We start from the raw sequence: 118795 nt of genomic DNA on the forward strand, positions 1-118795 counted from the left end.
TATTCTATTCTATTCTATTCTATTCTATTCTATTCTATTCTATTCTAATAAAATGTTAAATATTATTATTAAATATAACTTTACACGATAAATGACTATTATTTAGTTTGATTAATTTATAAACATTTTAGAAAACATTAAATGAACACATATCTATCATTTGTCATTCACTTATAGGATCATAGATTTGGAATTTGAAGAGACTTTAGAAAAGGGCTGATTCAACCTCTTAATCTTATAGATCAAGAAACTGAAACCCAATGACTTGCCTTGGTCATTGGTGACTTGGTCACAAAAATAGTAAATAGGAGAGTCAGTATTCACACTTAGGGTCTCTGATTTGAAATTTTAAATTCTTTCCACTCTAGAACCCTGCCTGGCACTATTCAATGCTCCCTCTCAAAATAATGCTTATGTTTATTTTGTCAAGTCTGAAAACAAATGACCAAAGAATCACACAGGTTATGCAAGCACTATTAACTCTGAAAATACCAAAGAGCTCAAACAGGTTATTACAATCACAGTTAAGTCTAAGAAGTAAAATAAAATAAAAACTAGGACCAACAGTGGTCATAAGCAAAATGCCTTCTTTATTTCAATGGAAGAAGGAAATTAAACTCTTGTCAGAGTCTCCTCTAGGAGGAGACCCCCTTTAGTGAGACCAAATCTTAATACATACAGCAATGTCTACACAGTGAGCTATAGCCCTGACAATGAGGGGATAATAGCAACAATGAGACAAGTTTGATTCATAGCAGGGCTTCATGACTGGAACATGGTTTTTGTAGGTACTTGTCCAAGCTCAGGGACCACCTGGTCCTGGTGTGAAACAATTCTGGGATTTTGCTGCAGCTGAGTTTATCCAAAGGGTGAGTACAAAAGATTGATGGTATGCCCAGCTCAAGGCACAGCTTGCTTGCTGGGTCTTAGCTCTGGAAAACATGGTGTCTCCTAATAGTAAAAAGAGAAGAGTGAAAAGAGAGATGTGTTTTTGGCATGGAGATCCTGACATGTTCTACAAATAGATGGGTTTCAAGCTCTTGATAAGAAACATGGGTTTTTTAAACTCAGGTTTCTATCATATTTCAACTGACATAATTTCAATATACAGTAGTGCTTTTAGGAATATAATTCCCTCTAAGTGTGTGTTAATATTTTCCAGAATAAACTTTAAGTGCTGAGGGGACAGAGAATGAAGGCAAAATATAAGCAGGAAGGAGTCATCCTTTCTATGGAATTACCACTGAGGGACTTTCTATCATAAACATTTGGAGGTAAGAAGAATATTGAAACGCCCATCTTACCATGTGACTGTGCTTTCCATCTTGTGCTGCTCTTGTCAGCAGCCTGATATCTGGCCTTTCTTGGGAAGAGGAGTGGCACCTTTCATTAAGTGATGAACATTTCTCATAGCCTATCAGACCCTACATACCCCAGTGATTTTGAACCCCTATAGGTCATCATTCAACCCCCATTCCTTATCACCCACCACCTGGTTCTTTATTTTCATCCCCCTCAACCTTCCCACCCCAAAGGTTGACTAAATACCAACCTCCTCTTCCACTATGTCCTCTCAAATGCCTGTTTCATAGGGAATAAATTACCCTTCATCCTATATCTTTTCCTCTCCCACTCCTTCCATCTTCTAGCTGTTACTGACACCTATCTGTATCTGATGACACAGCCTCCCTGGCCACCCTTTCCAATACTGGCTACACTTTCATTCATTCTCCTTGACATACTGGCTGAGGAGGGGCAGTTAGAATACTCCTTGCTCCCTATTACCACTACCAGCTTCTCTCCCTACCTTTTCTCCATACCTTTCACTCAATAATCTTTCCTCTTTTAAAGTTCATATTATTAATCTCTACTGCTCAATTAAAATCCTGATAGCTATTGTCTATAGACCTCCAAGTCAGTCACAACTTCCTTTCTCAATGAGCTTGGTGTTTGGCTCACAATTTTTCTCTCCTCCCCAACTCCTGCTCTCATATTAGGGGACTTCAACACATATACTGACTCTCCCTCAAACACCTACCCACTCAGGTCCTCAACTTACTCACTTCCCATGACTTACTCCTCCACCCCATCTCAGCCACACACAAACATGATCACATCCTTGAGCTTGCCTCACCCACAAGTGAACTACATCCATGTTTGAGAATTCTGAAATCCCTTTATCTAACCACAATTTATTGGCTTTCCATCTCTTTCCATGCCTTCCCTTACCAAACCCTACTCTTCATCTACACTGTGACCTCCTTGGCCCCTCAGTTCTTTCCCAAACCATCTCCTCTAGCCACTTTCTTCTCTTCATCATCTTGACTCTGTGGTGAACCAATTCAACTTTGCTCTGTCATCATCTTGAGTTCCCAATCCCCTTATAATTTTGCCAACTGTGCCCTGCCAAGCTTCATTTTTGGATCACTCCCATCATTTGCCACCTTCACTCCTATGCATGCACTGTTGAAAAAAGGTGGAGAAAATCATGCAACCATTCTGACTGGGTCACTAAAAATTTATGTTACACAACCTCAACTGGTCCCTCACTGCTGTTAGGCAATCTTACTATACCTTCCTCATCAACTCACTATCCCACTCTCCACAGCAGCTCTTCCAAACCTTTTTATCTCTCTTCAAACCCTACTCCCACCATTTCACAGGAAACATTGAGGCTCCCTCTTCTCCACTCTCCCTTTTCTCATTATTACTCATCTCCTGCCACTATCTCCTCTATCATCCCTGTCTCAGGGGTGAGACACTTCACGTAATGAAGTGACTTTACTCCTTACCAAGGCTAATCCTTATACCTACCCAATAAATCCCATTTCATCCTGTCTCTTCTAGCAAATCACCCCCCTTGTTACCTCCACTGTATGCCTTATTTTCAATCTCTCCCTATTAATTCTTTCCCTACTGTCTACCACATGATCATGTCTCCCCATCCTGAAAGAATCCTCACTTGATCCTTCCAACCCTGCTAACTATTGTCCTATATATCTTCTAATCTTTTTACCTAAATTCCTCAGAAGTGCCATTTATAAAAGGTGCCTCCATTTTCTCCCCCCTCATTCCCTTCTTCACCCCTGACAATCTGGCTTCTGACCTCATCATTTCACCAAAACTTCTTGCTCCAAAGTTACCTTTAATTGCTAAATCCAATGACCTTCTGTCAATCTTTATTCTTCTCACTCAGTCTTTGACATGGTTGATCACTCTTTCCTCCTTGACACTCTGTTCTTTATATGCTTTCAGAACACCAGTCTCTCCTGGTTCTCCTCCTACCTATCTGACTGCTCCTTTGCTGGCTTCTCACCCAGTTCATGTCATCTAATCATAGATGTTCCACAGGATTCTGTCTGGGGCACTCTTCTCTTCTCCCTCTGTTTTGCTTCCCATAGTGATCTCACTAGCCCTCATGGATTTCATTCTCATCTCTATGCTGATTATTCTCAAATATACCTTTCCTACCCACCCTCTCTGCTGACCTCTACTTTTGAATCTTCAACTGCCTTTCAAACATCTTGAACAGATGTCCAACATGAATCTTAAACACATTTCCAAAACAGAAATATTATCTTTCCTCCTGAACTCCCTCTTGCCTCCTACCTTCCCTATTAATGTAGAGGGCATCACTATCCTTCTAGTTCTTCAGGTTCAAAACTTAGAAGTCATCCATGACTCATTATTTTTCACCACTCCACCCTCCCCATATCCAAAATGTTGTCAAGGCCTGTTAATTTTACCTTTGCAACATCTCTTGAATATGCCCCCTTCTCTCCTCTGACACTGCCACCACTTTAGTACAGGCACTCATCACCTCACACCTAGATTATTGTAGTAGCCTTCTGGTGAGGGTCTGCCTGCCTCCAATCCATTCTCTATTCAGCCACTAAAGTGGTTTTTCCTGAAGTGCAGGTCTGACCATGTTACTGACCTACTTAATAAACTCCAGTGGTGCCCTATTATCTCCATGACTGAATACAAAATCTTCTGTTTGGCATTAAAAATCCATCATAACCTAGCCTCCTCTTACCTTTTCAGTCTACTTATATCTGCACTCTATCATATACTCTTCAATCCAGTAACACTAGCTTCCTTGCTATTCCATGAACAAGACACTCTATCTCTCAACTCCAGGTACTTTCTCTGGCTATCCCTCATGCCCGGAATGCTCTCCTACTTCATCTTTGTGTATTGGCTTCCCTGGATTTTTTTGTGTTCCAACTAAAATTCCATTTTCTACAGGAAACCTTTCCAAACTCCCTCTTAATTACAGTGCCTTCCCTTTCTTAATTATTTTCTAATTATCCTGTACATAGTTTATTTATATGTATATGTTTGTTATCTCTCCCATAAAATTGTGAGCTCCTTGAGGTCAAGTAGGTCTTTTGCCTATTTTTGTACCCCCCAGCATTTAGCATAGTGCCTGGCACAAAGTAAGAGCTTAACTGACTGACTGACAGCTGAGGAGTGCAGTGGATAGAAAATACTGGGCTTGGAGTCAGGAAGATCTTAGTTTAAATCCAGCCTCAAACACATACTAGATGGGAAAGTCACTTAACCTCTCTCAGTCTCAGTTTCCTTAACTATAAAACAAGGTTTATAACAGCACCCACCTCCTCGGTTGATGTAAGGATCAAATGAGACAATATTTGTAAAGTGCTTAGCACTATGCCTGGTGCATGGTAGGTGCTTAATAAATGCTTATTCCCTTCCCTTCTCTCCCTTCCTAAGGCAGCCCATTTCACTTTTGGACAGCTCTCACTGTTAGGAAGTTTCTCCTGATATAAAATCTAAATTTGCTTCTTTGAGACATACTCCCCCCACACCCCTTTTTGTTCTTGTACCAGCCAGAACAAGTCAAATCCCTGTTCTGTCTTGTGGCCCTTTGAGTACATATTTGAAAACAGTTTTGATGGCTCCCATATGTCTTTTCTAGGTCAAACTCCCACAATTCCTCCATCCACAAATCTAGTCAGCCCATGCCATCCCCAGCTGTCAGGGTCTGCCATCACCTCTTTAGCCCTGGCTGCTCTTCATCTCTTGACATCGTCTAATGGTAGCTTTCACGGCTGCCAAATAATACTTTTGATTCATATTAAGTTTTCATTTGACTAAACCCTCCAAATCTTTCTTCAAATGAATTGCTGTCTAGCCATGATGGCTCTATATCCTCCTTGTATAGCCAAGTGTTTTTGGCTATATGTGTCAGATTTTTACAGTTAGTAATTTTAAGTTTCATTTTATTAGATTTGATCTATCCTTCAAGCCTGCCAAGATCTATTTGGATTCTCACTCTTATGCAGGCTTTTTACTATCTCTCCTCACTTTGTACTTGTTTCTTTGTGGTTCACTTCAAGGTTCAGATCAAGCTCCACCTACTACTTGAAGTCTTTCTTACCCTCCCCTTACCACAGCTCTTTGATAGAGCACTGGTCCTGGAGGTAGCGACACCTGAGTTGAAATCCAATCTCAGACCCTACTAGCTATGTGACGCTGGACAAGCCACTTATCTTCTCTCTCCCTCAATTTCTTCATCTGTAAAATGGGGATAATAATAGCATTTACCTCTCAAGGTTGTTATGAGAATCAAACAAAATACTATTTGTAAAGTGCTTAGCACAATACCTGGCACATAGTAGGTGCTCAATAAATGTCCTTCCTTTACATTTTTTCATTAGTTCCTTTGATATTCTTGATTTTTTTTTGTTCTCCAAATGAATTTTGTTATTGCTTTTTTTCTAATTCAATAAAATAATTTTTTGGCAATTTAATTGGGATGTATTAAATAAATAAATTAATTTAGGTAAAATTGTCATTTTTGTTATGTTGGAGGGTAGGAAAAAAGGAAAGTTACATAATAACTTTATTATGTATTTAAAAAGAATAGTGAGTTGTACATAATATATTTGCATTTTCATGTACAATCATCTTTTTTTTCCTATTCTACTACATTATAAAAATACTTGTTTATTTCTTAAGAATAAATTAAATACAATTTTAAAAGGGACTTAAAAGGGAACCATGGTAAATGAAGAAAAAACCCATGAAGTAATAAAAAATATTTAGATTGTAAAAAATAAAAGATAAACAAATAAACAAACAAATGCCCTTCCCTTTATTTTGCATCTATGCAATACATACTTCTTCAGGTGTATGTTTGTCTCCTCTGATAGAAGGTAAGCTCCTTAAGGAAGGGATCATTTCTTTCTTGTCTTTGTATCTCCAGAACCTAACACAGTGCCTGGCACGTGGCAGGTACTTAATAAACACTTATTGATTGTTGTGCCATCTGAAAATGTGAGAAGCATGCCATCTCTGCTCTTATCTAAGTCACAAATGAAAACATTAAATAACACAGGACCAAGCAGATTCCTTAGTTACTGTTGCTCTTCTTAGAGTGAAGCATCATACCAGCAAAACACACTCCTTGAGCAAAGCATTGATTCCTTTATTGAGATTGGGAGGACTCCATAGCTTGTCAGACTATCTACAAGCTAGGCCACACAAGTACATAGAATAGGTCTATTAGAGTCCAGGCTTCAGCCTGTGTGATCCTTTTTTCTTTTCTCTTCTTCTTCTTCCACTGTTTCCTTTAACCCAAGACCTAAGGTTGCCAAGAGGACTGCTTTCTCTTGTATCTTGCTTGTTTCTCATGGGAATATAAGATTTCTCTTCTCTGGGGTCAGTATTAGGTACAGAGAAAAAACAAGCAAAGTTCTTTGGTTCCTGAATTTAATCCTAGGTAACCCTGTTCATCTTGAAAAGGACTATTGGTCTTGGAAAATCCTTCCACATATGTGGAATGATAGTCAAGAAGAAGGGGTTATTTTGGGTTGGGTAGCTATCTGAAATTGCATTACATAGAGAGTTGATTTCTTTGCTTACTGTTAATATCAATTCTTCTACATGGAGAGTGTACTTTGTTTTCAAAGAAGACCAATGACATCACTAGGTTATGTCTTGACTTGCTTGTGAATTGGATTTAAGTGAGGCAGAGTTGCACAAAGTCACCAGACTCATTCTTCCAGAGCTGTGAAATTCCAATGGCAAGACAAAAATCAGGGCAACAGGCTTGGGATGCCATGGATGTACTTGGAGTCTTCAATGTCTGACCAAGCTCTAAGTGTTCCATAGCACCTGCTTCAGCCACCTTTATGGCTGTTGGAACAAATTCTTCTCATCTGCCCATTCTGTTGGGGGAAGTCTTCACATGCTTGGTAGACACCTCCCTAACTCACCAATGGGTATGAGACCTGTCAGTTACCTTCATGGACAATATAGAGTATAGTGGAAAGGCTTAGAGTACAAAGATGTGAATTCAAGCCTGGGCTCTACTGTTTATTACTTGTGAAACCCTCAAGAAGTAACCTTTTGGGGCAGCTAGGTGGCACAGTGGATAGAGCACTGGCCCTGAAGTCAGGAGGACCTGAGTTCAAATCCAGCCTCAGACTAAACACTTGACACTTACTAGCCATGTGACTCTGGGCAAGTCACTTAACCCCAATTGACAGAAAAAAAGGAAGTAACCCTTTGCTAGGCTTCAGCATCCCCAACTGCAAAAATGGAGATAATTCCTGCCTTGTTTAACTTACTGAGTTGTTGTGAAGTATGTAAGAAATGGAAAGAATACTACACTTGGAATCAGAGAATCTAGGTTTAAATGTTAGCTTTTTACTTATTAGCCATATGATCCTGGGCAAGTCAGTTCACATTTCTTGGCCTCAGTTTCCTCATTTGTAAAAAAAAAAGGGTTGGATCAGATGATTTCTTCAATTTCCAAGTCTTGGGTTCAAATGTCATTTCTATCATTTACATTGTGTGATATTGGGCAGATCATTTGACTCCTCTGGGTCTCAAGTTTTTCAATTTGGAAAGAGCCCTGCTTCTGGATCTCAGTTCAGAGCCTGCCTCTATCACCTGGAGCAAGTCACTTTACTTCCCTGGCCTTCAGTTTCCTCATCTGTTAGATGAAAGGATTGGACTCAATGCCCTTAGACAGAGGACCCTTTTATGAGACTAGGTGGTCTCTAAATTCCCTTTTAGTTCTAAATCTGTGATCAATGGTACTCAGTGCTTGATAACCAGGAATGCTCTAAAATGTGGGCTAGCATTTTCCCCTCCCATCACTTGATTGAGAGTCAGTCCTCTCAGACATTAACTCAAGAGCCATTGTCTTCTTTCTGTTGAATTTGCCAGTATACTCTCAGGCAGTGTCAGTCCATCTTCACAGGAGAGGACAAAGAGATTCAGGGAACCAAAATGGCATCTTTAATGAGCCCAAGTAAACTGTAAATGCAGCTAGGAAATTTGACCTAAAGACCAAAGATCTTTTCAGCTGGAGTAGAGAAAGACCTTGTTACCATTGAAATCACTACCTTGTTTAATGGAGTGAATATCCCCCAGGGCAAACTCCCACTGAAGACTGACTGTTAATCATGGGATTGGGAAATACAGAAATAGGAAGGCTGATGACAGCAAAGGGGACAGCTGCATTGTCATTAACTCATACAAGCACCAGGGAGTACTAGAAGACATTAAAATCCAAGTGGAGCTCCACACAACCCACTTAGAGTTCTCAGGCCATAAACTGCTGCATTTAGAGCAGATGGTTTTGTTAGAGAAAAAATTCCTCTAGTGGTATTGGAGGCCATGCCCCAGTTCATTTATGTGAATAATAATAATAATAGTAATGATAATAATAACTAACATTCATGTAGCACTTAAAGAGCTTTATACTCTCATTTGAATAATAATAGCAGATTTATAGTGCTTTAATGCTTGCAATATATTGTATATACTCATATACGTGCATGTATATACATATATACATAAATGTGTTTAATCACATGTTAGTATGTATATATGTATGCATGTATATGTATTTATACACATGTATAAATATACATACTATGTATGTGGGTATGTTTATACATGTATATATATTTATACATGTGTGCATGTGTATATGTAATCACTTATATGTAAGTGTATATACTTCTAGGATCATCAATCTTGTAATATGTCAGAGACCATCTAGTCCAACTGCCTCTTTTGACAGGTAAGGAAATTTTTTTTTATTTCTTTTATTTCTTTTTTTTTCAGGCAATTGGGGTTAAGTGACTTGTCCAGGTTCACACAGCTAGTAAGTGTCAAGTATTTGGTCTGAGGCCAGATTTGAACTCAGGTCCTCCTGACTTCAGGGCCAGCACTCTATCCACTGCACCACCTAGCTGCCCCTAGATAAGGAAATTTAAGTGAGATGCAATGACTGGCCCCAGAGTCCCTAGGTAGTCAGCATCAGATGTAGGATGTGAACTCAGGTCCCTGATTCCAGAACTATTCATTTTCTAGTATAATATAGAACCATTGAAGCAAATATATGTGGGAGGTATCACTATGATCCCTACTTTATAGATGAGGAAACTGAGGCTCAAGGATGTTAGGTGGCTTGCCTGTGGTCACAGTAAATGTCAGAGGTGAAATTTGAACTCAGATCTTCCTCACAGCAAATTCTGTGCTCAGGCCACTCTGCACCAATGCCCTTCTTAGGATAGGAAATAGATGCTGATGGTCCAGCTCAGTAGAATGTATTGGTTTTCCCCTCAACAGAAGGTAAACTCATTAATGACAGCAACTCTTTCACTTTTGTTTTCATAACCCCAGTTCTTAGTACAGTACTTGGCACATGGCACATGGTTTCCTAAGTGCTTATTGGATTGAATTGAATTGAAGCAATAGAAAAGTGCATGGGGCTGAAAGCCAGGAGAACTGGGTTTGATTTCTGGCTCCATTATCTAGCTGTGTGGCATTGGCCAAGTTATTTCATTTCACCCCATTCTGGGACTCAGTTTTCTCATCTGGAAAATCAAAGGTTTAGACTAGCTGATCCGAAAAGTCCCCTCGTATGTCCAAAATCTGTGGCTCTGTGAAGATGATGGAGTCAATGAAATGATCTGTAGGATCCCTCCAAAGAGTTCTCCAAAACTGGGATGGATTGCCTCAGGAGGGCCTGAGATCATTAATTTAGAGTTGGAAGGGCTCTGAGAGGTGGTCTAATCCAACCCTTCATTTTATAGATGAGGAAACTGAGGCCCAGAAAAGTTGCATAACTTGCCCAAGGTCACACAAGTAGTAAGTTAGCAGAACCAGAATTTGACGCTTGTCTCAAACTTTCTACCACATTCTTCCCCCGGTTTGAGATCTTTAGGTAAAGGCTGGAAGAACACTTTTATGGGATACTGTTGAAGGTATTCCTGTTTGGAGTCCTTGACATCTGTGATCCTCTGGGAATTGGACATTCTCTGATTTAAGGGGATTTCAAGTTGTAGAAAGAGGCTGTACTGAACCAGCTGTATTCTGCCTTCTTTCTCCAGCACTCCCAAACTCCTTTGTGACCAAGATAAACCCTTTGTACTAGAATAAGGTGCAAATCTGTCTGTTCTTATTAACTAGTTTCCTGCCTCAGGATGCTCGGAAAGTCACTTAATATCTCTTAGTCTTAGTTTCCTCATCTCTAAAATGGGAATAATGATGATAACACCTACCCCAGTTGTTGTGAGGATGAAATGAGATAACCTGTGAAAAGTGCTTTGTAAACCTGAAAGCTTTCTATATATGCTAGCTATTATTAAGGACTGGAACTCATGACCTTGATCTTATTTTCATCATGCTTTAAGAAAAAAACAAACTTGGTGTAGGAGAAAGAGCATTACACTGGGAAATAGGAAGCCTAGGTTTAAATCTAGCCTTTGCCACTTATTGTCAACCAAATGTAGAATGGGAAGATGGTTCACATCCCACCCTTTCCTTGATAGCCAATACTAGATTAGACTCCAGCACAACTATACTATCCTCTTTACCCACCGTAGCTCAATTCTTGTTGTTGTTCAGTCATTTCAGTCATGTCTGACTATTCATGACCCCATTTGACCCCATTGGGTTTTCTTGGCAAAGATACTGGGATAGTTTACCATTTCCTTCTCTAGCTCATTTTATACATGAGAAACTGAGATAAAAAGATTAAGTGACTTGCTCAGGGTCACACAACTAGTAAGTGTTTGAGGTCAAATTTGAACTCATGAAGATGAGTCTTCCTGAGCTTCAGACCCAGCAGTCTATCCACTGTGCCACCAAGCTGCCTTAGTTATACTTCCTCCCCCAATCCCTTGCACTGCTCTAGGTGTTAGCTCCTCAGGTTGGTTATAATCTAACCTCAAACTATGCATTGGCATTAGCTATGCAAGTAAAATTCTGGGGGAGTAAAATACTCCCATACCACTGTTCCCATACCCTGTCTCCTAAATCACTTACAGTATGGCTTCTGCAGTCACCCATCATCCAAGGGGCTCCTCCCTATGGGGAAAAGGCTAGTAAGACACTGAATTTCCTCCTCTCCATTTTTCATTTTTTTTTCCTATGGAAAAGAATGAGTAGCGCAAAATGAGCAGGAATGGATAGCTGGGCCCTGCATTGCAGATCTCCATTTCTACCTCCCCCACCCACCCCTCTTCTGAACTTACCTGTTTCCATAAAAGGCACCCTAATTCTTCCTATCTCCAAGGTTCTCAATCATCTAATTATCCTTGAATTCTCACTCAACTGAAATTGCCTTTTTCAAAGTTACCGACCATCTCTTAATTGCCAAATCTGATGATCCCTTCCCAACCCTCATCCTTCTTGGCTTCTCTGCCAAATGTGACACTGCTATCACCTTCTCCTCCTGGGATACTTGTTCTCTCGGCTTAATTGCTGAAAACAATGCGTATCACCTATAAATACTCTCCTAATGGCATACTTTAAAAGCTTGGAAACAGACTTTCCTAAACTTTCTAAAAATTATGCAAAAATGATGACTTTCAGTAGGTTTTGAACCCATTTATTAAACGTGTATAAATGCAATACCTTCCAAATAGTTTGCAAGAACAATTGATTTGATTGACATCAGGGAAGATGGAAATTTATTAGCTGAATTTCAACCCCCCAAAAAACCCTTTGAATAATTTATGGATAGGGTTGAAAAATTGGTATCACGAGTTAGTGAGTATTGTCAACAAGGTGCTTATGTTGGAGCTATCAATGTTTTGGAAGTGTCTTTATTTTCTTTTCCTTTTGCCTATGACATCCATTAAAACCAGTTATCTAAAAAAAAAACAAAACAAAACTGAGCAGAGAACCAGAACTTTGAATTATATAACAAAGAATTAAACTAAGATTTTCAGCAATAATGAAACATCATTACATAATTCCACTAAGACAAAATTACTACTACTAATATTTTATTGAGAACAAAAAGGGTTTGATGCCATTAATAAATGTAATATGATTTCATCTTTATCTTGAGGCAGCATAGTACAGTGGATAGAGGAGTAGCTTCAGAACAAAGAAGATCTGGGTTCAATTCTTGCCCCTGACCCATACCGGTTGAATGTTCCTGGATAAGGGCACCTCTAGGTGCCCTCAGCAACTCTGACAGTGTAAGTTGCAGGACAGGTATTGACCTGCATTGGTAAAGGAGTTTCCTTATGCAAGAATTCTCTATGACAATTCAATTGCAGGTCCAGTCTCTATCTCTTCCTCTTCCTTTGTAAATGCCTATTTTTTATGTTTTATAATGTATATACTCATTAGCATAGTAATATCTCTATGTAATTTATTTCATTCAATAAACTCCAGTGAGTCTTCGTTACCTCAATGATTAAATATGAAATCCTTTGCTTGGCTTTTAAAACTGTTCATGACCTCATCCCTTCCTACCTTTCCAGTCCTCTTACAGCTGATTACCCTCCAAGATCTCTACAGTTCAGTGATACTTCCTGCTGCTCCTCCCACAAGACACCTCATCCTCCAACCCTGAGCATTTTCACTGGCTGTCCTCCTGTGCCTGGAGTTCTCTCCCTTTTCATCTTCATCTTCTTGCTCCCTTGGCTTCCTTCAAGTGTCAGCTAACATCCCATCTTTTTTAATAAGCCTTTTCAAATAGCTCTAATGCTAGTGACTTCCCTTTGTTGATTTTCTCCAATTTATTTTATTTTTATCTTGTTTGTGCAGAGTTGTTAGCATGCTGTTTCCCCCTCTACATTGGGAGCTAGCTCCTCAAGATCAGGGGCTTTCTTTTTTTACTTTCTTTGTATTCTCAGCACTCAGCACACAGTAGGTGCTTAATAAATGCTTCCTGACTCAACATTTAAAGTTCATTCTTTAAAATTACCAAGCATTTCTTCATAGCCATGTCAGAGTCAAGTGTCAAACTGCTGCCACTGACTGAACAAGCTGAGCACTGAAGGTGAAGAAGGCTCTGTGGTAAAGGTCCAAAGCTTGCCCTGGTCCTGCTTGGCCAATGAAGTCCAATGCTTTTTCTTGGAATGCCAAATTCAAAATGGGGCATCAGGCATTTGTTTCATCTATACCTAAGAATGCAGACCAAGTGGAGAAGCATTTGTTGAACTTGAATCAGAAGACAAAGTCAAATTGGCACTGAAAAAAGACAGAGAAACTAGTACTTCAGATATATTTAAGTATTCAAGTTGAGCAATGTTGAAATGGATTGGGTGCTGAAGCATACTGGTCCAAACAGTCCTGACGCTGCCAATGATTGCTTTGTGCATCTGACAGGCCTGCCATTTGGCTACAGCAAGGAAGAAATCATATAGTTTTTTTTTTCAGGGTTGGAAATTGTGCCAAATGGGATAACATTGCCTTCCAATGGTTAACATGGAGTTCCAGGGGAGGAGTATTGAGGAAGCCTTTGTGCAGTTTGCTTCACAGGAAATAGCAGAAAAGCTTTAAAGAAATGCAAGGAAAGAATAGGGCACAGGTGCATTGAAATTTTCAAGAATGGCTGAGCAGAAATTTGTACTCATTATGATCCTCCTTGAAAGCTAATGGCTGAGGCGGAGCCAAGATGGTGGATAGAAGCCAGAAAGTTGCCTTAGCTCTCCCTAGTTTCCCTCAGAAACAATGTTAACTCAAGCCTCTAAATGTATTCTGGAGCAACAGAACCCACAAAAAGACAGAATGAAACAATTTTCCAGCCCAAGAGAACCTGGAAGGACTTCAGGAAAAGTCTGTTTCACTTAGGTAAGAGGGGAGAGGGGAGCATAGCCCCGTGCAGACAGAGTCTGGGCAAGCCAGCAGGAAGCTCTTAGCCACAATACAGATCAGCAACCTAGGCCCATGGGTCTTGGCTCATCAGGCTAGTGACACAGCAGGCTAACAGTGAGGCCTCCAGCCCCAGCACAGAAGGCAAACTGCCAGCCCCAGAACCCTGACACAACAGGCATGACCAGACTGGGGCCACCCCAGCACAGTGAGCAAGCCATGAGCCTTGAAGGTCCCAGTATAGAAAGCCAGGGATGGGGCCCTGGCCTCCAGTACAAGAAGCTTGGGACAGTGTCACTTGTGCCCCCAGTAGCAGAGCTCAACTTTAAAAGTCATGAAATAGAATAAAACTGAGCAAAAACCAGAAAAGAGCCCTGACCATAGAAAACTGCTATGGTGACAGGGAAGACTAAAACATAAACTCAGAAGAGGACAACAATGTCAAAATGTCTACATGCAAAGCCTCAAAGGGGAATATGAATTGGTCTCAAGCCCAAAAAAACCTTCTTAGAAAATCTCAAAAAGGATTTTAAAAATCAAATAAGAGAGAAGAGAAATTGGGGAAAGAAATGAGAGTTATGTAAGAGAGAGTCAACAGCTTGGAAAAGGAAGGACAAAAATTGGCTGAACAAACAACTTCTTAAAAAGTAGAACTGGACAAATGGAAAAAAAGGTGCAAAAGCTAAATGAAGAAAATAATTCCTTAAAAATTAGAATTGTGCAAGTGGAAGCTAATGACTATTTGAGACAGTATGAGATATCAAGAATCAGTCAAATAAAATCAAAAGAATGAAAAAATAGAAGAAAATGTGAAATACTTCATTGGAAAAATAACTGACCTGGAAAATAGATCCAGGAGAGATAATTTAAGAATTATTGGACTACCTGAAAGCCATGATCAACAAAAGAGCCTGAAAAGCATCTTTCAAGAAATTATCAAGGAAAACTGCCCTGATATCCTAAAACCAGAGGGTAAAATAATAATTGAAAGAATCTACTGCTTACCTCCTGAAAGAGATTCCAAAATGAAAACTCCAAGGAATACTGTAGCCAAATCCCAGAATTATCAGCAAAAGGAGAAAATACTGCAAGCAGCCAGGAAGAAACAATCCAAATATGAAGGAACCACAGTCAGGATTACACAGGACTTAGCAGCTTCTACATTAAAGGATTGGAGGGCTTAGAATATGATATTCAGGAAGGCAAAGGAGCTTGAACCAACTAAAGGCAAAATTGAGTATAATCTTTCAGGGGAAAAGGTGAACATTCAATGAAATATGGGACTTTCTAACTTTCCTGATGAAAAGACCAGAGGTGAACAGAAAACTTGACTTTCCAATACAAGACTCAAAAGAAGCATAAAAAGGTAAACAGGAAAGAAAAAAACCAAACATGTTATTCAATAGGATTAAATAGGATTTACATCCCTATATGAGAAAATAATACTTGTAACTCTTGAGAACTGTATGTCTATTAAGGCAGTTAGAAGGAGTATACATAGACAGAGGATATGGGTTTAAGATGATTTTGATGTGATGATATATAAAAATTAAGGAGTGAAAAAAGGATTATACTAGAAGAGGAAAAGGGAGGCAGAATAAGGTAAATTACATCACATGAAGAGGTACAAAAGACCTATTGTAGTAGAGGGAAAGAAGGGAGGGGTTGAGCATTGTTTGAATCTTACTCTCATCAGATTTGGCTCAGAGAGGGAATAACAAACACACTCCATTAGGCATAGAAATCTATCTTACCCTATAGGGAAATAGGAGGGGAAAGAGGAAAGAAAAGGGAAGGGAAGGGGCAAGTAGAGCACCTGCCCAGGAGTCAGGAGGACCTGAGTTCAAATCCAGTCTCAGACACTTGACACTTACCAGCTGTGTGATCCTGGGCAAGTCACTCAACCCCATTGCCTAGCCAAAAAAAAAAAAAAGAAAGAAAAGGGAAGGGGAGAAGACTAATACAAATGAGGGCAGAAGTAAAAGAGGAAAGGAGAAAAGGTATGGGCTGATAGAAGGGAGGGCAGATTGAGATAGATGGTGATCAGAAGCAAAGCACTGATGAGGAGGGACAGGATGAAAGGAGAGAGAAAAGTATAAATGGGAAAAAAATAGATAGAGGGAAATACATAATTAGTAAGTAATAATAACTGTGAATGTGAACAGGATGAACTTTCCCATAAAACAAAAGCAGATAGTAGAGTGGATTAAAAACCAAAATCTTACAATATCTTGTTTATAAGAAACACATTTGAAGCAGACAGATATACAGAGTAAAGGTAAAAGGCTGGAGAAGAATATATCATGCTTCAGTTGAGGTAAAAAAAAAAAAGCAGGGGCAGCAATGCTGATCCCAGACAAAACAAAAGCCAAAATAGATCTAATTAAAAGAGATAAGAAAAAAAAACTATATCTTGCTAAAATATATCATAGACAATGAAGTAATATCAATACTAAACATAATATGCACCAAGTGGTATAGCATCCAAATTCTTAGAAGAGAAGTTAAGTGAGTTACAGGAAGAAATAGAAAGGAAAACTATACTAGTGGGAGACTTCAACCTCCCCCTCTAAGAACTAAATAAATCTAACCACAAAATAAACAGGAAAGAAGTTGAGGAAGTGAATAGAATTTTAGAAAAGTTAGATATGATAGATCTCTGGAGAAAACTGAATAAAAATAGAAAGGAATATATCTTCTTTCTCAGTGATACATGGCACCTATACAAAAACTGAGCATGTATTAGGGCATAAAAATCTCATAATCAAATGCAGAAAGGCAGAAATGCTAAATGTATCCTTTTCAGATCATGATACAATAAAAATAACATGTAATAAACAGCCACAGAAAGATAGACTAAAAATGAATTGAAAACTAAATAATCTAATCTTAAAGAATGAGTGGGTCAAAGAACAAATAATAGAAACAATAATTTCATCAAAGAGAATGACAATAATGAGATAACATACCAAAACTTATGAGGTGCAGCCAAAACAGTTCTTTTTTTTTCTAATAAGGCAATTGGGGTTAAGTGACTTGTCCAGGGTCACACAGCTAGTAAGTGTCAAGTGTTTGGTCTGAGGCTGGATTTGAACTCAGGTCCTCCTGACTTCAGGGCCAGTGCTGTATCCACTGTGCCATCTAGCTGCCCCCAAAACAGTTCTTAAAGGGAATTTTATACCTCTAAATGCTTACATGAATAAAATAGAGAAAGAGGAGATCAATGAATTGGGCATGCAACTAAAAAAAGCCAGAAAAAGAACAAGTTAAAAATCCCTGATTGAATACCAAGTTAGAAATTCTGAAGCTCAAAGGAGAGATTAATAAAATTGAAAGAAAAAAAAAGAACTTATTAAACTAATAAATAAAATTAAGATCTGGTTTTGTGAAAAAAAAAACCAGTAAAATAGATAAACTTTTGGTTAATTTGATAAAAAAAAGAAAGAAGAAAACCAAATTACCAGTATCAAAAAATGAAAAGGGTGAATTTATCACCAATGAAGATGAAATTAGAGCAACAATTAGGAGCTATTTTGTTCAACTGTGTGCCAATAAATCTGACAATCTAAGTGAAATGGATGAATATATACAAAAATATAAATTGCCCAGATTAACAGAAGAGGAAATAAAATACTTAAAAAACCCCATTTTAGAAAAAAGAAATTGAATAAGCTATCAATTAACTCCTGAGAAAAAATCTTCAGGGCCAGATGGATTTACAAGTGAACTCTACCAAACATTTTTAAGAACAATTAATTCAAATAGCATATAAACTATTTGTGAAAAACAGGCAAAGAAGGAGTCCTACCAAAGTCCTTTTATGACACAAATATGGTTCTGATACCTAAACCAAGAAGAACCAAAACAGAGAAAGAAAATTATAGACCTATTTCCCTAGTGAATATTGATGCAAAAATTTTTAATAAAATATTAGCAAAGAGATTACAGCAATTTATCACCAGGGTAATACACTATAACCAGGTGGAATTTATACAAAGAATGCCAGGATGGTTCAATATTAGGAAAACTATCAGTATAATTGACCATAACAAAGCTAACAGAATCATAAGATTATCTCAATAGATAGAGAAAAAGCTTTTAACAAAATACTGCACCCATTCCTATTAAAGACACTAGAGAGTATAGAAATTAATGGAGTTTTCCTTAAAATTATGGGCAGTATCTATTATCAGCAAGCATTATGTGTGATGGGGATAAGCTAGAAGCTTTCCCAAAAAGATCAGGGGTGGAAAAAAGGATGTCCATTACCACAATATACCACTATTATTCAATATTATGTTAGAAATAAAAGCTTTAGCAATAAGAGAAGAAAAAAAAATGGAAGAAATCCAGGGCCAGGGAACCTGCAGCCTTGTGGCCACATGTGGCCTTCTAGGTCTTTGGGTATGGCCTTTTGACTGAGTCCAATTTCTATACAACAAATCCTTTTATTAAGGGGATTTGTTCTGTAAAGTTTGGATTCAGTCAAAGGGCTTCACTCGAGGACCTCGAGGGCCACACATAGCCTCAAGGCCACAGGTTCCTCACCCCTGCACCAAGATAAGATCAAAACTGTACATGATTTAGACATAAGGATGATGCCCTAAGCTTGGGAGAGCAAGGAATAGTTTACCTGTCAGATTTATGGAGAGGGGGAGGTGGAGAATTTATGACCAAATAAGAGATAGAAAACATTATGAAATGCAAAATAAATAACTTTGATTACATTAAATTAAAAAGATTTTGCACAAACAAAACCAATGCAAACAAGATTAGAAGGAGAGCTGGGAAACCATTTTATAGCCAGTGTTTCTGATAAAAGTCTCATTTTTCAAACATATAGAGAGCTAAGTCAAACTTATAAGAATACAATATGCATTCCTTGCCCAATTGATAAGTGGTCAAAGGATATGAACAGGCACTTTTCAGAGGAAGAAATTAAAGTTAGCTATAGTCATATGAAAAAATGCGCTAAATCACTATTGATTAGAAAAATGCAAAATTAAAACAATTTTGAGGGACCACATCACACCTATCAGATCGGCTAATAAGAAAGAAAAGGAAAATGATAAATGTTGGAGATGTGGAAAAATTGGAACACTAATGCATCATTGGTGGAGTTTTGAACTGATCCAACCATGCTGCAGAGTAATTTGGAATGATGCCCAAAGGGGTATAAAACTGTGCATACCCTTTGATCCAGCAATAGCACTAGTAGGTCTGTATCCCAAAGAGAGCATAAAAAGAGAAAAAGGACCCACATGTACAAAAATATTTATAGCAACTCTTCTTGAGGTTGCTAAGAATTGGAAATTGAGGGGAAGTCCATCAATTGAGGAATGGCTGAACAAATTGTGGCATATAAATGTAACTGAATACTATTTTTATATAAAAAATGATGAGCAGGTGGATTACAGAAAAACCTGGAAAGACTTACACGAACTGATGCTGAGCGAAGTGAGTAGAACTAGGAGAACATTGTATACAGTAATAACAACATTGTGCAATAATCAACTATAATAGACTTAGCTCTTCTCAGCAATAGAATGATCCAAGACATCACCAAAAGTCTCATGATGGAAAATGCTATCCGCATCCAGAAAAAGAACTATGAATTCTGAATGCAGATCAAAACGTACTATTTTCACTTTTTTTCCTTTCTTGTGGTCTTTCCCCTTTGTTGTGATTCTTTTTTCACAACATGACTAATGTAGAAATATGTTTAACATGATTGTACATGTATATAACCTATATTAGATTGCTTGCTGTCTTGGGGAGGAGAGAGGGAGAAAAATCTGGAACTCAAAATCTTACAAAAATAAATGTTGAAAACTATCTTTACATGCAATTGGAAAAAATATTGTTAAGTACAAACAAAAAGTTAATAGCTATGCAGTTGCCAAACCTGGGGCTGGCAGTAGCTATTACAACATCGATAGAAGAGCTGGGTTTGGAAGAATGAGGTGAGGTGCTTATGGTGGAGGGCATTCAGGCAATAACTACAATGCCTATAATAATGGATATGGTTTTGAGCTGGATAGATTTGGAAGAGACCTCAGTGACTGGTTTTATTTTGTAATGTCTGATAGTAGATATGGAGATAGTGAGTCCACTTTTCTGAGCACAACAGGCCATTGTATGCATGGGAGAGGATTACCTTACAGAGTTACTGAAAATGATATGGTTTTTTCTCACCACTCAACTCTGAGTACACATTGAAATTGGATCTGATGGCAGAATGACTGGAGAAGCAGATGTTGAATTTGCTTCTCAAGAAGATGTTGCCATAGCTATGTCAAAAGACAAAGCTAATATGCTGGAAAGATATGTAGAACTCATCTTGAATTTTACAGTAGGAGAAAGTAGTGGTGCTTATGGTAGCCTAATGATGGAGGTATGGGTTTGTCAATCCAGTCCATTTATGGTGGTCCAGCGAGTCAGCAGCTGAGTGGGCATTAGAGGAGGCTATGGTGGTCAAAGCCGGATCAATGGATGTGACCAAGTTTTACAGGAAAACTTGACTGATTTTCAATCAAACATTGTATAGAGAGCCAAGGAGCAATGAACAGCAGCTATTACAGTAATGGTAGCTTTGCATCTGTGGGAGTGAACAGTATGGGAGGAACGTCTGGCATGTCCAGTGTGAGTGATGAAAGGGAATATGATCCTGATCACTGACTCTTGGTCAACTTCTTCTTTTAAAGGGAAAAAAAACTAAGTAATACAAGTTTGGAATTTATGCTTACTGTAAGTGAAATCAGGATTTTTTTTAAAACTTCAGGTTCAACATTGAGAAAATAAAATCGATTCTATTTTGTAATTGATTCTATTCTGTATCACTGCCAATATTTTGTAAAGCTGCCAAAATCAAGTTTCTTTGTCTCTGAGTTAATTTCAGAAGTTAATGAGTTCAGAAGTTCAGATTTCCTCTCTGAGGTAAGTTTAAAAGTTCAGTTTCCCTATAAACCACTTTAATTAAAAAAAAATCCCTATTATCTCTATACCACTAGCTGTCCTTGTACAATTAGAAGAAATCTGTTATCCATATACCATTAGTTATTCTTTAAGATGGGCTAAATCAATAAGAAGATTCTAGATGGAATTAGGAGTTGTTGCTAGCCTGCATTCCCAATTTCTAGCCAATCATATTGTCCATCATGTCTGCGATGCTTCAGACTTTATAAACAGTCATATCATCTTCTCCATCTATGATCCAACAGGATTTGTAACTAATCATATTGTGTTCCTCATCTATGATGCTGACTTCTAGTTTTGGGATGTTCTTTTTGTCTGTAAAAATGATCTGTCTGCCCTCATTTGGGGTCTTTTGGCTTGCTGAGGAGTGAAAGATTACTTTTATTGGTAACTGCTAGCTTTACTATTGAATTAAATATTATTGAAACCTTGTGCCTCAGTTTACTTTAATTTCCACCCTTAAAGTTGGCAACCATGAAGGGATTGAGGTAGGAAGGCTGGTTCCTTGGGGTAGTCTCTTAGGGGAAACATTTGAGCACTCCAGGAAAACTTTTCCCTGAGGGATTTCTCCATGGAGAACACCATGGAGACCTGATTTGTCCCTCAGACCCAATTCTTCCAAGCCAAGATCAGGCCCCAACACTATTGTAGAAGTTGTAACTTTGCTTATTTGTCTTAATGTAATGTACTGTTTGTGTATTAGAACAATTGTTTGGTAATAATTGGCAGTAGAAAACCCAGGAAAACCCCCTATGGGACAATCCCCCTGGAGAAAATTTTTCTTCAAGAGACTCCCACCTCAGACACATGTCAGTGACACTCCTTTAGGGTTGACAGGAAGGGGAGGTTAAGTCCTGGACCTCTTGCCACAATTGATGAAGAGGAAAAGTGATATTTCCCATTCAAGAGAAGGCTGGGGAAGCCATTAATAAGTCTGGAAACAGAGATGCTTCTCAACCAAAAGTGGGTAACTAAAAATAGAACTCAAAAAGATTAAGTTGAATAATAAGGGAAGTCTCTCTGGCTGTCACCCAGGGACACTCTTACCCAAACTGGTCGAAGATATATAAGAATCTCAAAGGATCTCAAATGTGGCCTGAAAAAGGACTTCTACTTCTGCTCACTAATTTTTAAGTCTTCTTGTGTCTGTCTTGTTGTATTATTTGTGTTTTGTAAGACAAACTAGTTTTTACCTAAGGTGTGGTCAGCCAAAGGAGGAAGAGTGAAAATTTTTTCTTCAGGAAGAAAGTCTCTCTCTTTCTTTTAACTCTGGCCAAGTTAGAAGGCAGACAGGAGACTCAGATAAGAGAGAATCTTCATTCCTAGTTTGCAGAAATTTGTGGCATCGTAAAATAATTGGAGACTATATTTGTGACTGAAATCTAAGTTCTCCGCTGTGAATTTCCAAAATGTGGTTTGAGTGTTTTTATAAATGCTGAAATGTTTTAATGAGTTTTGAAGTAACACTCTGTAGAATTTGCTTTAAGGACAAATGAGAATAGAACTGTGAAAGTTGCAGGGAAATGGCACTTAGATCTTTTTTCACCTTATCTCTGGAAAGTGAATGATTATTGTTTTAGTGCAAGGGAGAAGGTAATTCCACTGATTAGAGAAAAGGGAATTGAAGGTAGTTTGAAGTTAGCCAAAGGCAGAAAAAAAAGATGACAACAACAACCAGGTTTGGTTCTGGTTCATGAAATGAGAAAAGCTTATGTAAATCAGGGGCAGCTAGGTGACGCAGTGGATAGAGCTCTGGCCTTGAAGGCAGGAGGACCTGAGTTCAAATCTGACGTCAGACACATAACACTCAATAGCTGTGTGACCTTGGGCAAGTCACTTAACCCCATTGCCTCATCAAAAAAAAAAGCTTATGTAAATCAGGCAACAAAACTAAAAGGTAAATAAGTTCCATTAAAACATCTAGGCATGAAGTCAAGATGGTGGAGAAAAAGCAGCAACTTGCCTGAGCTCTCCCCAAACCCCCTCCAAAAACCTTTAAATAATGCCATAAAACAATTCCTGGAGTAGCAGAACCCAGAAAAGGATGGGGTGAAATAATTTTCCAACCAAAGGCAACTTAGAAGGTCAGAAGGAAAGGTCTGTCACACCTGGGTGAGAGTGGAGCATAGTACAGCGCTGGCCAGGCCCAGTAAACTAGGAGGAGCAGGCCTTCGGAACCATTAAATCAGTAGTAACAGCAGCTGCTTCCAGAGTTCTCAGCCCACAGATGGTAAAGGGGTCAAACAACTGGTCAGAAGGAGATTACAGGGATCTCTTTGCTAGTACTGAGGCAGTACTCTGTTGCTTTGCCCATGCTCAGATCCAGGTCATGGTTAAGGGTGGCAGTCCCAGGATGAGGAGCAGCACTAGCACACCAGAGCTTGCTGCTGTGGTGAAGCAGGGACCTTCCTTACAGTTCCAGGGCAGAAAAGAATTCTTGTGGTTGCTCACAGACCAGATCACAGTCTGGATAATAATGCACACATCTCTCCTTAGACCATACCACCTTGGAATAACTGAAAACTTACAGATCCCTAGAAGTATCTCTGAGAGCAGCTGCACAAAACCCCAGAACTTGGGACAGTGTGCTCTCCACCCTGGAAGCAGAGCCCTACTTTAACAAAAAATTACAAGTCAAGAAATAGGCTGGGAAAATGAGCAGACACAGAAAAAAATTCTGACCATAGAAAGTTACTATGGTGACAAGGAAATCAAACAACAAACTCAGAAGAAGACAGCAAAGTCAAAATTCCTACATCCAAAGCATCCAAGAAAAATACAAATTGGTCTCGGGCCATGGAAGAGCTCAAAAGAATTTTGAAAATCAAGTAAGAGAGGGAGAGGAAAAATTGGGAAGAAAAATGAGAGTGTTGAAAAGACAATCATGAAAAATAAGTCAACAGCTTGGTAAAGGAGACACAAAAAAAAGAATACTGAAGAAAATAACACCTTCAAAAACAGACTAGGCCAAATGGTAAAAGAGGAACAAAAAGCCAATGAGGGGAAGAATGCTTTAAAAAGCAGACTTGGCTAAATGGAAGAGGCACAAAAATTCACTAAAGAAAACAACTCCTTAAAAAGGAGAATTGTGGGGCTGCTAGGTGGCACAATGGATAGAGCATCAGCCCTAAAGTCAGGAGGACCTGAGTTCAAATCCAGTCTCAGACCAAACATTTGACACTTACTAGCTGTGTGACCCTGGGCAAGTCACTTAACCCCAACTGCCTAAAAAAAAAAAAGTAGAATTGGCCAAATGGAAAAGGAGATACTAAAACTCACTAAAGAAAATAATTCCTTAAAAATTAGAATTGAGCAAATGAAAGCTAATAACTTTATGAGAAATCAAGAAACAATAAAACAAAATCAAAAGAGTGAAAAAAATGAAGACAATGTGAAATATTTCATTTAATGGAAAATAGGTCCAGGAGAGATAATTTAAAAATTATTGGAATACTTGAAAGCCATGATCAAAAAAGAGCCCTAGACATCATCTTTCAAGAAATTATCAAGGAAAACTGCCTTGATATTCTAGAACTAGAGGGTAAAACAGAAATTGAAAGAATTCACCAGTCACCCCCTGAAAGAGATCCCAAAATGAAAACTCCCAGGAATATTACAGCCAAATTTCAGAGCTCCCAGGTAAAGGAGGAAATACTGTAAGCAGCCAGAAAGAAACAATTCAAATATTGTGGAGCCATAGTTAAGATAAAATAAGATTTAGCAGCTTCTACTTTAAAGAATCAGAGGGCTTGGAATATGATATTCTGGAAGGCAAAGGAGCTTGGATCACAACCAAGCTACCCAGGGTCAGCTAGGTGGCACAGTGGATAGAGCTCCAGCTTTGGAGTCAGGAGGACCTAGTTCAAATCTGGCCTCAGACACTTGATTCTTACTAGCTGTGTGATCCTGGGCAAGTCACTTAACCCCAATTGCCTCAACAACAACAAAAAAAAAAAGAAGCAAAAAAAAAAAGAAGATTCAACTACCCAGCAAAACTGAGCATAATCTTTCAGGGGAAAAAAAATGGATATTCAATGAAAGAGAGAACTTTCAAGTATTCCTGATGAAAAGACCAGGGCTGGATGCTGGGAGAAAGAGAAAAGGAGAGATAGAATGGGGTAAATTATCTCTCTTAGAAGAGGCAAGAAAAAGCTTTTATGGTGGAGTGGGGGAGGGGAAGTGAGCGAACCTTACTCTCATGAGAATTGGCTCAAAGATGGAATAATATACACAGTTAGTTGGGTGTGGAAATCAGTCTTACTCTAAAGGAAAGTAGGAGGGAAAGGGAGTAAGAAAAGGGTAGTGGTGGTGATAGAAGAAAGGGCAGATTGGGGGAGTGGGTAGTTAGAAGCAAAACACTTTTGAAGATGGACAGGGTGAAAGGAGAGAGAGAATAGAATAAGCAGGAGGGAAATAGAATGAAGGTAAATACTGTCAGTAATAGTAACTGTGAACAAAATTTTGAAGCAAGTTTCTCTGATGAAGGCCTCATTTCTTAAACATATAGAGAAATGAGTCAAATTTATAAAAATAAGAGTCATTTCCTAACTGATAAATGATCAAAAGATATGAAGTTTTCAGATGAAGTAATCAAAGCTAATCTATAGCCATATGAAAAAATGCTCTAATTCATCATTGGTTGGAGAAATGCAAATTAAAACAATTCTGAGGTACTATCTTATACCTATTAGATTGTCTAATAGGACAGAAAAGTAAAATGACAGATGCTGAATGGAATGTGGGGGAAATGAGACATTAATGCCCTGTTGGTGAAACTGTGAACTGATTCAACCATTCTGTAGAGCACTATGGAACTATGCCCAAAGGGATATAAAACCATGCACACCTTTTGACCTAGCAATACCACTACTAGGTCTGTATCCCAAAAGAGATAAAAAACAAAAAGGAAAAGGACCTATATGTACAAAAAAATTTATAACAGCTCTTGTCTGGTGGCAAAGAATTGGAAATTGAGGGGATGCCCATCAATTGGGGAATGGCTGAACAAATTGTGGTGTGTAATTATGGTGGAATACTATTGTGCTATAAGAAATTATGAGCAGGATGCTCTCAGAAAAACCTGGAAAGACTTACATAAGCTGATACAAAGTGAAATGTACTGTGTGCAAAGTAACAGCAAAATTGTGTGATGATCAGTTGTGAATGACTTAGCTATTCTTAGCAATACAATGATCCAAAACAACTTTGAAGGACTTATGATGAAAAATGCTATCCATCCCCAGAGAAAGAACTGATGGTGTCTGAATACAAATTGAAGCATACTTTTAGAATTTTCTTTGTTTTTCTTGAAGGGTTTTTTTTTTTGGCTTATGTTTTCTTTCACAACATGATGAATACGGAAATGTTTTGTGTGACTACATTTATTTAATCTATATTGAATTGCTTGCCTTCACAATGAGGGGAGGTGGGGAGGGAGAAAGGGAGAGAATTTGGAACTCAAAGTTTAAAAAATGAATATTAAAATTGTTTTTTCATGCAGCTGTGGAAAAATAAAATACTAATTTTATTTTTTTTTTTGGCAATTTGGGTTAAGTGACATGCCCAGGGTCACACAGCTAGTAAGTGTCAAGTGTTTGGTCTGAGGCCGGATTTGATTTCAGGTCCTCCTGACTTCAGTGCCGGTGCTCTATCCACTGCGCCACCTAGCTGCCCCCTAATTTTTTTTTAAAAAAGAACATCTAATTAGATACTTTGGAGTTTTATAAATTGAGTACAAATCAATTTAGAGAGACATTTTTGAATTGGTGTGTGTTTTCAAATTAGAAATCTTGTTATAAATCATGTTAGACTCCCCAATTCAAGTATGGATGTTAACTGGAGTAGATTTCAAATGACTTGTCAAGAAGACAATGAAGCTCCTACCAATTTTTGTAATAAATTGTAGAAGCACTAGACAGGATTTGGGCATTAGACTCACTCAAACCATATGATGCAGAAATGATTAACTCTGCTTTTGTTAAGAATTTCCCAAGAATTAAATGGTATATCTATATTTTCTGCTCTAGCTGGCATGAGAAGGGTATGGGCAAACTTAAAAGCATCACCATATATGTATATAAGATAAAGAAAGATGAAAGGGAAAAATCTGAACCAATGTGCCCACCCCACTCCACAGCAGGGTTATACCCCTTAGAGGTCTTACTATTCCTGGTGACCTGTCCGCAGTCCCAACTGTACCTCAACAAGCTTCAACCATAGTCCTACCTCCCTCAGTTCCTCTACATCATAAAACTGCAAGTTAGAGAAAGGGAAGTCCTTTTGGGCTAAATTTCAAAGCCAGTTTACAATTTGAATTTTAAAGAACTATCTTACTTCTTGCCCATGGAAAGAGAAGCTTACTTAAGGGAGCAACTTGAATGAATAAAATTTAACTTGGAAAAATGCTTTGTGTTACTTCTGTGAATGATATAACAGAACTTAACTGTTACTTGAATAGACCAGGCATTTGCAAGCTGTTAACCAGGGCTGGGAGAACTTAGACCCCCTCTTCTGTGCCTCAACAGAAGGGATAAGCCATTGTAAGCTTCTTGCCTTGTGTTCTGTGTTACAGACCTATTAGAACTCTAGGGTCTACCACCTCCGTCAACCCTTCTGACTGCACCCAACTTAAGGAAAAATTGTGAGATGGCATTAATGAAGTAGAAATTGGAATTTGTAACTGAAATATAAGATATTTATTATCAATTTCATGTTATGGTTTAAAGGTTTTTATAACTGCTAAAACATCTTAATGGATTTTTGGAGATTTGTACTAAGGATTAAGATTAAGAGTAAACAGCACAAACTCCTCTCCCCTTATTGGAGGTAATAGATGTATTATTCTAGTTAAGGAAGTGATTTTACCTAGTAGAGAATAAACAGAATTAAAGCTAGTTTGAAATGATTGCTTGAGTAAAGTAGTAGTTAAGTTGCTTGAGTTGAAATAGACCACGCAACTTAAGAAGTAAAAGTTTAGCAATTAATTTATATATGAGGAAATCTGTGGAGGAAAAATTAGTGGAGCAAAGATTATTTCCAAAGATAGTCTGGGATATGTTTGAGAAATTAAGATTAAAGGAATCAAGTGAATAGAAGGAAGTAAGGGAAGTGTTGGATCAGAGTAAGAGAAGAGAACAAGAAAGGTCCAGTTTTTCAGGGCTTCACTCAAAGTCCTTTGGAGGGGTATATTGAAGAATGAAATCTTGAGCAAGCAGGGTTTGAAAGCAAACGAGGTTTGGAGTTTTACAAAGGATGGTTTGAGAAAGATCTTTTGAGTTAAGAAGGATATGAGAAGTGCTATGTAGTTATTCTTTACCATACAGAAACTGTAGTAATAAAACTGCGGCAGGAGATTCCTGGCCTCCAAAGGGGATGGGAATTTGAAGCTGTCATGTATAGCCTCTCCCTGTCTCTCACCCAGAGTTAAAACTGAAAAGTGTCAGGGACAGGTGAAAGAGGTGGGGTCAGATTATGAACACAAAAGGATTTTTTTTGGGGGGGTGATTTAAAAAGAAATAAAGAGGAAGTTATGAAGAAGCAGGAAGTGTAATCCGATTTTTTGAAATTAAGCGAATTGATAACAATGGGCCCTAAATTTTGAAGTACTGCTAACTAATGGCCCTTGGGAAATTTTTTTTTGAAATTTTGAATGTTACCATTACTGATTAAAAATCCAGATTTGATTTGGACAAAATTTTGGTCTGAAACTAAATAGGATAATTGTGGTAAATTAGAACCTAATTCAAACTATATTTATTATTTAGCATTAAGACAATCATGGCTCAGGAAAATCTGAGTCAAAACCTAGGCTCAGAAATTCATTAACTGTGTGACCTTAAGAAAGTTATCTTGCCTCTGTTTACCTCAATTTACTAATCTGTAAAGGAGATGAATCATAGCACTTACCTCCTAGGGTCGTTATGAGGATCAAAATGATATAGTGATTGTGAAGTGCTTTGCACTGTGCCTGGTGTATGGTAAGCACTATGTAAATGTTAACTACCATTATTGATATTATTATTTCTTTAATTGAATATAAATGCCCCATACTGGGTTTTATATGTGGGGTTTTAAATGTGATTAGTTTAAAATACTAAAAGTGATATAATGAATGATTTTTTTATGTAAGATTACTTGGAAATTCATTCAACTGAATTGTTATCACTTGGCTGATAATAGCTTTTGTTTTATGTTTTAAATACATGATACTGTATATGTTATTACTGTGTTTCTAAATTTTGTTTTAATATAATTTTAGAAAATCATTGTATAAGAAATGCTGTTAAGAGGATGATGCAGTTATATCACTGGAAAATTTAACTCCTTTTGATAAGGATGCTGTGAAATTATTAATTGGGTTTTTAGAGGCTATTGCTATAATGTTAAAACTTATCAAGCATTAATTGGATGGATAGATTTTAAAAGAGAAAAATAATTGTTTATTTGGTGTGAAAAAAAGAAATGGAGAGAGACCTTGTAAAATCTCCTTATTTGTAAACTTGTCAGGTTTCTTTGGACCATCTATTTGGACAAGGTCATAAAATCTTGTAAAAGAACTTGTGAATTGGTTTACTGAGAAAATGGGACCTCTTCTTTCATTAGAAACATTCCTTGACAAAGGTGGGGGCAGAGGGACTTACAAATATGTTTATCATATAGAAGTAATTTATATAATGATTTATGATTATGAAAATTATGAAGTTATAGCTACAATAGTACATTTTGAAGTTACATCTTGGGCCAACTTAGTCCCAAAAGACTCTTGTCTTAAAGATTTAATTTTATTTTGGGGATTAATATATAATACCTTAAGAGACAGATATCTGTTAGTCTGAACTATAACCAGCATTTTTCTGTTTTTTTTAATGACCTATCATATATTCATTATGTGGAATCCCAGAATATAATTATTTTCTTCATTTCTACTGATTGATTTTTACCATGATGAATTTAACCTCAAAAAGAAGCATGAAAAGAAGAAAAGGATGTTGAGTGACTTTTTTAAATATAAAAAGCCTGGTAAACTTCTTATTGTTAACTGTTATTGCAAAAACATTAGAGTAATAGTAACTGTATCCAGTCCTAGGTTACAATTAGTGAAGCTTGCTATTTGAAGTAAAATTTGAGTTTTGAATTCAGATATGTATGTGTGAAATATCATTAAAACAGTAATCCACTATTTGAGGGAAATACCACAAGCTGCTCAAAGGGAGTGTAATATAAAAACAGTTACAGGTGGATGTCTGCATTGGGGAAAAGTTCAGGGGATGACCTTGACATAGTTGAAGATAGTGTCCTCTTGACTCAGTTTCCTCATTGTGTTATTTCCTTTTTGGACAGACTGTTTCCCACCTGATTAATCCTAAGCCTGGCAGTTATACCATGTGAATAATGTGGATCTTGGCTGTATGATTGGCTGTTCCAAATAGTAATTATATCTCTTATCTGAAATCAAACAGACCTAAGGATACTGTATCCTAGTATACCTAATGTTAAGTCATTCTGTACCCTTAAGCATAGGCTTGGAGGACCAGTCCTGATGCTGTTACAACCATATACCTGCTCCTTCCCTCACAGAAATCTCTCTACCCATAGTAGGTATAATTGTATTTTTTTAATATAATGAATTTTGTTATTGCAATACTCCAACACCTCTAAGTTATTATAATAAGATATAAATATGAAAAATCTACTGTTTTCAAACTGAATTTGTTGTAAATTTTATATCCTCATCAACTAAGGTCTTGGGCTTGCTAATAGTTATATATTTGTGTATAAGATTAGGTTCTTGAAATATCGTCTTCTTTTGGGATGATATGGGGATGGCATTCTCCTAAGGGGGAATTGAAGACAAAGATGCAAAAAAAAAAAATTTAAGACAAAGATGTGAAAATTTTTTAATTAAGTGAAATAGTAAACTTAGAGAAAATTGGATATTTATGTAAATGATTTGACTTCCAAATGTTTCTAATGAGAAACTCAGGCTCTGAGTTTTTTTTTTTTAAATAAGTTTTCAAAATTGGATTAAGGATTTTACATATAAAATTGCACTGATAATTGTGAAGAGAGTGAAATTATTTTCTAATTTGAAATATCTCTCTGATCATTTTAAGAGAAAGAAGGACCCATTTTAAAAGTCAGACCCTTAGATATTCTTCTTTAAGATTCTTTCTTCAGCCCATTGTTGGCAGTGTCTCTATCATGTATAGGGTTTGGGTAAAGATAGAAACAGCAAGTGGCATGTAAAAACTGAAATTCTCTAAAGTTTCAGGTGAACTATGGGTTCCTAATCTGATGTCCTTCTTATAGCTTTGTTGTTAATAAGATCAGGACCGTAAGGGTTGAGCTAGTTTTCACCATATGAGCTAGTAATTGGAAAACCAAACTTAGAAGATTGTGCTAATTGAACAACAATGACAACTAAATTGTATTGATTCTTGCTACTGCAGATTTTAGCAGAATTACCTAGGAATCTCTGTAAGTGATTTGGAACCAGAGAAGCAGATCTTCAAGTAGGAGCCCCCTTTGGAGCTGCCCTGGGAAGGAGATCAATTCCAGAATGTCCAAGAGAAGTTTCCAGGTACTAGATGACTATCTGACTATATACCATTAGTTATTCTTTCAGGTAGACTAAATTGATCAGAATTTCCTAGATGAAAGGAAGAATTATTGCTAGTCCACATTCATGACTTTCAACCAATTATATTGTTCCCCATATCTATGATGCTTTGTACTTTTTAACTAGTTATATTGTCTTACCCATCTATGATTATGATACCACTTTCTAATTTTTGGATGATCTTCCTTTAGTCTATAAAAATGATCTGTCTGTGCTCATTGAGGGTCTTTTGGCTTGCTGAGGAGCTAAAGACCCCTTTTATTGGTAACTGATAGCCTTTCCAATAAATTGAATGCTCTTGGAAATTTGTGCCTCAGTTTACCTTAATTTCAATTGCAACAGTATTTTTGAACATAGAAAAAACATTCATCTAGGATGTAATAATCAAGATGAGTAAAAACTCTAACTGTTAAACAATTTCAACTTTTTTCAAGGCAGTTATGTTGGACAAGTGTACTTCAGCAGTAAGTGTATTTAGGTTAAAGTAATTTCAATTATGTTAAATGTTGTTCTTATACCACCCTACATGGTTCACTGTTTGAGATGCATGTTGGGAGACATCCTTTTTTGTAAGACACATATAGGAGCTGTGACTGTGATTTCAAAGGTGAAACATTTGACATGTTCTAGTTTATTTCATTTACTATCCAGTAAGGCATGCATGTTTAAGCTTTCTTTTTGGTGTTGCTAGTGGGGAAACTTTGGGACACAAAACAGATACTTCAGAATTTTGGTCTTGGTGTTTGTATCAAATGCTGAGGTCTTGATTTAAATCTTTCATTTTATTATGATTTCCTTTTAGGTATTGCTCTAAGTGAAACTTGTCAAATAAATCTTCAAAAAAGGAAAAAGAAATTAACAAGCATTTTCTTTCTCTCTCACCTCCCCACCAAAAGAAAGAAAAACAAAATGCTTTTAAAAATGCATAGCAAACAAAACAAATCCCTACATTGGCTATGTCAAAAAATGTGTGCCTCATTCAGCTAAATAAGTAATTATTGGGTGTGCATGTTCAAAAATGTTTTACTGATAGGGATATGTGATCAAAAAAGTTTGAAGACCATGTACATCTAAACTTTGGTGCACAGTTGGGTAAACAACACAAAGAGTTTCTCTTGAAATGTATATGTGTGTATGTATGTATATGCATGTGCATATACACACATACATGCATATGTGTGTGTGTCTATATATATACATGCATATCTCAGATAGATGTTGCAGAAGAACAATGAGCTCATCCCAGGATCATATAAGAGAAAAAGATGATGCTAGATTACATTTGAAAAATGAGTAGTGCATTCAAGAATCCTAAGCTTCCCCCTGAAAACACATCTTTTAAATATGATCATTTTTTGGGATGCTAAATGTCTGTGACTCAGGAAATAACTCCACTTTGGATAAATCAAAATTGTGGGTCACTCAAGGGTCATTGGAGACTCTGTGGGTGTGAACAGGTTGCTGCACATGAACAGAGATGCTCAAAAGCATCCTGCTAATTTATATAGGGCTTTAAGGCTTGCAAAGTGCTTTGTCTAGTTCACCTCATTTGATTCTCACAACAAACCTGGTAGGTAGTTACTGCTGTTATCTCTGTTTTACAGAGGAGAAAACAGACTAGAGAGGTTAAGTGCTTTGCCCAGGGTCACATAGCTAGTAAGCATCTGGGGTAGGATTTGAACTTAGGTCCAATTACCACGCTTTATCCATCATGAAAGAAATGTGTGACTGTAAAAGGAGGCAGGTCAGATATATAGCCTGAGCAGGGGATAATGGATGATTAGTCTGCATGCTATATAGGTACCATAATAATGTGAAGAGAACCAGGGGTTGGCCCCCAGTGCATTGAATGAGCTCCATGGGGAGGTTTCATGGGAGGAAATAAACAAGAGTCTGATGAGGCTTGGATGAGTTATTATTTGGAGGGAAGACTCACATTGTTGAGGTTGTGGGTTCTGTGAAATGTTGAAGCATATGTACAAGACACTGTGTCAGGCACTAGGGTTACAAACATGAAGAACACTCAATTCCTGCTCTCAGGGAGCTTACATTCCAACAGGAAAGGCTATTGTGTGGGTAAAAAGTATATTCAGGGAATTATAGTGTAGTTGGGGAGATAAGGAATAAACACAGGAAAGGATAACTAAGAAGAGCACTAGGAAGTTTCTCATCTATTACATGAGGTGTTGGATTAGATGGCCTTTCAGGTCTCCTCCATGTGGTGTTCTTGCTCCTTGCTGCCTCCTGGAAAAAGTTTAGCATTTACCTTCACATCTTCTGATGCTTTCTCTCTTTTATTTTGTTTTCCCATCAAAACTCTTTTGTTTTCAGTTTGTTTTTGATTTTTTTAAAAGGATAATTTCATTCTCTGTTAATCTGGAGAGCAGAAATGCATTCCTTGAATCCTCTTACCTTCAAGGTAATGCTGTAGATGCATTTTCACCTAAGTATTAGGGAAACATTTAATAAAGACTCATGCTATTGTGGGAAAGATGGGGTGATATAACAAAAATGATAGTGCACTTGGGTATATTCAGAACTGGCTGAATGACAGGACCATAAGAATATTTATTAATTGTTATCATTCTTGAAGAGGACCAATGATATCATGAGAGTGATGTTTTAACTTGTCCAGGAATTGTATGTTAACTTGGAAGGAGGTTTCCAGAAGAGTCTTTTAGTTATCTGTGCTTTTTAAATGATTAGTGACTTACATAAAGTGATTCATGGCAAAGTTATCAGATTTGCAGATAACACAAAGCTGGTCAGGATAGCTAGCATACTTGATGATAGAATCAGGATTCAAAAAGATTTTGAGAGACTAGAATCAAAGAATCACAGAATTTCTGAGTTAGAAGGGACTTCAGAGACAATCTAATACATCAAAAATTCCTGATACAACACTTTGAACAAGTGGTCATCTATTTTTTGCTTGAAGATTTCCAGTGAGGTAGAAGCCACTCCTCTCCCAAGGCCACCCATTCCACTCTTGGCTAGCTCAAAGAGTTAAGGAGTTTTTCTGGACATCAAACCTAAAATTGTCTCTTTGAAACCACTAACCATTGCTCCTACTTCTTTACTTTAGGACCATACAGAACAAGTCAAATCCCTCTTTTATATGACAGCCTTTTGAGTATTTAAAGACTGCTGTCATGCTATATTGCTCTAGTCAGTGTCTTCTCCAAGCTGAATATCCCTATTACCTTTAACCAGTACTCATTTGGGATGGCCTTGAGGCCCTTTGTCACTCTGTTTGTCCAACTTTGGCTGCTCTCCAATTTACCAATGTCCTTCCTTGGAATGTGTGGTTCACAACTGAGCAAAATACTCTGTACGTGATCTAACCAGGTCAGAGGACAGTGAGATTATCACCCAATGTACTCAGTCCTCAAGCCACTCAGTGCAACCTAAGAATCCACCAGCTTTTCTAGCTGACATTTCACTCACTCTGAGCCTGCAGTCTACCAAATCCTATAGGTTCTGGCCAGAAAAACCCACCCAATCATGTAAAAATTGAATATTGGGCCAGACCTAATAAAATGAAACTTTGTAGGGATAAATATAAAGTCTCTGACATTTGGGTTCAAAAATAAATTTCACAAGCATAAAATGTGGGAAGCAATGCTAGAGATTAGTATGTCTGATAAAGATCTGGAATGAAAGGAGAATAAAAGCTCTGGATGAGTCAGCAGTGGGATACAGAAGCCAAAAAAGCTAATGCTGATAGGGTACTTGGATGCCAGCCCTGGGACCTTATCTCATCCTGCCCCAAAGACCCTATCTCTGGCAATAACTCATGAGTGGGCCCCAGTGAGGCAAACTGTCTCTTTCTGCTATAAAAACAAACCCTGTAGAACTTCCTTGTGCCAGCAGAACTATCATGTACTGATTTCCACAGTTATGTATACAATCCAGAAGTCAAGCTATAGATGCCAATTCCCAAGGCTATCATTTTATAGAAGTAGCAGACCAAGAACATACCTCCCCTCCCAACCCTCCTCCCCAGGGTTTTCAGTAGTGAATGGAGCCTGTGCCCAAGGTACAGAAACTATATGTTCTTTTAAGAGCTGAACACTCCTAGATCCCTCCCCATACCACCTAATTAGCATACTTTGCACACCATTCACTGAACTTTTTCTACATAAGCTTTAGCATCACCCCCATTAAGTTGAGAGTTTCCTAAAGAACTCCACCCACTTTATTAGTGTGATAATAAACCTTTACCACTTGATTGGAAGACTACTTGATTCTGAGAATTCTTTCCAGATGACTCCTCCCTGTACCTCAATAGTTTTGGGGTCCCTGTACCCCTAAACCACATTATTGCCACTTTAGGTTCCATTAAGAGACTCTACACTCCAGGACCAGGGAATAATTGTCCCACTCTAGTGTCATATTTCAAAACAAAATTTATAGGCTGGAGATGATCCAGAGGAGGGCAACCAGACATATGAAAAGCCTTAAGAACATGCTATGAAGATTTGTTGAAGGAATTGGGGAAGCATAGTCTTGAGAAGACTCGGGGTTGATACATGAGCTGTCTTCAATTATTTGAAGGTCTGTCCTGTATAGGAAGGATCAAACATGTTCTGCTTGGCCCAACAGGGAAGAACTTGGAGAAATGGATGGAAGTCATCAAGAAGCAAATTTTAAATTATTTTTATTAAGAATTATCTAACCATCATTGCTACCAAAGAGTAGAATGGGATACCTTGGGAGGTGATGGCTTCTACATGATTGGAGGAATTTAAGCAAAGAAAGAATGACCATTTCTTGGTGATATTGAAGAAAGGATTTCTTGGCCAAATACAGGTTGGAGTAGATGGTCTCTGGAGTACCTTTATACTCTGAGATTTCGTGTTTTTATAACTTCAGAAATGTAGCCATATTTTCTTCTTTACTAGCTCCTTTTTCTTAGCCTTTAAAAATGCTAGGGTTTATACAAAGTCTTGAGCTGTTGCTTCATTGTGGCATGGATGTGACCTTGGGTATGCTCTTCCCTCAGGGCTTCTGAAATCACTTTTCTCCACAAACCTACTTCTCTTCTGGACTTTTTTTTTTTCAAAATGAGAGCATCTTTTTGTGGTGACAAAGAATGGGAAATTGAGGGGATGACCATCAATTGGGGAATGACTGAACACATTATGGCATATGATTGTGATGGGATACTTTTGTACCATAACAATAGATGGGCAGGATGTTTTCAGAAAAACTAGGGAAGACCTATATGAACTGTTGCAGAGTAAAGTTAACTATTACCAGGAGAACATTGTAAAAAGCAATAGCAACATTGTAACAGTGATCAAATGTGAAAGACTTAGCTACTCGGATTAAGACAGTGATTCAAAATAATTTCAAAGGACTCATGAAGAAAAGGCTACCCACCTTCAGAGAATTCATGCATTCTGAATGTAGATTGAAGCATATTCTTTTTTACTTTCTTTATTTTTATCCTTTTATTTTGTTTGTGGTTTCTTTTGCAACATGACTAATGTAGAAGTAATATGGAAAACAATTGTTAAAAATTCATCTACATATAACTGGGAAATGTTTAATGAAATATATAAAAATAATTTAAAATAAAAGAAATTAAAAATGAGAACACCTTCCTCCCAGTCACCTAGACTCACAATTGTGGTGTCATTCTAGATGCTTCTCTCACCCCACCTAGCCAATCTACTGTCATTTCTAAAATGACATCTCTCATATAGGGTCCTTTCTCTACACTTAAACAGCTATCACCTTTGATTATCATTTTTTGCAATGGTTTCTTAGTTGGCCCTCTTGCCCCATCTCTCCCTACTTCAGTCCATTCCTTACCCAGCTGCCTAAAGGATTTTTCCTAAAGTGCAAATCTAATAATTTCATTCCCCTACTCAATAAATTCCAGTGGCCCCCGTTACCTCAAGGTTCAAATATAAATTCCTCTGTCTGGCATTTACAATACATTACAATCAGGCTACAACCTACCTTTCCAACTTAATTATACATTATTCTTCTCAAGCAAACTGGCTGGCTTACTGTTCATTTATGATGCTACATCTGCCTCCTCTCAGCCTGGCAACTGCCAGGCCTGGAATGCACTCTGTCCTCACTTCTTTATGGCAGAACTCTTCCTTTTCTTCACCTTCACCATGAGCTCTTTCTTGATTCCCTAGTGCAGGGACTATTTTTACCTTTGTCTTTGTATCCCCACCATGTGCTTTAAAAACAGTGTATCTAGGGGCAGCTAGATGGTGCAGTAGATAGAGCACCCGGTCTGGAGTCAGGAGGACTCGAGTTCAAATCCAGCCTCAGAGCAGACACTTGACACTAGCTGTGTGACCCTGGGCTAGTCACTTAACCCCGACTGCCTCACCAAAAAAACCTCACAAAACAAAACAAAAAAAAAACAAACCAGTGTATCTAGAATTGGACAGGACCTCAAGGGTTGTGAAGTCCAACCCCCTCCTTTTACAAATAAGGAAAACTAAGGCCCAGGGCAGTAAAGTGATTTGTCCAAGCTGACACAGGCAGTAAATATAAGAGGCAGGATATGAACCCAGGTCCTCTGAGCTTAGAGCTAGTTGTCCATTGAATGCATTGAATGCTTTCCCCTCAAACTGAGACTGGAGAAGGGCCGCACCGCCAAGGCAAGATAGTGCACCTTTGTCCCCAGGTAGCTCCTCCTCCACCACGTTGGTCCCCTGGTAGAGCTCCAGCAGCCTGTCCCTAGCTAGGGGTCTGCCTAAATGCCTCTCCCTACCCCACCAGGATAACTGGTTAAAAATTGCTTAAAGAATCAGGCGAGGACTGATTTTGCTGAACCCAACTGAATTAGCATTCCTGGCAGGTGAGCTTATGGCAGGTGGAATCAATGCTGCTAAATGAGCATGTGAAGGTTGGGGGCAGGGTTCATTCCCTTAGCATGCCATGCTATTGCAGGAAAGATACATTTCCTCCTGAGCATCCATGGAATAAAGAGCAGTAGTTAAAGTGGGGAAGAGGGAAATTCACCTAGAAATCTCCTGGGAAGGGGCCAGGCCTGGAGGAGAGGAGGAGAGACCAGGAAATGACAAGCCTCGCTCAAGGACGCAGCTTGTTAATGACAGGCATCAGATAGCACTTGAACCCTGGTCCCCTGGTGCCCAGTCTGGTACTCTTTCCACTGACACGGCACTGAGACTCATGATCTCAAGCGTCTTACGGGTGCTGTAATGATCAACACTCCAATTTCCTTGCCCCGGGAGCTGGCAAAGAAGCGCCAAGTGAAATAGATCTCATTAAGGACCTTGCACACCTTTAGCTTGAGTCAACTCAAGCTGGAGCCGGGAAGTACTTTAATATCTGCATACCTCTTATGTGTAATGTAATTACATTCTCACTTCAACTTAACTGGAAAAAGAGCCCAGGTTTACTCGGAAGCTGATCTCGACGAGGTTTTCGCTGATCATACCTTAACAAGGCATTTCACATGAGAGGTTTGTTATCTTTAATAGCACTTAAATTACATAGGGCAATTACCTGCATCGCTTTCAACTCCATGGAGGTTGTTAAAATACTCTCATGGTAACTGTAAAGAAATATTAAAATAAGTAAAGATAAAATTATGCCCTCTCTTGGAAGGCATCTGCTGGGAGTGTATCTACATTTGGCTTTGTACAGGGCAATGTAGTTAGCTAGGCAAAAAAAAAAATCCCCCAATTTGGAAGCTGCTCTGACCCCAGGACAAACCAACACGTGGACTTTCTGGGGCAGCACCCTGTCTTGATGTTCTCCTTCACCCTGCCCTTTCTTGTGAAGGTTATGCTGTAGTCCTCTTGACTCTGCATCCATAATATGGCTTTTACTTGTCCAAGGAGACATTCAAGCTTTCATGATGCTTTTGGGGCTCCCATCTGCTCAAATGAATGATCTAAGCCCCCATTTCTTTTTCTGGATCTTCCCCCCTCCAGACAAGTTGCTTGTATTAATGACCATGAAATCACATTGTGGTGGTGAATAAGGACAATTTACTTAAAACAGAAAGGCAGGGTCAAATCAGGGAAATCCATTCACTGGAAACAGTCACAACTCTGATTTCCCAGAGTAATCCACCTTGTAGCCATTAAATTATTGGGCATGACCAACTTAGAAGTTCATCAGTTGTACTCAAGCAGAGTTCAGTTTATGGGAGCAGGATGGGGTGGGGACCCACTTTTCCTTTCTTGTATTTTTAGCAACTGGTGCTTTCCTTTCCTTTGGCTATCGAGGTGATGACATCGCAAAGTGAGAGCATTTTGGTGATTATTGTTGACTCCTCCTGGTCCACCTGCTGGGGTGGGGTGACTTAACCCTCACCTTAACCTCACGGCATTGCTGCTGCTGCTGTTTCAGTGATTAAAAGTTTGGCAGAAGGGTAAGGAAAAGCCTCAGCATTGGCAAACTATGTTGGCAGGGGTGGGGTTGGGGGATGAGGAGCAGTAGGGGAGCCTTTTCAAGTGGCCTTTTCTTTTCTCTACACTTTTCTTATTTGAAGCATTCTTTTTAAAACCTTTGTAGTAGGCACTTAGAAGCCAATTTCTATGGGGAGAGTAAAGTCACAAGTGCCTAGCCATATGAGTTTCTGGGAGATGATAGTCTCAGACAAGATGCATTGGGACCTGTTAGAGATAAAAATTAATATTACCTCTGATTTCTACTGTATTGATTTTATGATGTAATTAGTATTTATGTTGCATTGATTTTTAGAATTGTCAGCATCTGCCTTAAAAATACCGTCTGTCTGTCCCAGTCTGAATCTGCTTAGGGGCCTGGTTGAAAGGGAGTGGGCCCCTGGGCCATTTACTTGCTAACTTGTTTAACTTGAGGCCTCTGCTACGAAGAACCAGCTTAGGCTGTGCCCCTCACCAGGGGACAGCTCTCCTGTCCTTGTCTCTCCTTGTCAAAATTAGAGGTGGTTTAGTCTCCCCAAGGGGACAGCGAGCCTGGGTTATCCTAATTGGGGTGGTTCTGATTTTCTAGCCAAGATCACTAGAAGCAGCTGAGACCCATAAAGCAATTAACATTCCTTAATTGTCCAGTGGGGCGTGATCAGCCACAACAGAAGGTCAACCCATTTTCCTCAGCTGCATCTAATCGTAAGACTTACTGAGTATCCTGACCCTCATTCCCTTTGGGTTTCAACAAAAATGGTCTTTTCCATCCCACCAGGGTCCCTGGCTATGCTGAGATGGCCTGAGTGACTCACTTTATTAACAACTATGTTATTGTTGGGTCTTGTTTCAGTTGTGTCTGACTCTTTATGACCCTATTTGGAGTTTTCTTAGCAAGATACTGGACTGATTTGCTGTTTCTTGCTCATTTTACAGATGAGGAAACTGAGGCAAATAGCATTAAGTGACTTGCCCAGGGTCACACAGCTACTTAGTGTCTGAGGCTGGATTTGAACTCAGGAAGATGAGACTTCCTGACTCCAGGCCCTTCACTCTACTCACTTCACCACCTTAATTCTGGCCTCTATCACCTCTCCCTTGGATTATTGCCATAACCTGCTGGTGGGTCTCCCTGTCTCAAGTATCTCCTCTGTCCAATTTATCCTCCATTCAGCTTGGAATGCCTTGATCTCAGAAGAATTAAAATTGCTAGTATCCAACAGGGTACTAGAAAGATACATTGTAGGCCCAAATAAATTAATGCATATCACCAGCAAAAAGTTTCATTGGAAAATTTAGAGTGTAAGATCCTTGAGGACAGGGATAACCTGCCTTTCTTTGTAGCCTATGTTTAGCACAGTACTGGCACACAGCCAGCCCTTGATAAATGCTGGTTGCTTTGACTCCTCATGTTTCGGTCTTTCCTTCTCCTTGACTCCTTTTTCTTCTTCTTTAGCTCAAGCTTTCCTTCAACTCAATTCCTTCTTCGCCTCTCACCCTTCTCTTTCAGCTTAAGTCTTTCTGCATCTATTTTTCATGAACCCTTTCCTTGTGGCCTTTCTAATTTTCCCTCCATAAATTCAACCTCTAACTCTCACAATTCTAAAGTGTTTTTCCTGCAATTCCTTCCACATCCCTCAGAAGCCAGAAATGGAAAAGGAGAGGGGCTTGAGGAAGAGACGGGTCTCACCTCACACAGCTGAGCCTAAAAGCATGCATGCACCTTCAGGAAACAGTGTGCAATTGATCAATTCAGTAAATCATAATGATAGTGAAACATGGCTCCTGCCTATCAGCACAGAGGTGGTGAACAACAAGTGTGGAGTGAGGCATGCACTCAGTGCACTATTGCACTTTCAGGCAATAGTTTTCTTTTAAACACAGAAAAGAGGGATAGCTTTGGGAGTAAAATGTTGACTTCATCACATACTTTAAAAGAAAACTATATGTAATGACTATTCAAGGTTTCATGGACAGTCCTCTCTGTTCTTTGTTTATGTAAATGTGAATACTTGCTGATGTTCATAAAATTCAAAATATCAAAATTTAAAATTGTTTTTTAAAATTGTCATGCTAGATAGAGAAAAAAGAAAACATGCGTCCTGAATTTTAGCTACACCTGGTGCCCTGAGGCTAAGTCCTGGTTGGCCCTCTCTAGTTATGGCTCAACTTCCTGGCTACAGCTTATTTGTTCTCTGGCTTTGAAGGCTTCAATGTAAACCATAGAAGCCCCTCAGTCTCAGCCCATGGCAGAGATGGGGCAAAGAGGAGAAGGTCTAGAAGAGATGGTGGACATAGTGGAAACAATTTGGAATAGTCCAGGTGAAAGGAGATAATGGCTTTGACTAATGGCAGAAGAGGTGAAGAGGAGGAGATTGTTACAAGAGACATTCAAAAAAGGGAGTTGTCCTAGAATTCATAACCAATTTGATATGGGGGGAAAGAGAGAGGAGTCTGGTTGCCTGCACAATGACTTCCATATAGTAGGCTCTTAGTAAATGCTTGTTGAGGCTGGATTGGATTGAATTGGGAAAAAAGATGATGTCTAGTTTTGGACATGTTCATTTTGAGGTCCCACCAGGATATCCAAATAAGGGTGTCCTGTAAGTGGCTGCTAGATCTCAGAGGAGAGAGGGAGATTTGGGGGTCATCAGCATAGAAGCGACGGTTGAATCGGTGAGAATGAATGTAATCATCAGTGGAGAAGAGAACTATACAGAGCCTTGGTGAATTCCCAAATAAAAGCTGAGAGAACGAGAAGATCTTGTGAAGAGACTGAAAAGTAAGTGGCAGGAGATATAGGAGGAGAATCAGGAGAGTTCAATGTCATGGAAACCCTGGGGAGCAGAAAGTGGTCAGCAGTGTCCAAAGTGACAGAGAAATCAAGGACAATGAGGACAGGAAGGAGGTCACTGGACCTTGGACCAAGAAGGAACTTAACAGAGAAGTTGTAGAACTCGAGAGAAAGTCAGGGCTATAAACAGAGAGGTGGGGGCCAATCTGCAGAGAAGTAGCAGCTGAAATTGTAAAAGGCTGGGCTCAGAATAGATATTCTTTTGGGTTCCTTCCAGTTCCAATTGTTAAAATCCTGTGATTTAATGATTTGCTCACTGATGACCTTCAAGAAAGCAGTTTCAGTAGAGAGGGGAAACCATTTTGAAAGGGATTTGGAGTATGTAGGTAATGACTGAAGCCCACAGATCCACCAATTGAAGAGCTCTCAGTTTGTCATTGACAAGGATCTCTCTCTTATCTCTTTATCATTGCACAGGTGGTCTCCCCACTTCCTCCCTTTACCTCCCAGGATCCCTCCCATTCTTCAGGACAAGGCTTAAGCACCACTTTCTATAGAAAGCTTTGGCTGATTCCCCCTAACTCCAAATAACCACCCTCCCTAAATACTTCATTTTTGAACCTGTCGTTATTTTGTATTTATTCTGCATGTACTTTTGAATGTACATTTTATCTCCTCCAACAGATTGTAAGCTCCTTGAGGACAGAGACATTCTTTCTTTTTTTGGTCTTTGCATGCCCAGCACATAGTGCTTGGTATACAGTAGGTGCTTAATGAATGCTTGTTTCTTGCTTGACGAAGTAGAAGCAGTGAGACAACTCTTCCTAAAACTTGACAATGAAAGGAGGGAGAGAGATAAATGGGCGAGTGCCTTGGCAGGGTCAGAGGAACCATAGCTAATGGTAACATCCAGAGAGGGGAGAGAGGGCTATGCCTGCGGATGATGCCTGAGGCCACAGTTTGGGCCTGTTCCTCCTCCTTTATCAATCAATAATAAAAGAGAAGCATAATAATCATAATTTGTTGTTCACTTGTATCTGACTCTTTGTGACCTTGTGGACCATAGCGCACCAATACCGTCTTGTGCCTGTGAGCCTCACTAATGGAATGCTGGTAGCACCTGGTGCCCCACAATTGACCAGTAAAGCTTTAAGTCCATCCCAGCTAGGTTGAGGTCTCAGATTGCTTTGTTTCAGACACAAGTCTGTGAGTCAAACCTCATCGTAGTCACCTGCCAGTCGCAAGCCTAACTGCTGATAAGGACATATATAGACTAGTGCGCCCATGATCTGTATGTCCTAATATGGACATATAGATTAGTGGGTTTACCCTAGCCTCCAGGAAACAGCTGACAAGACAGTCCTGTGCTGAATCAGTGCCTTTTCCTCTGGACTTGAAACTTTCATTCTGAGGAAGGAAGTTATCTGGACCTTACTTCACCATGGACAAAGGACCATCCAATAGAGGCATAAGGAGATAAGGATGGTGCTTGTACCTGAGAATTTAGAATCATGAGATTTGGAGGTCATCTAATCCAATGTCTTCTTTATATAGATGAGGAAACTGAAACCCAGAGTAGTTAAGAGACTTCAGCTGGTAAACCTAGGAGTAGAGGATTTGGAACTGGCAGAGAATCTAGAGACCATCTAATCCTACTCATATATGTTACATATGAGGAAGTTGAGGCCCAGGAAAGTTAAGTGACTTGTCTAAGATCACACTACTAGGAGATGGCAGAACGTAGATTTGAATTTGGGTCTTCTGACTTCAAATCCAGAGTTCTCTCCCTGTGTCTGGGGGTGATCATGGCATAGATGCGAGAATGACCCTGAATAAGGGACAGAGGCTTACTGCATCCATCACCTTTCTGTGCCCTGAGTGATGTCAGTGAGAACAACCTAATTAAAGTAATGAGAATGAGGATGGACTGTGTCACCATTTCCTACTTCTGGCCAGAGTGGGGATAGCCTGCTTGGTAATGTCTGCTGCTGGTGGAAAGGGGCAATGAATCTCTTCCTCCATTATAAAATCACTAAATCAAGCCTCCCATCTCTGTTCAGGCCTTCAGGAGCTGCAGCCTGATCTGGGCAACAGATGTGGAATGAGACATACACGGTCAGATGGGGCTACCCTAGGAGTGAAGTCCCTGTGCCTTGGGGCAGAAAGATGCCACTCCTGAGTGAGACTCATCTCCAGCTCTGGCCTCAGTGTAAAGCAGCCACTTAGCTTTTGCACAAGACCATCTGCTTTCCCAGCTAAATGGTGACTTAAGATCAATTTTTTTAACAGGAAAATTTGAAAGTTGCTGATTCCTTAGAGTTTTTTTTTTCATAAAAAAAAAATAAGTGAAGGAGAGTAGTCATTTTCTCTTCGTTTTTCCCCCTAGATAAAAGCTGACATTGGAGAGGTAAGGTTTTTTCTTTCAGGGGGCTGAGCCATCCACAGTCCCCAAGCACCAATTTTACAGGGCAGGTAGACACTCCTAGCTGAGCAGAATGGCAACAAGCCTGGGGGTTTTTGGTTAAGAGGCAGACACTGACTCTCTTTCAGTGCAGGCCCAGGGTTATTCAGGAAGCAGCTTCTGTCCTTGTTACCTTCCTCTGATTCATCGTGTCTCTTGTTAGGATTGTGGGAAACTGCCACCCCAATGGCCAAGAGATAAAGGATCCTGTTGAGAGCCTGTGTGATTTGTGAATGGACGACCTGTCACAGGACTTAGCATTTGGTCTATGGAGAAAGATTGTGGGTGATGGGGTGGGGGAAAGACCCTGAGGACCTGCTCTGGTTGCTGTGAACTGAGAAATGCCCATCTTGGGGCTCAGGACTGGCCTGGGCAGAAATGGCAAGGTCAGCCTAGCTTATATTTAGGGCTCTTCTCTTTATTTTTAATTCACTCTCTTTCCCTCCCTTGTTTTTTCAAATGTTGGTTGCTGAAGGGATCCCAATGAAGCACCAATCAATCAATTAATCACAAAATAATAATAACACTAATTTGTTGTATAGTTGTGTCTGACTTTTCATGAACCTGTGAACCCATAGCACACGTTTGCTGCCAATGGAGTTTTCTTGGCAAAGACACTGGAGAGGTTTCCTATTTCCTTCTCCAATGGATTAAGACAGAAGTTAAGTGACTGGCCCAGGGTCACACAGCTAGAAAGTGTCTGAGGCTGGATTTGAACTCAGGTCTTTCTGACTCCAGGCCTAGAGCTTTATCCCCTGTACCATCTAGTTGCCTCTAATAATAATAATAGCTAGCATAATAATAACAAGAACCAGAATGGTAGAAGCAACTAGGCAGTGCAGTAGATAGAGTGCTGGGCCTGGATTTAGAAGACTTAAGTTCAAATGTGATGTTAGAGTCCCCGGGGTGGAGGACCGGTGGTCTTGAGTCCACATGTGGCCTTCTAGGTCTGCGGGTATGGCCTTCTGACCAAAAAGTTTTATAGAACAAATCCTTTTATTAAGGGGATTTGTTCCGTGAAGTTTGGATTCAGTCAAAGGGCCACACTTGAGGATGTAAAGGGCCACATGTGGCCTCAAGGCTGGAGGTTCCCCGCCCCTCTAGATATTTTCTAGCTGTGTGACCATGGGGCAAGACATTTAGCCTCTGTCTGCCTAATTTTCCCCATCTGTAAAGTGGGAATAGGGCAACTAGGTGGCGCAGGGGTTAAAGTGCCAGTCCTAGAGTCAGGAATATAATATTAGACACTTTCTAGTTGTGTGACCCTGGGCAAGTCACTTCGCTCTGTTTGCCTCAGTTTCCTCATGTGTACAATGATCTGGAGAAGGAAATGGCAAACCACTCCAGTATCTTTGCTAAGAAAACCCCAAATGGGGTCACAAAGAGTCAGACAACAACTGAAATGACTCAACAACTAAGTAGGAATAATAATCACACATCTCTCCCAGAGTTCTTATGAGGGTCAATGAGATAATATTTGTAAAGTAGAAATTTGTAAATCTTAAAGCATTATAGAAATGCTAGTGATTATTATTATAATTATTATATTGTTGTTGTTAGCACTTCTACAAGGTTTATAAAATACCTTCCAAATATTATCTCATTTGATCCTCAGAACAACTGTGGGAGGTAAGTGCTATCATTATCTCCATTTTGCAGGTGAGGAAACAGAAGCTGAGAAACAGAGGGTCGTATATTAAGTGGCCGAGGCAAGATTTGAATTCATATCTTTTTGACTCTCTGGAGTCTGGAAGTCTGGAACCCTCCTCACTAGGCCACCTATCTGACAAGAAACACCTATTAAGCACCTGTACTAGGCACATTGCAGGGAGATTGGGGATACAAAGGGAAAATATCAAATGGTTCCTTCCCTTTGGGAGCCTACATTCTGTTGGAAGAGACAACATGTACATATACCAGCACACCCAAGATGATATATCTTTGGTAGTAATGCTCAGGGGAGCCTTTGCTCTGCTGGCCTGGAGTCCTGTCTGTTTATGCTCAATCCCTTTTCTGAGGGATGTGAGCTCTGGCCACTTGGGGGAGGGTGACCTGTGGGATGTGAGTCAGATCTTGGGGACTCAATTGGGAGATAAAAGACCAGAGGATAAAGCTCTCAGAAAGGATCCCGACTGCATGTCCAACTGCAAGAAAGGTGCCTTAGCCCAGGAAACCAGGGGTTCACTAATCACTCCCAGTATCTACAAAATAAATAACAGGTCTTGAGAAGGAACGTATTGGATGCTGGGAAAGAACAGGAAAGCCCCATATAGAATGTGGTACTTGAGCTGAGTTTTGAAGGAAAATGGGGATTCTTAAGGGTGGAGGAGAGGAGAAAACACATTCTGTGCTTGGAGATCCCTCTGTGCAAAGGTTCCAAGATGAAGGTGGGAGTGCTGTGCATGTGAAGAACAGCAAGAAGTTAAATTTGATTGTACACTAGTGTATGTGGAGGGGAGTAATGCCTCATAAGGCTGGAATAATTGGCTGGGGCCAGGTGGTGAAGGGCTTGAAATGGCCAACAGGGGAGATTGTATCTGACCCTATAGATAAGAGGGAAGCATGGAAATTCACCAAGGAGAGGAGTGACCTAGATCTATGCTTTGGAAATATCACTTTGGCAGCAGTGCTTGGATGAAGGAGGGGATGAGGAAGAGTCTTGAGACAGGGAGGCCAATTAGGAGGTTACCTCAGTAGTCCAGATGACAGGTGAAGAGGGCTAGAAGTAGGGTGGTAGATTTGTAAGCACGGAGAAGGAGACATATAAGAGATGCTGTGAAAGCAAATTGATTAAGACTTGGCAACTGATTAGATATATGGGGTGAGGAAGAGTGAGGAGTTGAGAATGACTGTGTTACAAAGTCGGTGATTGGTAGAATAATATTGCCCTGGAATATAATAGTGAAGTTTTGAAAAATAGAAGGTTTCAGGGCAAAGAGAATGAGAGTGCTGCTTTGGACAAGTAGTTGAGTTTGAGATGCTATAGGACATCCAATCTGAAAGGTTCATTGGGCATAAGGCAATGTGGGACTGCAGCTCAGAGGAGAGACTAGAGCTTAGTATGTAGCACTATGAGTCATCTGCAGAGGGATAGTAATTAAATGTGTAGGGGCTGATGGAGTCATTAAGAGAGGGTGCAGAGAGAGAAAAAAGCAAGAGGTTCCAATGCTGATTTTTGGAACCAGCATGGATCTTGAATTTTTCCAGCTTTGAAGCATCCACACAAGGAGAAAATGACATGGATTGATGACTAGCAAGAGGATATAAGAAGTCAGACAGGTATGTAGAGAACCATTAGCAAGCTATGTCATGAAAGCCAAGAGAGGAGACAATATCCAGGAGAAGAAAGTGGCCAGCAGTGCTAAATGCCATAGAGAGGGGAGGAAGGAAGAGGACTTAGAAAAGGCACTCAGATTCAGGGAAGAAGAATTTATGTAGTGCCTACTGTGTGTTAGGTGCTTTGGTCCTCTCACCAATCCTGTGAGGTACATGCTATTGCTATCCACATTTTACAGTTGAGGAAACTGAGGCAGACAGAGGTGAAGAGACTTGCCCAAGAAACACAGTTAAAATATGTTTGAGGTCAGATTTGAACTCAGGTCTTCCTGACTCCAGGCTCAGCACTCTATCTACTTGGCCACCAGCTGCTTCAATAGGTAGTCCCAATCATACTCCCAACTTTGGTTTGAAATGAAATTAAAATGATGAGGAAACGGTGGAGTGTGGTGGAAAGATTGTTGGATATGGAGTCAGAGGACTTGGGTTTGAATCCTGCCTTTGCTACTTACTATGTGGGGCCTCAGTTTCCTCAGCAGTAAAATTGAGGGAGTTGCACTAGATTGGAGATATCAAAACAGATGCTACCTGCAGCACTCTCAGTGTGGCCCTATCCAGATTAAAATGTAATCAGAAAATATTCAACAAAATTTTAAAAAATACAATAGAACATAGATAATACTAATATGTGGTTTTCAAAGTCAGCATGTGGCCTGCAAGAATCTTTATTTATGGTTTGGTGGTTCCTGTTTCTACTGATTTTGACACTATTAGACTAGATGATATCTAAGGTCTCTTCCAATTCTAAACCTATGATCTTTGTTGTTGTTCAGTTGTTTTCAGTTGTGTATGACTCTTTGTGACCCTGCTTGGGGATTTTCTTGGCAGAGATACTGGAGTGGTTTGTCATTTCCTTCTCCAGTTCATTTGACAGATGAGGAAACTGAGGCAAACAGGGTGAAGTGACTTGCCCAGGGTCACACAGCTAATATATGTGTATAAGGCCAAATTTGAACCCAGGAAGATGAGTCTTCCTGACTCCAGGTCTGGTACTCTATCTACTGTGCCACCTGACTGGCCCAAACCTGATCTTGGGCATAGCATTTCTACCTTACCAATGCTTATATGATGAAAACCTCTCAATCAAAGTCCTAAAGAAAGACCATCTTAAGAAGGCTGACCTGGGTCCTAGAAGAAATATGATAGATGGATGGGTTCTCACTCTGTGGTTTCATTATGAGGCTAGACAATATGAAGAACCTATTTGCTCAGACATGCTTGGCAATATCATGAGTTACCAACTGATGCCTAGTTATTTTTCTGACTGGGATGGTTGGGCTGGTAGAAAGGGATAATAGCATAATAACTAAGCCCTCCCCTACCCAGCTCTTAACCAGAACCATAATTGGTCCCTAGTGGATTATATGCCTGGAATAAGGAGGCAATTTTCAGTTTTTAACAGAGCAGGATCACTTTGATTCAAAACTTACCTGTCCTTTGAAAAGGGGAAATGTTCTACTGACCTTCAGAGCCGGAGAAGCTTGAAATGAAAGAAATTCTGTTTTTCATCCAGTCCTTAGGTCATGTATGAGCACTAGCATATCACACAATGGTCTCCAGCCTCTCATGAGTTTAATGCATCTTATTTCCCTTTATTCACTCTTTGTTTTAGCCAAACTAGCCTGTTCAATGTTCCTGGAATTCAGCATTTCCTATCTTTGTGGTGGAATTCACAAAATTCCCACCTCCACCTCTTAGACATCTGAGACTCAGTTCATGTGACATCTTCAGTAAGAAGCCTTTCTTAATCCTCTTTGTTCATATTAACTAACACGTATCACTTTCAGGTTTGCAAGGGACTTTTCAGGTCCCTTCCATATATTATCTCATTTGATTCTCAGAACAATTATCCTCTGAGTTAGGTGCTAAAATAAGAATATCTTAATTTTCAGATGGGAAAACTGAGGCTGGGTAAGGTTGCATGACTTGATCAGGGCCACATAGCCAGTAAATGTCTGAGGCAGGGTTCAAGCTCAGGTCTTCCTTCCTCCAAGTCCAGCACTATCCATTGCTCTGAACTACCTTGTTAGCACATTCCTTCCTTGTCAAACTATTATAAATTTCCTTATTTGTCTGCATACTGCATCTCTCCCCTTGCCAAGTAGACTATAAGTACCTTGAGCAAGATTATTTTTTTCTTTTGCCTTTGTATCTCTAGTGCTTAGCCCAGTCCCCTGCAGATAATCAGTGTTTATTAAATGTTTGTTGAATTGGATTAGAGTGGAAATAGGTGCAAAGCTTCTGAGGTCACTTTCTCTTTACCTCAGTTTCCCCCTTGCTGGTTAAATCCAAGAGACACTCCCAGCATTCTAATTCCTATTCTTATCATGTTGTACAGAGGAATCAAGTCTTCTTGGCTCTCCCTCTTTCTTCCCGGTCCCTATAGGAGTAGAACTGTATACTTTTCTGTTCTTTTCTCTTTTTTTTCTCTCTCTCCCTCTCAATTTTTCTCTCTCATCATTTCTATCATCCATCATCTATCCATCTGTTTATCATTTCTCTCTATCCATCTATCATCTATTGATACATCTATTATCCATCTATCATCTGTCTATCATTTCTCTCTACCATCTATTATTTATCCATATATCCATCTATCAATCCATCTATCCATCTATTAATCCATCTATCATCTATCTATCCATCTATCTCTTTGTATCTATCTCCTGAGATATGGAACCTCCTTCCCAGAGTTCCATTTTCCTTTATCTACCTGAGAGACAATATAATAGAGTACTGTAAAAGTTTTCCTTTTTGCTAACTATTTTTCTCTGGTGGGCTGGAGCAGAGGTATCAAAACCTGGTCCCAAACACTCCTGTGAGTTTGGAATGTAATTAGGAAATATTTATATATGTGAAAGATTATTCATGATGGACCCCTACTCAAACTCTAATCAATATTAGTTCATTATGATTCTATAAGGGGTAATGATTGTTAGCAATTATTTTACTAAGCTTATCTAGTAATACATATTTAGTCAGTCATCCAATAATAAATATAAGAATAAACAACATATTAATCCATATTTTGTGTAAGTCATATAGGAATATAGGTTCTAATAGAAGGGCTCTGTCATAGGCCTCTAACTTTAGTGTAATATTCACTGCTTGTTTACCAGCTATGGAGTTTACTTGTGTAGCACAAGAATGCTGACATGGACATCTTCATCCTGTTTTGCTCAAATTCCATGATCAAGCCAAGCATGGATAGCATGGTAGAGAACCCCCCCCCATCTGTTCTTGGAATATATGTATGACTTGTATCATCTCCTTTTGCCCAACCTAAGGAGGAGCCCATCCATCTTGTAAACATCTAGTCAGTGGAGATATTCTCTGCTTCACCCAACCCCCGACCCTACTGACATACCATTTTTAGCTTATGCATCATTTGTCAACCAATGAGATTCTGTACTTTGTATAGTCTCTTAAGAATGATAAAACAACAACAACAACAAAAAAGAATGTTCAGGTAATAAATCTGGTATCAAGACTTATAAAAATAAGGCACTGGAAGGAGGGGATATCTCAGATCATGAGGAAGGTCTAGGTCTGCTTCATTAGAAGGGGCCAGGTTCCTTTAATGTAGTGTTTTGCCTTGGAGCTCTGCCTCAGTTTCTCTTTTAGTTATTTGGGTTTTTTTTGTCCCTACATATAAAGTATGATAGAACATAGATAATGTTAATATGTGGTTTTCTAAGTCAATATGCGGTCCTTCAGAAACCTTATAGTTTAATGACCTTTCATTGGGCTAGAGAACTAAATTCTTAGTTTAGGATTCTTATGTCTGTATCCCTTAAGAAATGGAAAGTTCTTATGACCACATGCCAACTGAATTAGGAGGAGATGATACATTGTCATCTTCCTTTTAGAAATAATTAGGTCTCATATCTTCAGGGTTATTGGTAAGGATTTCATTTTTATTGTAGAGGAGTTGTTTTTATATATGTTTGGCCTAGCTGGGAATTTCCTGATAATTCATGTAGCTGCTGGTCCCCATTAAATCTCTCTTTATTTCTCCTGAGCAAAATTTTATGTTTATTTAATGATGTTCTACCCACCAGGTGTCCTATTGTCCATTAATGAAAAAGATCTCTAAGTAGGAAGAACACTGGCCCTTACCAGTGACAGGCAGAATTTTATGTGTAAGGAGACAGCTCAGTGTCTAAATGAGCTGAAGAAAGGAGTCTGGCGTTTTGATCACTTTGCTGGAGTGAATTGATCAGAAAACGACATGCCCCTGACTTTCTTGTTGGGAAACTGAAATTGTCATTCACACCACTGCCTTGGCTTCAAGAGCTAAAGCTACTTCTCCCAGGTGATGGCTCCAGACCTTGGTCATCCTATGATATTTACACACAGCTTTCAAGGTCACTGTAAGAATTTTCTGGCAGACTTGGCTTTCTGACTTTACTTTAGTATGAAAGAACATGCATTTATTGTTCTCCCCTTCTAGCTTTAAACACACATCCCAAGTATTGGGTTCTGGGTTCTAGTAGAGATAATGAACGATGGCCCAGAGTTAGAGCTCATCTTGGATTTCACATTCTCTAATTTCTCTAATGCTGTTCTAGTTAACTTTGCATTCCCAGTTATCTATCTTGTCTAGCTGAGTCTACAATTCCTCTTTTGCTTGCCTGGAACTCTAGTGCGTTTCTGATCTTTTCAACACTTACAACCACTGTCCCTCCACCCTACCCCTGAGACTTTACCTCTTGCCCAAGGGACCCAAGTTATCTGTCAAAACAATCCTATTTATCTGGGTTCTTTTCTCTACCTCCTCCCCCATTACCCATTTTCTCTCACTGTCCATGACCCACCTTGTCAATTCCTAAGCTTATGGTGAAAGGATGTGGGGGATAAGCAGAGGAGGTGAGAAAAGAGTTCTGAGTAGAAGGCATAACAAGGGCATTTGGAGTTCGATGGTGGCGTGAGTCTTTATTTGGTGGTGGAAGATGATAAATGGATTGATATTTAGTGGCCTGATTATGATACTGTGTAGACTAATGAGGATGGGTTCTAGACCTCAAAAAGGAAAAACCCTGGACTTTCCCACATGGCCAAATCTCTGGTTCCCCCTGAAGCTATAATTCCATCAACTGGCCTTTCATTGTGGATGTGTCTAATCTGTTACCCTTAACCTAGCCTAGACCTCCCTGTGTCCCCAGGCCACTTCCCACCCTTAATCCTATCTAGGCTCCATTCTCCTTTGGCCACCCCTGGAGTTCTATTACCTCATAGACTACTTGGCCACTCCTAGATCCCTCCCATAGTCTTTCTGTATATAAAGTCCATCTTGTCTCCATTAAGATACTCAGATTCCTAAAATCTAGCCACTTCTCCGATTCTTATAATCTAGCCACAGCTCAGATTTTCACAATCTAGTCAATAGTTCACAGATGCTCAGATTCCTTAAGAGTCTAACTAATATGGCAAATCTTCAACAAACCTTGTTTTTGGCTGAAAGAAGGCATGGGTCAAATTCTTTTGGGCAGGACTCGTGTGTTGTGATTTTGGGATTCCAGGACCCCTAACCTCTAGACCTCATCAGACATTTTCCTGTTTTGACTCTTGAGAGAAATGATCACTAATAATCAATTATGGGGGAGATCCTTATGTCCTAGATCCCTGTTCAAAGCCCAGCCTTTGAAGGACATTACTGACCTCTGCCAAGACTTTACCTCATCTAGACCATCTTGTCTAGGTGAATTCTTGCCCACTGTGTTCCATTCAAGTAAGTTTGGGTGGAGGTAGATCCTTTGTCCAGATTGCCCAAGGATGAGGGTGGTCTAGGTGTAGACATAGTCTCATTGTCTAAAAGTGACATGATGTCACTCTCACAGCCCCTCACTGGAGTGAGCCCACTTCACTTTGTAAAGTCATTAATTGTTAACCAATCAGAGTTGATTGCCACTCTCAGGAACACTGACTCTTCCAAGGGCATATAAACTGTAAAGCCCACTATCATGAGGGGTCTTTGGCATTCTAGAGTGTCACTGAAGTTTTTATTAATAAAATGCTAGCATTATTAATAAAAGTATTAATTGCCCAGAAACTATAGCTCTTGAACTTTTAAAACACTACACTCTATAGTATATTTTTTGCTTAACTCATTTCTTAGGGATGGATTCCAAAGCTTTTTGTGATTCTAGAGTATACTAACTCAGGAACATTGACTGTGGGGCACCCATGATTAATGATGTTGAGGTATGTGTTACTAGTCAAGATGGTAATTTATAGAGTTTGACTTTGGATAAAAGTGCCCACTGCCAACCCCACCTCTGCTTGAATTTCCTGCAGGGCTGCTAAGTGACTCTCTACCGGATGAACTAATTTAGTTTGGTTTGCCTTTGGGCCAGCCATAGTTGGAGAATTCCTTATTTATTTGAACAGATATATAGTTAATATAACAATGTCAAATAAATCCAGTTTGCTCCCCAGTTTATGAAACTGAACAATTGTAAAGATAAACAATAATAATAGCACTTTAAGGCTTACAAATAGTATCTAATTTAATCCTCAAAACAACCCTGGAAAGTAAGTATTATTATTAATCTCATTTTCCATATGAGGAGACTGAGGCTATGTTAAATGACTTAACCAGGATAGCATCTGAGGCAGGATTTGAACTTAGTTCTTCTTGACTCCAAATCTAGCACCTTAGCCTCTGCACCATCTAGCTGCCCCAAGAAGCAACTTGACCTTCCTGCTTTCCTGTGAGTGATGATTGAAGCAGCATTGGAGAGGCAGTATGGTTAAGCAAATAGAGTGTTGGATTGGAGTTAGGAAGACCTGGCTTCAGATCTTGCCTCAGACACTTATTAGCTTTGCGACCCTGGGCAGGTCACTTACCCTCTGTGTGCCCCACTTCCTTTCCATTTGTAAAATGAAGGAGTTGGGGTAGATGATTCCTTCTAACTCTAAATCTGATCCTCTGTTCCAAGAAAGTTCATGAAGAATGGACTAGAGGGGTGGGAATGGACAGAAATACCAAGAAGGTTGTGAAGAACAGGAGGAGAAATAGAGAGATCTTAAGAGAGGAAAGGCAAAAGACAGTTCCTGCCCTCCAGGAGCTCACAGTCTAATGGGAGACAATAAGCAAACAAGTATGTCTGAACAATCTATGTACAAGATAACTAAGAAATAATTAAGAGAGTCTGCTGTGAGCATGGTATGGAACACAAATTTGTGGTGAGCCAATCTGGGTCATGCTTGTGACTTTCACCAGTGGTCCTCAGCAGCCCAGGTGACAGGAGCAGAGCAATGGTCTAATGAATAGGGCACTGGACTTGAAGTCAAGAAGATCTGAATTTGAATCCTGAAAATAGGTGTGTGACCCTGGCAAGTCACTTAACTTGTCTGGGTCTTGGTTTCTGTAAAAGGAGATAAATGGACTACATAGGTGTCTTCTAGTTTTAGGTCTCATGATCTTGAGTATCCCTGTGTTCTAAGAACCTATGGGTTCTTTTTTTTTCTTTTTTGGTGAGACAATCAGGGTTAAGCCACTTGCCCAGGGTCACGCAGTTAGTAAGTGTCAGGCATCTGAGGCCAGATTTGAACTCAGATCCTCTTGACTCTAAGGCTAGAGCTCTACCCACTGTGTCCCTAGCTGCCCCAGAACCTATGTGTTCTGAGAAGTCTAGGAGGGGATTGATGAATCCATTCCTTTTCTATCTATTGTCACCCTCCTCTCCTGTGGTCTCTGCTTTATTTTTTTAGTTATTTTGAATTAAAGATGGTTCCCAGAGAAGAAACTGGAAGTTTTGCCTTAATAATATAAACATAGGGTCTTCTAAATGAATGAATCAACAAAGCATTTATTAAACACTTACTATGTTCAAAGCACTAAGAGCTGGGGATACAAATGGCAAAGTTAGTCCTTGCTCTCCAGAGGCTCACAGTCTAATAAGAGAGACAATGCATAGGGAAGGTTTCAAGTGCAGGTCTGATGAAAAGATGCCATGGACCCACGTTATAAAGGAAGACAAGAGGATTACCGTGGGAAGATGGTGATTATCATTAATGTTCAAATGTTTTGGAAAGAGCCCTAACTTGGAGTAAGGAGGAGGGGCTTTGAATCCCAGTCCTGGCACTGAGTAGCAGTGTGATTATGGGCAAATTCCTTCACTTGTCTCTGATTCAATACCCGCATCTTTAAAATGGGGGTAAGAACAACAATTATATTTTGCTTCCTAAAACAGGAGTTGTAAGGAAAATGCCATATAATTGTGTATATTGGTGATAAAGATGATGGTCCCATGGATCCCTGAGAGAAGCAGTGGGATGTAGATTAAGTACTGGAGTTAGAGTCATGAAGGTCTGAGTTCAAAACCTGCCTTACTAACTGTGTGACCCTGAGCAAATCACTTAGTCTCTGCCTCAGTTTCTTCAACTCTAGAATGAGGATAAATAACATCTACCTTCCAGGGTTGTTGTGATGATCAAATGAGATCAAATGGAATGTGCTTAATACAGTGCCTAGTGTGCAGTGGGCACACTTGTTTCCTTCCTGTGTGACCCTCTTCAAGACATTTAACTTTTCACAGCACCAGCTTCCTTATCTATAAAATGAAGGTGGTACTGTGCTAAGCAATAGCAACACAAAGAAAAAGTGAAAACAGTCCCTGCTCTCAAGGAATTTACATTCTAATGAGAAGATAAATGTATATGTAGGTAGATGATACAAGATAAATACAAAGTAGACACAAGTTAAACTCACAGGAAGGAAGGTCCCAGCATCTGGGGAGATAGTGAAAGGTCACCTGTAGGGGCAGAAAGTGGCCTTGGAGTTGAGTCTTGAAGGATGCCAGGGATTCTAATAGACTGGAAAGAATTCAAGCACTCAAACCATCTTCCTGTCAAAGTGGCAAGGTTTACTGTAATGCCTAGTGAACCTGCAACTTAAAGGGGGTGAGACTGATGCCTATATAGAAAAAGGACAGTGAAAGGATCTGGACAGGATTAAGGAATGGTAAGAAGTCTGGAGTGGGCCCGGTTCAAACAGTGAAAGGACTATGAAGCAGGCTAATTAGCCCAATTAGGTGATCTGGATGGGATCTAAAGCCTAATTAGGTCATCTAGATGGGATTAAGGAGTGGTAGGTATATGCAAATAGTAATAGTCTGGGGTGGGCTGAGAGCTACAGTGAAATATCAAGTGAGCTAATTAGGTAATCTAGGTAGGCTGTGGGGTGGGCCACTGCGATTGCAAGGAGTAGTTGGCTTGGGCAGAGCTGCCCGTGATCTGGGCTGCTGAAATGTATGGGAAATTTCAGGGACTGGGTTGCTTCCAAAGACATAGTCTTTTCCTTTTAGGGGTCCAGGTCCTATGACCCCATCAATGGAAGATTAAGCATTGTTGTTATTGTTGTTATTATTATCTAAGGCAATTTGATGATATGAAAAAGGGGGCCATCAGTGTAAAGAACCAAAGGGTCTTCATGCAGAAAAAGAGCATAGTAGGGAGAATCAAGGATAGAATACTCTGATAAACTCTGGATGTAGCCCATCAGAAAACATGACTGAAGACACAGAAACCAGGAAGGACTGAGAAGACAGACTTTGAGAAGAGACTACAAAGCTGGTGGGCCTACCAAGTGCCAACATCTTGGCTGTGGGGCATGAAGAAAGGGTTCTGTTGGTGAAGAGAGATTGAGGAAAGGCTGGGCCCTGGGAAATCAAGGCTGAGGTAAATGCTTTAGGCATGATAAAAGTTGTGGCAATTTTGTAATACTAATTCTTTTTTTTCTTTAAAAATCAATTTATTGAAATATTTTGTTTTCATATAATAACTATAACAACTTGTTAAGGAAATTTTTTATTGCCTTTTATCATTTGGGACTCAAGGCCATTCCTCCTGGAAATTCTGGTTAATATTAACCTTGGTTTACCAAAACCTGTCCCATGTGATGAAAAGCCTTAAAAATTCCTTAGATAAGAAGCCAGAAGAAGAATCTCCATTGTCCCTCACTCCTTGGAGACATGTAAATCCTTCTCCTCATTCAGCCTACTTGTGAACCCTCTAAATGTAGTCTAATCTGTAACCTGACTTAATTTACCCTATAGCATTTGTTTGATGAAGTTTATTTCCTTAGGGGATATATGAGATTATGACTGTTTGACTAAGTTTGTTCAATTTTTATGACATTGAAGGGAATATGGGATTATGGATCTATCTTCTCTTTAACTTTTATGGCCTAAGATACAGTACAAGATTGCAGAATGTAAATGAATTATTTTTCTGTCACTCTGATATAGTTTTGCCCATAAAAAGCTTTGTCAGAATCCTCATAATTGTTCAGGTTTTCTCTGAGGCTTGAACCTGTGCTTCTTCTTCTTCTTCATCATCATCATCATCATCATCATCATCATCATCATATACCTTAGGTTTTTACCTCTATAATTTCTGCATTGTAGTTAATATATAATTGGCAGCAGTTACCTACCACATGAACTCAGAGAGGAGATATTTCTTCCATAACAAACTAACATTTACATAGAGCTTACTATGTGACAGACACTGTGCTAAGCACTTTACCAATATTATCTTATTTGATCCTCATAATAACCCTAGGAGGTAGGTGCTATTATTATGCCCCTTTTACAGATGAGAAAACTGAGGCAAACAGAGTTAAGTGACTTGCTCAAGGCCATGTAGGTCCATTTTGAGCCCAGGTTTCTCTGACTCCAGGTTTGGCCCTCTATCCACTGTGCTACCTAGCACATCATTTACATTTCTTAATGTATCATTCTCCTTCCTCCTTTCAGAGAGCAATTCTTATAACAAAGATCATAAAAGAGGAAAAATATTTTAGGAAAATTAGCCACCATATTGAAAAAGTCTGACCATATGAACATGATCCCCAACCTTCACAAAGAAGAGGAGGAAGGTGACTTGGAACTTTTCTCACTCTCATTCATCCCCTATAGCCAATTTACATTCATAACATTTCTCTTTCTCCCCTCTGATATTATGACCATCTTAGTGCAGACATGCATCACCTCCTACTTGGATTATTACAATAACCTGCTGGTGGGTCTGCCTGTCTCAACTCTCTCCCCCATTCCAATCTATCCTCCTTTCAGATGTCAAATTTATCTTCCTAAAGCTTAGGTCTGACCATGTCACTCATCTATTAAATAAACTCCAATGACACTCTATTGCCTCCAAAGTGAAAAAAATAAAATTCTCTGTTTGGCTTTTAAGATGCTTCAAAGGCTGGTCTCTTCCTATCTTTCCAGCCTTATTATAACTTCCAGATACTGGTCTTCATGCTGTTCCTCTCACATGGCATTCCATCTCCTGACTCCAAGCATTTTCATTGATTGTTCTCCATTCCTGGGACTCCCTTCCTCTTTATCTCTGCCCCCTAGCTTTTCTGTCTTTTTATTTTTGGCTAGGCAATGGGGTTAAGTGACTTGGCCAGGGTCACACAGCTGGTAAGTGTCATGTGTCTGAGGCTAGATTTGAACTTAGGTCCTCCCGACTTCAGGGCCAGTGCTCTATCCACTGCTCCTAGCTGCCCCCAACTGACGGACTTCTTTGGGGTCACTTTTGCAATTTTGCTGAATTTAGTTTTGACTCTTTTGTCATTTTTATCCCTTTTATTTACATTGTCATTATGTATATTGTTTTCCTGATTCTGCCTACTTTCCTTTTCATCAGTTTCATGCTTTCCCATTCTTCATCATATCTAGCATATTCATTGATGCTTACAGTATAGCAATATTCAATAACCAATCACTAGTCAATAAATTAAGTGCCTACTATGTGCCAGGTATAGTGCTAAGTGCTGTGGATACAAATACAAAAAAAGAAAGTCCCTGCCCTCAAAGAGTTAGCAATCTAATAGGGGAAGACTATATGCAAGAGAAAACCAAAAAGGTGGGCAAGAAGGTAACCTGCATGGTGGCATGATCAAGAAGCCAAGGAAGTCCAAAGTGAATGCAGCTGGGGTTGGGAAAGAAGATAGCTCTCCTGTCTCTCCTTCCTAAATGGAGGTTGAGGGGTTCCCAGCTCCATCCTCCAATTGCAGGTGTAGAGGGTGCTGGTGAGGTATGAGTACCACAGGTGATTAGATCTTGCAATACGATCAATTCCATTTTCTTCATGTACCACAATTAATTTAGCCATCAGCATTTGCTTCATTTACAATTCTTTTCTATTACAAAAAGTGCTCATCTAAATATTTTGGTGATTATGGGGCCTTTTGAAAAAAAATCATCAATTTCCTTAGGGCTGATGGTCATTTCTGACCCTGCCAGTTCACTGACAGTGGCCCTTCCCATCTATGCCTGTGCGAATCATTTTGCTAGTCTACCCTGAGAGGCTGATTGCAATTTAGGGTTTAAATCACAATGCAAATTTTGCTTTGGATCCTCCCTCTAAAGGTATCAACTAGAATTAATGGAAGTGGCATGGCTAGGACTAAACTGGTCTTGGATAAAAAGCATTTAGCTAAAGGGCAGCTAGGTGGTGCAGTGGACAGAGCACTGGATCTGGAGTCAGGAGGACCTGAGTTCAAATCCGGCCTCAGACACTTGACACTAGCTGTGTGACCCTAGGCAAGTCACTTACCCCCAATTGCCTCACCAAAAACAAAACAAAAATAAAAGAAGCATTCAGCCATTCAAGGAAAAGTCTTGAATTACAAATAGTTTGGATGGTTCTGATTGTGCTGACAAGGAGAGCACTGGTCTAGAAGTGGAGAAATCTGGGTTTCTGGTCTGAGCTCTGCCATTAATTTTGTGACCTTGGGCAAGTCACTGTCCTTTTGTTTCCTTCTTTATAGAATGAAAAAGTGTGATTATAAAAACAAACAACTTTGTAAAACTTAAGCGCTCTAATCAGTGTTATAACCAATCATGAATCTAGATGACCATTAATGAAACTCCACTCACTCTTCCTGACTAGAGGGGATAAATTCATAGCACAGAATGAGACATGTATTTCTGGACATGACTAATGCAGGAATTTGTTTTGCTTGACTCTACCCATTTGTTGCAAGGATTTTGTCTTCCTCCTTTCCTTCCTGTGTCCCTTTTTCCCTCCCTTCTTTTCTCTCTCTCCCTTTTCTTTTCCTCCCTCTCCCTTCCCCTCCCCCCTTCTCTCTTTTGTTGAGGACGGAAGGTGGGAAAGATAAAAAATGATTGTTCATTAAAAAATAAAATTTAATTTAAAAAACATGGGTTGGACAAGCTCAGACGGTCCAGTGAGGTTCTATCTCTCCCCTAGGGGTATGTAGTATATTCTGATTCTCATCCACTCTCTATCTGGCAAGACAGCTCCTAATGAACATCAAAACACAAAGGGTATTTATTGTAATGTGTGAAGAACAGAGATGTGATTTCCATTCCCATAATACAGATGAGGAAACTCAGTCTCGGGGAAGTGAAGTGAGCTAGCCAAAGTTACATAGTAAGTGGTAGGTCCAAATTTGATCCCTATTACTTTCATTAACAGTGGCCCTGTTTACAGGTGTGGCAGCCTCCAGCCAGGCTGAAGACAGGTTAATTCTGGCTTAATCATTCACTTCTTGTAATTCAACAAAATTAAGTTTCCTCATCTGTATAATGGGAATTCTAGCACTTTCACCACTAACCTCATTGGGTACTCACACTAAGTACCTGTGAGTTGATTCTATTTCCTTTTCTGTAAATTCACTGCAACCAGGAGCTGAGTCTTCAGAAAGATCATAGACCCTGATGAGAAAAATCATTTTCCAAATGGGATTAGAAAGTCTCACCCTGTGAGTGACATTGCAGGGCATTATATAAGCAGTGTTTTAAATTTGAGTGATAATGCTCCAGAGAGGCTCATTGTCTGAGCTACAGGAAGGGCTGGAAGAACTGCTGGCCTGAGGCATAGCTTTGGGCCATTAACCAATTTGATCATTAATCTCCCAGGGAGGGCCATGGCTCAGGTTTTTGCTTCTATTGAAGAGAATAGTTTTAAGGGAGGTGATTTTTTTTCTGAGACTTTAGGAATGTTATTTAAAAATTAGAAGTTATGTACAGAATTGCTTCTTGATAAGTTAAGGAACTTTGATTTTTCTTCCTTCAAATATTGTAGGAGGGGCAATCAATAACTGAAGAAAGCTGAGACGAGTCTGGGAAAAGATGTATTAAATCCTGGAATGCATTTAGACTCCACTGTCATGAAAGCTCAAAGATATGTAGCTGATGTGGCCACCCTGACTAAATTGACCTGATTGATTCAGTCCAAACTCAGAGGAAAAGATGCTGCATAGGTGGGGTGATTCAGTGCACGGACCTGAACTGCTCCTTAGGTACCATGGAATCCCTGGACACCTGGGAATGGAGAGGTAGTGCATAGCGAAATGGGATTTGAGGGCACAATGAAGTATAACTCTGCCTATGTGACAATTTTGCCAAGGAATATGATGAGGTCTAGAGGTTAGGGGTCCTGGAATCCCAAAATCATGACATGCGGTTCCTGCCTGAAAGAATTCAACCCAAGCCTTCTTTCAGTCAAAAACAAGGTTTATTGAAGACTCCCCATATTGGCCAAAGTCTTAAGGAATCTGAGCATCTGGCAGCTATTGGCTAGATTGTGAAAATCTGGGCAGATGCTAGATTATGAGAATCAGAGCAGTGGCTAGATTTTTAGGAATCTGAGTATCTTAATGGAGATGAGATGGACATTATATAGAGAAAGACTATGAGAGGGATCTAGGAGTGGCCAAGTAGCTTATGAGGTAATAGAACTCCAGAGGTGGCTCATGGAGAATGGAGCCTAGATAGAATTAAGGGTGGGAAGTGGCCTGGGGACACAGGGAAGTCTAGGCTAGGTTAAGGTAACAGATTGGGCATAGCCACAATGAAAGGCCAATTGATGGGATTATAGCTTCAGGGTGAACCAGAGATTTGGCCATGTGGGAAAGTCCAGGGTTTTTCCTTTTTGGGGCCTAGAACCCATCCTCATCAGATAGACTGTGGTCATGACTTGTGGCTATTCCCATGAGTTATTTTGACTGGCCACGGCTAGATGGGCAGCTTGGTGGCCCAGTGGAAAGTGGCCTGGAGTCAGGAAGACCTGAGTTTAAATTTCATCTCACCTCCTAGCTATGTAACCCTGGGCAAGTCACTTAACCCTGTTTGCCTCAGTTTCCTCATCTCTAAAATGAGCTGATAGAGAAGAAAATGGCAAACCACTCTAGTATCTTTGCCAAGAAAACCCCAAATGGGATCATGAAGAGTTAGACACAACTGAAAAAATGACTAAACCACATAGAGTCATGAAGAGAGGAGATTCTGCTCGGTATAGATTGGACTACTTCCAACTCTGAGGGTCTGTTGTTGTAGGAAACCTTCCAAGAGTGAACAGCCTACAGTGAGATTGGAGATAGGTGTTTACTGATTAGATTAAGGTCCTAATGATGGGGATGGGATCTGAACTCTTAAAAGGAAAGGACCATGTCTTTGGGATCTGGACCTCAAAAAGGAAAAACCCTGGACTTTCCCACATGAACAAATCTCTGGTGTTCACCTGAAGCTATAATCCTATGGTCTGGCATTTCATTGTGGCTATGCCCAATCTCCCAATTCCCTTCCATTACTCCCCAATTGCCCCTGGCCATTTCCCACCCTTAATCCTATCTAGACTCCATTCTCTCTTGGCCACATGGTCCAGGTCCCAGGCATTCTGTTCACCCAAGCTTACTGGCCACTCGCATTCATATCTTCCTTAGACCCCTCCTCCAGTCACCCCAAACTACTTGGCCAGTCTTAGATCCCTCCCACAGTCTTTTTGTATATAAGGTGCATCTTGTATACAGTCTCTCCTTTTCCAAGTGAGGAAACTGGGACCCAGAGAGGGGGAATTGGCTAGTTTGAGGTCATGTAGATAGTAAGTAGAAGAGCTGGTTATTTGTAGTTTATCTTTTCCTTTAGACTGTGAGCTCCTTGAGAGCAGGGGATATCTTTTACCTTTCTTTGTATTTCCGATGCTTAGTGCAGTGCCTGGCACATTATTGTTGTTCAGTCATTTCAGTGTGTCTGACTATTCTTGACCCCATTTGGGGTTTTCTTGGTCAAGATACTGGAGTGGTTTGTCATTTCCTTCTCCAGCTAATTTTACAGATAAGGAAATTGAGGCAAACAGTGACTTGCCAGGGTCACACAGCTAGTAAGTGTCTGGAACCAGTTTTGAAGTCAGGAAGATGTCTTCCTGACTCCAGGCCTGGTACTCTAGCCACTGTGCTACCCAGCTGCCCCACCTGGCACATAGTAGGGTCTTAATAAATGCTTGTTGCCTGACTGACTAGCACTGGAGGGGTTAAGTATAGAAAGTGGCATTTGAGCTAAATGTTGAAGGAAACTGGGGTTTCTAAAAAAATTAAAGTATTCCTTCTCAACATATCACATCGTTGTCTATCAGTAGAGTAAATGTTTTCCTTCCCATTGTTTCCCTGAGTGTGGTTTGAAAGGAAAACCACTTCCCAGTGTGTGTGTGTGTGGGGGAAACACATGGAGTAGAGCAGGCAGGGAAGTCACTTTTGAGGGAAGAGTAGCCTGGTCTACACAAGAGTTTGGGTGTGTAAGACTAAACAATATCCTGGACAACTTGCTCCAGCTCAGTATCACGGGACAATGCCATGGCCACCAGGGCTAGATTAAGTAATTAAATAAAGTCAAATTTCTGAACTGGCATAGAGGAGAACCAATTCTAAAAATTGCTAACAGTTTATAATTTTCAGTGTGAAGCAGCTGGCTGGACACAACATACACACACATACGTTTATACACATACATATCCATATCCATGTCCATATCCGTATACCCACATACAATGTGGTTGGAGTGGGGAATTAGAAGTAAATATAGGTAGGTTGATAAATTTGACCAGTAGATAACTGGAGGAAGCTAGAAGAAAGAATAGAGGCAGTTAAATTGGTCAAAAAGCAACTATTGAGCACTTACTATATACCAGGCACTGTACCAAGAAGTGCTAGAGATATAAGGAAAAACAACAACAGTCTCAGCCATGGAAGAACTCACGTTCTAATGAGTAGAGAACAGATGATCATCCACCCTAACCCTGGAATGTTTTCCAAGAAATTCATAGGCGTGTATGTGACAGACTGATAAAATTTGGCAAACATTGGTCTTCAACCCTACTTTCAATGTTATTGATTGCCAAATGAGCGCCAGAAGGGGATAGAGATGCCCAGAGGAATATCAAGTTCTATATATCTGATTCTGAAGGTTAAAAACATTTCTCCTGAAAGCAGAACCATTTGCAGGTGCCAACTGAGGCACATAAATATTTACACATGCTAGAAAGCTTTATAGCAAAAAAGAAAACAACCAGACTGAATATTTGTCACAGCCGAACTAAGAATCAGTCAGGCTTGTTACCTAGCTTTACTCCCCAGGAGGTTGGGTCATTGGCTGAACGGGGACAGCAAGTCAGCTTTCCAAGTTGCTCCTTGGTGAATATGGTAGTTTATTCATTACTTCAGTTGAAGGTTGTTATGTTTGTTGTTAGAGATGGAAGGGTATAGGAAGGGAGCAGCTAGCTCTATATAGCACAGAAAAAGAGAATTTGTTTTTACGGGCTGTGGCTTAAAGCATCACAATGATGGATTCTTCTAGCAAGTGGCAGAATGCAGTTCATCAGAACCAAGAAACATGAAAAATATTTGTCCAAAGATCTAGACTATTACTTTAAACTGAAATTCAAGTGGGAGGGAGAAAATGCCCAAATGGAATTGGGCAGCGTAGAGAATAGTAGGTAAGAAGGAAGAGGGGAAGAAAATAGTGGAGGAGGTAACTGGTAGTTCATAGTAGAAAATTATAGGGAAGATTTCCTTATACACAGCTGGTGTTGCTCCTTGAATAAGAGTGTCAGGAACAACACCAATTAACTCAAGATATCTAATGGATAGTATGTGAATAATAAAACAAAGAAAGAAGGAAGAAAACAATGATTTATAAAGCACCCACTATGTGCCACACATAGTGCTAAATGCTTTACAAATGTCTCTGTTGATCCTCACTGTAACCCTGGGAGGTAGGTGCTACTATGATTCCTATTTTGCAAATGAGGAAATTGAGGCAGACAGTGGTCCAGAGACTTGCCCAGGATCATATAGCTAGTAAAGGAACTTGAAATTTTAGGACATGGAGGTAAATAGGATTTCACTGGCATTACCAAGTTGGGATGAGATGGGGATCAGAATATAGCAAATAAGAGTATATGTTACTCAAAAGAAACAGATCTTAATTGGAGGGGAAGTGGCACTATTGTTGAAAAGGGATACTGATATGTGGGTATCTATGAATGTCAGGGTAGAGCATGGTGCTGAGAATCTGGGCAGAGATTAAAGGACATGCAGGAATAATGTTTTTATGTAAATAGTATAGAGACCAAATAGAGAGAGGGAGGATATAGTTGATGCTTTTCATTTCATCTTTTTCCTTCTTTTCATTTCTTTTCCTGCTTTTCTTCTTCCAAGGTTCATAATGGTAAACACAAAAATTCAAATATACAAACAGAAAAAAAGACAATATTATACCTGAAACCATAACCTTTCATTACTAAAAATTTTTTAAAATGTACATTAACTTCTAAAAAGATGGTAATAAAAAGTCCTCTTTGTTTCCATGTCCTCTTCAAAACAAGGAAGGCAGCATGGAATGGTAGAAATTGGGCTATGGGGTCAGGGGACTTGGGTTTCAATATTGCCACTTATTAGTCATATAACTTTGGACAAGTCACTTAACCTCCCTATGCCTCTATTTCCTCATCAGTAAAATGAGAAAGTTGGACTATGTGGCTTCTAAGGTTCCTTTTCATTTCTAAATCTATGACTTTCTGAATTATTTTGCTTCAGTGTATTTCCCACATTTTATTGCAATTGTAATTTTTATATAGTATATACATGGCTTTGATTTCATTTTCCCCACTTGGTTTTACTTTATATAACAATTCTCTTATTTCTTTGTATTTTTCACATTGGCCCTTGCTTATTATGCAGTAATATTCCATTGCCTTCATGTAACAAATTTTGTTTATCTCCCAATTATTGGACATATAGGGTTGTTTCCATTTTTTTTTACTACTATAAACAATGGTATTTTGAATTTTTTTTTGTGCAGGTGGGATTTATTGACTCAACCATAACAAAGTTAAGGAAATAAAATCATCCTACTATAATATAGTATATGCTGGATGAATGAGTATGTAACTATCAGGGTTCATTGCTAGAGCTTAAAAGGACTTCTCTCAAGAATTAGATGAGCCACACTCAAGGCTGAAAGCAATGACCCTCTATTCAGGGCATTTTACTCAAAACAAGGTGAAATTCTGAATCTGAGATAAGGGCAAGGTGATAGTGTTTCACCTTGTTTTGGGAACCCAAAAATACAAGGATACAGGGTGGGAGTCTGCTTTGAAAGAATTTGACCACTCAAGCTTTCTTTCAGTCCAAGTAGTGAGTTTATTGTAACACCAAGAGAAGCAGGCCAGAGTCCTAGTGAGTCTGCATTATTGGTGAGGCCAATACAAGCAAGCCAGATTTTTAAAAATCTGCGCAATTTAATGGGGGCAAGATCTATGTTTTTATGCAGACTGTGGCAAGACATGGATGAGATTAAGGAGTGGTAAGTAAGCTAATTAAGTAATCAAGGTGGGCTGGGGTGGGCCAGATACCCTAGGAAAATGCCAGGGACTAGGTTCCTGAAATTTGTGGGAAAGTTCAAGGGCCTTTCCTTTCAGGGGTTCAGATCACACCCCCCCCCCCCAACAATAAGAAGGAGAGAGGCAAGGCTAAGAGAGAAAAAACATGAAGGGAAGCAAACAGGTACAACCATGATGTCATCTATTGGTGGCTTTCAAGTAGAAGAGAATTGACCAGGGTCCTGTAAGAGGTTGTCCTTAGTATTTAGTGCAGTTATAACAAGCTTTTCCCATTCTCCCCAGGTCCCATGGTTGTGATGGGGTTGGGATCTAAACCCCAGAAAGGAAAACCCTGGACTTTCCCACATGTTCAAATCTCTGGAGGTCACCTGAGGCTATAATCCCATCACCTGACTTTTCTTTGGGCTACATCCAATCTCCCAATTCTATTACCCTTAACCTAGCCTAGCCCTCCATTGTTTTACCTCCCTATGGCCCCCAGCCATTTCCCACCCTTAATCCTAGCTAGGCTCCATTCTCCCTTGGCCTCTGTGGTCCAGGTCCCTGGCATTCTATTACCTCACAGTCCCAGCAGACTGCTTGGCTGCTCCTAGATCATCCCTCCCACAGTCTTTCTGTATATAAGGTCCATCTTGTCTATATTAAGGTGCTCAGATTCTTACAGTCTAGCCAATAGCTCACTAATGTTCAGACTCCTTAAGAGTCTGCCTAATACGATGGATATTCTAATAAACCTTGTATTTGGCCGAAAGAAAGCTTGGGTCATATTCTTTTGGGCAGGACTCATGTGTTGTGATTTTGGGGTCCCTGTACCCCTAAACTCCTAAACTTCAAAAGGTGGGCCTTCTGGTACTGTGATTATTGCAAGAATCTGGGCAGCTCAGTGATGCTCAAGAGGGCCAGATGTTTAAATGAGAGAGGTGGGGGGTGTCTTATTTCAATCAATCATTCAATAAATCAATAAACATTTATGAATGTTTAGTACATACATAGTACAAGGCACTATGCTAAGCACTTATTTAGTTACATCTCATTGTTTTCCTATTTTTAAAGCCGTGGGCAGTGAGATTGTATGGAAGATGGAAGTTTCTAGCCTGGAAGATTTCAGAAAATGAAGTGATTTTCCTAAAGCACATTTATGTCACCCTCCCTACTTGAAAAACTCCATTGGTTCCTATCATCTCCAGGATCGAATATAAAATTCTCTATTTGACATAACTTAGCACTCAGTTTTCTTTCGCCTTATCCTTTCTCAGCTATACTGTTGTGATCCAGTGACATTGGCTTATAAATAAGACCCTCATCTCCTGCCTCCTGGCATTTTCAGTGACTGTCCTCCACATCTGAAATGTTTTCCCTTCTTGTTTCCTGGCTTTTTTGGCTTTGTTCCATCCCAGTTAAATCCCCAACTTGTACAAGAAGTATCTCCTAATCCCTCTTAATTCTAGTGCCTTCCTTCTGTTGATTATTTCCTGTTTATCCTATGTATAGCTTGTTTGTACATTTTTATTTGCTTGTTGTTTCCCCCATGAGATGGTAAGCTTCTTGAGGGCAGGAACTCCCTCTTTTACCCCTTTATGTATCCCCTGCACTTAACTCAGTCCCTGGAACATAATAGGTGTTTAATAAAATTTTATAGCCAGACTAACAATATAATTTGTCTTACTTCTCTGTGTATACATATTTCCCCCTAATGGAATGTAAGATCCTTGAAGGCAGGGAATATTTCATTTTTTCTTTTTGTATAGCGACCACCCAGTATGGCATATGGCATATAGTTGGACTCTACTAAAATCCTCTCATTGTTATTGTCTCCAGTGTAATGGTGTGACTGTTTTCCCACAACCCTGCCAACATTGATTTTTATCATTTTAAACTGGCATCAGAGTTCTTTTAATTTACATTTCTCTAATTATTGTAGTTTGAAAATCATGTCCCTCTTTCCTCCTGTGTCATTCTGTAGTTAACCAAAACAAAGCTACTTTTGGTGATTGCATGGAGATTGTGAACAGTTAATTACAATTGCAAAGCATCTCTTGATTAAAGTACTTAGACTGATGACCCAGATTTGATGTAGAAAGTTTTACACTTTTCTAGGTTTTGAAAGGCCTAAGTTGTTAGTTGAAGAGCCTCTCCTTTCCAAAAATTTCTGAAATTAATATATATTTTATAGATAGCCTATATTCATATAGATATAAATATAATATAGATAATCTGCATAATATAGATATGAAGTTAATACAGATTTTAAATTGAGCAACTTTGAAAATATGTTTAGTTTTGCTAGGAAATTTATTATAGGATAAAGTCCTGTATCTCGACTTTTAGTATATAATATTCTAGTTTCTTTTATTGAATCTAGTTTTTGTAAAAAAAATAATTGAGATATTCAACTGGATATTTTTGGCTATATTATACCTTTCTTCCTGGCTTCTTGTAAAAGTCATGTCCTTGTTCTACTCTTGCAATTTTGCAATGATGTATCTATATGAGTTGAATTTTCAATTTACCCTTGTTGGTATCCTGTGAATTTTGTCAGTTTGTCATCTGTCCCTCACTTTCAAGATTTCTGGGAATTTACTTTGTTACAATATCACAGAATGCAGTGTTCGTATTCTTCTCCATAGTTTCAAGGAAACTTAATAACCCTGAATTTTGTTCCCTTTCTAGATTAATTATGTTTGTTTACACTACTTCCAAACCTTTTTTCCAGTTGAATAATTTTCTGGGTTTATTGTACTATATACCTTCTGTTCTTTTTGCCATTCTGATCTTCAGAAAGACAATTCTGCTTTTCATAATAACTAGCATTTACATGGTACTTTAAGGTTAAAAATCTGTTTACAAATATTATTTCATTTTTATTCTTACAAGGACCCTGGGAGATAGATGCTATTATTATTCCAATTTTATGGATGAAGAACCTGAGGCAAACAGAGTCTATCGTGGCTTGCCCAGAGTCAAATAGCTAAGAGATGTCTAAGGCCATATTTGAACTAAAGTCTTCCTGACTCCAGGTCCATTGCATTTGGCTGTTCAATGGATCTGCTAAACCTGGAGTCATAATGGGCCTGAGTTCTAAACTGTCTCAGACACTTACTGTGTGACCCTGGGCAAATCATTCGACTTCCCTCTGCCTCAGTTTTCTCTTCTATAAAATAGGGATAATAGTACCTATCTTCCAGGGTGAGGATCAAAATAAAATAATATTTGTAAAGTACCTGGGAAACTTAAAAGTTCTACATACATACTGTTGTTTAGTTGTTTTCAGGCATGTCTGGCTCTTTGTGAATCCACTTGGGGTTTTCTTGGCAAAGATACTGGAGTGGTTTGCCATTTCCTTCTCTATCAGTTCATTTTACAGATGAGAAAACTGAGGCAAACAGGGTTAAGTGACTAGCCTAGGGTCACATAGCTAGTGTCTGAGGCCATATTTGAATTCAAGTCTTCCTGACTCTAGGCCTGATCTGTTTTTTTTTCCCACTGATATTTCAGTTTTTTAAAACTGAATTTTACTCTAATATGCCCTATTTTAATAATATTTTTGTTAATTTCATTTTTCTTAGGATTCCTTTAGTATATTTATAGTCAATTTTGTTTATTATGCCATAAGAAAATTCTAGTTTTGTTTTTGATACTACTGTTGATATTTCAGTCTCTGTGTATGTATGTGTATGTGTGTATTTTTGAAATTGTTTGCCTTGATTTCTTTTCATCCAAAATAATTTACATTGTATTGAAACTTTTTTTGTGAGCACTTTTTTTTTTTAACATTTTCTTAATGATTTCTAACAGTCTTTACTTCTTTTAGGTATTTCTGTTATTGTTTTTGAAGGGAATGTTGAGGAAGCAGATTCTCTTGTGACTTCTCTCCAGAACTCAGATGATTTTCTTCCAGGGAGAGAAGTAAAACAGAAGCGTTTTATAATTGCGAGGAAGGATTTCAACTACATGCATTTCAGTTGTAAGCTTCATTGTACTAAAACAGAGCATCTGAAATTCTTATTTTGTTTTGCTGAGAATTTCATCTCTTGGGAGGAAGAAGCAGAAATTCAAGTAGAATGGGGCTAACAAGGCTTTGATCCAGGCCACGACACCCAGGAGGCATGCTTACTCTTTGAATCAGGTCCTTCACTCAGAGGTGGGAAAGAGAAGGAGATGCCAGGTTTCTGGAAGGTTGTTCCTTGAATAAAAATTTGGTAGGGATGGGTCTGCTGGAGAGATGCTATTCTGCTAGGCCTGGTGGAGCCTCAGGTCAAGAGTAAGTACAGTAACTGAATGGTGGTATGTCTCCTGGACCACTTTCAGCCTAAGGACAAGGGACCTTTCAAGGATGTTGACTCTTTGGGAATAGGGGTATATACTTCATTCATGGACTTCATTCTTCTTTGAGAGAGAGCACTTCAGCAAATGAGCCTTCTGGAGACAAGAACAAGGCTACTCTGGGGAGCAGGGAATGCTTACCTAAACATTAGTAGCTCTCAGTGAATAGGGGAACTTCTGGGGTCTCTCAGCATGTTAAGCCAAGTGAGAGGAGCAACATAGGTTTCAGGTAAACTCAACTCCTCAAACACGAATCTCCAGTGGGGAAGGATTACCTCAGGACACTGGGTCCTATAAGAATAGGGAATAGGCTATTCTGAAATAGGGCATTTGCCCTTCTTTCTTTGCATTACCTCCCCAGCATTCATTCCACCACTATACTCTCCTAACTAGACCACCAGACACCATGCCTGGGAGACACCTGCCCCCACCTTTCATGTTTTCTGAGAACAATGAGCAAATCAACACTGCCATTAGTCATGGAAAAGGCCTGTCAACAGGCTGTCCCAATTGGTCTACTCACCATATGTTTTAATGCTAAGTAAGAACTAGTGGATAGAGTGGGGATGTCTGTCCTAGGCATGTGAGGACTTCTCCTGCAGAATGGACAAATGAGAACAATTTGTTCCAAGTGACATGAAGGTGGCTGAAGCAGGTGTGGTAGAATGCCTAGAGCTTGGTCAGACGTTAAAGATGCCAAGATCATCCACTGTATCCTGTGCCATGGCCAGTTGTCCTGACTTGTCTTGCCATTGGATTCGATGCCTCTGGAAGAGAGAGTAAGGCTAATGACTTTGTACTCACTTAAATCCAATTCATATGCAATTGAAAACATCACCTATTATCCACTATTTTACCCCAACATCATAATGTCATTGGTCTTCTTCATAAATGAAGGATGAACAATAGTGGATAGAGCAAGAGGTATGAAAACATGAGAGGAATGGTGGCTGGGTTGTCTTTGAATTTTTGAAAGGTGGCATGGTTTTGTGGAAAGGGTTAGGAATCAGACCACCTAGATTCAAATCCTAGCTCTTCTGGTGTGACCTTGGGTAAGTCTCTGTGCCTCAGTTTCTTCATCTGTAAAGTGAGTGGGTTGGACTAGATGAACTTTAAGGATCATTCCAGCATTATCTCTATGGTTCTTTGAATTTATTTTACCCAAGGAATAATAATATTGAATACAATCAGGCAAGTATGTAACCTAGACATTAGGGGAAGAGATATTAAAATGTTTAGAGAATAATAATAACTAATTATAGCTAGCATTTATATAATGCTTTAAGGTTTGCAAAGCACTTCACAAAAGTTATCTCATTTTATCCTCTCAACAACCCTCAGAGGTAGGTGTTATCACCATCTTTTAAATGAGGAAACTGAGGCAGAAGTTCAGAGACTTGCCCAAAGTAACAGTTCATAAATGTCTGAGGCAAGATTTGAACTGAAGTCTTCTAGACTCCAATTTGGGCACTCTATTCAATGTACCACATAACTGTCAAAGAGAAAGCCCATTCCCTGGAGCCAATGTTAGACATGGCATATTTGAAGGAAAAAAACCCACTAGATTTAGAATAAGATGAATGAATGAATAAAGCATTTATTAAACATTTGCTATGTGCAAAACACTGGGCTAAGTACTGGGGACATAAATAGAGAAGTAGGGCAGACCCTTCTCTCAAGGAGCTCCCATTGTACTGGGGGAGACAATCTCTAGGAAAGTTTCTGGCTGCAAGACAGATGAAATGGAAAGATTCCATGGTCCTTAGGGTGTAGCTGCAGAGCAGATGGTCATGTCACTTCTTCAATGTCATTTTCACTGATAAAATCCTAAAAGTTTCTGCTGTTAAGCCATGGACAGTTCCAAGGACTTCTGTGACAAGAGCTTTCTTTTCTCAGTCTTTAGTAACTGTGGCTGAGGCATGTACAGAAGCAATGGCTAGGCTGCATTTACACAGGATGATGGCTGAGAGCACTAGGCTGGAAGCATTGGTATTCCTAAGTTTCTTGGGTTCAGGATCTGGAGCTCTCTTCATCAGGGTCTAAGGGAAGATGGTTAGGTAGTGGTGGTGGTGGTTTGACTTGCCTGGCACATGCTGCCTCCTGTCTATTCCTCAGGATGCCCTGCCGCCTTGGCTAGGATGGCTTGCTTACTTTATGAGTAGCAGTTGGTGGGAATGGTTGGCTCCTTCTCCAGAGAAGATGTCCCCCCTCCCAATGATAATTATGAGGACTGGGCTAGAAGCAGGGGGGATGTTGCCCATCCCAGAACTTTTGTGCCTATCTACCTGTTGGTGGCATTTGGTTAGGAGTTTGTTGGTGGTGGTGACAAGGAAGGTGGAGCCTTTCTTTACAATGTTTCTCCTTTTAATTGTGTCTTCCAGAACTGGGTTTGAGGAAATTCTGGTAGCTTAGGGGACATTGCCATTCCCTAGGCTCTTGGGTATGAGCCCTGAACTATATTGTCTTTTCTGATAAGCTTCAGGGTTTAGCACATTCCCTGGTGCAGAGTGAGCACTTAAATGCTTGTTGAGGGGGTGGAGCCAAGATGGTGGAGTGAAAGCAGTGACTTGTTAGAACTCTCCCCCAAACCCCTCCAAATACCTATAAAAAATGGCTCTAAACAAATTCTAAAGCAGCAGAACCCACAAAAAGACAGAGTGAAACAAATTTCCAGCCCAAGACAACCTGGATGGTCGATCAGAAAGGTATATTGCACTAGGTGGGGAGAGGAGCACAATTTGATGTGGGTGCACAGGCTGCAGTGAACATGGAGCAGACCTCAGAGGACTGAATCGCAGGCAGCTGTGGTGGTTTCCAGACTTCTCAACCCATGAATGACAAAGACAACTTAGAAGGTTAGTGGGAAAAGTGTTTCTGTGGTGAAAGAGGAGCTAGGTCTCAGCCCCAGTTCTGGAGCATGGCCCCAGAGCAGTGGCTGTTTCCTGAGCTTCCAGCCTACAGACTGAGGGGGAATCCAGTGGCTGATCAGAAGGGGATTTCAGGGATCTCTTTGCCAGTGCTGAGGCAGGAAGCTTTTTCTTTACCTGTGCTTGGACCTGGGACAGTTCTGGGGCCAGGAGGAGTGCTGGCGTGGTGGAGCTTGTAGTGGCAGTGGAGAGGGAATCCTCCTCACAGTTCCAAGACAGAAAAGAGTGCTTGTGGTCACTCACAGACCAGCACACAGTCCAGGAAAGGAGTAAACACCTCGTCCCTTATCATACCACCTTGGAAGAACTGAAAATTTTCAGGTCCCTAGAAGTAGCTCTGAAAACAGCTGCACAAACCCCCCAAAGCTTGGGACAGTACATTCTCCACATTGGAAGCAGACCTCCACCTTAATAAAGAGTTTATTATAACTCAAGTAATTGACTGGAATCATGAGCAAACCTTGCAAGAAGTGTCAGACCATAGCATCTTTTTTTGGTAACAAAGAAAGATCAAAACATACAACCAGAAGAAGACAACAAAGTCAAAACTCCTACATCCAAAGCCTCCAAGAAAAATATGAATCAGTCCCAAGCCTTGGAAGAGCTCAAAAGGGATTTTGAGAAGTAAGTAAGAGAAGTAGAGGAAAAACTGAGAGTGATACAAGAAAATCATGAAAAACAAGTCAACAGCTTGCTAAAGGAGACCCCCCAAAAAAACACCTTACAAAATAACCTAACACAAATGGCAAAAGAGGTCCAAAAAGCCAATGAGGAGAAGAATGCCCTAAAAAGCAAAATTGGCCAAATGGAAAAGGAAGTCCAAAAGCTTACTGAAGAAAATATTTCCTTAAAAATTAGAATAGAGAAATTGGAAGCTAGCTACTTTATGAGAAATCAAGACACTGTAAAACAAATTCAAAAGAATGAAAAGTTAGAAAACAATGTGAAATATCTCATTGGAAAGACAACTGACCTGGAAAATAGATCCAGGAGAGAGAATTTAAAAATTATTGGACTATCTGAAAGCCATGATCAAAAAAAGAGCCTAGACATCATCTTTCAAGAAATGATCAAGGAAAACTGCCCTGATATATTAGAACCAGAGGGCAAAATAGAAATTGAAAGAATCCACTGATCTCCTCCAGAAAGAGATCCCCAAAGGAAAACTCCTAGGAATATTGTAGCCAAATTCCAGAGTTCCCAGGTCAAGGAGAAAATATTACAAGCAGCCAGAAAGAAACAATTCAAGTATTGTGGAAACACAATCAGGATAACACAAGATTTAGCAGCTGCTACAATAAGGGACCATAGGGCATGGAATATAATATTCCAGAGGGCAAAGGAGATAGAATTACAACCAAGAATCACCTACCCAGCAAAACTGAGTATAATCCTTCAGGGGAAAAAATGGCCATTCAGTGAAATAGAGGGCTTTCAAGCATTCTTGATGAAAAGACCAGAGCTAAATAGAAAATTTGACTTTGCAATACAAGACTCAAGTGGAACATGAAGAGGTAAACAGGAAAGAGAAAACATAAGAGACTTATTAAGGTTGAACTGTTTACATTTCTTCATGGAAATATGGTAGTTGTAACTCATGAGACCTTTGTCAGTATTAGGGTAGTTGGAAGGGAAAAATTATATATATGTATATATAGATATAGATGGATAGATAGAGGGCACAGAGTGAGTTGAAGATGAAGGGGTCATATCTGGAGAATAAAATTAAGGGGTGAGAGAGGATTATACTGGGAGAAGGAGAAAGGGTGAGGTAGAACAGGGTAAATTAAACAATAAACAGAAAAGAAAAAGCCTCTTACAGTGGAGGGGAAACAGGGGAAGGTGAAAGGGAATGAATGAATCTTATTCTCATAGGATTTGACTTAAGGAGGGAATAACATATGTATTCAATTGGGTATGAAAATTGGTCTCACCCTACAGGAAAATAGGAGAAGAAGGGGACACGAGAGCAGGGGAATGATAGAGAGGAGGGCAGATTGGGAAAGGGGGTAACCAGAAGCAAACACTTCTGAGGAGGGACAGGGTCAAAAGAAAGAATAGAATAAATGGGGGGTGGGTGGGATAGGATTAAGGGAAATAGAGTTAGTTTTTCATAACATGACTACTATGGAAGTGTTTTGCATAACTGCACATGTATAACCTATATTGAGTTGCTTGCCTCTTCAATGAGGGTGGATGGGGAGGGAGAAAGGGAGAAAATTTGGAACCCAAAGTTTTAAAAACATGTTTAAAAACAATATTTTCACATGCAACTGGGAAATAAGAAATACAGGAATGGGGTACAGAAATCCATCCTGCCCTACATGAAAATTGAAGGGGAAGGGGATAAGAGAAGGGGGGGAGAGATAGAAGGGAGGGCAGACTAGGGGAAGGGATATTCAGAATGCATGACATCTTGGGGTGGGGGGAAGGGCGAGATGGGGTGAAAATTTGGAACTCAAAATCTTGTGGAAGTGAATGTTGAAAACTAAAAATAAATAAATTAAAAAAAAAGAAATGCTTGTTGATCAGGCTATGTAAATAGCAGCTGTGATTATTAGGTCAGTTTTGATTGGGGGGGGAGGTAGGGGATAGGTAGGAATTTAGGATTCTCCCTGGAAAAGCCAAACCTGGGTGGGGAACTAGAATAGATAGGGACAGTCTGATTCTAGCTAGAGGACAACAGGTGGAGGATGGGGTAAAGTGGGGGAAGTGGCAGAAAAATTGAGGGCTATTCAGTACTAACATTACCTTCACTTAGGGTCAACCCTGCTTTGCTAACTCAGCAATGGGGTCCTTTCTTGTAAGCTCCCCGGTGGGTAATCTGTGACCTAGGAGCTGGGTAGTGGGGATGGTGGTGTTGGTGGAGGGGGTGGGGGCTGGGCCTCTGACCTATACTAGGTGAAAGGCACAGGCTGTCTGAATGCAGAGTGAGCAGCTGCTTTGATGCAGGAGGAAATGTGGAGGAAGCCTCAGCAATGAATTTATTAGCATATCAATGGATTTAGCCTTGGGCCTATTAGGGCTTATAAAGCTCAGGGTGGGGTGCTTGGTAATTGTTTGGGTAATCTACTCAAGGTGGCTAAATAGGAAATGATAATTACCCCTGTTAGTTACTGGGCCTGCAAAGGATACCCTTTCTATGCTTAATTATTATTATTATTTAAAAAATAAAGTACCAATTTGGACTGAATCCTTGGAACACCCTTTGTGAGCAGCAGGGAGAGAAACTTTTCAGAGTCCCTGGAAGCCACCTGCTGAGGCTGAGCTCAGTGGGGTGCAGGATCTGTGTGGCCTGAAATGAAAAATGTAGTCTTCTAGGCTTTGAGTTGGGGCCAAAGAAGAACTTTCTGACTTGGATGTGGTGGAGTAAGGCAGGTATTATTGGGGCAGATGAGCCCAGGAGCAGCTGGTGAGAAGAATATAATTCAGTCATTCATTCAGTCAGTCAATAAACACTTATTATCTGTGTCAGGACCAGTACCAAGTGCTGGGGATACAAATAGGAAAAATAAAGAGTTTGTGCCCTCAAGGAGTTTAAAATCTAAGGGGGGAAAGAAAACACACAAAGAGAAGCTTAAGATGGGGAGGAGGGAAGGAAGAGAAGGACCAAGAGAGGAAGGATGGTGGAAAGGTCCCAAGGACTGATGCAATTTGGGGTGCTGGGAACCTTGAAATGTACCCTTGTACAGGTCGGGTCTGCCTCAAAAGAATTTGGCCACTCAAGCCTTCTTTCAGTTAGAGTAGTGAGGTTTTATTATAAGACCAGTTGGGGGGATTAGATTCTGAGAATCTGTGCAGTTTAATGGGGGTAAGATTGGTACTTTTATATAGAAAAAGACTGTGGGAAGGTCTGGATGGGATTAAGGAGTGGCAAGTAGTCTGAGGTGGGCCAGGTTCAGATAATGAAAGGAGTTAAGTGGTAGGGCCACAATGAAAGGACAGTTAAAAGGATTATTGAGTATCTAGGTAGAAATGTGTGGGAAAGTTCAGGGGCAAAGAGTGGTCTTTTCCTTTTAGGTGTCCAGGTCCCATCCCCCATCAGGACTGCAGGCTGGTGGGAAATGAAGAGATTGTTGACTTAGAATCTATCTTAAATGAAGGTTAGTGGAGAAGGCCCCAGGGGCAGAGGTCGCTGCTATGGTATGAGTATGGTCTTGCAGGACAATGGGGTTCCTGGGGGCATCATGAAGAAGTCCAAAGAACTTATGCTGGGTTGAAAATTGTTAATCAACAAGTATTTATTAGGTGTCTACTATGTGCCACACACAAACATACACACACACACACACCCACACCTCCACACAAATACACCCACATTCTGTTATTGTTCAGTCTTTCAGGTGTGATTGACTCCTTCTGACCCCCTATGGACCACAGCATGCAAGGCCCTTCTCTCCTCTATTGTCTTTTGAAGTGTGTTCAAGTTCATGTTCATTGTTTCCATGATAGCATCTATCTCATCCTCTGCTGTCTCCTTTTCTTTTTGCCTTCAATCTTTCCCGACATCAGGGTCTTTGCCACTGACTCTCATCTTCTCATTATGTGGCCAAAGTATTTAAGCTTCAGCTTCAGCATTTCACCCTCCAGTGAATAGCCTGAATTGATTTTTTTAAGTATTGACTGATTTGGCCTCTTACAGTCCAAGGGACTCTCAAAAGTCTTCTCCAGCACCACAATTCAAAAGTGTGGATTCAACGGGTCTGGGAAAATGTTATTTCTCCCTTTCTTTCAAGACAAGTGATATGGAAATTAAGGTCTCTTTGACCAAGATTTGAGCGACCTAAGTCACATACCCCAGGACCCTCATTTTAATATAGCTCACCTTCCTGTGTTATCCAGTCAGAGTTGATTGTCACCCTTCAGGAATACCTACTCTTTGAAAAGTGTATGAATTGTGAGTTGTCTTTGGTCTAAGAGAGACATCCAAATGACCATCCTTTTCTTAATAATGTGTTAGTCTTGTTAATAAAATGATTAAATTATTCAGAAGCTGTGTCTCTTGAAATTATTTTAATTTCCACACAAATTAGGAAACTGATCTTCCCTTGTACTCTGTAAACAGAGAGTTTGCCATTTATTTGTAGTCAGGAGAGTAATAAAAATATTGTATGTATATATATATATGTGTATAAGTATGTATGTGTATATATACACACATATACACATACACATATATGTATGTGTGTAATATTAATGAGGGGAAAGTTGAGTTGTGGCAGGGCATCTCTAAAGGATTTCGAAGACTCAGGCCAACTCCAAGCCAGTTAGAAAGATTTATTGTGGTTTTGAGGTTTCATGCTCTGGTGAGTGGCTAAGTTCCTTAGATGAATTAGCAACTTCTGTAAGACAAGACAGAAGATTTTATAGAGTATATGATGCTGATTACATAATCAAAATTTACATAAAATCAAGTAATATGATTAACATTAAAAAAGCAGGAGGGGTTTGTTAAGGGATTAGGTAACAGGGAGGAGTCCCAGCCTCAGTAGAACTGTGCATGTGGTTACCTACAATTCGTACAGAAAAACCCAAAGAGGGGGATGTATGCATGATAATGATATTATAATAAACCTCTCTACAGCTTATGTTCACTCTAGGTCAGTTCTTTACTATTACTTCGAAGGTGCTATCTTAGGGGGGGCCCCTTCTATGGTTTGGTGGTCAAGCATCCTACTTTACATCCTGGTGGTGTTGCCTTCTGATTGGCTAGTTATTGTGGTCCTGTTTGGTCAAGATGTATCACGTGATTGTGGTTGAGTGTATGAACACACCTGTATCTGTGGGAAATATGTGAATTGGATCTGGGGGCAGGAGCTAGCTAGCAGATTGAGTCTGGGGGCCATGGCTAGCTGGGGGAAATGCCTAGCTAGAGGCAGTGGCTAATTATTCAATGAGGCCTATGACTGAGTTTGGGGGCCTGTGTTGTGGTTACAGCCAGATTGTGTGGTCAAATCCATACATGCCTGCTATTCAGTGGCACCCATAACAAAGTTAGAATATTGGGGCTGGGGGCAGCTCTATTAGGATTCCCTCAATATAACTACATTATTATAAATTGGCATTTAAATAGCACCTGTAAGTGCTTGCAAAATTCATTACATAGGCTATTTCATCTGAGTCTATGGAGTAGGTGCCAAAGATATTATTACCCTCTTGTAACAAATGAGGAAACTGATGCTCAGAGTGGGGTAAATGTTTTTCCTATGGTCACAGGATTAGTAAACGTTTAAGATGGGATTCTAGCACTCTAACTACTATACCACACTACGGCTTCTCTTTTCTATATTTTGAATAGTCAGAATTTCCTTCTAGGAAACTAACCATATTCCCTAGTCCCATTGCTTCCCATTATGATCAAAGCTATATATTTGTATGAGGGTTGGCTCAGTTTCTGGGTCTGGTTTGTGGTCACAGAACAGACAGAAGAAAGCTAAAATGGCTTGTAAGAAGCAAGGTTGCAACCTCAGGCCCCTTAGCTTGGCAGGTCTTATAAACAGGGCTAAATCCCACAATGTCAGAGTTAGGAGGTACCTCAAAAGTCATCTAGTCCAACCTGTGGCTGAATAAGGACACTCACTAAAATCTACCTCTTGTCTTGGCATTGGGAAGACTCCCAAGATAACACATTCCATTTTTGACCAGCTAATTATTAGGATTTTTTTAAAAAATGGAAACCCAAATGTGCTTCTCTGCTATTTCTACTCATTGGTCTCAGTTTTGTTACCTCAGGCCAAGGAGAAAACTCAATCAACAAACCAAATAGGTCAAATCCCTCTTCTCCAGTCCTTCAAATACTAAAAGACATCTGAAACCCATGGGCTGTAACCTTCAATGTGTATCTCAGAAGCCTCTCACATAGAGATAGTACTTGAACAATTTGCTTTAATGCTGCCTCCTCCTAAGCACATAGTTACCCAAATGAAATGAATTAGCCACAGGTTTTGGTGGCATCCTGGCTCACATAGATTCTGATTTGAGGACACAGGTTTGAATTCTGTCTCTGCCACACACTCCCTGTGTCCTGTTAGACATATCCTTTATTCCAAGTAACTCATTTTCCTCATCTGTAAAAGGGGGCCAGATGACCATAAAGGTCTCTTTCAGCTCAAAATCTATGTCCTATGATCTCAGTGCAGGCTTTGAGCCTTCTAGGATCTGCATACAATTTCACATGCAGGTAGCCCCATATTTTTAAGGCCCAGGGTCTCTAACCTGAAGTCTTCCCTTCTTAATGTCTCTTCATTAATTGAGCAAACACTTATTTAGAGCTCACTATGTGTCTACCATTGCGCATTCTCTTGGTTAATTATTTCATATTTATCCTATCAATAACTTGTTTGTACATAGTTGTTTGCATGTGATTTCTCTCATGAGAGTGTGAACTCCTCCAGGGCAGGGACTGTCTTTTGCCTTTCTTTCTATCCTCAGTGGTTAGCACAGTGCCTGGAACATAGTAGGCACTTCTTAAATGATGATCGACTACTAGGTTCTGGGGATTCAAAGACAAAATTGAAGTGGTCCCTGTCTTCAAGGAATTTATATTCTGTTGGTAGAAACAACATGTGCACCAATAAGTAAATAAAAAAGTAACTATAATATAATTTTGGATGGGGCCCTAGCAACTGGCAATACTATAATAATAATAGCTAGCATTCACTTTAAGGTTTACAAAATGCTTTAAAAATATTATCTCATTTGATTTCCAAGACAACCCTGGGATGTAGGTGCTATTATTATTCCTATTTTACAGATGAGGACACTGAGGCAAATGGAGTTAAGTGGCTTGTACAGGGTCACACAGATAGTTAGTTTCTGAGGCCAAATTTGAATTCAGGAAGATGAGTCATTCACAGTTTGGTTCACAGTTTTTCAAATAACATTGCTGTTACTATATGCAATATTTTCTTGACTCTGCTCGTTTCACTCTTCATTATTGCATGCAAGCCTTTCCATGTTTTTTTGAAATCAACCAGCTCATCATGTCTCACAGCACAGTATTATTCCATCACAATCATATACCACAACTTGTTTAGCCATTCTGCAATTGATGGGCATCCCCTCAGTTTTCAGTTCTTTGCCACCCCAAAGAAAGCTGTTATAAATATTTATTTAAATATTAAGTTCTTTTCCTTTTTCCCTTGATCACCTTGGGAAACAGACTTAATAGTGATATTGATGGATTGAAGGGTACACACAGTTTTATAACTCTTTGGGTAAACAAGTTAGATTTTCTAAGAGGTGGAAGTGAAGACCAAGAGGATTCCAGGCATGAGGGGCAGAATGTACAAAGGAATAGAGATAGGAGATGAAATATATAGAACAGATAACGGGCAGGATAGTTGAATGTGTAAAGGAGAGTTCTATGCAATAGTCTGGGAAGGAGGAGGTTGGGGTTAGATTGTGAAGGGCTTTAAATTATAGAAAAGTTTATTTTACCCTTGAGGCAAGTAGGAACTACTGGGGCTTCTAAAGCATGGGAGTGACCTGTGATTTTGGAAGATTAATTTGGCAGCTGCAGAGCAGATGGAGGGGTGAAAGGAGAGGCTAGAGGTCAGGAGACCAATTCTGAGGCTATTCCATAAAAATATCAGAACCATTTGCTTAATAATAGCCTCTACAGAGCATGGATCTGGAAGGCACTTACTCAGCATTATGTTGGTTTCAACTATAGCTAGGTCCCACTTAGTGTGAATAATGAACCATATTAAATGGTTGCATGTATTTGAATTTGCCCTATTTGAAGCTACTCTTATGTAAAGTATGCTAATGAGTTCTAGCCCAATGGATGTATGTAGTATGAATTCAAATAATGTGATCACTTCATGGGTTCATATGTCCTTTTACAAAGCTTGTCTAGTATGTCTCAGAATTCAGGGAGGAAAGAGAAGTGGTAGCTTAGCATCTTTCACCATGGTCTGGGCATCCCTAGCAGCCTGTCCTTCAGGGCCCTAGAAAGCTCATTCTAAGCAGAAAGGTTCTTTAGATTGTAAACTCCTTGAGGGCAGGAATTATTTTTACTTTTATATCCCCAGCACCTAGTACAGTGCCTGGCATGTAGTCGATATTTAATAAATGCTTTTAACTTGAGTGACTTGTCCAAGGAAGTGGTAGAATAGGGTTTGGAACTTATCTCCTCTGACTCCAACTCCAATACCCTTCCCACAGTACAACAACCATGATTCCAATGAAGATCTTTTCCTCAACACCAGGGCTCTTCATATTAACAAGCCAGTTACCTTCAAAGTCAAAGTGCTGTCCAGTGCTGAAATAGGACTTGAGTTACATTCTGGTTTTGTGGGAGTTGAGGGGGTGTGTAGGCCTCTGGAAGTCTCTCTACAACCTCCCCTAATTACTTTTTTATAGGAATTGTTTTTGGTATCCTATTAATATAAAAACCCTCTAAAGTGTCTTATGTTTGAATCTGACCATCCATTCCACAAAAGTTTGGCTCTCTGAGATCATTTGCTTGACAATTGTTTTTGGCCTGTTTCAAAGGGCCCTTTCACAATTTGGGTTACTTTTCCTTTGCCATGCATTGCTACTAAGTGGAACCCTTTGCAAATGTCAAACCTATTATCTGACTAGGGAAGGAAGGCTTTTAAATGATTTTTTTTGGTATATCCTCCTACACTCCTCAGTAATAGGTCCTTATGTGGATGTGGCCTTTTTTTTTTTTTAACAAGATCTCCTCTAGTAAAGTCAAATTATCTACTGCAAGACCTGTTGGGAAGGGATGAGAGCCTGAGCTTTTGAATCACTTGTTTCCTTGGTTATGGACCCACATGACAATCTTGCATCCCTCACCTCACAAAATGCTGGGTTATATTGTAGATGGGATAAAAGGCCCTTCCAGTGATGGGGTTGGGGATGAAACAGAAACAAAGGATGGAGAAGTGAATGAACTCCATCCTTTACTCGTTATGAACTTAAATGTTAGCAAACAGGAATAGTTTACTATACAAAGAAGAAGAGAAAGGATGATTGTGTTTAGAACTGTATAACTATCATTTATAGTTTTAAAAGTATATCTGAAATTTTACATGATTGTAAGTGTATGTATGTAATTGTATGTCCTGTCCCTTTTAAAATTTCCTCTGCTCAGGGGCAGGTAGATGGCAAGTGGATAGAGCACCAGCCCTGGAATCAGGAGGACCTGACTTCAAATCTGGCCTCAGACACTTGACACTTACTAGCTGTGTGACCCTGGGCAAGTCACTTAACCCCATTACCTAGCCAAAATTTTTTTTCCCCTGCTCTATTCTACATTTTTTGAATACTTCATTGATTCTCTTTTCTTCTTCATCTTTTTTTTTTGCATTCTACCACAATAGAAATCCTCCCTTGCAATCAATATGAGTAATTAAGCAAAACAAATCAGCACCTTGGCTATGCCTATAGATCTACATCTCATTCTGTATCAGTAGTCAAGAGTTATTAACCTGGATCTATGAATTTATTTTTAAAAAATATTTTGATAAATATATTTTACCATAATTGGTTTCCTCTGTGATCTCATGTATTTAAAAACCACTATTTTGAGAAGATGGAAGGGAAGGGGAGGATGGAGGGAATAAGTATTTATATAGCACCTGCTATGTGCTGGGCATTATGCTAAATGCTTTACAAATATTAACTCTTTTGATTTTCACCACAGCCCTGCAATGCATGTATTACTATTCTCATCTTACAGTAGAGAAAACTGAGGTAAATAAAGGTTAAGTGATTTGCCCAGGATCACAAAGCTGGCTAGCATCTGAGGCTAGAGTTTAATTCAGGTCTTCCTGACTCCAAGCCCAGTACTTTTATGTACTGCACTACCTAAGTGCCTCTGAAGGGGTCCAGAGTCCCCACAAGACTGATTGCCAAAGGGGTCCATGACCCAAAAGGTTAAGAACCCCCACTCTAGTCCAACATCTCTCTTGCCAAGAGGTAAGAGGTGTGTTCCCTCACCAGTCTTCTGATACATGTTCTAATTGGTTATTGGACTGATCAGAGCTTTGAAGGCTTTCAAAGTTGTTTTCATTTACCATTATTGTGGTCATTATCTAAAGTGTTTTGGTTCTGCTCATATCACTCTAAGAGGTCATGAAAGTCTTGCTAGGTTTTTCTGAATGTCAAGTTCATTATATCCTACAACATAAAACTCTTGCATTCCATTCACATACCATCATTTGTTCAGCCATTCTCAATTGATGGATACGCACCTTATTTAACAGCACTTTGCTTCAACAAAAAATGCTGCTGTAACAGTTTTTTTGGGGTACATATAGGCATAAAAGGTATTTCTTTCCAATCTGTCTTTGACTTTTTAAGGGAATATGCTTCTTTGTTGCATTTCTGGGTCAAAGGGTATCCACAGTCTTGTGACTTTAAGTGGGGAAATGTATAGGTCCAATTACTTTCTAGCATGGTTAGACCAACTCATAGCCACCACAGTGCATATACCTATCTTCTCACAGCCCTTCCAACAACTGTTATTTTCCTCTGTTGCCAACTTTTCCAATCTGATGGGTATGCAATGGAACTTAAGAATTGTTTTAATTTGTTTCTCTTATTATTTGGAACATTTTTCAAACGGCTTATAGGATCACGGATTTAGAACTGGATGGACCCTTTGAGGCCAGTAACTCCACCCTTCTCATTTTATAGATGGAGAAATAGACTGAGCGAGGTTAAATGATTTACCTCAGGTCACATAGTCAGTAAAGGTCTGAAGCAGAATTTTCACCATCTTGTGACATCCACTGCATTCCCTTGCTGCTGTCCATAGCTTGCATTTCCTCTTTTGAAAAATGTAGGCTGTAGCTGTTAGTTTGTAAACAATTTAATAGGGCAGGTAGAACATACACGCAAGGAAAATTTTTGCTGCCTTTCAATAAACAATCACTCAAAAAGCATTTATTAAGCACCTGTTATATACCAAGCATTGTGCTAAGCACTGGGGACACAACTACAAAAGTGAAACAGTACCTGTCTTCAAAAAGCTTTTATTCTAATAGGGAGATTATAGATGAATAAATCCAGTTTCTTTGGGGAGGGCACTAACAAATGGGGGAATTAGGATAATAGAGCTCCATCTAGAAGGGGCCATCTTGTCAAGAGATCATAGATTTCAAACTGAAAGGGACATCTAGTCCAAATCCTCATTTTACATATGAAGAAATTGAGGCCCAGAGAGGGTAAATTATTTGCCCAAGGTCACATAGGAAGTAAGCATCACAGGTGAGATTTGAATCCAGATCCTCTTACTCCAAGTCAAAGCACATTAACAAGCATTTATTATGCACCTACCACATACCAGGTATTCTACTAAGCACCAGGGATACAAAGAAAGGCTAAATAGACCCTGCCCCCAAGGAACTCACAGTCTAATGAGGGAAACACTGTGAAATCAAGAAATATGCTGAGTAAATTGTTCTTTCTACTCTACCATAGTGGCTTCTCTCTCAAAGAAAGTGGTACTTAGCTGAGCATTTAGTAGTACTATTTAATACTATAAAATAATTAAATAATATATTTTAATAATTATTAAATAATTTAATAAAAATAATTACTAGCATTTATATAGTGCTATGTCCTAGGTACCATGTAACATGATAAAATAATACATAAAATGATAATAATAACAATAGCTAGCATTTTTATTGTATCTACTATGTGCCTGGCACTATGCTAAGTGCTGTCTTCCTAACTCCAGGCCCAGCTCCCTATCCACAGTTAGCTACCTAACTGCCTCTCATTGAAGGGAGCTAAAGGTTCCAAGAAACATAGGTGAGGAGGGAGCGTGTTCTAGGTTAGGGGGACAGTCTTTCCAAAGTCACAGAATTAGGAGACAGAGCATTGTGTTTGGAAAATGACTAGCAGGCCAGTTTGGCTAGAGTGCAGCTTTCATGACTGTGTAATCAGTCTGGAAAAAATAGGCCGGAACCAGATTATTAAGGGCTTTAAATGGTAAATGGAGGACTTTTAATTTTGTCCTAGAGAGAATGGAGAGCCACTGATGCTTCTTGAGCCGGAGAATGACTTGGTCAAAGCAATCTGCCAACTCCCCATTGACTGTAGAAGAAAGTTATAATAATTTTGCCTCTCATTCAAAAGTCTCTAGGAGTGGGATGACTTTTAATTTTGCCTCTCATTCAAAAGTCTCTAGGAGAGGGATGACTTTTTGCCACAGGCCATGGAATTTATAGATAACAACAACAATAACAACAACAAAAACCACTTCTAGTCCTTCAGTAGAAACAACAGGTCTAGGTCCAGTGTCTAGGTCTAGGTCCAATGAGCAAGAAGAACTGGTTAAAATAGGGAGCTACCAGCTGGGGCCCACTTGCTCTCCCACAGCAGCCAGCCACAAGCCAAGCCAGGGTGTAGTACACAGCCTGACCCTATTTTGTTCTCCCTACTCCCTGACCCACAGTCACTTCCCCAGAAGTGCTATTCCTGGGTCTCTCCCCATAGGGTTTAGTGTCTCAACTTAACCAGCTGATTTTAGGGCAAGTTTCCTGCTACCTACCCTGAGTATAGTTTGTAATAGCCCAGGTGCAAAACTGCTAATTGTGTCTCTCTTTGTTGTTGCTCAGTTGTGTCTGACTCTGTTACCCCATTTGGGGTTTTCTTGGCAAAGATCCTGGAGTGGTTTACCATTTCCTTCTCCAGCTCATCTTACAGATGAGGAAACTGAGGCAAATGGGGTCAGTAACTTGCCCAGGGTCACACAGCTTATAAGTGTCTGAGGCTGAATTTGAACTTGTGTTCCTGGTGCTCTATCCACTGAGCCACCTAGCTTCCCTTTGTCTCTCCTTGACCCCTGTCCTTTCATCCCTGCAGTTCATCCAGTTACCGTCCTTCCACTCTCTTTCTCTGTTTCTTTTTTGGTGAGGCAATCAGAGTTAAGTGACTTGATCAGGGTCACACAGCTAGTAAGTGTTAAGTGTCTGAGGCTGGATTTGAACTCAGGTCCTGTTGACTCCAAGGCCAGAACTCTATTCACTGTGCCACCTAACTGCCCCTCTCTTTCCCTTTTTAATTAAAGGTGTTTCCATCCTAATCTTTCCCTTCTTCATTTCCTACTCTCTTCTCAAACCCTTCACAATCAGGCTTCTGTCCTCATTGCTCTCCTGAAATCTCTCTCAGTTAACCAACATCTTCCTAATGACCAAATTCCAATTTCTTTTCTCAGTCCTCACCCACCTCAACCTTTGCAGTTCCTGATATTATGGTGTAGGGGTGCTGGGCACCCCAAAATGCAAGGGTAAGGGCACTGGTCTGCCTTGAAAGAACTTGACCTCTCAAGCCTTCTTTCAGTCCTAGTGAGCTTATTAAAACACTGGTTGGGCTGGGTGAGATTCCTATGAGTGGCACATTTGATAGGTTCAAGACTGGTGTTTTTATAGTGAAAAAGATTGTGGGAAGATTTGGATGGGATTAAAGAGTGTCAAGTAGGCTAATTAAGTAATCAAGTTGGGCTAGGGTGGACCAGATGCCTTGGTGGAGGCACAGGTGACTGAAATGTATGGGAAAATTCAGGGGCTGGTTTGGAGGTAACAGAGAATGAAAGGTTGGGCTGGGTGGGGGCCACAATGAAAGGACAGTTGAAAGGATTATACTGGGATGAGCCAGATGTCTCAGGCAAATGCCAGGGCTCTGGGTTCCTGAAATTCATGGGAAAGTCCAAGGACAGGAGGTTCAGATTCCATACCCCATCACTGACACTGCTGATCACCCCTTCCTGTCAGATACTTTTCACTCTTTGGTTTTCCTCATATCTCATGAATCACTTCTTTTCTGTCTCTGCTGAGGCTTCCTCTTTGTCTTCCTGATCTCTTAATGTGGGTGTTTCCTAACCTTGGGCCTCTTCCCTTCTTCCTCTATGCTCTTTCCCTTGGCAATCTCCTTCATACCTATGGCTTCAGCTGATGTCACAAATGTAAATCTCTAAGCCTCATGTCTCTTTTGTGCTCCTCAATCACATTGTTGGCTGCTTTCAGGACATTCTCATGTGGATTTCCACCGGGCCTTGTTGCAGTGGAAAAAACAATTAATTTGGAGTCACATGATCCAATTTCAATTTGACTATGTTTCTTAATACCAATGTGACTTTGGGCAAAATATTTAACCTCTCTGGGCCTAATTATCCTCATTGTTAAAACAAAGGGATTGGACCAGTGGCTTCTAAGGTCCCTTTTCAGCTCTTAATTCATGACCCTGTGTACAGAACCCTGTTCATTTTCTTTACCCTTATACCAATTTCTGCTTCTGACTTCAGTGTGTGTGCATGTGTGTGTATGTGCGTGCATGTGCATATGTGCATGAATGCGTGTGTGTGTGTGTGTGTGTGTGTTTTCATTATTCATATCTTACTCAGGCCTAGTACACTTCCCTATACTCAGTGGTTGCTTAATAAAGGTTCATTGATGGATTCACTGTGTCTGGCACCAGCTTACCTTTATCTCTTTATTTCAACCATTCTTTCATACAATTGACACTCTAGCCAAATCTTGACTCTACAATTACCCAAACTCATTCTTGCCCTTTTATTCCCCCATGCCTATATTTGAGCTATCTTCTGTGATCAACCTCTCCCCCTTTATTTTATAGATGAGGAAACAGGCCCAAGGAGATGAAACAATTTCATAGGATACAGAGACTTAGAGTTGTAAGGGACCTCAGAGATATTTAATCAACATCATCCCACCTTATTTTACAGAAAAGGAAACTAGAGTCCAGGGAGATTCCCAGAGCCTCCTTAATGGATGACTTGACCAAATTCACCGTCCCCCGCCCCCCCCCCCCCCCCCCCCCCCCCGCCAATAAGCACCAGAGGCAGGACAAGCCCTTTGCCTCCAGGATCACAGCTCTTTCCACCAAACCATACTACCTCTCTTGCTGCTTGGATTATCTCTCTTCCCCAACCCCTCATTACTTTTTGACACGTGGAAATCTTTCCCAACTTTTAAGGCCTAGCTTAGGTCCTGTAGTTTTCTCATGAAGGTTTCCCAGAGCCTCCCCAATGGATGTACTCTCTCCCATCTTGGAATTCTGGTAGAAATTTGGGGCTGCTTTTATTTGTCTATTCATCAGCAAACATTTCATTCAGTCCCTCTGCACTGAACACTCCCGGGACTCTGCTAATGCTCATCCTGGTTATTATTGCAGTTACTTGGATACCTGAGCTCACAAAGCCTTTTCTTCCTCATCATTGTGTTCTGCACAATGCCAGAGTTCAGAATATGTTTGCTGCCTATTCAGAATAAAGACCGGTAACACAAAGTGGCCACTCATCTCCAGCTTCTGCTGATCCATTATAGGAGCATAAGATCTTTCTGGCAGAAAGGACCATATCATCTATTACAGGGGAGGGGGACCTGTGGCCTCCAGGCCACATATGGCCTTCTAGGTCCTTGGGTGTGGCCTTTTGTGGGAGTCCAAGTTTTACAGAACAAATCCTTTTATTAAGGGGATTTGTTCCGTGAAGTTTGGATTCATTCAAAGGGCCAGAGCCAGCCCTTGGACCAGGGGCTTCAGACTGCGAAGCCAGTACTAATTCTCTTGTGTTGTACTGTATCCTCCCATCAAGAGAGTTGGCCGGTCTGTGCTCCCTTATGTGACTGGGAAGGTCCATTCCATCCCAGAGTTGTTTGCTGGAGCAGCAGAGCGTAGGCTCAGCCTTCCCCCGCCTTTGCACCAACTGGAAGGAGTTTTGCATGCTAATATCCTTGTCTTTGACTGAGGCCGTCTGCAGAGTTCAAACGTCCTGGCCCTTGCTGTGCTCCTTCTGACAGCAGCAACAGAAGCTTGCCTCAGGTGGGGACTTGCACAGGCTGGATTGTGCAGGATCCAGCAGTGTCTGCAGCCAGGCTGACACAGATAAAGGCAGGCTACTTCAGGCTGCAAACCAGGACCAATGAGGTGGTAGGAAGGAAGCTTTGCCTTTTGTTCAGGGGCCAAAAGGTCTCGCTCTACAACCCTTCTGATACTGTTGGAAAGTTTGCCTTATTGTAGGGGGCATGCCTGTCAGTTATGGAACTTTCCTTAAGGGCTTTCTGTGTGCCCACAACATTCAGCACTGGTGGGGAGTTATCCTCCAATTTTCCTAAGGATCTTTCTTTTCATGGACCTGATTATTCCCTCCAAAGATGCAGGTCACACACAACACATGCCTATCTGTCTACCTTATGCAACCTTATGTCCATGCCTTTCTGTAATGGAGGTCCACCCAATGTGGCAGGGGGCCTTCCTTTATCTTTCCTGACATCAGGAAGAAACCAGTGGAACACTTGGGCTGTCTACAAGTTATCCTTAGTTTTTGACATACAACTGGCCTGTCTTGGTGTAGTAGATGGAGTGCTGGACTTGGAGTCAGTAAGAACTGGTTCAAACCTCTCCTCAGATATTTACTAACTATATGACCTTGAGGCAAACAATTTAATCACTTTGTGCTTCAGTTATTTTATGTGTAAAATGAGTGGGTTGGACTCCATGGTGAATAAGGTCCTTTCAGATCTAAACTTAGGATACCATGGTTTTTTTTTTTTTTGCTCAGATGTTTTTTGCTGACATTTTTCATACTATATCTCCTGGGCAATGCTTCATTTGTAATCTTGCAGCCTACTCATTTCCAATATGTGTTTCTCTGCTGGCCTTTGGGTGATCCTCAATTTCAATTCTTCAGAGACTAAAGTTATAGCCGTATAAGGAAGCAGGTGGTACAATGGAAAGAACACCGGCACGAGTGCCGGAAGACCTCCTGCTTCCTCTTACTACTTGTGTGGCTGTGGGCAAGTCATCTAATCCTCTAAGCCTCAGTTTCCTCATCAGTAAAATATGTTAATTATATTAGGTGACCTCTGAAATCCCTTACGACTCTAAAACTATGATCCTATGAGCATTCCAGCTGTGTATTCGTAAAAGTAATAACTGCAGTTTATATTTTTTTACCTTTTTTTAAAGTACTTCCCTCACAACTCTCTAGATGATGGTAACAATAGCAACAATGATGATGATGATGATGATGATGATGATGATGATGATGACAATTCACATTTCTGCATCATTTTGAGGTTACAGATTGCTTTCCCCATAGCAAGACTGGGAGATAAGCAATGAAATTATTGCCATCCTCACTTTATGGATGTGGAAATTGAGGGCTAGAAGGATTCAATGATTTGTTTAGGTCTCTAAGCCAGTAAGTATCAGCAGTTTTTTGAGCCCAAAGTTGAGTGTTCTTTCCAGTAAACAAAAAAGGGACTTCTGATCTTCTTGGCAAAAATTCCTGGCAGCCTGAGATGAACAAAGATTCAGGGTCGACCTTATCGATAAGTGGAATAAGCTACTTGCGCATGATTTGTGGCCATATATAAATGTTGCTTGCAAGAAAGGGAGGCCTCCTCTACCCTGATGTGATTCTTATCTAAACAAAATCAGTTAGTCTCAATAATGACACTATTAACTTTTAAACATAAGACATTTACTTAAACATAAAGCAAAAGCAAGAATAATTACTATACCATGGTTACTCAATAAAAACAACAACTCAGGACTAATCTGTGTATCGCAGTTAATCCATGAACTTTAGTCTCAGCATCCCCTAAACGCACACAGTGTTTGTTGAGGAAAGTAGATACATACTTACAAAAACATAACACGGAGACACACGATTGAAGACATTCTATGTACTCAGGTCAGCTCAAATCTCTGGATTGCTGGCCTTGATCTCTTTAGGAACAGTCTGCATTGCATAAAGCTGCTTCTCAGCCATCTGTTTCTTTTCAGGTCCTTACTAATCTCCTGCTGGGAAAATTTGCTTCTCTTCTCCCCATCAAACTGATGAAACACTAGTGAGTTCTTTTAACTCACAATCACCCTTTAGAGAGTACTGAGTGTTATGACATTATAATGACACACAGTTCCCTTAAACCAGAATTATAAAGCCTTCAGATTAATTCTCTGGGCAATACAGACAAGCCCAGACAATTCTTCACACAACAGGATTCCATGTCATCCAATAACACTCAACATTAGGTAACAGAAAAAAGAAAGCTCTCAGCAAAATTCTTTACTCTGGCCCTTTGGACAATGAAGACAAGTCTAGCCATTTATTCACTCAGTTGCATGCTACATTGACCAATTAGCTTCAAATCTCTTCTAAAAGCAAAGTAGATACAATCTTTCCTCTTCTAGATGGCAGTAGAGAGCAATCAGAATCTGATCACTTTCATTCCTGTGTAACTGTAGATAACTCTAAAGGGCAATAAACAGAATTTAGCTCTCTTCCATTGAGATTTAGCTTTTCTTTAGCCAAACAAAATCCTAGCACAGCAGCATGACATTTTTCATATATTAATTGCCTCCTAATATCTTCTTAATTCTGCTCCCTCTAGTTGGTCCTACCATCCCCCCACCACTTTTGGTTTATTCAACACCCCACCTGGTTCTTCAAGCTCCCAATGGATTAAATCAAAGTCTCCTGCTGCTCAGTGACTCATTTCTCTTATGAGATAAAACTCATGAAATCTAGCCTTCTGTTAGTTATGAAACCAAAAGTCCTTATTTAATCACCAGTCTCCAGTTATTTGATTTACCACTTTGTGAGCTGTAACTTCTCAACCTCCAAAAAGAGTCACATGCAAATGAGCTGAGGAAACACAATGCCCTGAAGCCTGTCATTTCTGTCCTCAAACAAATTCCCTTGGTTTTCTATTTGGTCATGCTAGCAATCTGTGTCTGTCACATTTTATCTGAAAACTGTTTCTTCACACTTGAATTTTTAGCAGTTTTTCATACACAAATGTTATTTTTCTGGCCTTTTTCACAATCTAACTATTCACATATAAAAGGACAGTTTCTTACATCCTCCACAAGTTGATTTAATGCTTTTTACTTATGCAAAAGTTTATTTTCAGTCTTTTTTCAATAACCAAAATGCTCACATATGAAAGGGGCAGTACCTGACATAAAGAACATCTGGCAGATGGTGTGTCTACTTTGCCTGCAGTACAGGCAGGATGCCAGGATCGCAGGACAGCTGGGTATTGCATTTCAGGGACTGGGGAGAATGGAGTGGGTGTCACACAGAGCGAGGGTTGAAAGTATGAGACTGGGTCAATATTCCAAAGAATCTAAGAGAAGATTCTTGAAAAAGAATATCATAAAAGGCATCCAGAAGAGAATCATCAAGGCAGGCTGGTCACGTGTGCAAGTTAGGGGAACCATTGTGGTGATATAAAGACTGGACTTACTGTCAGAAAGACATGGTTTTAAATCCCACCTGAGAAACCAGCTTGGTGACCCTGGGAAAATCACTTAACTTTTCACAGCCTTGGTTTCCTCATCTGTAAAATGAAGGGGAGGTGAACTCCATGACTTCTAGGGTCCTTTCCAGCTCTAAAGTTATGATCATATGAATCAAGAGCAGAAATGGAATCCAGGACAACATTAGGATGAGTCAAAATGGGTCAAAGAAATCATAGCAAGCAAGGAACTGAGAAACAATTGAAGAAAAGCTTGATGTGCCCCAAGGCTTACTTACTTACTAATGGGCCTAAAATGCCTCTTCCACATGACGGCTGTTTAAATATAAGAAGACAGCTATCATGTCCTCCCCAAGTTATCTCTTCCTCAGGCCAAACAGCCACTCTTCTTTCAATCCATCCTCCTATGGTATGAAGTGAAGGCTTTTTGTCATCCATCCTGTTAGCCCTCCCCAGATTCTCTCTTACTTGTTTACTTCCTTCAAACATGGTGCCCAAAATGGAACACCATGCTTTTTAAAAAAAAAAAATTTTTTAAGGCAATTGTGGTTAAGTGACTTGCCCAGGGTCAAAGAGCTAGTAAGTGTCAAGTGTTTGGTCTGAGACTGGACTTGAATTCAGGTGTTCCTGACTTCAGGGCCGGTGCTCTATCCACTGCACCATCTAGCTGCCCCGACACCACGCTTGAGATGTGGCCACACCATAGGAGAGCACGGCAGGACTGCTGTCCCTAGTCCTGGATACCATGTCTCTGTAAATGCAGCCTAAGATCCATTTGGTTTCTTTTGGCTGTTATGTCACACTGTTGGCCCATCATGTTTTAAAGCTTGATAAAATCCTCAATTTTTCTTTTTCTTCTTTTGTTGTTCCTTAAAGAGGGAATGTTGTCAATTCTGGAACCAGAAATCAGACCTCATGTTAAAGAAATCTCTCCTCTACCAGCCTGCCATGCTGCTGCTAATCACACTGTTAAACATACTTCCCTTTAAGTTGTTTGGTTGTCCCATATTAAAATGGGAATTTTCATTCTGCTAAGGGGAGGGAAAGAAAACAGCATTTATTAAGCATTTACCATGTGCCAAATACTACATTAAGTGCTTTACAAATATTATCTCATTTGATCCTCACAACAACCCTGGGAAATAGGTGCTATTATTAGCCCCATTTTACAAATGAGGAAACTGAGGCAGACAGTGGTTAAGTGACTTGCCCAGGGTCACACAGCTAGTAAGTATCTGAGGCTAGATTTGAATTCAGGTCTTCCTGGAGTTTTATCTACCGTGCCACCTGACTGTCTCTGGAGGTTGGAAGAAATAACACAGGACAGATATGGGCACACTTGAGTATGACCTACAGTAGCTTAAATCTGAGTCCTTTGTTCTGAGATGCCTGCAGAATCCCAATGGCTCTACCTTGCTATATCTTCTTCTGTCTGTCATTCATTGTTGTAGTTTGGCTCTTTTTAAAATTTCTCCTTTCACTTATTGCTGCTATGTTGCTAATTCCTTCCAAGTGGCACAGTAGATAGAGCTCTGGGTTTGGAACAAGAAAGACTCATCTTCCTAAGTTCAAATCTGGCCACAGACATTTACTAGTTGTGTGACCCCGGGCAAGTCACTTAACCCTGTTTGTCTCAGTTTCTTCTTCTGTAAAATGAGCTGGAGAAGGAAATGACAAAGCACTCCAGCATCTTTGTTAAGAAAACTCCAAATGGGGTTGCAAAGAGTCAGAAATGACTAAACAACAAAAAGCTCATATTTAAAATAACGCTGAATTGTTAGTAGTAGTGTCTATTCAAAACAAGGAACAGATAAACATAACATGAAACATAATCAAATAAACATAGGGTCAAAATGTAAAAAAAAGCATACTCGAGCATGCAGTAATTCACATGTACATATATAATTCCAAACAAGGTACATTTCACATAAAGGCAATCTCTAGTGTTGGCTAGATACATAAACTATATCTTCAGGTTTACCTGCAACATTATAACTTAGCCTCGTGACTGGTCTAATAGACCTAGTTCTCCTGTCACTGACAGAGCTCTCACTTCCTCTATCAGCCCTAGCAGTTGGTATGGGTGACCATCTGGATCATTATAGACTTGTTTGTCTACATCTGGGTGGGTAGCCATGTCAAGCTGGTTCTTAGTATGGCTGAGCTCTGTGGGTTGAATCTGGGACCTAAGAATCTCTCCAGCAGTTTTGGGCAGGAAAGGAATTGCCTTTGGGTTTGATTCTCCTGCTCTGTAATAATACACACAGCTTCTTTCCCTGGATGCACTGCAGGTTTAAGACTGAAAACCACTGACTGACTAGTACACAACTCAGGACACCTTGCATCTGTGGCATGGTATATTGATCCACTTTCAGTCTTTTATTTAAAGTTCTGTAATCTACACCCATCTATATCTTTCCATTTTTCTAAGGTACTATCAACATGGGTGATGCATAAGACCTTCTGAATTCTGTGAGGTTGCCTCAAATGAGCATTTATTAAGGGCTTTTTATGTGCCAGGCACTATGCTAGGTGCTGGAAATACAAAGAGAAAAATGAAAAGAGTCCTTACCCTTAAGGAGCTTACAATCTATTGGGATGAAAAGAAGATGACACAGATAAGTCTAAACTGCACATGAAATGATCTGGAGGGTTTTTGTAGGGCAGTGAGGAGGAAGCACAAGGCAAGGGGGTCATTGGGAAGACCTTTTATGGGAGGACACACTTGAGCTGAGTCCTGAATGGAGCTAGGGATTCCTAGAGATGGAGGTGAGGAGGGAGAACATCTCTGGTCTGAGAAGCAGCCCATGTAGACACAGAAATGGTAAATGGAGGCAGGTGAGAGAATGCTATGAATGGTGAGCAGCATTTGGCTGAACCTCTACTACTACTACTCCTACTACTCCTACTACTCCTACTACTACTGCTACTATTAGTACTACTACTATTAATACCACTACCACAACCACCACCACCACCACCACCTAGCTAGCTAAGGCTTGCAAAGCACTTTACAAATTTTATCTCATTTATCCTTACAACAACTCTAGGAGGTAGGTGATATTATTATCCCCCTTTGAAGATAAGGAAATTAAGGTAAACAGAGGTTAAGTGACTTGTCCAGGGTCATACAGGTAGAAAGAAGTATGTGAGGTTGAATTGGAGATCAGGGCTTCCTGACTTCAAGTCCAGGGTTCTATCTGCTGGGCCAGCTTGTTACTTAGACCATATGAAGAAGAGTAATGGGAAATGAGCCTAGAAAGAGAGAGGATATTTGGGTGGAGGGGCGGGCAATAATGTCCCCTCCAATGGGGTAGGGGAATCAGCATGTATAGTGGAAAGAGTGATAGAACTGGAGTTAAGAGAGACTTGGGTTGGAATCACTAATTATGTGATTGCGGGCAAGCTACTGAAATTCTCCAAGTCTCAACTTCTTTATCTGTAAAATGGATATAATAATACTTACACTACCCACCACTTACCATCTACATGATCACTTAACCTATATGAGCCTCAGTTTCCTCATTTGTAAAATGGGTATAAGAATGCTTGTAGCATTCTTATTTAGCACTCAAGGTTGCTGTGAAGTTCAAATGAGATTATGTATGAAAAGCACACTGAAATTCTGAAAGATATATGTGTGTGTATGCATGTGTACTATTATTTTTAAAATATAATTACTTACTACTATGATTAACTGAAAACATGTCATTAATTGCTTAGTATCATGTAGGCCAAATAATTTCTTGTTATGTGTTTCCAATTACTTAAATTTTTTTTGGTATTCTAATTTTGATAAATACCAATAAGTATGAACATTTACATATACAAGCTAAAAAAAGTAGCTTTTTATGAAACTGTGACTCTCCATTATTTAAAGCTTATTTTAAAAAGATATATATGTATACACACATACATATACATATATACACATACTAAATTTACAACATTACTTCCAAAGCAGTCTTCCTGGTCTATTTTTCTCTGAACCTCCTTCTGTTCTCCTCTATACTTTAAAAAATTGCTTCTTTGTTTTTTTTCTGGGGGGGGGGGAGGGCAGGGCATTGTTATCACTATCACTCCTTTCTTTTACCAATTTCCTCCTCCAGATCCCCCAAGCCTCCCTTTTTACAAGTAAGCATATTTAAGAAAAACAAAAACAACAACAAGTCCATGTCTGAGAATTTATCTCATTCTGCACCTTGAGTCCATCAGTCCTCTGTCAGGAGATGGGTGGGAGGCTTCATTATTGACTCTTACCAGGTATGATGGGTCATTGCATTGATCAAAGTTCTCAAGTCTTTCAGAGTTTTTCATATACACACACAGATATATAATACACATATAAAAGAATCCCTGATACATACATACCTACACATGTACATACATACATACATACATATGAATCAGAAATCCTTAATCTGAAGTCCATAGATAGATTTCAGGGGGCCTGTAATCTTGGTTAGGAAAAAAAAATTATGTCTTTCTTTTTATTAACCTCTACCTTAAATCTAGCATTTCCTTCAATTTTCATTGTAGGAAACAATACATGATTCTAAGGGGAGATTCATCCGTAGGCTTTGCTGGACTATGAAAGGATTTGATAACAGAAAAAGGGTTATGAATCTCTGCTTTACAATGTTGTAGTCATTGCACGCATTATTCTCCTGGCTTTACTCATTTCACGCTGCATCCAGTTTCTCTGAATCCATCCCTTTCTTCATTTCTTTCAACTCAATAATATTCCATCATGCTTATGTAACATAATTAGTTCAACCATTTTCCAACTGGTAAGCACCACTTCAGTTTCTTTTTCTTTATTTCAATAAAAAATGGAGTAATAAAAATTGTTGAACACAGAGATCCTTTCCCTCCTTTCATTTCATTGTAGTACGGCAGGTAGGTGGTGAAGTGCATGAGTTTGGGGCCTGGAGTCAGGAAGACTCCTTTTTCTGAGTTCAAATCTGGCCTCAGACACTTCCTAGCTGTGTGACCCTGGGCAAGTCACTTAACCCTGTTTGCCTCAGTTTCTCATCTGTAAAATGAGTTGGAGAAGGAAGTGGCAAAGCACCCCAGTGTCTTTGCCAAGAAAATGGGTCATGAAGAATTGGACATGACTGAAAAATGACTGAATAACAGCAAACAAATAAGCTTAGTAGTGGAATCATTTCGTCAAAGGGTATGCACAAATGTTTGTACTTTCAACCAGTTTAAATGCAGAACTTGGTTCTCTGGGATTATTCAGTACTAAAGAGTATGCAAACCAACAAAATGATCAATTTATAACAAAAGATATGTTTGTATAAAGAAAACAACATTCACGTCAGTTTTATCACCTGAATTTAAGACACACAGACCATTTTCTGAGCAATGTCTTACGGATAGCAATTGTCTTTTAAATCCTCAGCCAAGATGTGTCCAGTCTAGCCATAGTCCCTTGGGTCATTTCTTGGCCAAGATTTCTGTCATCTAATGGCTCAGCCAGTCACTGGGATGCAGTAGCACCTTGCATATGAATGACTCTGTGCAGGGAGATAGTGCCCAGATAATATCAAAACCTTCAAACTCACCATGGGTGAAATAACTACAGTATAAGTTAATGCATACACAATTTCTCTCCATTCTCTGGCTTTGTAACTTACCTCTGATGCTTATTAGCCATGTGATGCTGGGCAAGTCACTTCATTTTTCTGTGCCTCAGTTTCTCCATCTGTAAAACAGAAATGGTAAATAATAATAGCTGGAGAACATACTTGGCAGGGTTGTGAGCATTAAATGAGCTAATATGTGCAAAGTGTTTTTAAAAACTTTAAATTGCTCTTTCTTTGTGGCAAGTATAATTATTGTTATTTAACAGTGATTCAGTAGAAGTAAGCTCTTTGAGGTCAAGGACTCCTCCCTTTTGCCTCTTAGAATCCACAGCTTTCTTCAAGACAACACCTTCTGTATGAATGAAGCCTTTCTTGACTCTCCAGCTGCTAGTACTCACCCCACCTCTCTGAATCATGTTGAATCTATTTTAGGTCTATGTTGTGTTTACTTTTAAATGTACAGGTTATTTCTTTTGGCTAGACAACAAATTCTTTGAAGACAGGGAATCTGAATCCTTATTGCATAGCACAATGCTCGGCACATAGTAGGCACTTAATAAATGCTTTTGACTTGAGGGATGCTAAACTCAATCTGAGGTGCAGCCTTAATCTCTTACTTAATCTCAGTCTTATTTTTCTCATCTGTAAAGTGGGGATAAAAATAGAACCTATCTCATAAGGTTGTTATGAGGATTAAATTAGATGATAAATATAAAGTACTTTAGCAAACTTTAAAGCTTTGTGTATTCTCCTCCTCCTCTTCTTCTTCCTCTCTCCTCTTCCTCCTCCTCCTCCTCTTTCTTCCTGTTGCTAGTCAACATGGTACATTGAGTTTGGAGTATGAGGGCCTGGGTTTGAATTCCACCTAAAGCCCCACCTTCTATAGGAATCCTTTCCAGAACCCCTTTAATTCTAGTGTGTTCCCTCCACTGATTATTTCCAATTTATCCTGTTTATAGCTTGTCTTTATATAATTGTTTGCATATCATCCCTCCATTAGATGGTAAGCTCCTTGAAGGCAGGGGCTGTCTTATGTCTTCCTGTTTCCCTAGTGCTTAGCACAGTGCCTGGTACATAATAGATACTTAATAAATGTTTGTTGACTGACTTTTGCATTAAGTGTAAAACACGTTACACGTATTATCTCATTTGATGCTCATAACAACCCTGCAAAGCATGTTCTTTAGCTGTTATTATTCATCATCTTTGTTTTACAGATGGAGAAACTGAGGCACAGAAAAATGAAGTGACTTGCCCATTAGTACCTGTGACCTTAAGGAAGCCATTGACCCTCTCTAGGCTTCAGTTTCCTCATCTGTAAAATGGGGGCATTGGACCAGAATCCTGAACAGGTCTTGCTTCTTCTGAACTCCCCTCTTCCAGGGACACATACATGCAGGAAGCATGTTCACACGCAGGAAGCATGTTCCATCTGAGTTATATCCGTTGAAAAACCAACTGACCAGTTTGAGGTGGTGGGTTGGCAGGAGTAACACAGACAAAATGTAAAAAAAAAAATAATCTCTTACACATTGGATGAATTTTCGGGGGTGATTGTGGTTTACTAACTTGGGAGTCCAAAAACCTGGATTTGAATCTTGGCTCTACTATGTATGTGACCTTGACTGAGTTTTAATGTTCTTCCTAATTTCACAATTTCCTAATTTGTGAGACCAGGAGAAGGAAGAGGAAGGGACCAGAAATTTATTAAGCACTTACTATACGTAGGCACTGTGTTAAGTGCTTTACAAATATTATCTCATTTGATTCTCACAACAACCCCGGGAGATAGGTGCTGTTATTATCCTCATTTTACAGTTAAGGAAACTGAGGCAGATGGAAGTTAAGTAACTTGCCCAGGGTCACACAGCTAGTAAGCATCCAAGGCTTCCTGACTACCTGCCCAGCACTCTATCCACTGCACCATTTAGCAACTAAGGTAGTCAAAGACAGACAGAAGGTCCCCATATATACAAAGTGTTTCAATGAATATAATAGTAAAACTTTGGAAACAAAGGGTTTGCCCATTGATTGGGTAATGGCTGAACAAACTGTGATATCACATTATTATTAGGCTCTAAGTAATGGCAAATATGAGGAATTCAGAGAAACATGAGAACTCACCTGACTCCAGGCCCACTGATCTATCCCTAGGTGACCTAGCTGCCAAGGAAGTCAAAGTCAGATGGAAAGGCCCCACAGACACTATCTCTCACCCTCTACAGCCAAGCTGTTGTCAAGGCCTGTTGAGATCACCTTTGTAACATTTCCCAAACACACCCCCTTCTCTCCTCTGACGCTGCCCCCACCTCTCACCTTTCTGGTACAGACCCTCATCACCACATGCCTGGATGATTTCAATAGCTGTTGGTGGGTTTGCCTGCCTCAAGTCTCTCCTCACTCCAATCCATTCTTTCTTCAGCCACCAAAGTGATTTTCCTAAAACACAGGTCTGATCATGTCACTTCCCTGTATCATTAAAAGGGAGCTTGTCTCTGTAAGCGCCAGCAGGAAGAGGGAAGGAGAAAAAAAAAAAAGATTTAAGATGAAGGCAAGTTTGTTACCTCTGGATCAAACATTCCAGAGAGCACAGTGGAAGGGGAGGATAGATCTTGGGTGGGACAGTGGAGGGGTTGGGTTGCGGGAGACAGGAAAAAAGGAATAGTCAGTGAGAGAGCTGAGATGATAACTGGCAGTCCTGAATCACTCAAATGGGAAGGATATGATGGAATGGTGATATGCTAATCAGCTAAGCAGGTGGGTGATACAGTGGATAGAGCACCAAGCCTGGAGTCAGGAAGACTCATCTTCCCGAGTTCAAATCTGGCCTCAGATACTAGCTTTGTGATCCTGGGCAAGTATCTTAACTCTGTTTCCTCATCTGTAAAATGAGCTGGAGAGGGAAATGGCAAACTACTCCAGTATCTTTGTCAAGAAAATCCCCAATGGGGTCACAAAGAGTCAGACACAACTGAACCACCACAATAGCATGGTAATCATTGAGGTATGATTTCTGGTAACTTCACATCCTCCCCTGGGGACCACAGCTGTTGTGGTGTTCGGCCAGTTCTGTAACGATGACTAAATAGCGAGTCTGGGTCTTCTCACCATCCGGAGAATCCAGGCAGAGAATCACCAATCTTTGAGTCAGCTTCTGGGTGGAATTGTCCCAGGCCTCAGAAGGATGTGTTTAGCTGGAAACGGTATGAGTTAGCTGAAGTGGGTGGTGTTACAGCAAGCCAGAAGGGCTACCAGGAGGGTCTCATTCCCTGGGATGGGGGAACCTGACGTATGTTGGGTTTTCTCTTTGAGAGGCCTCTGAGTTCTGGATCCCAGGGCCTTCACTTTAGAATATCTTCACTAGAAATCATTTCATCACTTGATGGCAGTAGAGTTATAACCCAGATTTATCAGCCCTGATACTGCATGGATGCATCCAAAAGAAGGGAAAACATTATATTTATGTTTGTCCATATATTTTTCCTGTGCCTGGTGCTTTGTGTTCTGAGTTTCTTGAGGCCCCAGACATAGGCAGGCCCTGTATTTCCAGATGGGATTAATGCTGAGGATATTTCATTCTGGGAGAGACACCATAAATAATAGGAGATGCCACTAAATGGCCCCTATATTTCTTGAGATACAACTCCAAAGTCTGGAAAAGAGTAAAACAAACTTTCTCCTTGTGTTTTTAACTTCCTTTGTACCTCATTTCCTTCTCCAAGAAAGACACACCATTTGTTAGCTGGGGTAGGAGAACGGTGAGTCTTCTGAAAGGCCTGGGCATCTTTGTTATTTTGACTTAAGCCAGGTGTCTTTCTACTCTAACAATAGTAATAAGTCACATTTATATAGTGCTGTATGCCTGCCATGTGATAGAAGGAAACCTAGATAAAGCTAATCCCTTTACTTTACAGAGAAGGAAACTGAGGCCCCAAGAGCCAGATAGTGGCTTAAATAACAGGATACAGAGTTCAACATTTATCATGGTGGCAATAGGAAGCGGCTGTAGGTTTTGGGGTAGGGAGATGACATGTTCAGAACTATGTCTTAAGATTATTATTATTATTATCATTATTATTTTGGTAAGGCAATTGGGGTTAAGTGACTTGCCTAGGGTCACATAGGTAGTAAGTGTCAAATGTTTGGTCTGAGGCCAGATTTGAACTCAGGTCCTCCTGACTCCAGGGTCAGTACTCTATCCACTACACCACCTAGCTGCCCCTGTCTTAAGATTATTGATTTGACAGCACTGTAGAAGACGGACGAGAGAGGGAAAAGACTGTAAGAGGAGAGATCAATTAGGAGAATGTTACAGGAAAAAAAGTAATGAGATACCAAACTAGGGTGATGGCTATGTGGGTAGAAAGGAGGCAAGAAATGCAAGAAATTCTGTAGAATTGAGAAGATTTGGCAAACTGACTGAATGGTGGGGGGAGAGGGTTCAAAAAGGATTATACTAAGGTTAGGGAATTGGGTGCCTGGGAGGGTGGTGATATCTTCAAAAATAAATAGAAAATTTTGCAAGTGAAAAATAGTCTATCTTTCTTGGGGAAGACAGGAAATAAGGGGAAAGGTAAATCAGTTCTGTTTCAGACATGTTGAGAAGTCCATGAGAAGTCCAGTGAGCTGTCTATTGGATACAAGATTGCGGTTCACCAGAGTGGTGAGGGCTGGATTGTAGATTTGGGAGGCATCGGTAGAGAAATGATCATTAAACATATGGGAGCAGATATCACCAACACAGAATGTATAGAGAGAGAGAGGAGAAGAAGGATAAAACAGAGCCTTGGTGGATACTAATGATAAGGGGAGGAGGCTTGTTAGGATGACAAAAGATGGATGATGCTCCAGGAAAAAAGTCTGAGGAGGAGTGGTCAGAGAGGTAGGAGAGAACAGTATCATGGAAGATAAGGGAAGAGAGTTTATCCAGGAAGAGAAACTGACCAATAGTGTCAAAAGCTATAGAAAGATCAAGGAGGACGTGGAACAGAGAAAAACTGACCTGGCTTAATTGACAGGAAATGGTAAATTTTGGTAAGTTTATAAAGAGCAGGTTCCATAGTATTGCAGAGTCAGCCATGAGGTTGGTGATGAGAAAATGGAGGCAGCCAATGGAGCTGATTCTTTCTAGCATTTTGGCTGTGAAAGGGAAAGAAAATACGGGATGGTAGCTTATGAGGACAGCAGGGTCCAGTGAAGGATTCTGAAGCTCTCGGAGACCTGGGTATGTCTACAGGCAATGGGGAAGGACCCAGCAGGAAATGTTGGTAGGGCAAGGCCTGTGAGGGAGTTAGACTGATGGTAGGCAGAGGGGAGACATGGGATCAAAGTACCAGCAGAGGAGTCATTGTTGGCAAGAAGAATGGCCACCTGCTCCTCAGAGATTAGAGGAAAGGAGGAAGAAATAGCAGATGTTATAGAGTGGTTTTGGAATATGGAATGTCCATTCTTTCATTGGTTTGATTCTTTCGTTTATCTATCTGTTTGCACCATACAAATGTATTTTTATCAGTGTAGCTATTTTAAATTGATGTTTCTTTAGGACGGGAATCATCTCTCTCTGTCTCTCTGTCTCTCTCTCTCTCTCTGTATAATGACTAACAGTGGGAGCTGTGTTTATGCAATACTTTTGGTGACAATTAACTTGGCTCAATGGATAGAGTATGGGACTTGGAGTCAGGAAGATCTGAGTTCTAATTTTGTGTCATGTACTTACTAGCTACATGCCTTGGGCTTAACCTCTTTCAACCTCAGTTTCCTCACTTGCAAAATGGAGAAAACAATAACAGCTACCTCCCAGAGTTATTATGAAGGCCAAATGAGATATTATACATACACAATACACACATATACATATACACATATGTATTATATACAGTGTTCTGCAAATTTTAAAGTGTTATATAATTGGTAGCTACGTTTATATACATTTATGATTATTCCATGTGTATATACATATCTTACATGGAGAACACCTACCTTAAACATAGTACAAATAACAATGTTGCCTGGGAGGCCATCTGTGCTTCCATTAGTTAAGGGCAGGTAGCTCTCTGTCCTTTGGGGAAGAAAAGGAATAGGGTTGGGGAGAGCAGAAGATGAAGACGCTCCTTCTGGCTGTCAGAGTGGCCCTTCTGACTCATGGGGGGAATGGGATTTTAAGGGTGAGCTAAATGACCTTTAAGTCATCCCCTGTCCACCACTGGGCCCAGGAGTATTCTTTCAGCCTCAGAGAAGTAAGGGACAGAAGTTGATAGCAATGCAAGTCATCTGTACTCCTTGAATGAGCGTTAACTAATGGATTTTACCTTCCTGTGTGGCTCTCTGGGGGAGATTTACCAGGTGCATTTACTTGTAGGTGATGAGACCGATGCTCTCTAGAATTTTCAGATTCAGGCCTTCATCATTTCTTGCTTGCACTATTATGAAAGCTGCTTCATTGGTCTCCATAGTTCTGATCCCTACCCCCTCCTCTCACTAGCTTATCCTCTGCATAGATGCCCAAATCATCTGCCCAAGGCTCAGTTCAGACCAAGCCCCTTCCTTGCAGAAAAGTCTTTGGGGGTTCCCAGTTGCCTCTTGGATAAAATGCAAACTCCTCTACTTGGCCTCTAAGACCTTGCACAAGCTGGCTCCAGCCTACCTTCCTAGCCTGATTTTCTTTTAAGCCTGAATAATTAGCTGTTTCCTGAATTTGTTATTTTACCTCCCTCCTTCATGTATTTGTGCAAACAGTTTCTCCTACCAGGGATACACTTGCTCATAGAATTCTAAGATTACAGGGATGGAGCTGGAGGGAGGCTTAAAGACCATTGAAGCCAACCTCCTCCTGCTAGAATTGAGGAAACTTTGTACCAACTGTTGCTATTTCTTGTCAGTAAAGGAATTTTCTAAAAGTTTTCCTAAAAATGAACTAAATCTGGTTGCCATGATTATTGATGGGGAATACAGTAGTTAAAGCTCCTGAGTAGTGCTATTAGACCCCCAGATTCAAAGGTTTAAACCTGCAGTCTTGTGAAGAGAGGTAATAGAAGTAGTAACCTCTCCTCTGAGGACTCCAAACCATGAGTTGTTAGTGCAGGTTGGGTGAGTGGCCCCACAGGGGACATAGCATGGAGAACATGTACCTTATACACGGTACAGATGGCAATGCTACTTGGGAAGCCATCCTTGTTGCAATTATTCAAGGGCATGTAACATCTTTTGTCTCAGTTCTTACCTAGCCCTTAGTCATTGAGTTGGCATTGCTTCACACAAACAGACCTGGGAAAGACCTTAATTTAGAAAGGCCAAGGTGACCCACTGCATCACCATTGTCTTGACTTCTGTCCTGCCACGGATTTTGATGACTCTGGAGGAGAGAGTGAGGCTGACAACTTTATGCACCTCAGCCTCATTTAAATCCAATTCATGTGCAAGCCAAGACATCACCCTTGTGATGTCTTCGGTCCTCCTTGAAAAAACAAACGAACAGCAACAACAATAACAAGAAAAGTAGGCAGCTCTCTTCCATTTAGGGAAGCAAAGGAGGGTGGGAAAGGGTGGAGGAGAGAAGATGAAGGTACTTCTTCAGCTCCTTCAGGCTTCCGTGTTCTATCTCCCTAGTGGAATGTGAACTCCTTGAGGGGAGGGACTATTTTTAATTTTGTCTTTGTAGCCTCTGAATCTACCACAGTGTTATTGAGTACCATGAATACTTACGTATTTTTGGAATTAAAGTGAATCCAGTGGAGTCAAGGAAACATAGTTCTTGCAGATACATAACTGCCATAGGGATTCCAGGAGGATTGAAATTATGAAGTATTGAAATGATTTTTTTGCCAGTAAGAAGATCTCTGGGGAGATGGGGTGGCCATAAGTGTCGATTTTGGGGTTCTGATGTGCTGCTGTCGACCCTAAGTCACCTGGAATGACCAACTTCTCTACGTAAGATACCTCCTTGTGGAAATGAATTCTGTGCTTTGATAACAAAGGCAGGGCCAAATTACCTGCATGAGGCACGTGACACACTAATAATTTATACAATATAGAGAGAATAAATCTTTTCTTTCCCTTTGGAAGTCCAAAATCAAGAATATTATTGATATCTTCAGCCTTTCTTAGAATGCAATAGAATTGTCTGCCTGTTTTGGAATGCAGAAACATAGACCTAGATGTGGAAGGCACCTCAGAGGCCATCTGGTCCAATTCCTTCATTTCACTTATGAGGAAATTGAGGTACAGGGAGGTTAAGTGTCATACTGGAATTCATACAGGTAATAAACGCCAAAGGTAGGATTTGGACTCGGGCTCTCCAATGCTAGAGCCAGAGGTCATGCTCTGAAAACTTCTATTAAAGACCTCTGCTGTAGTTCTGAATTTTCCAACTCTCCACTTTCCATCAGCAGCTCTGCCCGGTTTGAACTCTCTGGAGCACCCTGCCTCCACACCAGGGTACCCCTTGCTGGTTCCCCCCACCTTCTTCTTTCTAGCTTCCTTTTGCATGTTCTTTTCCCTCATTAGAGTGTAATGTCCTTGAAGGCAGGGGCCATCTCATTTTCTTATCTGTGCCCCTAGTGCTTAGTACAGTACTTGGAACATAGTAGGTACTTAATAAATGTGTGTTGCATTGTGTTGTGTGGTATTGTATTGTATTGCTGTGATCCATGATTACTGAGGACTATGCTGGCAGAACCCAAGTTCTGATAGTCCTACCATGGCTAAAAGGCTCTGACTATGGGCCTGATGAGAAACTATATGTCTATCTGTTGTTTGAATACTAGCCTAGTTAACTGTTTTTTGTTTAGTCATTTTTCGGTCATGTTCGACTTGTCATGACCCCATTTTGGATTTTCTTGGCAAAGATATGGAGTGGTTTGCCATTTCGTTCTCCAACTCATTTTACAGATGAGAAAGTGACGCAAACAGGATTAAGTGACTTTCCCAGGGTCACACAGCTGGCAAGTGTCTGAGACTGGATTTAAATTCAGGTCTTCCAGACTCCAGGCCCACAGCTCTATTCACTGTGCCACCTAACTACTTTAGTTAAATGTAGAGAGCATTACAACCAGAGCTGGCCACCAGGTGAAGACTTTTTTTTTGGCTCCAGCAACTCAGAAGGACCATCTGCTAGGGGTATGGAGTGACTTCAATCAGTACAGCAGAGGGAGTGCCCACACTGATGAAATCACGGTTCCATGAAATAGACATGGAAACGAAATTAGAAATGGAAGATGTCTATTTCCTGCCCTGGTCGTATTTTGAGAATCACGGGAAGATTAAGTCCTCATCCAGTTCATTTTTAGACATCAAAAGCAGTTAAAGAAGATGACCTGCCTATGTTACATAATTGCAGTGAGGCCATTTTTAGGGAACTTGACATTCAATGGTACTTTGGATGCTCAAAATGACAAAACTCCCTGAAATAAAATGATACTCACCATTCATTTTACTGGTGAACCATTTGGGCTATTAAAAGTTATACAACTTATTATAGAGAAACAGTTTATGTTTCCCCATTTCTAAAAAAGTAAATAAATGGAGAAATGGGGCCATATTTCTCAAGAGACAAATGGCTAGAGACAACAGAGGGACTATTCACTAAAAGCCAAAATGAGTTGGGGCTTAAAATATAGCCACTTTATGATGTCCTCTGCAGCTCCTTAGTATTCCACATTTTATGGGGTAGAAGAGAAAGCATCTTCTTCTGCTTTAGGATATAGTCTGTTTAAGACACATGTCTGTCAGTCCTATTTGTTGATGCCTGAGATGCTTCCCTTGGGTCCAGTGGTAGTCAAGAACCTGGATGGTTTAGTGAGCCAATCCCTGTGTGACCTTAGGCAAATCACTTAACCTCTGTGACCTCAGTTTCTCTGTCTCATCTTTAAAATGAAAGGGGTTGAACTAACTGACTTCTGCTGTCCCTTTGAGCTCTGAACTAGTGGTGTTGATCCCTTTGAGATTGCCTATTCCATGCTGTCTCAAAGAATCAAAGGGCTAGAAGAGACTCCTAGAGATCACATTTAACTTAATTCTTTGCTTTTTTCAGGTGAAGTGATTTGTCTAATGTCTCACAGCTAGTTAGTAGCAGAATTAGGCTTAGATAGAATTGCAGGTCTCTTGTCTCTTGTTCAGGATTCGATTTGCGGCCATAATGCTACTTTCAAGTTCATCTCTCAGACTCTACTTCTGAACTTTTTTCCACAGTAAAGAGCTGATGTTTGCTAGCTATTGGGCCAGAGGGCAATGTCTAGACAGTTTGTACCTCTCCTTTGGATGCACTGGTCTTTGTATTGCCCCAAATGCTTGACTTTGAAAATGTCATGAGCCATTTCATTCTTTCTGGTCCTGTTTGAACAGGTAGTGATAGGTACAGTATCTGATATTCTCACTGAGGATCTGTATATGTCTGGCAGCTTGACTAGGTTTATGACTATTTCAAGATACTTGACAAAAAGACTCGCTCCTTATTTTTATTCTTTTCTATTTATAGAAACAGAAAACCTCAAAAGGGATCACAAAGAGTCAGACACGACTGAAAATGACTACACACCAACAAAATACCACATTATTTAAGTATAATTTATATTAATACTTTTGTTTGTGTTTTAATTTCAAAATATATCGCTCCTGCCCCATCACCCAGCAAACCATCTCTTGTTAATAAAAATAAAAATGTAAGAATAAAAGGCAGTTCAAAGCCAACCTACACACTAACTGGGGGTGGGGAACCTGCAGCTTCGAGGTCATGTGTGGCCTACTAGGTCCTTGGGTGTGGCTTTTTGACTGAGTCTAAATTTTGTGAAGTTTGGATTCAGTCAAAAGACTGCACTTGAGGACCTAGAGGGTCCACACGTGGCCTTGAAGTCACAGGTTCCCCAGCCCTGAACCTAATCTGACAATTTGTGTTATGTTCCACGATAGACCCTCACCTCTTCCAAGAAGGTAGAGAGATGTGTTTTCTTATCTCTTCTTTGGGGCTGAACTTATTCACAATTACAAAGCATTAAGTTTCATTTTCTTTTGTGGTGGGGGGGAGATGTTTGATGGTTTTTCTTTTTCCATTTCCATTTCTATAGCATTGTGTGGGCAGCTAGGTGATATAGCGGATAGAATAGACCCATGTCTGGAGTTAGGAAGACTCATTTTCAGAATTCAAATCTGACCTCAGATACTTACTAGCTCTGTGGCCCTGGACAACTCACTTAACTCTGTCTGCCTTAGTTTCCTCATCTGTAAAATGAGCTGGAGAATGAAATAGCAAACCATTCTAGGATCTTTGTCAAGAAAACCCCAAATGGGTTCACAAAGAGTTGGATACCACTGAAATGACTGAACAACAAAGTAATTGTATTGGTTGTTTTCCTGCTTCTGCTTAGTTCACTTGTTGTTTGTCCTTCTTTCTCGAAGAGGACCATGACATCAGGAAGGTGATGCCATGACATGTAAGTGAGTTGGATTCAAGTGACAGAAGGCTGTGCAAAGTCACCAGCCTCCTCCAGAGCCATCTGGGTCCAACTGATGTGGTCTAGAGGTTAGGGGTCCTAGAATCCTAAAATCACGACACCAGAGTCCTGCCCAAAAGAATTCAACCCAAGCCTTCTTACAGCCAAAAACAAGGTTTATTGAAGATTCGCCATATTAGCTCAACTCTTAAGGAATCTGAGAATGTGTGGGCTATTGGCTAGATTGTAAGAATCAGAGCATCTTAATGGAGACAAGATGGACTTTATATACAGAAAGATTGTGGGAGGAATCCAGGAGTGGCCAAGTAGTCCATGAGGTAATAGAATCACCAAGGGTGGGAAGTAGCCTGGGGCCATAGGGAGGCAAGACAATGGAGGGGAGATTGGTTGTAGCCACAATGAAAGTCCAGTTGATGGGATTTTAGCCTCAGGGGACCGCCAGAGATTTGGCCACATGGGAAAGTCCAGGGTTTTTCCTTTCTGGGGCCTAGATCCCAACCCCATCACAATAGCCAGATATAGATCAGGAAGACTGAAGATGGTCCTGGATGCAGTGGGAAACCTTGGTCTTTTTAAGCTAAGGTCTTTCTAAGTTTTCACTTTGACTGAGGCAACACCCATTCAGTGATTAAGACTAGGTAAAAAATGAGCCAAAGAATGGCCTCTTTTACCTAATTAAAAAACAAAGCAGCACATTGATCTGGGAGGGGAAGACCCTCAGGCTTTCTGGCCAAAACAGAAACAATTACTATTTACATTCACTCTGAGCCATCAGGGCCCAAACAATGACTACTAAGTGGTGCTCGGGCTGGGACCTATTGTTTGCCAATCAATGAGAGCCAGAGTGAATTGGGTTTAAGGCATTACCTTTAAGAAAGAAATCTAGTCAGTAAACCCCAAGATAACTTGCTAGGCTTCAGCTATCAAAATTTACATTCCTGTGGGCAGAGCACCCAGAGGTAAGGTTATGATACCCTATGTAGACAGAAGGAGAAGAAGGAGGAAAGGGAAGGGAAGAAAAGAAAGGGTAAGAGAAAAGGAAAGGGAAAGGGAAAAGGAAAGGGAAAAGTTTCCTTTGTTTTCAAAGAGGACCAACATGACATCACTGTGCTAGAGTCAAATTTAAGTGAGTCTGACTGTGGCTGATCAGACCAATACAAGCTCAGAATGTTCTCCTACAGGTAGTACTACAAATAGTCCATGTGAACCTTTGGGGTGGATTCTCTAACTTTGCATATCTTCCATTTCTCCTGAGTTCTTTCAATTCTGCTTTGCTCATAGAGCACAACACCTTTTCTGATGTGGGCATGCCATGTTGAGTGGTCCTGTGCCAGTGTTTCCCAAGTCACACAACCAAGGAAAACAGGAAGGGAGGAACTGAGTTGCCCAACTGGAACTGGCTAGTTGGGTCCCCAGTGGGGCAGCTCAGACTACTCACAGGTTGTTGTTTGTCCTTCATTCTTGAAGAGGACCATGTCATCAGGAAGGTGATGCCATGACTTGCAAGTGAATTGGATTTAAGTGAGGGAGAGCTGTGCAAAATCACCAGCCTCTCTTTCTCCTCTGGAGACATCTGGGTCCAGTGGCAAGATATAGATCAGGAAAAGTAGAGATGGCCCCCAGTTCACTCTTACCAGGTCATATAAGTCTTCTCATACTTCTTTGAGCTCTTTGTAATCATTGTTTCTTCCAATGCAGTAATATTCCTTTGCATTCATGTACCATGACTTGTCTAAGTATTCCTTAATCAGTGGGCATTTCTGTTTCCCATACTTTGCTTTTATAAAAAAAAAAGTCCATGCTTTAGATTTTGTAGTACATTTGGACTTTATGGTTCAAAAGGCCCCTCAAAAACTAGATCAGATCAGAACAAAAGTCTATGTTTATTACCCTAGAGGTATTACGCCATAGTGGAAAGATGCATGGTTATAGAGTGAGGAATCTAGGTTCAATTCAGCCTCTGATAACTACTATGGTTGAGACTATAGATAGGCAAGCCATTGAACCTCTCGGAGGCTCTATTTCTCTAGCTGCAAAATGGGGATGATAATATCAGTGATATTTGCTTTACAGAATTTTTAGGAAGCTCAGATGAGATCATTTATGCCCGGTGTTTCACAAAACCTAAAGCACTATAAATGTCAGGTTTTTTGAAGAACAATTATTAGAAACCAGAAGAGGCTGCCAGCAAGTCAAGTCCCAGAGCATGGTGGTAGGAGAAAAAGATTGGTCATAGATGAGGTGGGAACTGATAGGATCTGAGTGGGGGGACAATATAATTTAACACAAAAACCTTGCATCAAACAGGCTTGGTATTTTTGAAGGCCTTTGAGTATAGATCTTATGGCCACCTGTAAGTTATCATCTAGTAGGGATTTCTGTTCAGGTGTGGATTAGACTACCTCGTCACTGAAGTTCCTTTCAATTCTGAAATTCCAGAACTCAATAAATATTTTGAAGATCAAGAATTGGGCCTGGCTTTCTTATTACTATTGAGGGTGTCACTATCCTTCCCATCACCCAGTTTTGAAACCTCATTGTCATTCTTGGATTGTTTCTCTTCCTACCTCCTGGAGTCAATCAGTTGCCAAGCCTTGTAATTTGTTTTCCTACAACGTTTCTCATATACATACCCATCTTTCCACTCACACAGCTATCTTAGCTTGGACCTTCATTATTGTAATAGTGCTTTAATATTGGTCAGCCTGCCTCAAGTCTCTCCTCACTTCCATCTGTCTTCCACTCAACTACTAAAGGGATTTCCCTAAAATGCAGATCTGATCTCCACCCACCTTTTATTTAATAAATTCCAGCAGCTCCTTATTACCTCCAATACAGACATAATGTTTTCTGTTTGACACTTAAGCTATTCCAACTTGGCCCCTTCCTATCTTTCCAATCTTCTTACATTCTAATTATCTCCATATACTCTACTATCCAACTATTCAGTCCTACAGTATGTTTCTAAAAAATGACTCTTCATTTCCCATTTCAATGCCGTTGACCTGGCTACTTTCTATGCCTGGAATGCTCTCCAACCCAGTCTTTGTCCTCCCAGAAAACTAAGCTCAAGTGCCGTCTCCCCCAGGAGAGCTTTCTCATCTTCTCCCCAGCCTTCCCAGCTGGTAGTGCCATCTTTTCTAAGGTTACCTTCTACTTACTCTATATGTGTATGTGACTTGTACATAACTATATACAGTACGAATGCATTGTTTTCCCCTTAGAATGTAAGTTCCTTATGGGCAAGGATTATTTTGTTTTTTCTTTATGGCACCCCCAGTGCTTAGCACAGTGCCTTGCACATAGTAAGCGTGTAATAAATAAATATTTGTTGATTGTTTCATCAACAATAGGTTGAAATCCTCAGGACCTATTGATATAGGTGAGGCTATACTTGGTGGTTTTTGAGTTCTTGTGTTTTTATTTCTTCCTTTTCTTCCCTGGTGAACAGATGGTCAAATGTCACTTGTTGCTAATAGGGCATGCTTAAAATTCTATTTTCTTTGCTGTTGGCTGGGAAACCATTTTACCAAGCTTGTTAGAATTGTGTGCAAAATAAGGACAAATGGGCTCTAAGCATAACTTAGAAAAGTTCCTTATATTAAGAGTGAATGAGTTATGGACTTTGTCAATCTGCTTTTTGGTTACTCTGAGGTAGTTTTTTTTAATCCTCTTTCTTTTCTCCTTTTCCTTCGCTACTCTTCCCTTCCCTTCCCTTTCCCTCTTTCCTTTTCTTCTCTAGCCTGTGTTCTGGATAGTCAAATTTGCCTGATCAAAAATCTCCGGTTGAATATAGTGTCTTATCATAAAAGTTAAGAATATGTTACTTGAAAAGGGCAAGGACAAAATCAATTCTGTTGTGAAATTTCCTTGTGGAAATCTTAAAACAACCCAGTGAATGACAGAGACATGGGGTAGAATGAATATAGATGTCACTTAGATATTTTGGAAAATAATTACTCAAAATCTATATTATTTGCATATATTGCTGCTGTAATTATCAAATGACTCTTCCTAATCAACCTGCTAAGGCCCAAGCAGCTTAACATAGAAATTATTCACCTAAGATGTGCTTTCATTTAACATTCTTAAAAAATGCACATTTTAAAAGAAGACTTTTTAGCACTAAATAAAAAACTCATGTCAAGACAAGTTGGCAGTTCATTGGAAAGGTTGTAGAGCAGCCAGGAGCCAGATAACTAGATTGAACTTATGAGCTTATGGAGGGGAGGGCAGGAATCTGCTATTTGACTTTTTTTTTTTGGGTAACCTTGATGCTTAGCACTGTGCCTGGCCCATAAATTTATCAATGCTTGTTGAGTGACTTGCTGAGTGACTGGTGATATGAATGGTAAAGAAGTGCAAGGCAGGGGCAACCTAATATGGAGTCAAATTGTCCTAGAGGGCAAGGTGGCATTTGTCCAACGGTATGAAAATTCTCCTTTCCTTTTTGCATTTTTTTTCTAATGTGGAAAGGAAGGAGAAATGGTGCCTCTGGTACTGATATCTTGGGTCTTTATCCAGCCTTCCTGAAGGAGGTTTTTGGACCATGACTCATCATTTCAATTTGGGAGGGACATACAAGAAATGGGATTCATTCATTTGTTTACATTTGCCAGATACTCACTGAGTGTCTCCTGTGTCCATGCCACTGTGGAGTCCAAGGCTCAGTAGGTTCCCTGGCTTCTTAGGAACCTCCTTCCCCTCTCCCCCTTGTTCTGAACCAGCTTGATATCATCACCTCCATCATTCACACACTTTATTGAACACTGATGAGGAGCCATCATGTGGGGTGGGGGCTAGAGGACTGGACTTGGAATCAGAAAAATCTGGGTTCAAATCTTGCCTTAACCACTTATTAACTGTGTGACTTCAGGAGGTCACTTAGCTTCTCTAAATCTTTGTTGTTGTTGTTGTATCATTTCAGTCATGTCTGACTCTTCATGACTCCATTTGGAGTTTTCTTGGCAAAGATACTAGAGTGGTTTGACATTTCCTCTCTGGCCCATTTTATAGATGAGGAAACTGAGGCAAATATTAAGTGACTTGCCCAGGGTCATATAGTTAGTAAGTGTCTGATTCCAGATTTGAACTTAGATCTTCCCAACTCCAGGCTAGTGTTTTATTAACTGTGTCACCTAATAACCCCTTAAACCTTAGTTTCCTCATTTATAGAATGAAAGAGATAGGCTTGACTTCCAGCTCTAAATCTATTGTCCTTCGAGTATGAATGTCAGGAACAGGACCAGGGACAGCTCCCCACAAAGAAGGGCAACCATAAAATGAGATTAGAGAGTTGTCCAAAGGTTCCTGTGCCTCAAAGTCTTCATTCTTCCAGGCCTTCGGGTGGGCTGTGCTGACTGCCAGGAGGGCTTTGCTTCTTATCTCCACTGCATAGATTATTTTCTTTCAAAGTTTAGCTCAAGTGCTACTTCCTAATGAAAGCCTTCATGGCCTTCTCCCCACCTCCCCCACCCCCTAGTTGTTAATACTCTGCCTTTTAAGACCATTTTTATTTTTATTTTTTGTACACACTTTGTTTTTACTTATCTGTGACCACGTTCTCTCTCTCTGCTACAGTGTAAGCTTCCTGAGGGTAGGATCTGTTTTGTTCTTCATTTGTATCACCATAAGCTACCACAGAGCCTTGCACATGGTAGACACATAAGATTACCTTTCATCTGCTCTGTATATATCTTGTATGCTTTCATTTGCATGTTTTTGTTTCCTCCATTGGAATGTAAGCTCCTTGAGAGCAGCAATGGCTTTTTTTCTTTCTTTGCATCCCTAGCACTTAGCATAGTGCCTGAGACATAGTAAATTCTTGTTTCCTTCTTTCCCTCCTTCCTTCCTTCCTTCCTTCCTTCCTTCCTTCCTTCCTTCCTTCCTTCCTTCCTTCCTTCCTTCCTTCCTTCCTTC

General features: G+C 40.0%; 1 pseudogene; it reads left to right on the forward strand.

Moving 5' to 3' along the window:
- The first annotated feature begins 20061 nt into the window (after positions 1-20061).
- LOC114031109 lies at positions 20062-92593 on the forward strand (annotated as a pseudogene).
- Positions 92594-118795: the final 26202 nt, after the last annotated feature.

This window comes from Vombatus ursinus, unplaced genomic scaffold (genome assembly GCF_900497805.2).
Source record: "Vombatus ursinus unplaced genomic scaffold, bare-nosed wombat genome assembly UNPS02015066.1, whole genome shotgun sequence".
In the NCBI taxonomy this organism is placed as follows: domain Eukaryota; kingdom Metazoa; phylum Chordata; class Mammalia; order Diprotodontia; family Vombatidae; genus Vombatus; species Vombatus ursinus.